The sequence below is a fragment of the Equus przewalskii genome, chromosome 19, assembly GCF_037783145.1.
Source record: "Equus przewalskii isolate Varuska chromosome 19, EquPr2, whole genome shotgun sequence".
Lineage (NCBI taxonomy): Eukaryota > Metazoa > Chordata > Mammalia > Perissodactyla > Equidae > Equus > Equus przewalskii.
This window is the reverse complement of record NC_091849.1, coordinates 255,332-399,510: the sequence shown is the minus strand read 5'-3', so window position 1 is coordinate 399,510 and position 144,179 is coordinate 255,332.

Here is a 144,179-nt window from a genome sequence, read left to right as displayed (position 1 = left end):
GCATCCACCTTGTGGCACACTGCATCCACTGCATGTGCACTGCATCAAAATTCAGGGACAATGCACGTGGCACTGCAAACACTGCAGAGACAATGAATACACCTGAAGGGGCACTTCAGGCACACTGCCATCACGGCAGGCTCACTGCATCCTTCTTCGTGGGCACTGGATCCTCAGTCACAAATTATTGCATCTACCTTCTGTGACATTCCATCCACGGCATGGGCACTGCAACCACATTCTGGGACACTGCAACATCCACTGCAAACACTGCAGGGACACTGCACACATTTCAAATGGTACTGCAGGTGCTGTGAAATCGGCGCTGCATCACTGTATCCGCCTTAATGGGCACTGCATCCTCTGTCACAACATACTGCATCCACCTTGTGGGACACGGCATACACTGAATGGGCACTGCATCCAACTTACTGCACTTTGCAGGAGGCACTGCAACCACTGCAGCGACACTGCATGAAACTTCATGGGCACTACATCATCTGTCATATCATACTGCATCCAAATTGTGGGACTTTGCATCGACTGCTCTGGCACTGCATAAATATTCAGGTACAATGCAGGGGGCACTGCAACCACTGCAGGTTCACTGCATCCAGTGCATGATCATTGCATCCACATTCAGGGAAACTGCAGGGGGCACTGCAACCACTGTAGGATCAGTGCATCCACGTTCATGGGCACTGCATCACCCGTCATAACAGACTGCATCCACCTTGTGGCACACTGCATCCACTGCATGGGCACTGCACCCACGTTACTGGACATTGCAGGAGGCACTGCAACCACTGCAGCAATACTGCATCCAACTTCAAGGGCATGACATCATCCATCATATCATACTGCATCCAACTTGTGGGACTTTGCATCCACTTCATGGGCACTGCATCAAAATTCAGGGACAAAGATGGGGGCACTGCAACCACTGCAGGTTGCCTGCATCCAGTGCCTGAGCACTGCATCCACATTCTGGTAAACTGCAGGGGGCACTGCAATCACTGCAGGATCCGTGCATCCACCTTCATGGACACTGCATCATCTGGCATAACATACTGCATCCACCTTGTGGGACACTGCATCCACTGCATGGGTACTGCAGCATCATTCTGGGACAATGCAGCAGGCAATGCAAACCATGCTGGGACACTGCATACCACTGAAGGTACACGGCAGATGCACTGTAATCACTGCAGGTTCGCTGTATCCACCTTCGAGAGCATTGCATCCTCCATCAGAAGATACAGCATCCAACTTCTCTGACACTGAAGCCAATGCATGGGCACTGCATCCACATTCACGGACAGTGCAGGCGACTCTGTCACCAGTGCAGGGATACTGCATCCACCTTCATGGGCACTGCATCATCCGTCATAACAGACTGCATCCACCTTGTGGCACACTGCATCCACTGTATGTGCACTGCATCAAAATGCAGGCACAATGTAGGGGGCACTGCAAACACTGCAGGGACAATACATGCAGCTGAAGGGGCACTTCTGGCTCACTGTATTCACTGCAGGCTCACTGCATCCTCCATCGTGGGCACTGGATCCTCCATCACAACATATTGCATCCAACTTCAGTGACAGTGCATCCACGGTGTGGGCACTGTATCCACATTCTGGGACACTGCAGCATGCACTTCAACCACTGCAGAGACACTGCATACAGCTGAAGTGGCACTGCAGGCTCAGTGAAATCACCACTGCATCACTGCATCCTCCTTCATGGGCACTGCATCCACGGTCACAACATATTGCATCCACCTTGTGGGACATTGCATCCACTGCATGGGCACTGAATACAAATTCAGGGATACTGCAGTGGGCACCACAACCACTGCAGGATCACTGCTTCCAAATTCATGGTCACTGCATCATCTGTCACAATATACCGCATCCACCTTGTGGGGCACTGCATCCAATGCCTCCGCACTGCAATCCACACTCAGGGAAACTGCATGGAGCAATGCCACAATTGCAGGATCACTGCATGCACCTTCATGGGGACTTCATCCAATGTCACAACATGCTGCATCCACCTTCGTGAGCATTGTATCCTCCGTCACTAAGTATTGCATCCACCTTCTGTGACACTGAAGCCACTGCATGGGCACTGAATCCACATTCAGGGAATGTGAAGGGTGCACTGCAACCACAGCAGGGACACTGCATCCAGAAGAAGTGCCACTGCAGGCACACTGAAATCACCACAGGATCACTGCATCCAACATCCAGGGCAATGCATCCTCCATCACAACATGCTGCATCCACCTGTGGGACACTGAATACACTGCATAAGCACTGACTATAAATTCCCTGAAACTGCAGGGGGCCCTGCAACCACTGCAGGAACACTGCATCCACTTTCATGGGCACTGCATCCTCCGTGACAACATACTGCATCCACCTGGTGGGACACAGCATCCACTGCATGAGAACTGCATCAACATTGCAAGACATTGCAGGACTCACTGCAACCACTGCAGCAACACTGCATCCATCTTCATGTGTACTGCATCCTCCATCACAGCATACGGCATCTACCTTGTGGGCCACTGCATAGACTGCATGGGCACTGCATCCATATTCATGGACATGCAGTGTGCACTGCAACCACTGCAAGCTCACTGCATCTACCTTCATGGGCACGGCCTCTTCTTTTGAAACATACTTCATCCACCTAGTGGGACACTGCAACCACGGCATCGTCACTGCAATCCACACTCAGGGAAACTGCATGGGTCACTGCCACCATTACAGGATCAGTGCATCCACCTTCATGGGCACTGCATCCTCCAACACAACGTACTGCATCGACGTTCAGTGACACTGAAGCCACTGCATGGGCACTGAATCCACATTCAGAGAAGTGGCAGGGTGCACGGGAACCACAGCAGCGACACTACATTCTGCTGAAGTGGCACTGCAGGAACACTGAAAGCAATGCAGCATCACTGCATCCAACATCCTGGGCACTGCATCCTCCCTCACAACATGCTGCATCCACCTTGTGGGACACTGCATACGCTTCATGACCACTGCCTCCAAATTCAGGGAAACTGCTGGGGGCCCTGCAACCACTTCTGGAATAGTGCATCCACCTTCCTGGGCACTGAATCCTTCAGTGACAACATACTGCATCAACCTGGTGGGACACTGCAACCACTGCATGGGCACTGCATCTAAATTGCCAGTTATTGCAGGAGGCACTTCAACCACTGCAACAACACTGCATCCACCTAGATGGGTATTGCATCCTACATCACAACATACTGCATCCACCTTGTGGGACATTTCATCCACTGCATAGGCACTGCATCCAAGTTACCGGACATTGCAGGAGGCACTGGAACCCCTGCAGCGACACTGCATCCAACTTCATGGGCACTACATCATCCGTCATATCATACTGCATCCAACTTGTGGGACATTGCATCCACTGCATGGGCACTGCATCAAAATTCAGGGACAATGCAAGGGGCCCTGGAACCACTGCAGGAACACTGCATCCACCTTCATGGGCACTGCATATTCCTTCAAAACATTTTGCATCCACTTTGTGGGACACTGCATCAACTGCCTCGGCACTGCAATCCACATTCAAGGAAATTGCATGGGGCACTGACACCATTGCAGGATCACTGCATCCACCTTCATGGGCACTGCATCCTCTGTCACAAGGTACTGAATCCACCTTTGGGGACACTGAAGCCACTGCTTGGGCACTGAAGCCACATTCAGGGAATGTGCAGTGTGCGCTGCAACCACAGCAGGGACACAGCGTCCAGCTGAAGTGGCACTGCAGACACACTGAAATCACCACAGGATCACTGCATCCAACTTCCCAGTCACTGCATCCTTCGTCCCAACATACTGCATCCACCTTGTGGGACACTGCATCCACTGCATGGGTACTGAAGCAACATTCTGGGACAATGCAGCGGGAAATGCAAACCATGCAGGGACACTGCATATGGCTGAAGGTTCACTGAAGGTGCACCATAATCACTGCAAGTTCGCTGTATTCACCTTTGTGAGCATTGCATCATCAATCACAACATACAGCATCCAACTTCTCTGACACCGGAGCCACTGCAAGGGGACTACATCCAAATTCAGGGACAGTGCAGTGGGCACTGCCACCACTGCAGGGGCACTACATCCACCTTCATGGGCACTGCATCATCTGTCACAACATGCTGCATCCACCTTCATCAGCACTGCATCCTCTGTCACAATGTACTCTATCCACCCTCAGTGATACTGAAGCCACTGCGTGGGCACTGGATCCACATTGAGGGAAGGTGCAGGGTGCACTGCAACCAGAGCCGGGACACTAAATCCACCTGAAATGGCACTGCAGGCAGACTGAAATCACTGCAGGATCACTGCATCCAACATCCTAAGCACTGCCTCGTCTGTCACAACATGCTGTATCCACATTGTGGGACATGGCATACACTGCGTGAGCCCTTCCTCCAAATTCATGGAAACTGCAGGGGGCTCTGCAACCACTGCAGGAACACTGCATCCACCTTCATGGGCAATGCATCCTCCGTGACACATGTTGCATCCACCTGGTGGGACACTGCATCCACATCATGGACACTGCATCCACCTTACCAGGCATGGCAGCAGGCACTGCAACCACTGCAGCAACAGTGCATCAACCTTCATGGGCACTGCCTCCTCCGTCACAACATATTGCATCCACAATGTGGGATACTTCATGCACTGCATGGGCACTGCATCCACATTACCGGACATTTCAATGGGCAATGCCACCACTGCAGTTTCACTGCATCCAGCTTCATGGGCACTGCATCATCCGTCATAAAATACTACATCCAAATTGTGGGACATTGCATCCACTGCATGGGCACTGCAACAAAATTCAGGGACAATGTACGGGACACTGCAAACACTGCAGGTTCACTGCATCCAGTGTATGAGCACTGCATCCACATTCAGGGAAACTGCAGGAGGCACTGCAACCACTGCAGAGACACTGCATCCAGCTGAACTGGCACTGCAGGAACACTGAGATCACAGCAGGATCACTGCATCCAACATCCTCGGCACTGCATAATCCGTCACAACATGCTGCATCCACCTTGTGGGAAACTTCATACACTGCATGAGCACTGCCTCCAAATTGAGGGAAACTGCAGGGGGCCCTGCAACCACTGCAGGAACACTGCATCCAGTGCAGGAGCACTGCATCCACATTCAGGGAAATGCATGGGGCACTGCAACCACTGCAGGATCACTGCATCCAGTGCAGGATCACTGCATCCACATTCAGGGAAATGCACGGGGCACTGCAACCACTGCAGGATCACTGAATCCACCTTGATGGGCATGACATCATCCGTCATAACATACTGCATCCACCTTGTGGGACTCTTCATCCACTGCCTCAGCACTGCAAGACACATTCTTGGAAACTGCATGGGGCAATGCAACCACTGCAGGATCACAGCATCCACCTTCATGGGCACTGCATCCTGCACCACAACATACTGCCTCCACCCTTTGGGACACTGCATCCGCTGCATGGGCACTGCAGTATCATTCATTGACAATGCAGGGGCACTGCAAACCATGCAGGGACACTGCATACTGCTGAAGGAGCACTGCAGGCGCACTGTAATCACTGCAGGCTCACTGCATCCCTCCTCGTGAGCACTGCATCCTCCATCACAACCTACTGCATCCACCTTCTGTGACACTGCAGCCATTGCACGGGCACTTCATCCACATACAAGGACAGTGCAGGGAGCACCGCAACCACGGCAGAGACACTGCATCCAACTGAAGTGGCACTGAAGGCGCACTGCAATCCCTGCAGGATCACTGCATCCACCTTCATGGGAACTGCAGCCACATTCTGGGACACGGCACTGGGCACTGCAACAACTGCAGGATCACTGCAACCTCCTTCATGGGCACTGCATCCTGCGTCACAACATACTGCACTCATCCTGTGGGAGATTGCATTAACTGCATTGGCACTGCATCCACCTTCAGGGACAATGAAGGGGGCATGGCAGCCACTGCACTGACACTGCATCCAGCTGAAGTGGCACTGCAAGCCCACTGCTATCAGCGCAGGGACACGGCATCCACTGCAATGGCAGGGCAACCATTTTCAGGGAATCTGCAGGGGTCACTGCAACCACTGCAGGATCACTGCCTCCACCTTCATGAGCACTGCATCCTCTGTCACAACATATTGCATTCACCTTGTGGAACACATTGCAGCCACTGCATTGGCACTGCATACACATTCAGGGACAAGTCAGTGGGCACTGCAACCATGGCAGGGACACTGCATCCAGCTGAAATGGCACTGCATCCTCCATCACAACATACTGCATTCACCATTGGGGACATTGCATCCACTTCATTGGCACTGCATCCACATTCAGGGACAATGCAGGCGGTACTAAACCACTGCAGGATCTCTGCATAAACACTGATGGGCAATGCATCCTCCATCAGAAAATACTGCATTCACCTCGTGGGAATGCTGCATCCAATGCATGGGCACTGCATCCACATTCATGGAAACTGCAGAAGGCAATTCAAACACTGCAGGATCAGTGCATCCACCTTCATGTCCACTGCATCCTCTCTCACAACGTGCTGCTTACACCTTGTGGGACAATGCATCCACTGCATACGAACAGCATCCACCTTCAGGGGCACTGCGTCATCCGTAATAGCATACTGCATCCACCTTGAAGGACACTGTATGCACTGCATGGGCACTGCAGCAACATTCTGGGACTATGCATAGGGCAATGCAAACCAAGCTGGGACACTGCATACCCATGAAGGGGCACTGCAGGAGCAGTGTAATCACTGCAGGCTTGCTGCATCAACCTTCGTGAGCACTGCATCTTCCGTCACAACATACTGCATCCACCTTCGGTGACACTGAAGCCACTGCATCGGCATTGAACCCACATTCATGGAAGGTGCAGAGTGCACTGCAACCAGAGCAGGGACACTGCATCCAGCTGAAGTGGCACTGCAGGCACACTGAAATCACCGCAGGATCACTGCCCCCAACAACCTGGGTACTGAATCCTCCATCAAAACATGCTGCATCCACCTTGTGGGACACTGCATACACTGCATGAGCACTGCATGCAAATTCAGGGAAACTGCAGGGGCCCTGCAACCACTGCAGGAACACTGCAGCCACCTTCATGGGCACTGCATCCTGCGCCACAATATACTGCATACACAATTTGGGACACTGCATCAACTGCATGGGCACTGCAGCAACAATCCGGGACAATTCAGGGGTACTGCAAGCCATGCAGGAACACTGCATACTGCTGAAGGAGTACTGCAGGTGCACTGTAATCACTGCAGGCTCACTGCATCCCTCTTTGTGAGCACTGTCTCCTCCGTCACAACTTCCTGCATCCACCTTCTCTGGCACTACAGCCATTACAGGGGCACTTCATCCATATTCAGGGACAGTTCAGGGGGCACTGCAACCACTGCAGAGACACTGCATCCAGCTGAAGTGGCACTGCAGGTGCACTGCAATCCCAAGCACAATCACTGCATTCACCTTCATGGGCACTGCCGCCACATTCCTGGACATGGCACTCGGCACCACAACAACTGCAGGATCACTGGAACCTCCTTCATGGGCAATGCATCCTCAGTCACAACAAACTGCATCCACCTTGTGGGACACTGCATCGACTGCCTCGGCAATGCAAGCCATAATCATGGAAACTGCATGGGGCAATGCAGCCACTTCAGGATCACTGCATCCACCTTGATGGGCACTGCATTCTCTGTCAATTCACAGTGCATCCAGCTGGTGGGACAATGCATCCACTGACTGGGCACTGCATCCACCTCCGTGGGCACTGCATCCTCTGTCACAACATATTGCATTCACCTTCTTTCACACAGCAGCCACTGCATGGTCACTGCATGCACATTCAGGGACAATGCAGGGGGCACTGCAGCCACTGCAGTGACACTGAATCCAGCTGAAGTGGCACTGCTGGCCCAGTGCTATCAGCACAGGGTCACTGCATCCTCTGCATGGGAACTGCAACCACATGTAGGAAAACTGCAGGGGGCACTGCTACCACTGCAGAGACACTGCATCCAGGTGAAGTGACACTGCAGGTGCACGGCAATCCCTGTAGGTTCACTGCATCCACCTTCATGGGCCCTGCATCATCCATCACAACATACTGCATCCACCTTGTGTGAAACTGCATCCACTGACTCGGCACTGCAATCCAACTTCAGGGAAACTGCATGGGGCACTGCATCCACTGCGGGATCACTGCCTCCATCTTCATGGGCACTGCATTCTCAGTCACAGCATAGTGCATCCACCTTTTGGGACACTTCATCCACAGCATAGGCAAAGCATACACCTTCGTGGACAATGCATCATCCAACACAACATATTGCATCCACCTTGTGTGACACAGCAGCCACTGCATGGAACTGCATCCACATTCACTGACATTGCAGGGGTCACTGCAAACACTGCACGGACACTGAATCCAGCTGAATTGACACTGCAGGGGCACTTCATCACTGCAGGATCACTGCATCCACCTTCCTGGGCATTGCACGCTACAAGACAAAACAATTCATCTGCCTTGTGGGACACTGCATCAACTGTATCGGCACTGCATCAACATTCAGGGACAATGCAGGAGGCACTTCAAACACTGCAGGGACACTGCATACCGCTGATGAGACATTGCAGGCTCACTGCAATCACTGCAGGCTCACTGCATCCACCTTCGTGAGCACTGCATCCTCCGTCACAACAAACTGCATCCACCTTCTGTGACACGGCAGCCAATGCATGGGCACTGCATCCACATTAAGGGACAGAGCAAGGGGCATTGCAGCCACTGCAGGGAGAATGCATTCAGCTGAAGTGGCAATGCTGGTGCACTGAAGTCACAGCATGATCACTGCATCCCCCTTCATGGGCACTGCAACATCCGCCATCACATACTTCCACAACCTTGTCGGAAACTGCATCCACTGCATTGGCAGTGCATCAACATTCATGGACTATGCACGGGGCACTGCAAACACTGCAGTGACACTGCCTACCGCTGATGAGGCACTGCAGGCACACTGTAATCACTGCAGGCTCACAGCATCCACATTCGTGAGCACTGTGTCCTCAATACAACAAACTGCATCCACCTTCTGTGACACTGCAGCCAATGCATGGGCACTGCATTCACATTAAGGGACAGTGCAGGGGGCACTGCAACCACTGCACGCACAATGCATACAGCTGATGTGACAGTTCAAGTGCACTGCAATCACAACAGAGTCACTGCATCCACTCCGTGGGCACTGGATGCACATTCACAGAAACTGCAAAGGGCAATGCAGCCACTGCAGGATCACTGCATACAACTTCATGGCCATTGCATTATCCGTCAAAACATACTGCATCCACCTTGTGGGACACGGCATCCAATGCATGGGCACTGCATCCACATTCAGGGAAACTGCAAGGGGCACTGCAACCACTGCTGGATCAGTGGATCCACCTTCATGGGCACTGCATCATCCATCATAACACACAGCATCGACGTTGTGGGACACGGCATCCACTGCATGAGCACTGCAGCAACATTCTGGGACTATGCAGGGGACAATGCAAACCATGCAGGGACACTGCATGCCGCATTGGAGGCACTGCAGGCGCACTGTAATCACTGCAGGCTGACTGCATCCACCTTCCAGAGCACTGCAAGCTCCGTCACAACATACAGCACCCACCTACTGTGACACTGCAGCCAATGCATTGGCACTGCATCCCCATTCAGCGACAGTGCTTAGGACACTGCAACCACTGCAGGTTTAATGTATCCACCTGAAGTGGCATTGCTGGCCCTCTGCAATCACCACAGTAGCACTGCACCCACTGCATTTTCACTGAAATCAGACTCAGGGAAACTGCAGGTGGCACTTCAACCACTGCAACATCACTGCATCCACCATAATGGGGAGTGCATCCTCTGTCACAACATACTGCATCCACCTTGTGGGACACTGTATCCACCTTATGGGCCCCAATCCACAGTCCCGCACATTGCAGGTGACACTGCATCCACTGCTGTATCACTGCACAAACCTTCATGGGCAGTGCGTACTGCAACACTAAACACTTCATCCGCCTTGTGGGAAACTGCATCCACAGCAAGGACACGGCATTCTCATTCAGGGAAAGTGCAGGGTGCACTGAAACCACGGCAGGAACACTGCATCCACCTTCATGGGCCCTGCTTCATCCGTCACAACATAGAGCATCTATCTTCTGTGGCACTGCATCCATGGCATGGTCACTTCAGCCACATTCAGAGACAATGCAGTGGTCACTGCAATCACTTCAGGATCACTGCCTCGACCTTCATGGGCGATGCATACTACAACACAAAACACTTCATCCTTCTTGTGGGGCACCTCATCCACAGAAAGTGCATGGAATTCTGAATCAGAGACACTTCAGGGGCACTGCAACCACTGCAGGGACACTGCATCCAGGAGAAGTGGCACTGCAGGCTCACTGAAATCACCACAGGATCACTGCATCCAACTTCCTGGCACTGCATCCTCTGTCACAACATGCTGCATCCACATAGTGGGACATTGCATAGACTGCATGAGCACTGCATCCAAATTCAGGGAAACTGCAGGGGGCCCTGCAACCACTGCAGTAACTGTGCATCCACCTTCATGGGCAATGCATCCTCTGTGACAACATACTGCATCCACCTGTTGGGACACTGCATCCTCTGCATGTGTACTGCAGAAACATTCACGGACAATGCCTGCTCACTGCAACCACTGCAAAGACAACGCATCCAGCTGAAGTTACCCTGCAAGCACACGACAATCCCTGCTAGATCTGTGCATCCACTTTCATTAGCACTGCATCCTCCAAGACAACATACAACATCCACCTTGTGGGCACTGCATCCACATTCATGGAAACTGTGGGGGGCACTGCTGCCTCAGCAGTTACACTGCAGTCAGCTGCAGGCTCACTGCCCGGCACTGCAATCACTGCAGGCTCTCTCCATCCACTTTCTTGGGCACTGCATCCTACGTCACAACATGCTGCAGCCACCTTCGTGAGCACTGCATCCTCCGTCACAATGTACTGCATCCAACTTCGGTGACACTGAAGCCACTGCATGGTCACTGCATCCACATGCAGGTAAGGTGCATGGTGCACTGCAACCACAGCAGAGACACTGCATCCGTCAGAAATGACACTGCAGGCACACTGAAATCACTGCAGGATCACTGCCTCCACCTTCATGGGCAGTGCATACTGCAAAACAAAACAATTCATTCTCCTTGCGGGACACTGCATCCCCAGAAAAGTCACGGTTTTCTCAATCAGGTACACTGCTGGTTCACTGCAACCGCTGCATGGACACTGCATCCAGCTGACGTGACAGTTCAAGCACACTGCAATCACCACAGGATCACTGCATGCACTCCATGGGCACTGCATGCACATTCACAGAAACTGCAAAGGGCAATGCAGCCACTGCAGGATCACTGCATCCAACTTCATGGCCATTGCATTATCCGTCAAAACATACTGCATCCACCTTGTGGGACACTGCATCCAATGCATGGGCACTGCATCCACATTCAGGGAAACTGCAAGGGGCACTGCAACCACTGCTGGATCAGTGGATCCACCTTCATGGGCACTGCATCATTCATCTTAACATACTGCATTGACATTGTGGGACACGGCATCCACTGCATTGGCACTGCAGCAACATTCTTGGACTGTGCAGGGGGCAATGCAAACCATGCAGGGTCACTGCATGCCGCTTTGGAGGCACTGCAGGTGCGCTGTCATCCCTGTAGGCTGACTGCATCCACCTTCATGAGCACTTCATCCTCCATCACAACATACAGCATCCACCTACTTTGACACTGTAGCCAATGCATTGGCACTGCATCCCCATTCAGGGACAGTGCAGAGGACACTGCAACCACTGTAGCGACAATGTATCCACCTGAAGTGGCCTTGCTGGTCCCCTGCAATCACCACACTAGCACTGCACCCACTGCATTGTCACTGAAACCAGACTCAAGGAAACTGCAGGGGACACTGAAACCACTGCAGGATCACTGCATCGGTACTGCATCCACATTCCGGGACACTGCAGGTGGCACTTCAACCACTGCAGCATCACTGCATCCACCTTCATGGGCAGTGCATACTACAACACTAAAGACTTCATCCGCCTTGTGGGAAACTGCATCCAAAACAAGGACACGGTATTCTCATTCAGGGACATTGCAGGGTGCACTGCAACCACGGCAGGATCACTGCATCCACCTTCATGTGCCCTGCTTCATCCGTCACAACCTAGAGCATCTACCTTCTGTGACACTGCATCCACTGCATGGTCACTGCAGCCACATTCAGGCACACTGCAGTGGTCACTGCAATCACTACAGGATCACTGCATCCACCGCCATGGGCACTGCATCATCCATCACAGCATACTGCATCCACCTTTTGGGACACTGCATCCATTCCCTCGGCAGTGCAATCCGAATTCCGGGAAACTGCATGGGGCACTGCATCCACTGCAGGATCATTGCATCCACCTTCATAGGCACTGCATCCTCTGTCACTACATACTGCATCCACATTTTGGGACGCTGCATCCATTGCATGGGCACTGCATTCACATTCAGGGACAGTGCAGGTGGCACTGCAACCACTGCAGGATCACTGCATCCACCTTCATGGGCGCAGCATAATTCGTCACAATATGCTGCATCCACCTTGTGGGAAACTGCAACCACTGCCTCGGCACTGCAATCCAAATTCTGGGAAGCTTCATGGGGCAGTACATCCACTGCAGGATCACTGCATCGACAGTCAGGTTCAGTGCAGGGGGCACTGCAACCACTGCAGGATCACTGCATCCACTCTCATGGGCACTGCATCCTATGTCACAATATGCTGCATCCACATTGTGGGACACTGCTTACTCTGCATGAGCACCACATCCAAATTCAGGGAAACCACAGGGCGCCCTGCAAACTCTGCAAGATCAGTGCGTCCACCTTCATGGTCACTGCATCCTCCGTGATAGGATACGTTATCCACCCTTTGGGACACTGCATCCTCTGCTTACGCAGTGCAGCAACATTCAAGGAAAATACAGGTTCACTGCAAACCATGCTGGGACACGGCATACTGCTTAAGGAGCACTGAAGGTGCTGTGTAATCACTGCAGGCTCGCTGAAACCCTCTTCGTGAGCACTGCATCCTCCCTCACAAGCTACTGCATCCACCTTGTGGGACAGTGTATCCACTGCATGAGCACTGCATCCACATTTAGGGACTCTGCAGTGGGCACCGCAACCACTGCAGGATCACTGCATCCACCTTCATGGGCTCTGCATCTTTCATCACAACATACTGCATTCACCTTGTGGGGCACTGCTTCCACTGCATTGGTACTGCAGCAACATTCTGGGACAATGAAGCGTGCAATGAATACCATGGGGGACACTGCATACCGCTGAACTGTCACTGCAGGTGCACTGTAATCAGTGCAGGCTCGCTGTATGCACCTTAGTGAGCATTGCGTCCTAGATCACAACATACACAATCCAACTTCTCTGACACTGCAGCCCCTGAATGGGCACTGCATCTTCCGGCACAACATACTGCATCCACCTTTTGGGACACTGCATCCACTGCATGGGCACTGCATCAAAATTCAGGGACAATGCAGGGGGCACTGTAACCACTGCAGGTTCACTGAATCCAGTGCATGACCACTGCATACACATTCAGGGAAACTTCAGCGGGCACTGCCACCATTGCAGGATCACTGAATCCACCTTCATGGGCACTGCATCGTCCGTCACAACATGCTGCATCCACCTTGTAGGACACTGCATACACTGCATGAGCACTGACTCCAAATTTCGGCAAACTGCAGGGGGCCATGCCACCACTGCAGGAACACTGCATCCATCCTCATGGGCACCGCATCCTCCGTCATAACATACTGCATCCACCTTGTGAGATACTGCATCCACTGCATGGTTACTGCAGCAACATTCTGGTACAATCCAGCGGGCAATGAAAACCATGCAGGGTCACTGCATACAGCTGAAGTGGCACTGAAGGAGCAGTGATATCAGTGCTGCATCACTGCATCCTCCTTCATGGGCACTGCATCCTCTGTCACAACATACTGCATCCACCTTGTGGGGCACTTCAATCGACACTGAGGGAAACTGCATAGGGCACTGGCACCATTGCAGGATCATTGCATCCACCTTCATGGGCACGGCATCCAACATCACAACATGCTGCATCCACCTTCGTGAGCACTGCATCCTCCGTCACAACGTACTGCATCCACATTTGCTGACACTGATGCCACTGCAAGGGCACTGAATCCACATTCAAGGAAGTTGCAGGGTGCACTGCAACCACAGCAGCGACACTGCATCCAGCTGAAGTGGCACTGCAGGCACATTGAAATCACCACAGGATCACTACATCCAACATCCTGGGCACTGCATCCTCTGTCACAACATGCTGCATCCACCTTGTGGAACACTGCATACACTGCATGAGCACTGCCTCCAAATTCAGGGAAAAAGCTGGGGGCCCAGAAACCAGTGCAGGAACACTGCATCGACCTTCATGGGCACTGCATCCTCCCTGACAACATACTGCATCCAACGGGTGGGACACTGCATCCACTGCATGGGCACTGCATCAAAATTCAGGGGCAATGCAGGGGGCACTGCAACCACTGCAGGTTCCCTGCATCCAGTGCATGAGCACTGAATCCACATTCAGGGAAACTGCAGGGGGCACTGCAACCACTTCAGGATCAGTTCATCCACCAACACGGGCACTGCATCATCTGTCACAACATATTGCGTACACCTTGTGGGACAATGCATCCACAGGATGTGCACAGCATCCACCTTCATGGGCACTGCATCGTCCGGCATAACATACTGCATCCACCTTGTGGGACACTGCATCCACTGTAGGGGTATTACAGCAAGATTCTGGGACAATGCAGTGGGCAATGCAGATAATGCAGGGACACTGCCTACCAATGTAGCTTCACTGCAGGTGCACTGTAATCACTGCAGGCTCGCTGTCTCCACCTTCGTGAGCATTGCATCCTCCGTCAAAACATACAGCATCCAACTTCACCGACAGTGCAGCCATGGCATGGGCACTGCATCCACATTCAGGGAGAGTGCACGGGGCACTGCCTCCACTGCAGGGACACTGTATCCACCTTCATGGGCATTGCATCATATGTCATTACACACTGCAACCACCTTGTAGCACACTGCACCCACTGCATGGGCACTGCATCCAAATTCAGGGACACTGCCTCCTACATCACACTGTACTGCATCCACCTTCCATGACACTGAATCCACAGCATGGGCACCGAATGCACAGTCAGTGAAATTGCAGGGTGCACTGCAACCACAGCAGGGACACTGAATCCAGCTGAACTGGCACTGCAGGCACACTGAAATAACTGCAGGATCACTGCATCCAACTTCCTAAGCACTGCTTCCTCCATCACAACATGCTGCATGCACCTTGTGGGAGAATGCATACTCTGCATGAGCACTGCCTCCACATTCAAGGAACCTGCAGGGGGTCCTGCAACCACTGCAGGAACACTGCATGCACCTTCATGGGCACTGCATCCTCCGTGACAACAGACTGCATCTACCTGGTGGGACAATGCATCCAGTGAATTGACACAGCATCCACCTTACCAGACAATGCAGGATTCACTGCAACCAATGCAGCTACATGGCAGCAATTTCATGGGGACTACATCATCCATCATAACATACGGCATCCAACTTCTGGGACTTTGCATCCACTACATGGGCACTGCATTGCAATTCAGGAACAATGCAGGGGGCACTTCTACCCCTGCAGGTTCACTGCATCCAGCTCATGAGCACTGCATCCACATTCAGGGAAACTTCAGGGTGCACTGCAACCGCTGCAGGATCTGTGCATCCACCTTCATGGGCACTGCATTATCTGTCACAACATATTGCATACACCTTGTGGGACATTGCATCCACAGCATCCTCACAGCATCCACCGTCATGGGCACTGCATCATCCGTCATAACATATGGCATCCAACTTGTGGGACACCACATCCACTGCCTGAGTACTGCAGCAACATTTTGGGACAATGCAGTGGGCAATGCAGACCATGCAGGGACACTTCATACCGCTGAACTTTCACTGCAGGTGCACTCTAATCACTGTAGGCTCGCTGTATCCACCTTCGTGAGCATTGCATCCTCTGTCAAAACATACAGCATCCAACATCTCTGACACTGCAGCCACTGCAAAGGCACTGCATACACACTCAGGGACAGTGCAGGGGGCTCTGCCACCACTGCAGGGACACTGCATCCACGTTCATGGGCACTACATCATCTGTCATAACAGACTGCATCCACCTTTTGGCACACTGCATCCACTGATGTGCACTGCATCAAAATTCAGGGAAAATGCACTGGGCACTGCAAACACAGCAGGGACAATGCATACAGCTGAAGGGGCACTTCAGGCTCACTGCAATCAATGCAGGCTCACTGCATCCTCCTTCGTGTGCACTGGATCCTCCGTAACTACATATTGCCTCGAACATCTGTGAAACTGCTTCCACGACATGGGCACTGCATCCACATTCTGGGAGACCGCAGCATGCACTGCAACAACTGCAGAGACACTGGATACAGCTGAAGTGGCACTGCTAGTGCAGTGAAGTCACTACTGCATCCTCCTTCATGGGCACTGAATCCTCTGTCACAACATACTGCATCCACCTTGTGGGACAGTGCATCCACTGCATGGACACTGCAGTGAGCACCACAAGCACTGCAGGATCACGGCATCCACCTTCATGGGCACTGCATCCTCTGTTAAAACATACTGCATCCACCTTGTGGGACACTGCATCCACTGCCTCGGCACTGCAAACACACTCAGGGAAACTGCATGGGGCATGGCCACCATTGCAGGATCATTTCATCCACCTTCATGGGCACTGCATCCTATGTCACACCATGCTGCATCCAGATTGTGGGACACTGCATACACTGCATGAGCACTGCGTCCAAATTCAGGGAAACTGCAGGGGGCCCTGCAGCCACTGTAGGAACACTGTATCCACCTTCATGGGCAGTGCATCTGCCATGAAAACATACTGCATCCACCGGGTGGGACACTGCATCCACTGCATGGGCACTGCATTCACCTTACTGGACATAGCAGGAGGCACTGCAACCACTGCAGCGACATTGCATGCACCTTCATGGGCACTGCATCATCTGTCACAACATATTGCATACAGCTTGTGGGACAATGCATCCACAGCATGCGCACAGCATCCACCTTCATGGGCACTGCAACTTCCATCACAATATACTGCATCCTCCTTGTGGGACACTGCATCCACTGCCTCGGCACTGCAATCCACGCTCAGGGAAACTGCATGGAGCTCTGCCACCATTGCAGGATCACTGCATCCACCTTCATGGGCACTGCATCTTCTGTCACAACATACTGCATCCACCTTTTGGGACACTGCATCCACTGCTCGGCACTGCAATCCACAATAAGGGAAACTGCATGGGGCACTGCCACCATTGCCGGATCACTGCATCCACCTTCCTGAGCACTGCATCCTGCATCACAACGTACTGCATCCTCCCTGGAGACACTGAAGCCACTGCATGGGCACTGAATCTACATTCAGGGAAGGTGCAGGGTGCAATGCCAACACAGCAGGGACACTGCATGCAGATGAATTTGCTCTGCAGGCTCACATAATTCACCGCAGTACACTGCATCCACCTTCATGGGCTCTGCATTATCAGTGACAACATACTGCATCCACCTGGTGGGACACTGCATCCACTGCATGGGCACTGCATCCAACATACAGGACACTGAAGGAGGCACTGCCACCACTGCAGCAACACTGCCTCCAACTTCATTGGCACTGCATCCTCCGTCGCCACATACTCCATCCAAATTTTGGGACACTTCATTCACTGCATGGGCATTGCATCCAACTTACTGGACACTTCAGGAGGCACTGCAACCACTGCAGCAGCAGTGCATCCAACTTCATGGGCACTACATCATCCGTCATATCATACAGCATCCAACATGTGAGATTTTCATCCACTGCATGGGCACTGCTTCAAAATTCAGGGACAATGCAGGGGGCACTGCAACCACTGCAGGTTCACTGCATCCAGTGCATGAGCACTACATCCACATTCAGGGAAACTGCAGGGGGCACTGCAACCAAGGCAGCATCACTGCATCCACCTTCATGGTCACTGCATCATCTGTCACTACATAGTGCAAACAACATGTGGGACAATGCATCCACAGCTTGCGCACGACATCCACCTTCATGGGCACTGCATCATCCATCATAACATACTGCATCCACCTTGTGGGACACTGCATCCACTGCATGGGTACTGCAGCAACATTCTGGGACAATGCAGTGGGCAATGCAAACCAAGAAGGGACACTTCATACCGCTGAAGGTTGACTGCAGGTGCACTGTAATCAATGCAGGCTCTCTGTATCCAACTTCGGGAGCATTGCATCCACCATCACAACATACTGCATCCACCTGGTGGGACACGTCATCCACTGCATGAGCACTGCATCCACATTCAGGAACACTGCAGTGTGCACTGCAACCACTGCAGGATCACTGCATCCACCTTCATGTGCACTGCATCTTCCATCACAAGATACTGCATCCACCTTGTGGGACACCACATCCACTGCCTGGGTACTTCAGCAACCTTCTGGGACAAAGCAGTGGGCAATGCAGACCATGCGGGGACACTGCATACCACTGAACTATCACTGCAGGTGCACTCTAATCACTGTAGGAATGCTGTATCCACCTTCGTGAGCATTGCATCCTCCATCAAAACATACAGCATCCAACTTCTCTGACACTGCAGCCACTGCAAAGTCACTGCATCCACACTCAGGGACTGTGCAGGGGGCACTGCCACCTCTGCAGGGACACTGCATCCACCTTCATGGGCACTACATCATCCGTCATAACAGACTGCATCCACCTTTTGGCACACTGAATCCACTGAATTGCACTGCATCAAAATTCACGGACAATGCATGGGGCACTGCAAACACTGCAGGGACAATGCATACAGCTGAAGGGGCACTTCAGGCTCACTGGAATCAATGCAGGCTCACTGCATACTCCTTCGTGGTCACTGGATCCTCTGTGAAACATATTGCATGCTCCTTCTGTGAAACTGCATCCATGGCGTGAGCTCTACATCCACATTCTGGGAGACTGCAGCATGCACTGCAACTAATGATCAGACACTGCATACAGCTGAAGTGGCACTGCAGGTGCAGTGAAATAAACGCTGCAGCACTGCTTCCTCCTTCATGGGCACTGCATCTTCTGTCGCAACATACAGCATCCACCTTGTGGGACAGTGCATCCACTGCATGGGCACTGCATCCACATTCAGGGACACTGCAGTGGGCACCACAACCACTGTAGGATCACTGCATCCAAGTTCATGGGTACTGCATCTTCCATCACAACATACTGCATCCACCTTGTGGGACACTGCAACCACAGCCTCGGCACTGCAATCCACACTCAGGGAAACTGCATGGGGCACTGCCACCATTGCAGGATCACTGCATTCACCTTCATGGGCACTGCATCCTACGTCACAACATTCTGTATCCACCTTCGTGAGCACTGCACCCTCTGTCACAACATACTTCATCCACCTTGGGTGACACTGAAGCCACTGCATGGGCACTGAATCCACATTCATGGAAGGGGCGGGGTTCACTGCAACCAAGCAGCAACACTGCATCCAGCTGAAGTGGCACTGCAGGCACACTGAAATCACTGCAGGATCACTGCATCCAACATCCTGGGCACTTCATCCTCCATCACAACATGCAGCATCCACCTTGTGGGACACTGCATACACTGCCTGAGCACTGCCTCCAAATTCAGGGAAACTGCAGCGGCCCCTCCAACCACTGCAGGAACTTTGCATCCACTGCATGGCCACTGCATCCAACTTACTGGACATTGCAGGTGGAACTGCAATCACTGCACCAACACTGAATCCACATTCATGGGCACTGCTCCCTCCATCACAACATACTGCATCCACCTTTTGGGACACTTTATCCACTGCATGGGCACTGCATCCACGTTGCTGGACAATGCAGGAGGCACTGCAACCACTGCAGTGACACTGCATCCAAATTCACGGGCACTACATCATGCGACATATCATACTGAATCCAACTTGTGGGATTTTGCATCCACTGCATGGCCACGGCATCAAAATTCAGGGACAATGCAGGGCGCACTGCAAACACTGCAGGATCCGTTCATCCAGCTTCATGGGCACTGCGTCATCCATCCCAACGCAATGCATACAGCTTGTGGGACAATGCATCCACAGCACGTGCACAGCATCCACCTTCGGCACTGCATCATCCGTCATAACGTACTGCATCGACCTTGTGGGACACTGCATCCTCTGCATGGGTACTGCAGCAACATTCTGGGACAATGCAGCGGGTAATGCAAACCACGCACCAAAACTGCATACTCCTGAAGGTTCACTGCAGGTGCACGTTAATCACTGCAGGCTCACTGTATCCACCATCATGAGCATTGCATCCGCCGTCCCAACGTACAGCATACGACTTCTCTGACACTGCAGCTACTGTATGGCACTCCATCCATATTCAGGGACAGTGCAGGGGCCACTGCCCCCACTGCATTGGCACTGCATCCACCTTCATGGGCACTGCATCATCCGTCATAACACACTGCATCCAACTTGTGGCACACTGCATCCACTGCATGTGCACTGCATCAAAATGCAGGGACAATGCACGGGGCAATGCAAACACTGAAGGGACAATGCATACAGCTGAAGGGGCACTTCAGGCGCACTGCAATCACTGCAGGCTCACTGCATCCTCCCTCATGGGCACTGGATCCTCCGTCACAACATATTGCATACACCTTCTGTGACACTGCATCCACGGCGTGGGCACTGCATCCACATTCTGGGACACTGCAGCATGCACTTCAACTACTGCAGAAACACTGCATACAGCTGTAGTGGCACTGCAGGCACCATGAAATTGCCACCGCATCACTGCATCCTCCTTCATGAGCACAACATACTGCATCCACCTTGTGGGACACTCCATCCAATGCCTCGGCACTGCAATCCACACTCAGGCAAAGTGCATGGGGCACTGCCACCATTGCAGGATCAGTGCATCCACCTTCATGGAGTCTGCATCCTTCATCACAACATACTGCATTCACACTGTGGGACACAGCATGCAGTGCATGGGTACTGCAGCAACATTCTGGGACAATGCAGCGGGCAATGCATACCACGCAGGGACACTGCATACCGCTGAAGGTTCACTGCAGCTGCACTGTAATCACTGCAGGCTTGCTGTATCCCCCTTCGTGAGCATTGCATCCTCCGTCACAACATATATCATTCGTCTTCTCTGACACAGCAGTGAGTGCATGTGCACTGCATCCACATTCAGGGACACTGCAGGGGGCAATGCAACCACTGCAGGATCACTGCATCCACCTTCATGGGCACTGCATCTTCCATCACAGCATACTGCCTGCACATTGTGGGACAATTCATCCACTTCATGGGCACTGCATCCACATTGCTAGAAATTTCAGGAGTCACTGCAACCACTGCTGCGACACTGCATCCATCTTTATGGGAATAACATCATCCGTCATATTATACTGCATCCAACTTGTGGGACTTTTCATCCACTGCATCGGCGCTGCAGCAAAATGTCGGGACAGTGCAGGGGTCACCGCAACCACTACAGGGACACTGATTCCAGCTGAAGTGACACTGCATGGGCAATCCCATCACTGCAGGATCACTGCATCCACCTTCATGGGAATTGCACGCTACAACACAAAACACTTCACCTGCCTTGTGGGACAATGCATCCACTGCATGCTCACTGCATCCACCTTCATGGGCACGGCATCATCTGTCGTAATATACTGCATCCACCTTGTGGGACACTACATCCACTGCATCTGCAGTTCATCAGCATTCTGGGACATTGAAGGGGGAACGGCAAAGCATGCTGTGACACTGCATACCGCTGAATCGGCACTGCAGGCGGACTGTACTCACTGCTCGCTTACTGACTCGAACTTGGTGAGCACTGCATCCTCCGTCACAACATACAGCATCCATCTACTGTGACATTGCAGCCAATGCATTGGCACGGCATCCCCATTCAGGGACTGTGCGGAGGGCACTGCAACCACTGCTGGGACAATTCATCCACCTGAAGTGGCACTGCAGGCCCTCTGTAACCACTGCAGTATCAAGGCACCCACTGAATTGTCACAGAAACCACATTCAGGGAAACTGAAGGGGGCAAGGAACCACTGCAGGATCACTACATCCAATTTCATGGGCACTGCATCCACATTCCCCGACAATGCAGGTGGCACTTCAACCACTGCAGCATCACTGCAGCCACCTTCATGGGCACTGCATCCTTCGTCACAAAATGCTGCATTCACCTTGTGCGACACTGCATTAACACTGCATCCACATTCAGGGAAACTGCAGGGGCCCTGCAACCACTCAGAATCACTGCATCCACCTTCATGGGCACCGAACCCTCCGTGACAACATACTGCATCCACACTTTGGGACACTGCATCCACTTCATGGGCACTGCATGCTGACCACTACATACTGCATCCACCCTTTGAGACACTGCATCCACTGCATGGGCAGTGCAGCAACATTCAGGGACAATGCAGGGGCACTGGAAACCATGCAGGGACATTGCATACTTCTGAAGGAGCACTGAAGGCGCACTGTAATCACTGCGGCCTCACTGCATCCCTCTTTTTGAGCACTGGATCCTTGGTCACAACCTACTGCATCCACCTTCTGTGACACTGCAGCCATTGCATGGGCACTGCATCCACATTCAGGGACAGTGCAGTTGGCACTGCAACCACTGCAGAGACAGTGCATCCAGCTGAAGTGGCACTGCAGTGCCTGCAGGATCACAGCATCCACCTTCATGGGCACTGCATTCTCTGTCAATTCATACTGCATGCAACTGGTGGGACAATGCATCCACTGCCTGGGCACTGCATCCACCTTTGTGGGCACCGCATCCTCTCACAACATATTGCATCCACCTTCTTTCACACTGCAGCCACTGTATGGTCACTGTATCCATATTCAGGGAAAATGCAGGAGGCGCTGTAACCACTGAAGGGTCACTGCATCCAGCTGAAGAGGCACTGCAGGCGCATGTAATGCCTGCAGGGGCACTCCATCCACCTTCATGGGCACTGCATCATCCATAAGAACATACTACATTCACCTAGCATGTCACTGCATCCAATGCATGGGCACTGCATCCAGCTGAAGTCGCACTGCAAGCACACTGATATCACTGTAGGATCACTGCAAACTCCTTCATGGGCACTGCATCCTTTGTCACAACATACTGCATTTACCTTTGGGACATTGCATCCACTGCATGGGCAGTGCCTCCACATTCAGGGACACTGCAGTGGGCACCAGAACCACTGAAGTATCTCTGCATCCACCTTCATGGGCACTGCATCGTCTGTCACAACATACTGCATCCACCTTGTTGGACACTGCATCCACTGCCTCACCACTGCAATAATCACTCAGGAAACTGCATGGGGCACTTCCACCACTGCAGGATCAGTGCATCCACCTTCATGTCCCCTGCATCCTCTCTCACAACGTGCTGCTTACAGCTTGTGGGACAATGCATCCACTGCATGCGCACAACATCCACCTTCATAGGCACTGAATCATCCGTAATAGCATACGGCATCCACCTTGAGGGACACTGCATGCACTGCTTGGGCACTGCAGCAACATTCTGGGACAATGCAGGGGGCAATGCAAACCAAGTGGGGACACTGCGTACCAATGAAGGGGCACAGCAGGCGCCGTGTAATCACTGCAGGCTCAGTGCATTCACCTACGTGAGCACTGCATCCTCCGTCACAATGTACTGCATCCACCTTGTGTGACACTGCATCCACTGCATGGACAGTGCATCCAAATTCAGGGACACTGCAGTGGGCACCGCGACCACTGCAGGATAACTGCATCCACATTCATGGGCATTGCATCCTACGTCACAACATGCTGAATCCACCTTCTTGAGCACTGAATCCTCTGTCACAACATACTGCATCCACCGTCGGTGACACTGAAACCACTGCATGGACACTGAATCCACGTTCAGGGAAGGTGAAGGCTGCACTGCAGCCACAGCAGGGACACTGCATCCACCTACATGGGCACTGCATCCACCTTCGTGAGAATTGCATCCTCCGTCACAACATAGAACATCCAACTTCTCTGACACTGCAGCCACTGCATTGGCACTGCATCCACAGTCAGGGAAGGTGCAGGGGGCACTGCCAACACTGCAGGGACGAAGCATCCAACTTCATGGGCAGTGCATATTCTGTCGTAACAGACTGCATCCATCTTGAGGCACACTCCATGCACTGCATGTGCACCGCATCAAATTCAGGGAAAATGAACAGGGTACTGTAAACACTGCAGGGACAATGAATACAGCTGAAGGGGCACTTCAGGCGCACTGCAATCACTGCAGACTCACTGCATCGTCCTTCGTGGGCGCTGGATGCTCCGTCACAACATATTGCATCCTCCTTCTGTGACACTGCATCCACGGCATGGCACTGCATCCACATTCTGGGACATCGCAACATGCACTGCCACCCCAGCAGAGACACTGCATACAGCTTAAGTGGCACTGCAGGCATAGTAAATCACCTCTGCATCACAGCATCCTCCTTCATGGGCACTGCGTCCTCTGTCACAACATACTGCATCCACCTTTTGGGACAGCGCACACATTGAATGGGCACTGCATACACATTCAGGGACACTGCAGTGGGCAACACTACCACTGCAGGATCACTGCATCCACCTTCATGGGAACGGCGTCTTCCATCACAACATACTGCATCCACCTGGTGGCACACTGCATCCACTGCATGGGCACTGCATCCACCTTAACCGGACATTGCAGGACGCACTGCAACCACTGCAGAAATACTGCATCCATCTTCGTGGGCACTGCCTCCTAAGTCACAACATACTGCATCCACCTTGTGTGACAGTGCATCCACTGCATGGGCACTGCATCAAAATTCAGGGACAATGCAGGGGGCACTGCAACCACTGTAGGTTCACTGCATCCTGTGTATCAACATTGCATCCACATTCAGGGAAACTGCAGGGGGCACTGCAACTATTGCAGGAACAATGCATCCACCTTCATGTGCACTGCATCATCTGTCACAACATATTGCATACACCTTGTGAGACAATGCATCCAAAGCATGGGCACAGCATCCACCTTCATGGGCACTGCATCATCCATCATAACATACTGCATCCACCTTGTGAGACACTGCATCCACTGCATGGGTACTGCAGCAAAATTCTGGGACAATGAAGCGGGCAATGCAAACCAAGCAGGGACACTGCGTACCGCTGCATGTTCACTGCAGGGGCACTGTAAACACTGCAGGCTCGCTGTATCCACCTTCGTGAGCATTGCATCCTCCGCCACATCATACAGCATCCAACTTCTCTGACACTGCAGCCACTGCCTGGGCACTGCATCCACATTCAGGGACAGTGCAGGGACCACTGGAACCACTGCGGCGACACTGTATCAAGCTGAAGTGGCACTGAAGGTGCACTTCAATCCCTGCAGCATCACTGCATCCACCTGTATGGGAACTGCATCCGCATTCCGGGACACAGCAGTCAGCACCGCAACAATTGCAGGATCACTGCATCAACCTTCATGGGCACTGCATCCTCTCTCACAACATACTGCATCCACATTGCGGCACACTGCATCTACTGCCTCAGCACTGCAAGACACATTCAGGGACACTGCAGTTGGCACCACAACCACTGCAGGATCACTGCATCCACCTTCATGGGCACTGCATCCTACCTCAGAAAATGCTGCAACCACCTTCGTGAGCACTGTATCCTCCGTCACAACGTACTGCATCCACCTTTGGTGACACTCAAGCCACTGCATGGGCACTGACTCCACATTCAGGGAAGGTGCAGCGTGCATTGCAACCACAGCTGTGACACTGCATCCAGCTGAAGTGGCAATGCAGGCATACTGAAATAACTGCAGGCTCACTGCCTCCACCTTAATGCGCAGTGCATACTGCAACACAAAACACTTCATCCTCCTTGTGGGACACTACATCCACAGATTGGGCATGGCATTCAGAATTTGGGACACTGCAGGGGCACTGCAACCCCTGCAGGGACACTGCATCCAGCATTAGTGGCCATGCAGGTGCACTGAAATCACCGGACAATCACTGCATCCTCCTTCATGGGCACTGCATCCTCAGTCAGAACATATGTCATTCACCATGTGGAAAACTGCATTCAATACATGGGCACTGCATCCACATTCTGGGACACTTCAGTGGACACTGCAACCACTGCAGGATCACTGCACCCACCTTCATGGGCACTGCATCTTCCGTCACAACATACTGCATCCAAGTTGTGCATCACTGCATCCACTGCAAGTGCACGGCATACTCTTTCAGGGACACTGCAGGGGAGACTGCAAACACAGCAAGATCAATCCATCCAGCTCAACAGACACTGCAGGCACACTGCTATCACCGCAGGATCACTGCACCCACTGCATGAGCAGTGCATCCACATTCAGGGATGCTGCAGGGTACACTGCAACCACTGCAGGGTCACTATGCCCAACCTCATGGGCACTGCATCCTCCATCAAAACATACATCATTCACCTTTTGCAACACTGCATTCAATGCATGGGTACTGCATCCACATTCACAGACAATGCAACCACTGCAGGGTCACTGCATCCTCCGTGAAAACATACTTCATCCACATTGTAGGACACTGCATCCACTTCATGGGCACTGCATCCACCTTACCGGACATTGCAGGAGGCACTGCAACCACTGCAGCAACACTGCATCCACCTTCATCATCACTGTATCCTCTGTCACAACATACTGCATCCACCTGGAGGCACATTGAATCCAATTCATGGGCACTGCATCCAAATTAAGGGACAGTACAGGGGATACTGCAACCACTGCAGAGACACTGCTTACAACTGAAATGGCACTACAGATGCACTGTAATCACCAAAGGATCACTGCATCTGCTGCATTGGCAGTGCTTCCACATTCAGGGACACTGCCTTGGCAGCCCAACAACTGCAGGATATCCACCTTAATTGGCAGTGCATAGTACAACAAAAAACAATTCATCCTCCTTGTGGGACACTTCCTCCACAGAAAGGCCATGGCATTCTGAATCAGGGAAACTGCAGGGCACTGCAACCACTGCAGGGACACTGCATCCAGCTGAAGTGGCAATGCAGGTGCACTGAAATCACCACATGATCACTGCATCCACGTTCATGGGCACTGCACCATATGTCATAACATACGGCATCCACCTTGTGGGACACTGCATCCACTGCATTGGCAGTGCATCAACATTCAGGGACAATGCAGGGGGCACTGCAAATACTGCAGGGACACTGCAAACCACTGATGAGACCCTGAAGGTCCACTGAAATCACAGCATGCTCACTGCATCCACCTTCGTGAGCACTGCATCCTCCATCACAACAAACTGCATCCAAAATCTGTGACACTGCAGCCAATGCATGGGCAGTGCATCTACATTAAGGGACAGTGGAGGGGGCACTGCAACCAATGCATACACAATGCATGCAGCTGAAGTGACAGTGCAGGTGCACTGCAATCTCCACAGGATCACTGCATCCACTGCATGTGCACTGCATCCACCTTCATGGGTATGGCATCATCTGTCGTACTATACTGCATCCACCTTGTGGGACACTACATCCACTGCATCTGCACTGCATCAACAATCTGGGACAATGCAGGCTGCACTGCAAAGCATGCTGGGACACTGCATACGGCTGAATTGTCACTGCAGGCAGACTGTACTCACTGCTCGCTTACAGACTCGACCTAGGTTAGCACTGCATCCTCCATCACAACATACAGCATCCACCTACTGTGACACTGCAACCGTGCATTGGCACTGCATCACCATTCAGTGACCATGCAGAGGGCACTGCAACCACTGCACCATGCATTGACAATGCATCCACCTGAAGCGGCACTGCAGGTCCTCTGCAATCACTGCAGTATCACGGAACCCACTGCATTGTCACTGAAACCAGACTCAGGGAAACTGCAGGGGGCACTGGAACCACTGCAGGATCACTGCCTCCACCTTCATGGATGCTGCATCCACATTCTGGAACAATACAGGTTGCACTTCAACGACTGCAGCATCACTGAAGCCACCTTCATGGGCAGTGCATCCTCCGTCACAATATACTGCATCTGCCTTGTGGGACACTGCATCCACTGCATGGGCACCGTATCCACATACTCAGACATTGCAGGTGGCACTGCAACTACTGAGGTATCACTGGATTCATCCTCATGTGCAGTGCATACTACAACACAAAGCACTTCAACCGCCTTGTGGGACACTGCATACACTGCAAGGCCACGCCATTCTCATTCAGGGACACTGCATGAGGCACTTCAATCACTGCAGTATCACTGCATCAACCTTCATGGGCACTGCATCCTCCATCACAATATACTGCATCCACCTTGTGGGACACTGCAGCCACTGCGTTGGCACTGCATCCACTTTCAGGGACAGTGCAGGGGACAATGCATAAAGCTGAAGTGGCAGTGCAGGCGCACTGACATCATTGCAGGATCACTGTTCCACCTTCAGGGCAGTGCATACTACAACACAAAACACTTCATCCTTCTTGTGGGACATGGATCCACAGAAAGGGCAAGGCATTTTGAATCAGGGACACTGCAGGGGCACTTCAACAACTGCAGGGACACGGCATCCAGCTGAAGTGGCAAAGCAGGTGCACTGAAATCACTGCACAGTCACTGAATCTCCCTTCATGGGCACTGCATCATCCATCATGACATACTGCAACCACCTTGTGGGACACTACATCCACTGCATTGGCACTGCATCAACATTCAGGGACAATGCAGGTGGCACTGGAAACACTGCAGGGACACTGCATACTGCTGAAGGAGCACTGCAGGTGCACTTTAACCACTGCATGCTCACTGCATCCACCTTCGTGAGCACTGCATCCTCCGTCACAACAAACTGCATCCACCTTCTCTGACACTGCAGCCAATGCAAGGGCACTGCATCCACATTAAGGGACAGTGCACAGGGCACTGCAGCCACTGCCGGGGGAATGCATCCCGCTGACGTGGCAGTGTGGGTGCACTGCAATCACCACAGGATCACTGCATCCACTGCATGGGCAATCATGCACATTGAAAGAAACTACAGAGGGCGCTACAGCCACTGCAAGACCACTGCATCCACCTTCATGGGCACTGCATCCTCCGTGAAAACATACTGCATCAATCTTATGGGACTCTGCATCCAATGCATGGGCACTGCATCCACATTCAGGGACAATCCAGCTGGTGCTGCAACCACTTCAGGTTCACTGCAGCCAGTGCATGAGCACTGCATCCACATTCAGGGAAACTGCAGGGGGCACTGCAATGACGGCAGGATCCGTGCATCCACCTTCATGGGCACTGCATCATCTGTCACAACGTGTTGCATGCAACTTGTGGGACAATGCATCCACAGCATGCGCACAGCATCCACCTTCATGGACACTGCATCATCCGTCATAAATACTGCATCCACATTGTGGGACCATGCATCCACTGCATGGGTACTGCAGCAACATTCTGGGACAATGCAGCGGGCAATGCAAACAATGCAGGGACACTGCCTACCCCTGAAGGTTCACTGCAGATGCAGTGTAATCACTGCAGGCTCGCGGTATCCACCTACATGAGCATTGCATCCTCCGTCACAACATACAGCATCCAACTTCTCTGACACTGCAGCCACAGCATGGGCACTGCATCCACATTCAGGGAGATTGCAGGAGGCACTGCCACCACTCCAGGGACACTGCATCCACCTTCATTGGCACTGCATCTTCCGTCATAACAGGATGCATCCACCTTGTGGCACACTGCATCCACTGCATCTGCACTGCAATACACCCTCAGGGAAAATGCATGGGGCACTGCCAACACTGCAGTATCACTGCATCCACCTTCATTGGAACTGCATCCTACATCACAACATGCTACATCCACCTTCGTGAGCTCTGCATTCTATGTCACAATGTATTGCATCCAGGCTCGGTGACACTGAAGCCACTGCCTGGGCACTGAATCCACATTGAGGGAAAGTGCAGGGTGTAGTGCATCCACAGCAGGGGCACTGCGTCCAGGTGAAGTGGCACTGCAGGCACAGGGAAATCACCAGAGGATCACTGCATCCAACATCCTGGGCACTGCATCCTCCATCTCAACCTGCTGCATCCACCTTGTTGGACACTGCATAGACTGCATGAGCACTGCATCCAAATTCAGGGAAACTTCAGGGGGCCGTGCAACCACTGCAGGAACACTACATGCACCTTCATGGGCACTGCATCCTCCATGAAAACATACTACATCCACCTGTTGGGTCACTGCATCCACTGCTTGGGCAGTGCATGCAACTTACTGCACATTGAATGATACACTGCAACCACTGCAGCAACACTGCATCCACCTTCATGGGAACTGCATCCTCCGTCACAACATACTGCATCCACCTTGTGAGAAATTTCATAATCTGCATGGGCACTGCATCCACCTTACCAGCTATTTCAGGAGGCATTGCAACCACTGCAGTGACACTGCATCCAACTTCATGGGCACGGCATCTTCCATCAAAACATGCTGCATCCACCTTCAGTGACACTGCATCCACTGCGTGCGCACTGCATCCACATTCTTGGGGACCGCAGCATGCAATGCAACCACCTCAGGGACACTGTCTCCAGCTGAAATGGCATGCAGGCACACTGAAATCACCGCAGGATCAATGCATCCAACATCCTGGGCAGTGCATCCTCCATCACAACATACTGCATCGACATTGTGGGACAGTGCATCCACTGAATGGACGCTGCATCCACATTCAGGGACACTGTAATGGGCAACACAACCAGTGCAGGATCACTGCATCCACCTTTATGGGCACTGCATCTTCTGTCACAGCATACTGCATCCACCTTGTGGGACCCTTCATCCACTGCCTCAGCACTGCAATCCACACTCAGGGAAACTTGCATGGGACACTGCCACGATTGTAGGGTCACTGCATCGAACTTCATGAGCACTGCGTCCTACATCACAACATGCTGCATCCACCTTGTGGGAGACTGCATACACTGCATGAGCACTGCATCCACATTCATGGAAACGGCAGGGTGTTCCTGCAAACATTGCAAGATCATGCATCCACCATCATGGGCACTGCATCCTCCGTGACAACATACTGCATCCACATTTTGGGACACTGCATCCACTGCATGGGCACTGCATCCACATTCAGGGACAGTTCATGGGGCACTGCAACCTCTGCAAAGACACTGCATCCAGCTGAAGTGGCACTGCAGCTGCTCTGCAATCCCTGCCCGACAACTGCATCCACCTTAATGGGCACGGCATCTTCCGTCACAACATACTACATCCACCTTGTGGGACACTGCATCCACTGCCTCAGCACTGCAATCCAGACTCAGGGAAACTGCATGGTGTACTGCCACCATTGCAGGATCACTGCATCCACCTTCTTGGGCACTGCATCCTCCATGACAACATACTGCATCCACAGGGTGGAACACTGCATCCACCTGACCGAACATTGCAAGAGGCACTGCAACCACTTCAGTGACACTGCATCCAACTTCATGGTCACTACATCATCCTCATATCATATTTCATCCAAATTGTGGGACATTGCATCTGCTGCATTGGCACTGCATGAAAATTCAGGGACAATGCAGGGATCGTGGCAACCACTGCAGGTTCACTGCATCCAGTGCATGAGCACTGCATCCACATTCAGGGACACTGCAGGGGTCACCACCCCCACTGCAGGGTCAGTGCATCCACCTTCATGGGCACTGCAGCCTACATCACAACATGCTGCATCCACCTGGTGCGACACTGCATCCACTGCATGGGCACTGCATCCACCTTACCGGACTTTGCAGTAGGCAATGAAACCACTGCAGCTTCACTGCATCCTGTGCATGAGCACTGCATCCACTTTGAGGAAAAATACAGGGGGCACTGCAACCACTTCAGGATCCGTGCATCCACATTTATGGGCAGTGCATCCTACATCACAACATGCTGCATCCACCTTCATGAGCACTGCATCCTCCGACACAATGTACTGGATCCACCTTCGGTGACAGTGAAGCCTCTTCATTAGCACTGAATCCACATTCAGGGAAGGTGCTTGGTGCAATGCAACCACAGCAGGGACACTGCATCCACCTTACCGCACATTGCATGAGGCAATGAAATCACAGCAGCAAAACTGCATGCACCTTAATGGGCACTGCCTCCTCCATCACAACATACTGCATCCAGCTTGTGGGACACTTCATCCACTTCATGGGCACTGCATCCACATTACCAGACAATTCAGGAGGCACTGCAACCACTGCTGGACACTGCATACAGCTGAAGTGTCACTGCAGGCGCAGTGAAATCACTGCTGCATCGCTGCATCCTCTTTCATGGGTACTGCATCCTCTGTCACAACATACTGCATCCACCTTGTGGGACAGTGCATCCACTGCATGGGCACTGCATCCTCATTCAGCAAAACTGCAGTGGGCACCAGAACCACTGCAGGACCACTGCATCCTCCTTCATGGGCACTGCATCCTCCTTCAGAAGATACAGCATTCACCTTGTGGAGCACTGCATTCAATACATGGGCATGTCATGCACATTCACGGACAATGCAGGGCGCACTGCAACCACTTCAGGATCACTGCATCCACCTTCATAGGCACTGCGTCAAAATTGAGGGACAATTCAGAGGTCACTGCCAACAATGCAGGGACACAGCATTCACCTGAATTGGCTCTAAAGATGCACTGTAATCACGGCCGGAGCACTGCATCCACATTCATGGGCACTGCATACTCTGTGACAACATACTGCATCCATCTGGTGGGACACTGCATCGACTGCTTGGGCACTGCATCCACATTACCGGACGTTGCAGGAGGCACTGCAACCACTGCAGCAACACTGCATCCCCCTTCATGGGCACTGCATCCTCTGTCACAACATGCTGCCTCCAGCTTGTGGGACAGTGCGTACAGTGCATGGGCACTGAATCCACATTCAGGGACAGTGCAGGGGGCACTGAAACCACTGTTGGATCACTGCATCTACCTTCTTTGGCACTGCATCCTACTTGAAAGCAGACTCCATCCACCTTGTGGGACACTGCATCCACTGCATGGGCACTGCATCCACATTCCTGGAAAATCCAATGGGCAACGCAACCATTGCAACAACACTGCATCCAGCTGTATTGGCACTGTAGGCACACAGCCATCACTGCTGGATCACTGCATCCACCTTCACGAAACTGCATGGGGCACTGCAACCACTGCAGGGTCACTTCATCCACCTTCATGAGCAGTGCATCCAACATCACAACATACTGCATCCTTGCTGTGGGACACCGCTTACACTGCATGGGCATTGCATCAACAATGCCTTACACTACAGTGGGCACTGCAAGCCCTGCAGTGACACTGCAACCGTGTTCATGGTCACTGAATCATCGGTCATAACATACTGCATCCACCTTGTATGATACTTCATCCAATGCATGAGTACTGAATCAAAATTCAGGGACAATTCAGGGGGCACTGCAAACACTGCAGGGACACTGCAGACAGATGGAAGGGGCCCTGCAGGCTCACTCTGAACACTGTAGGTCACTGCATCCACCACTGTGGGGACTGCATCCTCCGTCACAACATGTTGCATCCACATTCTGAGACACTGCAGCCACTGCATGGGCACAGCATCCACATTCAGGGGCAGTGCAGGGGGCACTGCAACCACTGCAGGGACACTGCATCCAGCTGAACTGGCACTGCAGGCGCACTGCAATCAACACAGGTTCACTGCATCCACCTTCTTGGGCACTGCACACTCCATCACAACATACTGCATCCACCATGTGGGACAATGCATCCGCTGATTGGGAACTGCATCCACCTCGTGGACACTGCATCCACTGCATGGGCACTGCCTCCACATTCCCAGACAATGCAGGTGGCACTGCAACCACTGCAGAATCACTGCATCCAGCTTCATAGGCAGTGGATACTACAACACAAAAAACTTCATCCGCCTTGAGGGAAACTGCATCCAATGCAAGATCACAGCATTCTTATTCGGGGACACTGCAGGGGGCACTGCAACCACGGCAGGATCTTTGCATCCAGCTGAACTGGCATGGCAGACACACTGAAATCACTGCAGGATCACTGCATCCAACATCCTGGGCACTGCATCCTCGGTCACAACTGCCACATCCACCTTGTGGGACACTGCATACACTGCATGAGCACTGTCTGCAAATTCATGGAAACTGCAGGCGGCCCTGTAACCACTGGAGGAACACTGAATCCACCTTCATTGGCACTGCATCCTCCGTGGCAACATTCTGCACCCACCGGGTGGGACAGTGCATCCACTGCATGTGCACTGCATCCTCACCGGACATTGCAGGAGGCACTGCAACCATTGCAGCAACACTGCATCCACCTTCATGGGCACTGCAACCTCCGTCACAAAATACTGCATCCACCTTGGGTTACAATTCATCCACTGCATGGGCACTGAATCCACATTACCGGACATTGCAGGAGGCACTGCAACCACTGCAGCGACACTGCATCCATCTTCATGGGGGCTACATCATCCGTCATATCATACTGCATTCAACTTGTGGGACTTTGCATCCACTGCATGGGCACTGCATCAAAATTCAGGGACAATGAAGGGGGCACCGCAACCACTGCAGGATCACTGCATCCACCTTCATGGGCACTGCATCTTCCGTCACAACATTCTGCAGGCACCTTGTTGGCCACTGCTTCCACTGCCTCTGCACTGCAATACACACTTAGGGAAACTGCATGGGGCACTGCCACCATTGCAGGATCACTGCATCCAGCTTCATGGGCACTGCATTCTATGTCACAAAATGCTGCATCCACCTTCGTGAGCACTGCATATTCCGTCACAACATACTGCATTCACCCTCGGTGACACTGAAGCCACTGCATGGGCACGGAATCCAAATTCAGAGAAGGTGCAGGGTGCAGGGCAACCACTGCAGCAACACTGCATCCGACTTCATGGGCACTACATCCTCCATCATATCATACTGCATCCAACTTGTGGAAATTTACATCCACTGAATGGGCAGTGTATCAAAATTCAGGGACAATGCATGGTGCACTGCCACCACTGCAGGATCAGTGCATCCACCTTCATGGGCACTGCAACATCTGTCATGACATATTGAATACACCTTGTGGGACAATGCATCCACAGCATGCGCACAGCATCCACCTTCATGGGCACTGCATCATCCGTCATAACATACTGCATCCACCTTGTGGGACACTGCATGGGTACTGCCACAACATTCTGGGACAATGCAGCAGGCAATGCAAACGATGCAGGGACACTGCATACCGCTGAAGGTTCACTGCAGGTGCACTGCAATCACTGCAGGCTCGTTGTATCCACCTTTGTGAGCATTGCATCCTCGGTCACAACTCAAAGCATCCCACTTCTCTGACACTGCAGCCATTGCATGGGCACTGCATCCACATTTAGGGACATTGCAGGGGGCACTGCAACCACTGCAGAGACACTTCATCCACCTGAAGTTGCACTGCAATCCCTGCAGGATCACTTCATCCACCTTCATGGAAACTGAATTCTCTGTCAATTCACACTGCATCCACCTGGTGGGACAATGCATCCACTGTCTGGTCACTAAATCCACCTTCGTGGGCACTGCATCCTCTGTCACATGTTGCATTCACCTTCTTTCACACTGCAGCCACTTTATGGTCACTGCATCCACATTCAGGGTAAATGCAAGGGGCTTTGCAGCCACTGCAGGGACAATGCATCTAGCTGAAGTGTCACTGCAGGTGCAGTGTAATCCCAGCAGGATCACTGCATCTGCCTTCTTGGGCACTGCATCCTCCATCAGAACATACTGCATTCACCTAGCATGTCACTGCATCAAATGCATTGGCACAAAATCCAGCTGAAGTCACACTGCTAGCGCACTGAAATCACCACAGGATCACTGCAAACTCCTTCATGGGCACTGCATCCTTGGCCACAACATACTGCATCTACCTTTGGAACACTGAATCCACTGCATGGGCAGTGCCTCCACATTTAGGGACAATCTAGTGGGCACCACAACCACTGAAGGATCACTGCATCCACTGACGTAGGCAGTGCATCATCTGTCACAACATACTGCATCCACCTTGTGGGACACTGCATTCACTGGCTCACCACTGCAATAGACACTCAGGAAACTGCATGGGGCACTACCGCCACTGCAGGATCACTGCATCCACCTTCATGAGCACTGCATCCTCTGTCACAACATACTGCATTCACCTTGTGGGACACTGCAGCCACTGAATAGGCACTGCATCCACATTCAGGGACAATGCAGAGGGCACTGTAGCCAATGCAGTGACACTGCATCCAGCTGTAGTGGCACTGCAGGCCCACTGCTGTCAGCGTGGAATCACTGCATCCACTGCATTGGCACTGCAATCACATTCAGGGAAACTGCAGGGGGCACTGCAACCACTGCAGGATCACTGCATCAACATTCATTGGCACTGCATCCTCCATCAGAAAATACTGCATTCCCCTCATCGGAAATAGCATCCAATGCATGAGACCTGCATCCACATTCACGAAAACTGCAGGGGGCAATGCAAACACTGCAGGATCAGTGCATCCACCTTCATGTCCACTGCATCCTCTCTCACAACGTTCTGCTTACACCTTGTGGGACAATGCATCCACTGCATGTGCACAGCATCCACATTCATGGGCACTGCATCACTCGTAATAGCATACTGCATCCACCTTGAGGGACACTACATGCACTGCATGGGCACTACAGCAACATCCAGCGACAATGCAGGGCCACTGCAAACCATGCATGGACACTGCATACTGCTGAAGGAGCACCGCAAGCGCACTGTAATATCTGCAAGGCTCACGGCATCCCTCTTCATGAGCTCTGCATCCTCCAACACAACCTACTGCATCCACTTTCTGTGACACTGCAGCCATTGCATGGGCACTGCATCCACATTCAGGGACAGTGCAGGGGCCACTGCAACCACTGCAGAGACACTGCATCCAGCTGAAGTGGCATTGCAGGCGCACTGTAATCCCTGCAGGATCACTGCATCCACCTTCATGGGCACTGCATCCTTCATCACAACATACTGCATCCACCTTGTGGGACACTGCATCCACTGCCTCGGCACTGCCTGCCACATTCATGGATACTGCATGGAGCAATGCAACCTCTCCAGTATCACTGCATCCACCTTCATGGGCACTGCATTCTCTGTCACAACATATTGCATTCACCTTCTTTCAAACTGCAGCCACTGCATGGTCACGGCATCCACATTCAGGGACCATACAGGGGGCACTGCAATCACTGCAGGGACACGGCATCCAGTTGAAGTGTCCCTGCAGGTGCACTGTAATCCCCCAGGATCACTGCATCCACTTTCATGGGCACTGGATCCTCTGTCAGAACATACTGCATTCACCTCGTGGGAAACTGCATGAAATGCATGGGCACTGCATCCACATTCACAGAAACTGCAGGGCACAATGTAAACACTGCAGGATCAGTGCATCCACCTTCATGTCCACTGCATCCTACCTCACAACGTGCTGCTTACACCTAGTGGGACAATGCATCCACTGCATGCGCACAGCATCCACATTCATGGGCACTGCATCCTGAGCCACAACATACTGCAGCCACACTTTGGGACATTGCATTCACTGCATGGGCACTGCAGTTACATTCTGGGACAATGCAGGAGCACTGCAAACCATGCAGGGGCAATACATACTGCTGAAGGAGCACTGCAGGTGCACTGTAATCACTGCAGGCTCTTGCATCCCTTTGTGAGCACTGCATCCTCCATCAAAACCTACTCCATCCACCTTCTGTGACACTGAAGCCATTGCAGGGTCACTGCATCCACAGTCAGGAACAGTGCAGGGGGCACTGCAACCACTGCAGAGACACTGCATCGAGCTGAAGTGGCACTGCAATGCCTGCAGGATCACTGTATCCACATTCATGGACACTGCATCTGCATACCGGGACACGGCAGTCGACACTGCAACAACTGCAGGATCACTGCATCAACCTTCATGGGCACTGCATCCTACATCACAACATACTGAATCAACTGTGTGGGATACTGCATCCACTGCCTCGGCACTTCAAGCCATATGCATGGAAACTGCATGGGGCAATGCAACCACGTCAGGATCACGGCATCCACCTTCATGAGCACTGCATCCTCTGTCAAAACATACTGCATTCACGTTGTGTGACACTGCAGCCACTGCATTGGCATTGTATACACATTCATGGACAGATCAGGGGGCACTGCAACCACGGCAGGGACACTGCATCCAGCTGAAGTGGCATTGCATCCTCCTTCACAACATACTGCATTCACCATGGGGGACATTGCATCCACTGCATTGGCACTGCATACAAATTCAGAGACAATGCAGGTGACACTGCAGCCACTGCAGTGACAATGCATCCAGCTGAAGTGGCACCGCAGGCCCACTGCAATCAGGACAGTGTCACTACATCCACTGCATGTGCACTGCATCAAAATTCAGGGACAATGCACCGGGCACTGAAAACACTGCAGGGACAATGCATACAGCTGAAGGGGCACTTCAGGCACACTGCTATCACTGCAGGCACACAGCATCCTCCTTCGTGGGCACTGGGTCCTCCATCACAACATATTGCATCCACCTTCTGTGACACTGCTTCCAAGCGTGGGCAATGCATCCACATTCTGGGACACTCCAGCATACACTGCAGACCACTGCAGAGACACTGCATACAGCAGAAGTGGCACTGCAGGCACCGTGACTTCAACGCTGCATCACTGCATCCTCCTTCATGGGCACTGCATCCTCTGTCAAAACATATTGCATCCACATTCTGTGCCACTGCATCCACGGCATTGGCACTGAATCCACATTCAGGCACACAGCAGTGGGCAGTGCAACCACTGCATTAACACTGCATCCACGTTCATGGCCACTGCATCCTTGGTCAAAACATACTTCGTCCACCTTTGGGACACTGCATCCACTGCATGGGCAGTGCATCTACGTTCTGGGACACTGCAGTGGGCACCACAACCACTACAGGATCACTGCATCCACCTTCATGGGGACTGCACCTTCCGTCACAACATACTGCATCCAACTTGTGGGACACTGCATCCACTGCCTCAACACTGCATCCACATTCAGGGACACTGCAGTGGGCACCACAACCACAGCAGGATCACTGCATCCACCTTCATGGACACTGCATCCTAAGTCACAACATGCTGCATCCACGTTCGTGAGAACTGCATCCTCAACACAATGTACTGCATCCACCTTCGGTGATACTGAAGCCAGTGCAAGGGCATTGAATCCACATTCAGGGAAGGTGCAGGGTGCAATGCAACCACAGCAGCAATGCTGCATCCAGCTGAAGTGGCACTGCAGGCACACTGAAATCACTGCAGGATCAATGCATCCAACATCCTGGGCACTGCATCCTCCGTCAAAACATGCTGCATCCACCTTGTGGGACACTGCAAGCAGTGCATGAGGACTGCCTCCAAATTCAGGGAAACTGCAGTGTTCCCCACCACCTCTGCAGGAACACTGCATCCACCTGCATGGTCGCTGCATTATCCGTGACAACATACTGCATCCACCTGGTGGGACACTGCATTCACTGCATGGGCACTGCATCCACCTTACCGGACATTGCAGGAGGCACTACAACCACTGCAGCAACACTGCATCCACCTTCTTGGGCATTGCATCCTCCGTCAAAACATACTGCATCCATATGTGGGACACTTCGTCCACTGCAAGCGCACTGCATCCAAATTACTGGACATTGCCGGAGGCACTGAAACCACTGCAGGGATACTGCATCCAAGTTCATGAGAACTACATCATCCTTCATGTCATACTGCATCCAACTTGTGGAACTTTGCATCCAGTGCATGTGCACTGAATCCCTATTCAGGGAAACTGCAGGGTGCACTGCAACCACTTCAGGATCCGTGCATCCACCTTCATTTGCACTGCATCATCTGTCACAACATATTGCATGCACCTTGTGAGAAAATGCATCCACAGCGTGCGCACAGCATCCACCTTCATGGGCACTGCATCCTCCGTCATAACATACTTCATCCAGCTTTTAGGACACTGCATCCACTGCATGGGTACTGCAGCAACATTCTGGGAAAAAGCATCAGGCAATGCAAACCATGCAGGGACACTGCGTACCGCTGATCGTTCACTGCAGGTGCACTGAAATCACTGCAGGCTCGCTGTATCCACCTTCATGAGCATTGCATCCTCTGTCACAACATACAGCATCCGACTTCTCTGACACCACAGCCACTGCATGGGGACTGCATTCAAATTCAGGGACAGTGCAGGGGGCACTGCCACAACTGCTGGGACACTGCATCCACCTTCATGGGCACTGCATCATCTGTCGTAACAGACTGCATTCACCTGGTGGGACACTGCATCCACTGCATGTGCACTGCATCAAAAATCAGGGACCATGCACGGGGCACTGCAAACACTGCAGGGACAATGCATACAGCTGAAAGGGCACTTCAGGCACACTGCTATCACTGCAGGTCCACTGCATCCTCCTTCGTGTGCACTGGATCCTCCATCACATCATATCGCATCCACCTTCTGTGACACTGCTTCCAAGGCGTGGGCACTGCATCCACATTCTGGGACACTGCAGCATGCACTGCAACCACTGCAGAGACACTGCATACAGCTGAAGTGGCACTGCAAGCACCGTGAATTCAACGCTGCAACACTGCATCCTCCTTCATGGGCACTGCATGCTCTGTCACAACATACTGCATCCACCTTCTGGGACACTTCATCCACTGCCTCGACACTGCAATCCACACTCAGGTAAACTGCATGGGGCTCTGCCACCATTGCAGGATCACTGCATCCACCTTCATGTGCACTGCATCCTACATCACAACATACTGCATCCACCATTTGGGACATTGCATCCACTGCATGGGCACTGCATCGACATTCAGGGACAAAGCAAGGGCACTGCAAACCATGCAGGGACACTGCATACTGCTGAAGGAGCACTGCAGGTGCACTGTAATCACTGCAGGATCACTGCATCCCTCTTCATGAGCACTGCATCCTCCTTCACAACATACTGCATCCACCTTTTTGGAAACATCATCCATTGCATGGACACTGCCTCCACATCCTGGGGCACTGCTGCATGCACTGCAACCAATGATGAGACACTGGATACAGCTGAAGTGGCACTGCAGGCACAGTGAAATCACTGCTGCATAACTGCATCCTCCTTCATGGGCACTGCATGCTCTGTCACAACATACTGAATCCAGCTTGTGGGACACTGAATCCACTGCCTCGGCACTGCAAGACACATTCATGGAAACTGCCTGGGCTAATGCAACCAATGCGGGATCACTGAATCCACCTTCATGGGCACTGCATTCTCTGACAATACATACTACATCCACCTGATGTGACATTGCATCCACTGCAGTGGCACTGCATCCACCTTCATGGGCACTGCAACATCTGTCACAACATATTGCATTCAACTTCTTTCAAACTGCAGCCACTGCATTCTCACTGCATCCACATACAGGGAAAGCACAGGAGGACGCTGCAACCACTGCAGGGACACTGCATCCAGCTGAAGTGGCACTGCATGCGCTCTGTAATCCCCACAGGATTACTGCATCCAACTTCATGGGCGCTGCCTCCTCCGTCAGAACATACTACATTCACTTAGTGTGTCACTGCATCCAATGCACGGGCACTGCATCCAGCTGAACTGGCACTGCAAGTGCACTGACATCACCGCAGGATCACTGCAACCTCCTTCATGAGCACTGCATCCTTGGTCACAACATACTGCATCCACATTTGTGACACAGCATCCACTGAATGGGCAGTGCATCCACATTCAGGGACAGTGCAGGGGGCACTGCCACCACTTCAGGAACTGTGCATCCACCTTCATGGACACAGCATCCTCTGTGAAATCATACTGTATCCACCTGCTGGGATACTGCATCCACGGCGTGGGTACTGCATCCACCTTCGTGGGCACTGCATCCTCTGTCACAACATATTGCATTCACCTTCTGTGACACTGCATCCATGGCGTGGGCACTGCATCCACATTGAGGGACAGTGCAAGGGGCCCTTCAACCACTGCAGAGACACTGCATCCAGCTGAAGTGGAACTGCAGGTGCACAGCGCTCCCTGCAGGATCACTGCTTCCACCTTCATGGGCTCTGCATACACATACCGGGACACGGCAGTCGGCACTGCATCAACTGCAGAATCACTGCATCAACGTTCCTCGGCACTTAATTCTCCATCACAACATAATGCATCCACCTTGTGGGACACTGTATCCATGGCCTCAGCGGTGCAAGAAACATTCATGGAAACTGCATGGGGCAATGCACCCACGGCAGGATCACTGCATCCACCTCATGGGGACTGCATTCTCTTTCAAAACGTTCTGCATCCACTTGGTGGGACACTGCATCCACTGCTGGGGAATGACATCCATCTTCAAGGGCACTGCATCCTCTGTCACAAGATATTGCATGCACGTTCTTTCACACTGCATCCACTGCATGGTCACTCCATCTACATTCAGGGAAAACGCAGAAGGGCACTGCAAACACTGCAGGGACACTGCATCCAGCTGAATTGGCACTGCATGTGCACTGTAATCCCCACAGGATCACTGCATCCACCTTCATGGGCACTGCCTCCTCTGTCAGAACATACTGCATTCATCTAGCGTGTGAATGCATCCAATGCACGGGCAGTAGATCCAGCAGAAGTGGCACTGCAAGTGCACGGAAATCACTTCAGGATAACTGCAACCTCCTTCATGGGCACTGCATCCTTGGTCTCAACATACTGCATCCACCTTAGGGAAACTGCATCCAACGCATGGGCAGTGCATCAATATTAAGGGACACAGCAGTGGGCACCACAACCACTGCAGGATCAGTGCATCCACATTCTTGGGCACTGCATCATGTGTCACAACATGTTTCATACACCTTCTGGTACAATGCATCCACAGCATGCGCACAGCATCCAGCTTCATGGGCACTACATCATCCGTCATAACACACTGCATCCACTTTGTGGCACACTGCATCCACTGCATGTGCACTGCATCCAAATTCAGGGACAATGCACGGGGCACTGAAGCCACTGCAGAGACACAGCATACAGCCAAAGTGCACTGCAGGCACCGTGAATTCAGCACAGGATCACTGCTTCCAAAATCCTGGGCACTGCATGCTCCGTCACAACATGCTGCATCCACCTTGTGGGACACTGCATACACTGCATGAGCACTGCCTCCAAATTAGTGGAACCTGGAGGGGGCCCTGCAACCACTGCAGGAACACTGCATCCACATTCATGGGCACTGCATCCTCCGTGCAAACATACTGCATCCACCTGGTGGGAAACTGCATCCACTGCATGCGCACTGTATCCACCTTACCAGACATTGCAGGAGGCACTGCAACCACGGTAGCATCACTGCATCCACCTTCATGGGCTCTGAATCCTCCGTCACAACATACTGCATCCACCTTGTGGGACACTTCATCCACTGCATGGGCACTGCATCATTATTCATGGACAATGCAGGGGGCACTGCAACCACTGAAAGTTCACTGCATCCAGTGCATGAGCACTGCATCCACATTAATGGATACTGCAGGGGGCACTGCAACCACTGGGGGATCACTGCATTCACCTTCATGGGCACTGCATTCTAAATCACAACATGCTGCATCCACCTTGTGGGACACTGCATATACTGCATGAGCACTGCCTCCAAATTCCAGGAAACTGCAGGGGGCCCTGCAACCACTGCAGGATCACTGCATCCACCTTCAAGGGCACTGCATCCTCCATGACAGCATACTGCATCCAGCTTTTGGGACGTTGCATCCACTGAATGGGCACTGCAGCAACATTCAGGGACAATGCACGGGGCACTGCAAACCATGCTGGGACACTGCATACTGCTGAAGGAGCACTGCAATCACACTGTAATCACTGAAGGCTCACTGTATTCCTCTTCGTGAGCACTGTGTCCTCTCTCACAACATACTGCATACACCTTGTGGGACACTGCATCCACTGCATGGGTACTGCAGCAACATTCTGGGACAATGCAGCGGCCAATGCAAATCATGCAGGGATTCTGCATACAGCTGAAGTGGCACTGCAGGTGCAGGAATGTCACCGCTGCATCACTGCATCCTCCTTCATGGGCACAACATCCTCTTTCACAACATACTGCATCCACCTTGTTGGACAGTGCATATACTGCCTCGGCTCTGCAATCCATACTCAGGGAAACTGCATGGGGCACTACCACCATTGCAGGATCACTGCATCCACATTCATGCATACTGCATTCTATGTCACATGCTGCATCCACCTTCATGAGCACTGCATCCTCCGACACGATGTACTGCATCCACCCTCGGTGACACTGCAGCCACTTCATGGGCACTGAATCCAAATTCAGGGAAGGTGCAGGGTGCACTGCAAACACAGCAGGGACACTGCATCCAGATGAAGTGGCACTGCTGGCGCACTGAAATCACCGCAGGATCACTGTATCCGACATCATGGGCACTGCATTGTCTGTCAAAACATGCTGCATCCACCTTGTCGGACACCGCATACACTGCATGAGCACTGCCACAAAATTCAGGGAAACTGCAGGGGCCATTCAACCACTGCTGGAACACCGCATCCACCTGCATGGGCACTGCCTCCTCCATGACAACATATTGCATCCACTGCATGGGCACTGCATCCACCTTACCGGACATTGCAGGAGGCACTGCATCCACTGAAGCAACACTGCATCCACCTTCATGGGCACTGCATCCTCCATCACAACATACTGAATCCACTTTTGGGAAACTTCAGCCACTGTAAGGGCACTGCATCCACATTACCGGACATTTCAGGAGGCACTGCAACCACTGCCGTGACTGCATCCAACTTCATGGGCACTACATCATCTGTCATATCATACTGCATCCAACTTGTGGGACTTTGCATCCACTGCATGGGCACTGCATCAAAATTCTGGGACAATGCAGATGGCGCTGCCACCACAGCAGTTCACTGCATCCCTTGAATGAGCACTGCATCCACATACAGGGAAACTGCAGTGGGCACTGCAACCACTGCAGGATCAGTGCACCCACCTTCATGGGCACTGCATCCTCCGTGACAACATACTGCATCCACCTGGTGGGACACGGCTTCCATGGCATGTGTACTGCACAAACATTCACGCACAATTCCCGGGCACTGCAACCACTGCAGAGAAAATGCATCCAGCTGAAGTGGCACAGCTGGTGCACTTCAATCCCTGCAGGATCACTGCATCCACCTTCATGGGCACTGCATCCATATTCTGGGACACGGCAGTTGGCACTGCAACAACTGTAGGATCACTGCATCCACCTTCATGGGCACTGCGTCCTCCGTCAGAACATACTGCATTCACCTTGTGGTACACTGCATCCACTGCCTGGGCACTGCAAGCCACATTCATGGAAACTGCATCGGGCAATGCAACCAGTGCAGGACCACTGCAACCACCTTCATGGGCACTCCATCCTCCATCAGAACCTGCTGCATTCATCTAGCGTGTTACGGCATCCAATGCACGGGCACTGCATCCTGCTTAACTGGCACAACAAGCGCACTGTAATCACCTCAGAATCACTGCATCCTCCTTCATGGGCACTGCATTCTCCGTCACAACATATTGCATCCACCTTCTGTGACACTGCATCCATGGCATGGGCACAGCATCCACCATCTGGAACACAGCAGCATGCACTGCAACCACTGCAGAGACACTGCATACAGCTGAAGTGGCACTGCAGGATCACTGTAATCCCCACAGGATCACTGCATCCAACTTCATGGTCACTGCATCATCCGTCAGAACATACTGCATTCAACTAGCCTGTCACTGCATCAAATACACGGGCACTGCATCCAGCTGATGAGGCACTGCAAGGGCACTGAAAACACCGCAGGATCACTGCCACCTCCTTCATCAGCACTGCATCCTTGGTCACAACATACTGCATCCACCTTTGGGACACTGCATGCAATGCATGGGCAGTGCATCAACATTCAGGGACATTGCAGTGGGCACCACAACAACTGCTGCAACACTACGTCCTCCTTCATGGGCATGGCATCATCCATCAGAACATTCTGCATTCACCTAGTGTGTCACTGCATCCATTGCAAGGGCAGTGCAGCCAGCTGAATTGGCACTGCAAGCGCAGTGAAATCACTGCAGGATCACTGCAAACTCCTTCATGGGCACTGCATCTTCATTACAACATACTACATCCACCTTGTGGGACACTGCATCCACTGCAAGGGCAGGGCATACTCTTTCAGGGACACTGCAGTGGACACAGCAACCACAGCAGGATCACTCCATCCAGCTCGACAGGCACTGCAGGCACACTGCAATCACCGCAGGATCACTGCATCCACTGCAAGAGCAGTGCATCCACATTCAGGGAAACTGCTGGGAATCTGCAACCACTGCAGGATCACTGCACCCCACCTCAAGGGCACTGCATCCTCCGTCAGAACATATATCATTCACCTTGTGTTAAACTGCATTCAATGCATTTGCACTGCATCCACATTGAGGGACACTGCAGTGGGCACCGCAACCACAGCAGGATCACTGGATCCACCTTTATGGGCACTGTGACTTCCATCACAACATACTGCATCTACCTTGTGGGACACTGCATCCACTGCATGGGCACTTCAATCCACATTCAGGTTAACTGCATGGGTCACTGCTACCACTGCAGTATCCCCTCATCCACCTTCATGGGCACTGCATCCTTTGTCACAACATGCTGCATCCACCTTGTGGGACACTGCATCTACAGCATCGGCACTGCAATCCACATTCTAGGAAACTGCATGGGGCACTGCAACCACTGCAGGATCACTGCATTCACCTTCATGAGTGCTGCCACTTCCATCACAACATACTGCATTCACCTTGTGCCATACTGCATCCAATGCATGCGCACTTCATCCACCTTCACAGGCACTGCATCATCAGTCATTACATACTGCATCCACCTTTTGGGACTCTGCATCCACTGCATGGCACTGCATCAACATTCAGGGACAATGCATGGGGCAGTGCAAACCATACAGGGACACTGCATATCGCCAGAGGATGACTGCAGGAGCACTGTACTAACTGCAGGCTTACTGCATCCATATTTGTGAGTACTCCATCCTCCGTCAAAACATACTGCATCCACATTCTCTGACACTGCAGCCACTGCATGGGCACTTCATTCACATTCAGGGAAGGTGCAGGGTGCAATGCAACCACAGCAGGGACACTGCATCCAGCTGAAGTGGCACTGCAGGCACACTGAAATCACCGCAGGATCACTGCATCCAACTTCCTGGGCACTGTATCCTCCGTCACAACATGCTGCATCCACCTTGTGGGATATTGCATAGACTGCATGAGCACTGCATCCAACTTCAGGGAAACTGCAGGGGGCCCTGAACCCCTGCAGTACCTGTGCATCCACCTTCATGGGCAGTGCATCCTCCGTGACAACATACTGCATCCACCTGGTGGGACACTGCATCCTCTGCATGTGTACTGCAGAAACATTCACAGACAATGCCTGGGCACTGCACCCAATGCAGAGAAAATGCATCCAGCTGAAGTGGCACAGAAGGCGCACTGCTAACCCTGCAGGATAACTGCATCCACATTGATGGGCACTGCATCCACATTCCGGGACACTGCAGTCAGCACCGCAACAACTGCAGGATCACTGCATCCACCTTCATGAGCACAGCATCCTCCTTGGCAACATACTGCATCCACAAGGTGGGACAGTGCATAAACTTCATGAGCACTGTATCCACATTACCAGTCACTTCAGGTTGTACTGCAATGACTGCAGTGACACTGCACCCAACTTCATGGGCACAACATCATCCGTCATATCATATTGCATCCAACATGTGGAACTTTCATCCACTGCATGGGCATTGCATCAAAAGTCAGGGACAATGCAGGGGGAACTGCAACCACTGCAGGATCAGCACATCCACCTTAATGGGCACTGCATCATCCGTCACAACATGTTGCATACGCCTTGTGGGACAATGCATCCACAGCATGGGCACAGCATCCACCTTCATGGGCACTTCATCCTCCATCAGAACATACATCATTCACAGTTTGGAACACTGCATTCAATGCATGGGCACTGCATCCACATTCACGGACACTGCCTTGGGCAGCCCAACTGCAGGTTCCCTGCATCCGCCTTCATGGGCACTGCATCCTTTATCACAACATACTGCATCCACCTTGTATGACACGGCATCCACACCATGGGCACTTCAATCCACATTCAGGGAAACTGCATGGTGCAATGCAACCACTGGAGGATCCCCTCATCCACCTTCATGGGCACTGCATCCTCTGTCACAACACACTGCATCCAAATTGTGGGGCACTTCATCCACTGCAGGGGCACTGCATCCATATTACCGGATGTTTCATGAGGCACTCCAACCACAGCTGGACACTGCATACCGCTGAGGAGGCATTGCAGGCGCAATGTAATCACTGCAGGATCACTGCATCCACCTTCGTGGGCACTGCATCCTCCATCACAACGTACTGCATCCACCTTCTGTGACACTGCAGCCACTGCATGGGCACTGCATACACAATCAGGGAGAATGCAGCGGACACTGCATAAAACTGAAGTGGCCCTGCAGGTGCAGTGCTATCACTGCAGCATCACTGCATCCACCATCGTGGGCAGTGCATACCACAACACAAAATCGATCATGTGCCATGTTGAACACTGCATCCACAGAAAGGGCATGGCATTCTGAATCAGGGACACTGCAGGGGTCACTGCAACCACTGCAGGGACACTGCCTCCAGCTGAAGTGTCACTGCAGGTGCACTGTAATCACCACACGATCACTGCATCCGCCTTCATGTGCACTGCATCTTTCGTCACAACATACTGCAACCACATTGTGGGAAAGTGCATCCAATGCACCGGCACTGCATCCACATTCAGGGACAGTGCAGGGAACACAGCAACCACTTCAGAGACACTGCATACAACTGAAGAGGCAATGCAGATGCACTGTAATCACCACACCATCACTGCATCCACTGCATGGGCAGTGCATCCACATCAGGCATAGTGCAGTGGGCAGAGGAAGAACTGCAGGATCACTGTATCAACCGTCATGGGCACTACATCCTCCGTCACAACATACTGCATCCACCATGTATGACACTGCATCCACTGCATGGGGATTGCAAACCACATTCAGGGAAACTTCATGGGGCACTGCAACCACTACAGGATCACTGCATCCACCTTCATGGGCACTGCATCCTTTGTCACAACATACGGCATCCACCTGGTGGGACATAGAATCCACTGCCTCGGCACTGCAAGACACATTCTTCAAAACTGTGTCGGGCAATGCAACCACTGCAGGATAACTGCATCCACCTTCAATGGCCCAGCATATCCGTCATATCATACTGCATCCAACTTGTGGGACTTTGCATCCACTGCATGGGCACTGCATCAAAATTCAGGGAAAATGCACGGGGCATTGCAAACAATGCAGGGACAATGCATCGAGCTGAAGGGGCAATTCAGGCGCACTGCAATCACTGCAGGCTCACTGCATCCTCCTTCATGGGCACTGGATCCTCCGTCACAACGTTTAGATCCACCTCCTGTGACACTGCATCCCCGGTGTAGGCACTGCATCCATATCCAATGGCGCTGCAGCATGCACTGCAACCAGTGATGAGACACTGCATACAGTTGAAGTGGCAGTGCAGGCGTAGTGAAACCACCACTGCATCACTGCATTATCCTTCATGGGCACTGCATCCTCCGTCACAACATACTGCATCCACCTTGTTGGAAACTTCATCCACTGCATGGGCACTGCCTCCACATCCTGGGGCACTGCTGCATGCACTGAAACCAATGATGAGACACTGCATACAGCTGAAGTGGCACTGCAGGTGCAGTGAAATCACTGCTGCATCACTGCATCCTCCTTCCTGGTCACTGCATGCTCTGTCACAACATATTTCATCCACCTTGTGGGACACTGAATCCACTGCATCAGCACTGCAAGACACATTCATGGAAACTGCATGGGCTAATGCAACCTAGGGGGATGACTGCATGCACTGTCATGGGCACTGCATTCTCTGACAATGCATACTACATCCACCTGATGTGACAATGCATCCACTGTATGGGCACTGCATCCTCTGTCACAACATATTGCATTCACCTTTTTCAAACTGCAGCCACTGCATGGTCACTGCATCCACCTTCAGGGAATGCACAGGAGGACGCTGCCACCACTGCAGGGACACTGCATACAGCTGAAGTGGCACTGCAGGTGCACTGTAATCCCCACAGGATCACTGCATCCAACTTCATGGGCACTGCATCCTCCGTGAGAACATACTACATTCACTTAGCGTGTCAGTGCATCCAATGCATGGTCACTGCATCCAGCGGAAGTGGCACTGAAAGTGCACTGATATCACCGCAGGATCAGTGTAACCCCCTTCATGGGCACTGCATCCTTGGTCACAACATACTGCTTTCACGTTTGGGACACAGCATCCACAGCATGGGCTGGGCATCCACATTCAGGGACAGTGCAGGGGGCACTGTCACCACTGCAGGAACTTTGCATCAACCTTCATGGACACTGCATCCACCGTGAAAACATACTGCATCCACCTGGTGGGAAACTGCATCCACGGCATGGGCACTGCATCCACATTCTGGGACAGTGCCGCATGCAATGCAACCACTGCACAGACACTGCATACAGCTGAAGTGGCACTGCAGGTGCAGTGAAATCACTGCAGCATCACTGCATCTTCCTTCATGGGCCCTGCATCCTCTGTCACAACATACTACATCCACCTTCTGTGACAGTGCATCCACTGCATGGGCACTGCATCCACATTCAGGGACACTGCAGTGGGCACTGCAACCACTGCAGGATCACGGCATCCACCTTCATGGGCACTGCATCTTCCGTCAAAACATACTGCACCAACCTTGTGGGACACTCCATCCACTGCCTTGGCACTGCAATCCACACTCAGGTAAACTGCATGGGTCACTGGCATAATTGCAGGATCACTGTCTCCACCAACATGGGCACGGCATCCTACATCACAATATGCTGCGTCCACCTTGTGGGACACTGCATGAGCACTGCATCCACATTCAGGGAAACTCCAGGGGGCCCTGCAGCAACTGCAGGATCACTGCATCCACCATCATGGGCACTGCATCCTACATCACAACTTTCTGCATCCACCTTTGGGACACTGCATCCACTGCATGGGCACTGCATCCACATTCAGGGACAGTGCAGGGATCACTGCAACCACTACAGAGACAGGTGCATCCAGCTGAAGTGGCACTGTAATCCCTGCAGGACCACTGCATCCACCTTCACGGGCACTGCATCCACATTCTGGCACACGGCAGTTGGCATCACAACAACTGCAGGATCACTGCATCAACCTTACTGGGCACTGCATCGTCCATCACAACATACTGCATCCACCTTGTTGGACACTGCATCCACTGCCTCGGCACTGACACATATTCATGGAAACTGCATGGGCTAATGCAACCAATGTGGGATCACTGCATCCACTTTCATGGGCACTGCATTCTCTGACAATACATAATGCATCCACCTGGTGTGACAATGCATCCACTGCATGGGCACTGCATCCTCTGTCACAACATATTGCATTCACCTTCTTTCAAACTGAAGCCACTGCATGGTCACTGCATCCACATTCAGGGAAAGCACAGGAGGATGCTGCAACCCCTGCAGGTGCACTGTAATCCCCACAAGATCACTGCATCCAACTTCATGGGCACTGCATCCTCTGTCACAACATGCTGCATCCACCTGGTGGGACTGTGCATCCACTGCCTCGGCAGTGCAAGACACATTCTTCAAAACTGCCTCGGGCAATGCAACCACTGCAGGATAACTGCATCCACCTTCACTGGCACTGCATATCCGTCATATTATACTGCATCCAACTTGTGGGACTTTGCATCCACTGAATGGGCACTGCATCAAAATTCAGGGACAATGCACGGGGCACTGCAAACACTGCATGGACCATGCATTGAGCCGAAGGGGCACTTCAGGCGCACTGCAATCACTGCAGGCTCACTGCATCCTCCTTCATGGGCACTGGATCCTCCGTCACAACATTTAGATCCACCTCCTGTGACACTACATCCACGGCGTGGGCACTGCATCCACATCATGGGGCACTTCAGCATTCACTGCCAAAATGATGAGACACTGCATACAGCTTAAGTGGCACTGCAGGAACAGTGAAATCACCCCTGCATCACTGCATCCTCCTTCATGGGCACTGCATCCTCTGTCACAACATACTGCATCCACCTTGTGGAACAATGCATCCACTGCCTCGGCACTGCAATCCACACTCAGGGAAACTGCATGGGACACAGCCACCTCTGCAGGATCACTGCATCCACCTTCATGGGCACTGCATCCTTCGTCAAAACCACTGCATAAATCTTTTGGGACACTTCATCCAATGCATAGGCAGTGCATCCACATTCAGGGAAAATGCATGGGGTACTGCAACCACTGCAGGATCAGTGCATCAACCATCTGTGGCACTGCATTATCCATCATGACATATTGCATGCACCTAGTGGGAAACTGCATCCACTGCATGGGCACTAAAGCAACATTCTGGGACCATGCAGCGGGCAATGCAAACCATGCAGGGACATTGCATACTGCTGAAGTTTCACTGCAGGTGCACTGTAATCACTGCAGGCTCGCTGTATCCACCTTCATGAGCATTGCATCCTCCTTCACAACATACAGCATCCACCTTCTCTGACACTGCAGACACTGCATGTGCACTGCATCCACATTCAATGACACTGCAGTGGGCACCACAACCACAGCAGGATCCCTGCATCCACCTTCATGGGCACTGCATCTTTCGTCACAACATAATGCATCCAGCTTGTGGGACACTGCATCCACTGCCTTGGCACTGACATCCATACTCAGGGAAACTGCATGGTGCACTGCCACCATTGCAGGATCACTGCATCCACCTTCTTGGGAACTGCATCTTACATCAAAATATGTGTGGAATCACCTTCTTGAGCACTGTGCCCTCCGTCACAACGTACTGCATCCACTTTCGGTGACACTGAAGCCAATGCATGGACACTGAATCCACATTCAGGGAAGGTGCAGGGTGCACTGCATCCACAGCAGCAACACTGCATCAAGCTGAAGTGTCACTGCAGGCACACTGAAATCACCACACGATCACTGCATCCAACATCATGGGCACTGCATCGTCCATCACAACATGCTGCATCCACCTTGTGGGACAGTGAATATACTGCATGAGCACTGCCTCCAAATTAAGGGAAATGGCAGGGTGCCTGCAACCACTGCAGGAACACTGCATCCACTTTCATGGGCTCTGCATCCACCATGACAACATACTGCGTCAACGTGGTGGGTCACTGTATCCACTGCATGGGCACTGCATCAAGCGTACCGGACATTGCAGGAGGCACTGCAACCACTGCAGCAACACTGTATCCACCTTAGTTAGGCACTGCATCCTCTGTCACAACATACGGCATCCACCTTGGGGGACACTTCATCCATTGCATGGGCACTGCATCCACTTTACTGGACATTTCAGGAGGCACTGCAACCACTGCAGCGACACTGCATCCAACTTCATGGGAATTAGATCATCCATCATATCATACTGCATCCAACTTGTGGGACTTTGCATCCATTGCATGGGCACTGCATCCACATTCAGGGAAACTGCAGGGGGCACTGCAACCCCTGCATGATAAGTGCATCCACCTTCATGGACACTGCATCATATGTCACAACATATTACATACACCATGTGGGACAAGGCATGCACAGCATGCCCCAAGCATCCAACTGCATGGGCACTGCATCATCTGTCATAACATACTGCATCCACCTTGTGGGACACTGCATCCAATTCATGGGTACTGCAGCAACAATCTGGGACAATGCAGCTGGCAAAGCAAACCATGCAGTGACACTGCATACCGCTGAATGCTCACTGCAGGTGCACTGCAATCACTGCAGGTTCGCTGGATCCACCTTCGTGAGCATTGCATCCTCCGTCACAACATACGGCATCCGACTTTTCTGACACTGCCACCATTGCATGGGCACTGGATCCACATTCAGGGACAGTGCACAGCACACTGCGACCTCTGCAGGGAGACTACATCCACCTTCATGGGAACTGCATCCTCCGTCATAACACACTGCATCCACCTTGTGGCACACTGCATCCACTGCATGTGCACTGTATCAAAAGTCAGGGACAATGCATGGGGCACTGCCAACACTGCAGTGACAATGCATACAGCTGAAGGTGCACTGCAGGCGCACTGCTATCACTGCAGGCTCACTGCATCCTCCTTTGTGGGCACTGGATCCTCCGTCACAGCATATGGCATCCCCTTCTGTGAAACTGCATCCAGGGCATGGGCATGGCATCCACATTCTGGTAGATGTCAGCATGCACTGCAACCACTGCAGAGACACTGCATACAGCTGAAGTGGCACTACAGGTGCAGTGAAATCACCGCTGCATCACTGCATCCTCCTTCATGGGCACTGCACCCTCTGTCACAACATATGGCATCCACATAGCGGGACAGTGCATCCACTGCATGGGCACTGCATTCACACTCAGCGACAGTGCAGTGGGCAACACAATCACTGCAGGATCACTGCATCAACCTTCATGGGCACTGCATCTTCTGTCACAACATACTGCATCCACCTTGTGGGACACTGCATCCACAGCCTCAGCACTGCAATCGAAACTCAAGGAAACTGCATGGGGCATCCACCTTCTGTGACTCTGCATTGCAGGATCCACCATTGCAGGATCACTAATCCACCTTCAAGAGCACTGCATCCTACATCACAACATGCTGCATCCACCTTCGGTGACACTGAAGCCACTGCATGGGCACTGAATCCACATTCATCGAAGCTGCAGGGTGCACTGCAACCAAAGCAGGGACACTGCATTCAGTTGAAGTGGCACCTCAGGCACACTGAAATCACAGCAGGATCACTGCATCCAACATCCTGGGCACTGCGTCCTCTGTCACAACATGCTGCATCCACCATTTGGAACACTGCATCCACGTCATGGGCACTAAAGCAACATTCAGGGACAATGCTGTAGCACTGCAAACCATGCAGGATCACTGCATACTGCTGCAGGAGCACTGCAGGCGCACTGTAATTACGGGAGGCTCACTGCATCCCTCTTCATGAGCTCTGCGTCCTCCACCACAGTGTACTGCATCCACCTTCTGTGACAATGTTGCCATTGCATGGGCACTGCATCCACATTCAGGGACAGTTCAGGGGGCACTGCAAACACTGCAGAGACACTGCATCCTGCTGAAGTGGCACTGCAGGTGAACTGCAATCCCTGGTGGATCACTGCATCCACCTTCATGGGCACTGCATCCACATACCGGGACATGGTAGTCGGCACCGCAATAACTGCAGGATCACTCCATCAACCTTCAGGGGCACTGCATCCGCCGTCACAACCTACTGCATCGACCTTCTGTGACACTGCAGCCATTGCATGGGCACTGCATCAAAATTCAGGGACAATGCACGGGGCACTGCAAACACTGCAGGGACAATGTATACAGCAGAAGGGGCACTTCAGGCGCACTGCAACCACTTCAGGTTCACTTCATCCACTGCATGGGTACTGCATCCACATTAACGGACATTTCAGGAGGCACTGCAACCACTGCAGTGACACTGCATCCAACTTCATGGGCACTACATCATCTGTCATATCATACTGCATCTAACTTTTGGGACTTAGCATCCACTGCAGTGGCACTGGATCAAAATTCAGGGACAATGCAGGGGGCACTACAACCACTGTGGTTTCACTGCATCCAGTGCATGAGCACTGCATCCACATTCAGGAAAACTGCCCGGGGCACTGCAACCACTGCAGCATCCGCACATCCACCTTCATGTGCACTGCATCATCCGTCATAACATACTGCAGCCACCTTGTGGGACACTGCATCCACTGCATGGGTACCGCAGCCACATTCTGGGACAAGGCAGCGGGCAATGCAACCATGCAGGGACACTGCATACCGCTGAAGGTTCACTGCAGGTGCACTGCAATCACTGCAATCTCGCTGTATCCACCTTCATGACCACTGCATCCTCAGTCACAACATACAGCATCCGACTTCTCTGACACTGCAGCCATTGCATGGGCACTGCATCCACATTCAGGCACAGTTCAGGGGGCACTGCCAGTGCAGGAGGGACTCTGCATTCACCTTCATGGTCACTGCATCATCCGTCATAACAGACTGCATCCAGCTTGTGGCACACTGCATCCACTGCATGTGCACTGCAAAAATATTCAGGAACAATGCATGGGGCACTGCAAACACTTCAGGGACAATGCATACAGTTCAAGGGGCACTTCAGGGGCAATGCAATCTCTGCAGGCTCACTGAAGCCTTTTCGTGGGCACTGGATCCTGCGTCTTACCATTTCTATCCACCTCCTGTGACACTGCATCCACAGCGTGGGCACTACATCCACACCATCGGGCACTGCAGCATGCACTGCTACCAATGCAGAGACACTGCATAAAACTGAAGTGGCAGTGAAGGCACAGTGATCACCCCTGCATCACTGCATCCTCCTTCATGAGCACTGCATCTTCCGTCATAACATACAGCATCCACCTTGTGGGACACTGCATCCACTGCATGGGCACTGCAATCCACACTCAGGGAAACTGCATGTGGGACTGCCACCATTACAGGATCACTGCATACACCTTCATGTGCACTGCATCCTATGGCACAGCATGCTGCATCCACCTTGGGGGCACTGCATCCTCCATCACAACATAGTGCATCCAACTTTGGAGACACTGAAGCCACCGCATGGGCACTGAATCCACATTCAGGGAAGGTACAGGGTGCACTGCAACCACAGCAGCAATACTGCATCCAGGTGAAGTGGCTCTGCGGGCATACAGAAAGCACTGCAGGGTCACTGCATCCAACATCCTGGGCCCTGCCTGCTCAAACACAACATGCTGCATCCACATTGTGGGACACTGCATACACTGCATGAGCACTGCCTCCAAATTCAGGGACACTGCAGGGGGCCCTGCCAAAATTGCAGGAACACTGCATCCACCTTCATGGACACTGCATCCTCCGTCACAACATACTCCATCCACCTGGTGGGACACTGCATCCACTGCATGGGCACTGCAACCAACTTACCAGAGATTGCAGGCGGCACTGCAAACACTGCAGCTACACTGCATCCACCTTCATGTGCACTGCATCTTCCATCAGAGCATACTTCATCCACCTTGTGCGACACTTCATCTACTGCATGGGCACTGCATCCACATTAACACACATTTCAAGTGGCACTGCAACCACTGCAGCCACATGCATCCAACTTCATGGGCACTACATCATCCGTCATATCATACTGCAGCCAACTTGTGGGATTTTGCATCCACTGCATGGGCACTGCATCGAAATTCAGGGACAATGCAGGGGGCACTGCAGCACTGCAGGTTCACTGCATCCAGTTCAAGAGCACTGCATCCACCATCTGACAATCTGCACGGGGCACTGAAACCTCTTCAGGATCCGCGCATCCACCTTCATGGGCACTGCATCATCTGTTACAACATATTGCATACACCTTGTGGGACAATGCATCCACAGCATGGGCACAGCATCCACCTTCATGGGCAAAGCATCATCTGTAATAACATACTGCGTCCACCTTGTGGGACACTGCATCCACTGCATGGATACCGCAGCATCATTCTGGCCCTATGTAGCGGGCAATGCAGACAATGCATGGACACTGCCTACAGCGGAAGGTTCACTTTAGGTGTACTGTAATCACTGCAGGCTCGCTGAATCCACCTCCAGGAGCATTGCATCCTCTGTCCCAACATACTGCAAACACTATGAGGGAAAGCACATCCACTGCATGGGCACTGCATCCAAATTCAGGGACACTGCAGTGGGCACCACAATCACTGCAGGATCACTGCAACCACGTTCATGAGCACTACATATTGCATCACAGCATACTGCATCAACCTTGGGGGACAGTGCATCCACTGCATTGGCACTGCATCCAGATTCAGGGACACTGCAGTGGGCACCGCAACCACTGCAGGATCACTGCATCCAACTTCATGGGCACTGCATCAAAATTCAGGGACAATGCATGGGGCACTGAAAACACTGCAGGAACAGTGAATACAGCTGAAGGGACTCTTCAGGGGCACTGCAATCACTGCAGGGTCACTGCATCCTCCTTCGTGGGCACTGGATCCTCCGTCACAACATATTGCATCCACCTTCCATGACACTGCATCCATGGCATGGGCACTGGATCCACATTCTGGGACACCGCAGCATGCACTGCAACCTCTGCAGAGACTCTGCATACAGCTGAAGTGGCACTGCAGGGGCAGTGAAATCACCACTCCATCACTGCATCCTCCTTCATGGAGACGGCATCCTTGCTCACAACATACTACATCCACCTTGTGGGACACTTCAGCCACAGAATTGGCACTGCATCCACATTACCAGACATTTCAGGAGGCACTGCAACCATTGCAGCGACACTGCATCCAACTTCATGGGCACTACATCATCGGTCATATCATACTGCATTCAACATGTGGAGTATTGCATCCACTGCATGGGCACTGCATCAAAATGCAGGGACAATACAGGGGGCCCTGCAACCTCTGCAGAAGCAGTGCATCCACCTTCATGGGCACTGCATCGTCCGTGACAACATACTGCATCCACCTGGTGGGACAGTTCATCCACTGCATGGACACTGCATCCACCTTACCGGACATTGCAGGAGGCACCGCAACCGCTGCAGCAACACTGCATTCACCTTCATGGACATGCATGCTCCGTGACAACATACTGCATCCACCTTGTGGGACATGTCACCTACTGCATGGGCACTGCATCCACATTACCGGACATTTCAGGAGGCACTGCAACCACTGCATACACTGCATCCACCTTCATGGACACTGCATCATCTGTCACAATATATTTCATACTCCTTGAGGGACAATGCATCCACAGCATGCGCACAGCATCCACCTTCATGGGCACTGCATCACCCGTCATAACACACTGCATCCTCCTTGTCGGACACTGCATCCACTGCATGGGTACTGCAGCAACATTTTGGTACAGTGCAGCGGGCAATGCAAGCCATACAGGTACACTGCATACCGTTGAAGCTTCACTGCAGGTGCACTGTAATCACTGCAGTCTCGCTGTATCCACCTTCGTAAGCCTTGCATCCTCCATCACAACATACGGCATCCAACTTTTCTGACACTGCAGCCACGGCACGGGCACTGCATCCACATTCAGGGACAGTGCAGGGGGCACTGCCAACACTGCAGGGTCACTGCATCCACCTTCATGGGCACTGCATCATCCATCATAACAGACTGCATCCACCTTGTGGCACACTGCATCCACTGCATATGCACTGCATCAAAATTCAGGGACAATACAAGGGGCACTGCAAACATGGCAGGGACAATGCATAGAGCTGAAGGGGCTCATCAGGCGCACTGCAATCACTGCAGACTCACTGCATCCTCCTTGGTGGGCACTGTATCCTCCATCACAACATTTGGATCCACCTCCTGTGACACTGCATCCACGGCGTGTGCATTTCATCCACACCAAGGGGCACTGCAGCATTCACTGCAACCAATGATGAGACACTGCATACAATGGAAGTGGCACTGCAAGTGCAGTGATATCACCCCTGCATCACTGCATTCACCTTCATGGGCACTGCATCATCTGTCACAACATACCGCATCCACCTTGTGGGACAGTGCATCCACTGCATTCGTAGTGCATTCACATTCAGGGACACTGCAGTGGGCACCACAACCACTGCAGGATCACTGCATTCACCTTCATGGGCATTGCATATTCCATCACAACATACTGCATCCACCTTGTGGGACACTGCATCCACTGCCTCGGCACTGAAATCCACACTCAGGGAAACTGCATGGGGTGCTGCCACCATTGCAGGATCACTGCATCCACCTTCATGGGCACTGCATCCTACGTCACAACATGCTGCATCCACCTTTGGTGACACTGAAGCCACTGCATGGGCACTGAATCCACATTCAGGGAAGGTCCAGGGTGAACTGCAAACACAGCAGTGACATTGCACCCATCTGAAGTGGCACCTCATGCACACTGAAATGACCACAGGATCACTGCATCCAACATCCTGGGCACTGCATCCTCAGTCACAACATGCTGCATCCACCTTGTGTGACACTGCATACACTGCATGTGCACTGACTCCAAATTCAGGAAAACTACAGGGGGCCCAGCAACCACTGCAGGAACACTGCATCCACATTCATGGGCACTGCATCCTACAACACAACATGCTGCATCCACCTTGTGGGACAGTTCATACACTTCATGCCCAATGCATCAACATTCAGGGAAATTGCAATGGGCCCTCAAACCACTGCAGGATCACTGCTTCCACCTTCATGGGCACTGCATCCTCCGTGACAACATACTGCATCCACCATTTGGCACACCACATCCACTGCATGGGCACTGCAGCAACATTCAGGGACAATGCAGTGGAACTGCGAACCATGCAAGGACACTGCATACTGCTGAAGGAGCACTTCAGGCGCACTATAATCACTGCAGGCTCACTGCATGCCTCTTCCTGAGTACTACATCCTCCATCACATCATACTTCATCCACCTTGTTGGAAACTTCATCCACTGCATGGGCACTGCTTCCACATTGCTGGACATTTCAGGAGGCACTGCAACTACTGAAGCGACACTGCCTCCAACTTCATGGGCACTACATCATCCGTCACAACATACTGCATCCAACTTGTGGGACTTTGCACCCACTGCATGGGCACAGCATCAAAATTCAGGGACAATGCAGAGGGCACTGCAACCACTGCAGTTTCACTACATCCAGGGCATGAGCACTGCATCCACATTCAGGGAAACTTCAGGGGGCACTGTAACCACTGCAGGATCAGTGCATCCACCTTCATTGACACTCCATCATCTGTCACAACACATTCCATACTCCTTGTGGGACAATGCATCCACAGCATGTGCACAGCATCCACCTTCATGGGTACTGCATCCTACTTCACAATATGCAGCATCCACCTTCGAGAGCACTGCATATTCCGTCACAACGTACTGCATCCACCTTTGGTGACACTGAAGCCACTGCATGGGCTCTGAAGCCACATTCAGGGAAGGTGCAGGGTGCACTGCAACCACAGCAGGGACACTGCATCCAGCTGAAGTGCCACTGCAGACACAGTGAAATCACCACAGGATCACTGCATCCAACATCCTGGGCACTGCATCCTCTGTCACAACATGTTGCATCCACCTTGTGGGACACGGTATACACTGCCTCGCCTCTGCAATCCACACTCAGAGAAACTGCATGAGGCACTGCCACCATTGAAGGATCACTGAAACCACCTTCATGGCCACTGCATCCTACGTCACAACATGCTTCCTCCCTCTTATGGGACACAGCATATACTGCATGCTCACTGCATCCACATTCAGGGAAACTGCAGGGGGCCCTCAACCACTGCAGGATCACTGCATCCACCTTCATGGGCACTGCAACCTCCATGACATTTGGCATCCACCTTTTGGGAAACTGCATCCAATGCATGAGCACTGCTGCAACATTCAGGGACAATTCAGGGGCGCGGCAAACCTTGCAGCGACACTGTATACTGCTGAAGGAGCATGGGAGCCGCACTCTAATCACTGCAGGCTCACTGCATCCCTCTTCATGAGCACTTCATTCTCCGTCACAACCTACTGCATCCGCATTCTGTGACACTGCATCCATTGCATGGGCAATGCATCCACATTCAGGGAAACCGCAGGGGTCACTGCAACCACTGCAGGATCAGTGCATCAACCCTCATGGGCACTGCATCCAACTTCAGGGGCACTGCATCTTCCATCACAAGATACTGCATCCAACTTAGGGACACTGCATCCACTGCCTTGACTCTGCAAGCCACACTTAGGGAAACTGCATGGGGCGATGCCACCATTGCAGGATCACTCCATCCACCTTCATGGGCACTGCATCCTCCGTCTCAACATACTGCATCCACCTTCAGTGACTCTGAAGCCACTGCATGGGCTCTGAATCCACATTCAGGGAAGGTGCAGGGTGCACTGAAACCACAGCAGGGACACTGCATACAGCTGAAGTGGCAGTACAGACACATTTAAATCACTGCAGGATCACTGCATCCAACATCCTGGGCACTTCATCCTCCGTCACAACATGCTGCATCACCTTCTGGGACACTTCAGTCACTGTATTGGCACTGCATCCACATTACTGGACATTTCAGGAGGCACTGCACACACTGCATACACGGGCATCCAACTTCATGGGCACTACATCATCCATCATATCATACTGCATCCAAATTGTGGGACTTTGCATGCACTACAGTGACACTGCATCAAAATTCAGGGACACTGCAGAGGGCTCTGCAAACACTGCAGGGACAATGCATAGAGCTGGAGGGGCACTTCAGGCGCACTGACATCACTGAAGGTTCACTGCATCTTCCTTCGTGGGCACTGGATCCTCCATAACAACGTACTGCATCCACCTTCAGTGACTTTGAAGCCAATGCATGGACACTGAATCCACATTCAGGGAAGATGCAGGGTGCACTGAAACAACAGCAGGGACCCTGCATCCCGCTGAAGTGACACTGCTGGCACACTGAAATCACCGCAGGATCACTGCATCCAACATCCTGGGCACTGAATCCTCTGTCACAACATGCTGCATCTACCTTCAGGGACACTGCATACACTGCATGAGCACAGCCTCCAAATTCAGGGAAACTGCAGGGGGCCCTGCAACCACTGCAGGAACACTGCATACACCTTCATGGACACTGCATCCTCCCTGACAACATAGTGCATCCACCTTGTGGGACACTTCAGCCACTGCATGGTTACTGCATCCTCATTACCGGACATTGCAGGAGGAACTGCAACCACTGCAGTGACACTGCATCCAACTTCATGGGGACTACCTCATCCATCATATCATACTGCATCCAACTTGTGGGACACTGCATCCAGTGCATGGGTACTGCAGCAACATTCTCGGACAATGCAGTGGGCAATGCAAACCATGCAGGGACACGGCATACTGCTGAAATTTCACTGCAAGTGCACTGTAAACTGTGCAGGCTCGCTGTATCCACCTTCATGAGCTTTGCATCCCCGGTCACAACATACAGCATGCAACTATTTTGACACTGCAGCCACTGCACGGGCACTGCATCCACATTCAGGGACAGTGCAGGGGGCACTGCCACCACTGCAGGGACACTGCATCCACCTTCATGTGCAGTGCATCCTCCATAATAACAGACTGCATACACCTTGTGGCACACTGCATCCACTGCATGTGCACTGCATCAAAATTCAGGGACAATGCAGAGGGCACTGCAAGGACTGCAGGTTCACTGCCTCCAGTGCATGAGCACTGCATCCACATTCAGGGAAACTGCAGGGGGCACCGCAACCACTGCAGGATCTGTGCATCCACCTTCATTGACATTCCATCATCTGTCACAACACATTCCATACACCTTGTGGGACAATGCATCCACAGCATGCGCAGAGCACCCACCTTCATTGGTACTGCAACCTACGTCACAACATGCTGCATCCACCTTCGAGAGCACTGCATTCCTCCATCACAACGCACTGCATCCACCTTTGGTGAATTTGAAGCCACTGCATGTGTACTGCATCCACATTCAGGGAAGGTGCAGGTTGAACTGCAATCACAGCAGGGACACTGCATCCAGCTGAAGTGGCACTGCAGGCACACCGAAATCACTGCAGGATCACTGCATCCAACATCCTGGGCACTGCATCCTTCATCACCACATGCTGCATCTACCTTGAGGGACACTTCCTACACTGCATGAGCACACCTTCCAAATTCAGGGAAACTGCAGGGGGCCCTGCAACCAATGCAGGAACACTGTATCCACCTTCATGGGCACTGCATTCTCCGTGAAAACATACTGCATCCACCATTTGGGACACTTCAGCCACTGCATGGTCACTGCATCCACATTACCGGACATTGCAGAAGGCACTGCAACCACTGCAGCGACACTGCATCCAACTTCATGGGCACTACCTCATCCGTCATATCATACTGCATCCAAATTGTGGGACTTTGCATGCACTGCATGGGCACTGCATCCAAATTCAGGGACAATACAGAGGGCACTGCAACCACTGCAGGTTCACTGCATCCACATTCAGGGAAACTGCAGGGGGCACTGCAACGCCTGCAGCATCAGTGCATGCACCCTCATGGGCCCTACATCATCTGTCACAACATATTGCATACACCTCTTGGGACAATGCATCCACAGCATACGAACAGCATCTACCTTCATGGGCACTGTATCATCCATCATAACATACTGCATCCACCTTGTGGGACACTGCATCCACTGCATGGGTGCTGCAGCGACATTCTGGGACAATGCAGCGGGCACTGCAAACCATGCAGGGACACTGCATCCACCTTCATGGGCACTGCATCTTACATCATAACATACTGCATCCACCTTGTGGGAAACTGCATCCACTACTTTGGCACTGCAATCCACACTCAGGGAAAAGACATGGGGCACTGCCACCATTTTAGGATCACTGCATCCACCTTCATGGGCACTGCATCCTCTTCACAAGATAATGCATCCACCTATTGGGACACTTCATGCACTGCATGGGCACTGCAGCAACATCCAGGGACATGTCAAGGGCACTGCAAACCATGCAGGGACTCTGCATCCTGCTGAAGGAGCACTGCAGGCGCACTGTAATCACTGCAGGCTCACTGCATCCCTCTTCATGAGAACTGCATCATCTGTCATAACATACAGCATCCACCTTGTCGCACATTGCATCCACTGCATGTTCATTGCATCCAAATTCAGGGACAATGCACGAACTCTGCAAACACTGCAGGGACAAGGCATACAGCTGAGGGGGAGCATGAGCCACACTGCAATAACTGCAGGCTCACTTCATCCTCATTCGTGGGCACTGGATCCCCTGTCACAACATATTGCATCCACCTTCTCTGATACTGCATCCACGGCGTGGGCAGTGCATCCACATTCTGGTACACTGCAGCATGCACTGCAACCAATGATGAGACACTGCATACATCTGAAGTGGCACTGCAGGTGCCATGAAATCTCTTCTGCATCACTGCATCCTCCTTCATGGGCACTGCATCCTCTGTCACAACATGCTGCATCCAACTTGCGGGAGAGTGCCTCCACTGCATGGACACTGCATCCACATTAAGGGACACTGCAGTGGGCACCGCAACCACTGCAGGATCACTGCATCTACCTTCATGGGCACTGCATTCTATCTCAAAACATACTGCATCCACCTGGTGGGAAAATGCATCCACTGTCTCGGCACTGCAATCCACACTCAGTGAAACTGCATGGGTCACTGCCACCATTGCAGGGTCACTGCATCCACATTCATGGGCACTGGATCCTATGACACAACATGCTGCATCCACCTTCGTGAGCACTGTATCCTCCGTCACAACATACTGCCTCCACCTTCGGTGACAGTGAAGCCACTGCATGGTCACTGACTCCAAAATCAGGGAAGGTGCAGTGTGAAATGCAACCACAGCAGGGACACTGCATCCAGCTTAAGTTTCACTGCAGGCACACGGAAATCACCGCAGGATCACTGCATCCTACCTCCTGGGCACTGCATCCTCCGTCTCAGCATGCTGCATCCACCTTGTGGGACAGTGCATACACTGCATGAGCACGCCCTCCAAATTCAGGTAAAATGCAGGGGACCCTGCAACCACTGCAGAAACACTACTTCCACCTTCATGAGAGCTGCATCCTTCATCACAACATACTGCATTCACCATGTCGGCCATTGCATCCACTGCATTAGCACTGCATCCACATTCAGGGACAATGCAGGAGGCACTGCAACCACTGCAGCGACTTTGCATCCAACTTCATGGGCACTACATCATCCGTCATATCATTCTGCATCCAACTTGAGGGACTTTGCATCCACTGCATGGGCACTGCAGCAAAATTCAGGGACAATGCAAGGGGCACTGCAACCACTGCAGGAACACTGCATCCACCTTCGTGGGCACTGCATCCTACGTCACAACTTGCTGCATCCACCTTCGTGAGCACTGCATCCTCCGTCACAATGTACTGCCTCCACCTTAGGTAACACTGAAGCCAGTGAATCCACATTCAGGAAAGGTGCAGGGTGCACTTCTACCACAGCAGGGACACTGCATCCAGGTGAAGTGGCACTGCAGGCACACAAATCACCGCAGGATCAATGCATCCAACATCCTGGGCACTGCATCCTCCGTCACAACATACTGCATCCACCTTGTGGAACAGTGCATCCACTGAATGGACACTGCATACACATTCAGGGATACTGCATTGGGCATCGCAACCACTGCAGGATGACTGCATCCACCTTCATTGGCACTGCATCCTCCGTCACAACACACTGCACCCACATTGTTGCACACTTCATCCACTAAATGGACACTGCATCCACATTACCAGACATTGCAGGAGGCGCTACAACCACAGCAGTGACACTGCACCCACCTTCATGGGCACTGCATCACCTGTCACAACATATTGCATGCACCTTCTGGGACAAGGCATCCACAGCATGCGCACAGCAGCCACCTTCATGGGCTCTGCATCATCTGTCACAACATATTGCATACACCTTGTGGGGCACTGCATCCACTGCATTGGTACTGCAGCAAAATGCTGGAACAATGCAGCGGGCTATGTAAACCATGCAGGGACTATGCATACCTCTGAAGTTTCAACTTATGTTCACTGTAATCACTGCAGGCTCGCTGTATCCACCTTCGTGAACATTGCATCCTCTGTCACAACATACAGCATCCAACTTCTCTGACACTGCAGCCACTGCATGGGCACTTCATCCACATACAGGGACAGTGCAGGGGGCACTGTCACTACTGCAGGAACACTTCATGCACCTTCATGGGCACTGCATCATCTGTCACAGCATAATGCATCCACCTTGTGGGACAATTCATCCACTGTATGGGCACTGCATCCACATTACTGGACATTTCAGGAGGCACTGCAACCACTGCAGCGACACTGCATCCAACTTCATGGACACTACATCATCCGTCATATCATACTGCCTCCACATTGTGGGACTTTGCATCCACTGCATTGGCACTGAATCCACATTCAGGGACAGTGCAGGGGGCAATGCAATCACTGCAGAGACACTGCATCCACCTTCATGGGCACTGCAGCTGCACTGCAATCCCTGCCGGATCACTGCATCAACCCTCCTGGGCTCTGCATCATCCGTCACAGGATACTGCATCCACCTTGTGGGACACTGCATCCACTGCCTCGGCACTGCAAGACACATTCATGGAAACTGCATGGGCTAATTAAACCACTGCAGGATCACTGCATCCACCTTCATGGGCACTGCATTCTCTGTCAAAACATACTGAATTCAACTGTTGGGACAATGCATACACTGCATTATCAGTGCCTCCAAATTCAGGGAAACTGCAGGGGGCCTGCAACCACTGCAGGAACACTGCATCCACCTTCATGGGCACTGCATCCTCTCTCACAACATACTGCATCTACCTGGTGGGACAATGCATACACCTTCGTGGGCGCTGCATCCTCTGTCACAACATATTGCATTCACCTTCTTTCACACCACAGCTACTGCATGGTCACCACATCCACATTCAGGGAAAATGCAGGGGGTGCAGCAACCACAGCAGGGACACTGCATCCAGCTGAAGTGGCACTGCAGGTGCCATGTATCTCCGCAGGATCACAGCATCCACCTTCATGGGCACTGCATCCTCCATCAGAACATACAGCATTCACCTCGCATTTCACTGCCTCCAATGCACAGGTACTGCATCCAGCGGGAGTGGTACTGCAAGCGCACTGAAATCACCACAGCATCACTGCATCCTCCTTCATGGGTACTGCATCTGAAGTCACAACATGCTGCATCCACCTTGTGGGACAATGCATCCACTGTCTGGGCACTGCATCCACCTTGCAGGACATTGCATGAGGCACTGCATCCATTGCAGAAACACTGCATCCAGGGGAAGTGGCACTGCAAGCGCACTGAAATCACCACAGGATCACTGAATCCTCCTTCATGGGCACTGCCCCTCCGTCACAACATACTGCATCCACCTGGTGGGACAAGGCATCCACTGCCTGGGCACTGCCTCCAAATTCAGGGACAAAGCACGGGGCACAGCAAACACTGCAGGGACAATGCATACAGGTCAAAGGGCACCTCAGCTGCACTGCTATCACTGCAGGCTCACTGCATCCTCCTTCATGGCCACTGCTTCCTCTGTTACAACATCCTGCATCCAACTTGTGGCACACTGCATCCACTGCCTCGGCACTGCAATCCACACTCAGGGAAACTGCATGGGGCACTGACACCATTGCAGGATCACTGCATCCACCTTTGAGAGCACTGCATCCTCCATCACAACGTATTGCATCCACCTTCGTTGACACTGAAGCCACTGCATGGGCACTGAATCCACATTCAGGGAAGGTGCAGGGTGCACTGCAACGACAGTAGTGACACTGAATCCAGCTGAAGTGGCACTTCAGGCACACTGAAATCACCGTAGGATCACTGCATCCTCCATCAAAACATGCTGCATCCACCTGGTGGGACACTGCATCCACAGCATGCACACTGCATCCACCTTCATGGGCACAGCATCCTCCGTGACAACATACTGCATTCACCTGGTGGGACACTGCATCCACTGCATGGGCACTGCATGCTCCTTACCGGGTATTACAGGAGGCACTGCAACCACTGCAGCAACACTGCATCGAACTTCATGGACACTACATCATCCGTCATATCATACTGCATCCAACTTGTGAGAATTTGCATCCACTGCATGGGCACTGCATCAAAATTCAGGCACAAAACAGGGGGCTCTGCAACCACTGCTGGTTCACTGCATCCAGTGCATGAGCACTGCATCCACATTCAGGAAAATGGCAGGGGGCACTGCAACCACTGCATGATACATGCAACCACCTTCAAGGATATTGCATCAGCTGTCACAACATATTGTATACACCTTCTGGGACAATGCATCCGCAGCATGCGCACAGCATCCACCTACATGGGCACTGCATCATCTGTCATAACATACTGCATCCACCTTGTGGCTCACTGCATTCACTGCATGTGCACTGCATCAAAATTCAGGGACAATGCACGGGGCACTGCAAACACTGCAGGGACAATGCATACTGCTGAAGGGGCACTTCAGTCACACTGCAATCACTGCAGGCTCACTGCATCCTCCTTCGTGGGCACTGGACCCTCCATCACATCACATCATATTTCATCCACCTTCTGTGACACTGCATCCATGGCGTGGGCACTGCATCCACATTCTTGGACACTGCAGCATGCACTGCAACCACTGCAGAGACACTGCATACAGCTGAAGTGCCACTGCAGGCGCACTGTAATCCCCACAGGATCACTGCATTCAGCTTCATGGTCACTGCATCATCTGTCAGAACATAATGCATTCACCTAGCGTGTCACTGCATCCAATTCACGGGCACTACATCAAGCTGATGAGGCACTGCAAGGGCACTGAAATCACCACAGGATCACTGCCACCTCCTTCATCGGCACTGCATCCTTGGTCACAACATACTGCATCCACCTTTGGGACTCTGCATCCACTGCATGGGCAGTGCATCCACATTCAGGGACAATGTATTTGGCACCACGACCACTGCAGGAACTTTGCATCCACCTTCATGGGCACTGCATCCTCCGTGAAAACATACTGCAACCACCTGGGGTTACACTGCAGCCACTGCATGGTCACTGCATCCACTTTCAGGGAAAATTCATGGGTTGCTGCAACTACTGCAGCGACACTGCATCCAGCTGAAGCGGCACTGCAAGCAGACTGTAATCCCCGCAGAATCACTGCATCCACCTTCATGGGCACTGCATCATCCGTCAGAACATACTGAATTCACCTAGCGTGTCACTGCATCCAATGCACGGGCACTGCTTCTGGCTGAACTGGCACTGCAAGTTCACTGAAATCACCATAGGCTCACTGCAACCTCCCTCATGGGCACTGCATCGTTGGTCACAACATACTACAACCACCTTTGAGATACTGAATCCACTGCATGCGCACTGCATGCACATTACCGGACATTGCAGGAGGCACTGCAACCACTGCAGCAACTCTGCATCCACCTTCATGGGCACTGCATCTTTCATCACAACGCACTGCATCCACCTTGTGGGACACTGCATCCACTGCAAGGGCACAGCATACTCTTTCACGGACACTGGAGAGGACACTTCAACCACAGCAGGATAACTCCATCCAGCTCAACTGACACTGAAGTCACATTGCAATCACTGCAGGATCACTGCATCCACTGCATGAGCAGTGCATCCACATTCAGGGAAACAGCAGGGGACACTGCAACCACTGCAGGATCGCTGCACACAACTTCATGGGCACTGCATCCTCCCTCAGAACATACATCATTCACCTTGTGGAACACTGCATTCAACTATATGGGCACTGCATCCTCTGTCACAACATACTGAATCCACCTTGAGGGACAGTGCATCCAATGCATGGGTACTGCATCCACATTAAGGGACAGTACAGGGTTACTGCAACCACTGTAGAGACACTGCTTACAACTGAAGTGGCATTGCAGATGCATTTTAATCACCACAGGATCACGCATCCACTGCATTGGCAGTGCTTCCACATTCAGGGACACTGCCTTGGGCAGCCCAACAACTGCAGGATCATTGCATCCACCTTCATGGCCACTCCATCCTCCATCACAACATACTGCATCCACCTTGTATGACACTGCATCCACTGCATGGGCACTTCAATCCACATTCTGGGAAACTGCATGGGGCACTGCAACCACTGCAAGATCACTGCATCCACCTTCATGAGCACTGCCTCCTCCATCACAACATACTGCATTCACCTTGTGCCACACTGCATCCAATGCATGCACACTGCATCCACCTTCACAGGCACTGCATCATCAGTCATTACATACTGCTTCCACCTTGTGGGACACTGCATCCACTGCATGGCACTGCATCAACATTCAGTGACAATGCATGGGGCAGTGCAAACCATGCAGAGACACTGCATACCGCTGAAGGATCACTGCATGAGCACTGTACTAAGTGCAGGCTCACTGCATCCCTCTTTGTGAGTACTGCATCCTCCGTCAAAACATACTGCATCTACATTCTCTGACACTGCAGCCACTGCATGGGTACTGCATCCACATTCAGGAACAGTGCAGGGGGTACTGCAACAACTGCAGGGACGTGGCATCCACTGAAGTGACACTGCAGCAGCACTGCCATCACTGTATGGTCTATGCATCCACATTCATGTGCAGTGCATATTACAACACAAAACACTTCATCTGCATTGTGGGACAATGCATCCACTGTGAGGACACAGCATTCTCATTCAGGGACACTGCAGGGGGCACTGAAACCACTGCAGGATCACTGAATCCATCTTCATGGGCACTGCTTCATCCCTGACAACATACTGCATGTATCTTCTGTGACACTGCAGCCATTGCATGGGCACTGCATCCACATTCAGGGACAGTGCAGTGGCCACTGCAGCCACTGCACGGAAACTGCATCTGGCTGAAGTGGCGCTGCTAGAGCACAGCAATCCCTGCTGGATCACTGCATCCACCTTCATGGGCACTGCATCAACCATCATAACATACTGCATCCACCTTGTGGGACACTGCATACACTGCTTGAGCACTGCCTGCAAATTCAGGGAAACTGCAGGGGGACCTGAACCACTGCAGAAACACTGCATCCTCCTTGGCACTGCATCCTCCATGACAACACAGTGCATCCGCCTGGTGGGACACTGCATCCACGGCATGGGCACTGCAAACACGTTACTGGACATTTCAGGAGGCACTACAACCACTGCAGCGACACTGCATCCTACTTCATGGGCACTACATCATCAGTCATACCATACTGCATCCAACTTGTGCGACTTGGCATCCACTGCATGGGCGCTGCATCAAAATTCAGGGACAATGAAGGGGGCACTGCAACCACTGCCGGATCAGTTCATCCACCTTCAAGGGTACTGCATCATCTGGCATAACATACTGCATCCACCTTGTGGGACAACTCATGCACTGCATGGGCACTGAATCCAAATTACCAGACATTGCAGGAGGCACTGCAACCTCTGCAGCAACAATGCATCCAAGTTCATGGGCACTACATCATCCGTCATATCATACAGCATCCAACTTGTGGGACTTTGCATCCTCTGCATGGGCACAGCATCAAAATTCAGGGACAATGCAGGGTGCACTGCAACCACTGCAGGTTCACTGCATCCAGTGCATGAGCACTGCATCCACATTCAGGGAACTGCTGTGGGCACTGCAACCACTGCAGGATCACTGCATCCACCTTCATGGGCACTGCATCATCTGTCACAACATATTGAATACACCTTGTGGAACAATGCATCCACAGCATGGGCACAGCATCTACCTTCATGGGCACTACATCATCCGTCATAACATACTGCATCCACCTTGTGGGACACTTCATCCACTGCATGGGTACTGCAGCAACATTCTGGGACAATGCAGCGGGCAATGCAAACCATGCAGGGACACTGCATACCGCTGAAGTTTCACTGCAGGTGCACTGTAATCACTGCTGGCTCGCTGTATCCACATTCGTGAGCATTGCATCCTCCGTCACAACATACAGCATCTGACTTCTCTGACACTGCAGCCACTGCATGGGCACTGCATCCACATTCAGGGACAGTGCAGGGGGCACTGCCACCACTGCAGGGACACTGCATCCAACTTCATTGGAACTGCATCATCCGTCATAATAGACCTCATCCACCTTGTGGCACACTGCAAACACTGCATGTGCACTGTATCAAAATTCAGGAACAATGCATGAGGCACTTCAAACACGGCAGGGACAATGCTTATTGCTGGATGGACACTTCAGGCACACTGCAATCACTGCAGGCTCACTGCATCCTCCTTCTTGGGCACTGGATCCTCCATCACAACATATTGCATCGACATTCTGTGACACTGCATCCATGGCATGGGCACTGCATCCACATTCAGGGAGACTGCCATGGGCAACGCAACCACTGCAGGATCACTGCATCCACCTTCATGGGAACTGCCTCATCCATTATAACAGACTTCATCCACCTTGTGGCACACTGCATGCAATGCATGTGCACTGAATCAAAATTCGGGGACAATGCACAGGGCACTGAGAACACTGCAGCGAGAATGTATACAGCTGAAGTGGCCCTGCATGCGTAGTGAACTCACTGCTGCATCACTGCATCCTCCTTCATGGGCACTGCATCCTGTATCACAACCTACTGCATCCACCTTGTTGGTCAGTGCATCCACTGCATGGGTACTGCATCCACATTCAGGGACACTGCAGTGGGCACCACAACCAATGCAGGATCTCTGCATCCACCTTCATGGGCACTGCATCCTACTCACAACATGCTGCATCCACCTTCGTGAGCACTGCATCCTCCGTCACAATGCAACTCATCCACCTTTATAGAAACTGTACCCACTGCATGGGCACTGATTCCAAATTCAGGGAAGGTGCAGGGTGCACTGCAACCACAGCAGGTACACTGCATCCAGCTGAAGTGGCACTGCAGGCACACTGAAATCACCGCAGAATCACTGCATCCAACAACCTGGGCACTGCCTCCTCTGTCACAACCTGCTGCCTCCACATGGTGGGACACTTCATCCACTACATGGGCACAGCATAAAGATTACTGGACATTTCAGGAAACACTGCATCCACTGCAGTGACACTGCATTGAACTTCATGGGCACAACATCATCCGTCATAACATATTGCATCCAACTTTTGAGACTTTGCATCCACTGCATGGGCAATGCATCAAAATTCAGGGACAATGCACAGGGCACAGCAAACACTCCAGGGACAATGCATACAGCTGAAGGGGCACTTTGGGCACACTGCAATCATTGCAGGCTCATTGCATCCTCCTTCGTGGGCACTGGATCCTGCATCACAACATATTGCATCCACCTCATGTGACACTGCATCAACGGCATGGGCACTGCATCCACATTCGTGGACACTGCAGTGGGCACCGCAACCACTGCAGGATCACTGCATCCACCTTCATGGGCACTGCAACTTCCATCACAACATACTGCATCCACCTTGTGGGACACTGTATCCACTGCCTTGGCACTGCAATCCACATTCAGGGAAACTGCATGGGCAACTGCAAACACTGCAGAATCACTGCATGAACATTCATGGGCTCTGCATCCTCTGTCATAACATACTGCATCCACCTGATGGGACAATGCATCCACTGCATTGGCACAGCATCCAACTTCGTGGGCACTGCATCATCTGTCACAACATGTTGCATCTACCTTCTTTGACACTGCATTCACTGCATGGGCACTGCATCCACATTCATGGAAATTGCAGGGGGCTCTGCAACCACTGCAAAGAAACTACAGTCAGCTGAATGCACACTGCAGGCGAACTGCAATTTCTGCTGGCTCACTGCATGCACATTCGTGGGCACTGCATCCTCCATCACAACATATTGCATCCACCTTCATGGGCAGTGCATACTACAACACAAAACAGTTCATCAGCCTTGTTGGACACTGCATCCCTATAAAGGGCACGCATTCTGAATCAGGGACACTGCAGGGGGCACCTCCTCCAGCTGAAGTGTCACTGCAGATGCACTGTAATCACCACACCATCACTGCATCCTCCTTCATGAGCACTGCATCCTCCTTCACAACATACTGCAACCACATTGTGGGACAGTGCATCCAATGCATCGGCACTGCATCCACATTCAGGTAGAGTGCAGGGAACACTGCAACCACGGCAGAGACACTGCATACAACTGAAGTGGCACTGCAGTAGCACTGTAATCACCACAGGATCACTGCATCCACTGCATGGGCAGTGCATCCACATCAGGCATACTGCAGTGGGCAGCGGAACAACTGCAGGATCACTGCATCCACCTTCACGGGCACTGCATCATCTGCCACAAGTATTGCATACACCTTGTGGGACAATGCATCCACAGCATGCACACAGCTTCCACCTTCATGGGCACTGGATCCTCCATCACAACATATTGCATCCAACTTCTGTGATTCTGCATCCACAGCGTTGGCACTGCCTCCGCATTCTGGGACACTGCAGCATGCAGTGCAACCATTGCAGAGACTCTGCATACAGCTGAAGTGGCACTGCAGGCACAGTGAAATCAATGCTGCATGACTGCATCCTCCCTCATGGGCACTGCATCTTGGGTCGCAACATACTGCATCCACCTTTTGGGACACTGCATCCACTGCATGGGCACTGCAGCAAAATTCAGGGACAATGCAGGGGCACTGCAAACCATGAAGGGACGCCACATACTGCTGAAGGAGCACTGCAGGTGCACTGTAATTACTGCAGGCTCACTTCATCCCTCTTCGTGACCACTGCACCCTCCTTCACAACATGCTGCATCCACCTTCGGTGACACTGAAGCCGCTGCATGGGCACTAAATCCACATTCAGGGAAGGTGCAGGGTGCACTGCATCCACAGCAGCGACACTGCATCCAGCTGAATTGGCACCTCTGGCACACTGAAATCACCGCAGGATCACTGCATCCAACATCCTGGGCAGTGCATCCTCCATAAAAGCATGCTGCCTCCACCTTGTGGGACACTGCATACACTGCATGAGCACCTCATGCAAATTCACAGAAACTGCCAGGGCCGTGCCAGCACTGCAGGAATACTGCATCCACCTTCATGGGCACCGCATTCTCCGTGACAACATACTGCATCCACATTGTGGGAGACTTCAGCCACTGTATCGGCACTGCATCCACCTTACTGGACATTTCAGTAGGCACTGCAACCACTGCAGGGCCACTGCATCCAGCTGAAGAGGCACTGCAGGCACACTGCAATCCCTGCAGGATCACTGCATCCACCTTCATGGGTACTGCATCCTATGTCAAAACATACTGCATCTACCTTGTAGGACACTGCATCCACTGCCTCCGCACTGCAAGACCCATTCTTGGAAACTGCATGGGGCAATGCAACCACTGCAGGATCACTGCATCCAACATCCTGGGCACTGCATCCTCGTTCACAACATGCTGCATCCACCTGGAGGGACCCTGCATACACTGCATGAGCACTGCCTCCAAATTCAGGGAAACTGCAGGGGGCCCTGCAACCACTGCAGGAATACTGCATCCACCTTCATGGGCACAGCATCCTCCATGACAACATACTGCATCCACCTTTTGGGACACTGCATCCACTGCATGGGCACTGCAGCAACATTCAGGGACAATGCAGGGGCACTGCAAACCATGAAGGGACACTGCATACTGCTGAGGGAGCGCTGCAGGCACACTGTAATCACTGCAGTCTCAGTGCATCCCTCTTCATGAGCACGGCATTCTCCGTCACATCATACAGCATCGACCTTCTGGGAAACTTCATCCACTGCATGGGCACTGCATCCACATTAACGGACATTGGAGGAGGCACTGTAACTACTGCAGTGACACTGCATCCATCTTCATGGGCCCTATGTCATCCGTCACATCATACTGCAGCCAACTTGTGGGACTTTGCATCCACTGCATGGGCATTGCATCAAAGTTCAGGGACAATGCAGAGGACACTGCAACCACTGCAGTTTCACTGCATCCAGGGCATGATCACTGCATCCACAGTCAGGGAAACTGCCGGGGGCACTGCAACCACTGCAGGATCAGTGCACCCACCTTCATTGACACTCCATCATCTGTCACAACATATTGCATACACTTTGGGACAATGCATCCACAGCATGCACACAGCATCCACCTTCATGGGAACTGCATCCTACGTCACAACAGGCTGCATCCACCTTCGAGAGCATGGCATCCTCCTTCACAACGTACTGCATCCACCTTCGGTGACACTGAAGCCACTGCCTGGGCACTGAATCCACATTCAGGGAAGGTGCAGAGTGCAGTGCAACCACAGCAGGGACACTGCCTACAGCTGAAGTGGCAGTGCAGGCACACTGAAATCACTGCAGGATCTCTGCATCCAAGATCCTGGGCACAGCATCCTCCATAACAACATGCTGCATGCACCTTGTGGGCCATGGTATACACTGCCTTGGCACTGCAATCCACACTCAGGGCAACTGCATGGGGAACTGCCACCATTGCAGGATCACTGCATCCACCTTAAAGGGCACTGCATCCTAGGTGACAACATTCTGCATCCACCTAATGGGTCACTGCATACACTGTATACGCACTGCATTCACAATTAGGGAAACTGCTGGTGGCCCTGCAACCACTGCAGGATCACTGGATCCACCTTCACTGGCACTACATCCTACATGACAGCATATTGCAACCACATTTTGGGACATTGTATCCACTGTTGGGCACTGCAACAACATTCAGGGGCAATGCATGGGCACTGCACAGCATGCAGGGACACTGCATACTGCTGAAGGAGCACAGCAGGCACACTCTAAGCACTGCAGGCTCACTGCATCCCACTTTGTGAGTACTGCATTCTCTGTCATACCCTACTGCGTCCAAATTCTGTGACACTGCATCCATTGCATGGGCAATTCATCCACATTCAGGAACAGTGCAGGGGGCACTGAAACCACAGCAGAGACATTGCATCCAGCTGAAGTGGCACTGCATGCGCTCTGTAATCCCCACAGGATCACTGCATCCACCTTCATGGGCACTGAATCCTCCATCAGAACATACTGCATTCACCTAGCATGTCAATGCATCTGATGCACGGGCAATGCATCCAGCTGTAGTGGCACTGCAAGCGCACTGAAATCACCCCAGGATCACTGCAACCTCCTACATGGGCACTGCATCCTTGGTCACAACATACTGCATCCACCTTTTGGAAACTGCATCCACTGCATGGGCAGTCCATCCACATTCAGGGACAGTGCAGTGGGCACTGCAACCACTGCAGGAACACTGCATCCACCTGGTGGGACGCTTCATCCATTGCATGGGCACTGCATCCACATTACCGGACATTTCAGGAGGAACCACAACCACTGCAGTGCCACTGCAACCAGCCGAAGAGGCAGTGCAGGCACACTGCAATCCCTGCAGGATCACTGCATCCACCTTCATGGGCACTGCATCCGCATTCGGTGACATGGCATTCTGCACTGCAACAACTGTGGGATCACTGCGTCCACCTTCATGGGCACTGCAGCCTCCGTCACAACATACTGCATCCAGCTTGTGGGACACTGCATCCATTGCCTCGGCACTGCAAGACCCATTCGTGGAAACTGCTTGGGGCAATGCAACCACTGCAGGATCACTGTATGCACCTTCATGGACACTGTCTATCCGTCATATCATACTGCATCCAATTTGTGGGACATTGCATCCACTGCATGGGCACTGCATCAAAATTCAGGGACAATGCATGGGGCACAGCAAACAATGCAGGGACTATGCATACAGCTGAAGGGGCACTTCAGGTGCATTGCAATCACTGAAGGCTCACTGCATCCTTTTCGTGGGTACAGGATCCTCCATCACCACATTTGGATCCACCTCCTGTGACACAGTATCCACAGCGTGGGCACTGCATCCACACCATGGGGCACTGCAGCATGCACTGCTACCAATGATGAGGCACTGCATACAGCTGAAGTGGCACTGCAGGCACAGTGAAATGACCCCTGCATCACTGCATCTTACTTAAGCGGCAATGCATCTTCTGTCACAGCATACTTCATCCACCTTGAGGGACAGTGCATCCACTGCATGGGCACTGCATTCACATTCAGGGACACTGCAGTGGGCACTGCAACCACTGCAGGATCACTGCATCCACATTCATGGGCTCTGCATCTTCCATCACAACATACTGCATTCACCTTGTGGGGCACTGAATCCACTGCCTTGGCAGTGCAATCCACACTCAGGGAAACTGCATGGGGCACTGCCACCATTACAGGATCACTGCATCCACCTTCTTGGGCACTGCATCTCCCATCACAACATACTCCATCCACCTTGAGGGACACTGCCTACACTGCCTCGGCACTGCAATCCACCCTCAGGGAAATTGCATGGGGAAAAGGCACCATTGCAGGATCACTGCATCCACCTTCATGGGCACTGCATCCTACGTTACAACATGCTGCATCCACCTTCGGTGACATTGAAGCCACTGTATGGCCACTTCAACCACATTCAGGAAAAATGCAGGGGGTACTTCAACCACTGCAGTGACACTGCATCCAGCTGAAGTGGCCCTGCAGGCACACTCTAATCCCCACTGGATCACTGCATCCTCCTTCATGGACACTGCATCCTCCGTCAGAACATACTGCATGCATCTAGCATGTCACTGCATCCAATGCACGGACACTGAATCCAATTGAAGTGGCACTGCAGTCGCACTGAAATCACCACAGGGTCACTGCAACCTCCTTCATGGCCATTGCCACCTTCGTCACAACATACTGCATCCACCTTTGGGACAATGCCTCCACTGCATGGGCACTGCATCCACATTCAGTGAAACTGCTGGGGGCACTGCAACCACTGCAGGATCAGTGCATCGAACTTCATGATCACTGCGTCCTCTGTCACAACATACTGCATCCACATTGTGAGACAGTGAATCCATTGCATAGTCACTGCATCCACATTCAGGGACACTTCAGTGGGCACCACAACCACTGCAGGATCACTGTATCCAACTACATGGACGCTGAAAACTCTGTCACAACATCCTGCATCCACCTTGTTGGACACTGCATTCACTGACTTGGCACTGCAATCCACACTCAGGGAAATGGCATGGTGCACAGCCACCATTGCAGGATCACTGCATCCACCTTCATGAGCACTGCATACTATGTCACACATGCTGCATCCACCATTTGGGAAACTGCATACACAATATGAGCAATGCATCCAAATTCAGGGAAAGTGCATGGGGCCCTGTAACCACTGCAGGATCACTGCATCCACCTTCATGGGCACTGCATCCTTCTTCACAACATACTGCATCCACCTTTTGGGACACTGCATCCACTGCATGGGCACTGCAGCAACATTCAGGGAAAATGCAGGGGCACTGCAAACAATGCAGGGACAATGCATACTGCTGAAGGAGCACTGCAGGCGCTCTGTAAGAACTGCAGGCTCACTGCATCCCTCTTCATGAGCACTGTATCCTCACTCAAAACATGCTGCATCCACCTTGTGGGACACTGCATACACTGCATTATCACTGACTACAAATTCAGGGAAACTGCAGGGGGCCCTGCAACCACTGCAGGGACACTGCATCCAGCTGAAGTGGCAATGCCTGTGCACTGAAATCACCACACGGTCACTGCATCCTGCTTCATGGGCCCTGCATCGTCCGTCATAACATACTGCATCCACCTTGTGGGACACTGCATCCACTGCACTGGCACTGCATCAACATTCAGGGACAAGGCAGGCGGCACTGCAAATATGGAAGGGACACTGCCTACCGCTGATCAGGCACTGCAGGCCCACTTAAATCACAGCATGGTCACTGAATCCACCTTCGGGAGCACTGCATCCTCAGTCACAACAAACTGCATCCACCTTCTGTGACTCTGTAGCCAATGCATGGGCACTGCATGCACATTAAGGGACAGTGCAGGGGGCACTGCAACCACTGCATGCACAATGCATCCAGCTGAAGTGACTGTGCAAGCACACTACAATCACCACTGGATCACTGCATCCACTACATGGGCACTGCATGCACATTCACAGAAACTGCATAGGGAACTGCCGCCACTGCAGGATCACTGCATCCACCTTCATGGCCACTGCATCCTCCGTCAAAACATACTGCATCAATCTTGTGGGACACTGCATCCAATGCATGGGCACTGCATCCACATTTAGGGAAACTGCAAGGGTCACTGCAACCACTGCAGGATCACTGCATCCACGTTCATGGGCACCACATCATCCATCATAACATACTGCATCCACCTAGTGGGACACTGCATCCACTGCATGGGCACTGCAGCAACATTCTGGGACCATGCAGGGGGCAATGCAAACCATGCAGGGACACGGTATACGGCTGAAGGGCATTGCAGGTGCACTGTAATCACTGGAGGCTGACTCCACCCACCTTCGTGAGCACTGCATCCTCCATCACAACATACAGCATCCACCTACTGGGACACTGCAGCCGATGCATTGGCACTGCATCCCCATTCAGGGACAGTGCCGAGGGCACTGCAACCACTTCAGGGACAATGCATCCACCTGAAGTGGCACTGCAGGCCCTCTGCAATCACCACAGCATCACTGCACCCACAGCCTTGTTACTGAAACCACATTCAGGGAAACTGCAGGGGGCACAGCAACCACTGCAGGATCACTGCATCCACTGCATGAGCACTGCATCCACATTCTCGGACATGGCAGGTGGAACCGCAACCACCGCTGGACACTGCATACTGCTGAGGAGGCACTTCAGGTGCACTGTAATCACTGCAGGATCACTGCATCCACCTTTATGGGCACTGCATCCTTCATCACAACATAATGCATCCACCTTGTTGTACACTGCATCCAGAGCATCGACACTGATATCCACATTCAGGGAAACTGCATGGGCACTGCAAACACTGCAGAATCACTGCATCCACAATCATGGGCACTGCATCCTCTGTCACAACATACTGCATCCACCTGATGGGACAATACATCCACTGCATTGACACAGCACCCAAGTTCGTGGGCACTGCATTGCCCATCGCAACATATTGCATTCACCTTCTTTGACACTGCATCCACTGCATGGGCACTGCATCCACATTCATGGAAACTGCAGGGGCCCTGAAACCACCGTAGAGAAACTGTACTCAGATGAATGCTCACTGCAGTCGAACTGCAATCCCTGCAGGCTCACCGCATCCACCTTCGTGGGCACTGCATCCTCCATCACAGCATACTTCATCCACCTTCTGTGACACTGCAGCCACTGCATGGGCACTGCATCCACATTCAGGGACAGTGCAGCAGTCACTGCATAAAGCTGAAGTGGCACTGCAGGCGCACTGCCATCACTGCCTCCACCATCATGGGCAGTGCATACTACAACACAAAACAGTTCATCTGCCTTGTTGGACACTGCATCCACAGAAATGGCAAGGCATTCTGAATCAGGGACACTGCAGTGGGCACTGCAACCACTGCAGGGACACTGCCTCCAGCTGAAGTGTCACAGCATGTGCACTGTAATCACCACATGATAACTGCATCCGCCTTCATGGGCACTGCATCCTCCGTCACAACAAACTGCCACCACATTGTGGGACAGTGCATCCAATGCATTGGCACTGCATCCACATTCAGGGACAGTGCAGGGAACATGGCAACCTCTGTACAGACACTGCATACTACTGAAGTGGCACTGCATATGCACTGTAATCACTACAGGGTCACGGCATCCACTTCATGGGCAATGCCTCCACATCAGGCATACTGCAGTGGGCAGTGGAACAACTGCAGGATCACTGCATCCAGCTTCATGGTCACTACACCCTCTGTCACAACATACCACATACACTTTCGAGAGAACTGCATCCTGCGTCACAATGTACCGCATCCACCTTCGGTGACACTGAAGCCACTGCATGGGCACTGAATCCACATTCAGGGAAGGTGCAGGGTGCAGTACAACAACAGCAGGGACACTGCATCCAGCTGAAGTGGCACTCTAGGCACACTGAAATCACCGCTGCATCACTGCATCCTCCTTCATGGGCACTGCATCATCCGTCATGACATACTGCATCCACCTTGTGGGACACTGCATCCACTGCATGGGTACTGCAGCAACATTCTGGGACAATGCAGCAGGCAAGGCAAACCATGCAGGTATGCTGCGTGCAGCTGAAGCCTCACTGCTGGTGCACTGCAATCACGGCAGGCTCGCTGTATCCACCTTCGTGAGTATTGCATACTCAGTCACAACATACAGCATCTGACGTCTCTGACACTGCAGCCACTGCATGGGCACTGCATCTAAATTTAGGGACAGTGCAGGGGGCATTGTCACCACTGCAGGGACACTGCCTCCACCTTCATGGGCACTGCATCATCCGTCATACATACTGCATCCACCTTGTGGGAAACTGCATCCACTACCTCGGCACTGCAATCCTCACTCAGGGAAACTGCTTGGGGCACTGCCACCATTGTAGGATCACTGCATCAACCTTCATGGGCACTGCATCCTACGTCAAAACATGCTGCATCCACCTTTTGGGACACTGCATACACTGCATGAGCACTGCATCAACCTTCAGGGAAACTGCAGGGGGCCCTGCAACCACTGCAGGATCACTGAATCCAGCATCATGGGCCCTGCATCCTCCATCATAACATACTGCATCCAGCTTGTGGGACACTTCCGCCACTGCATGGGCACTGCATCCACATTCAGGGAAACTGCAGTTGGCACTTCAACCACTGCAGGATCCGTGCATCCACCTTCATGGGTGCTTCATGATCTTTCACAACATATTGCATACAACTTGTGTGAATATGCATCCACAGCATGTGCACAGCATCCACCTTCATGGGCACTGCATCATCCGTCATAACATACTGCATCCTCCTTGTGGGACACTGCATCCACTGCATGGGTACTGAAGCAACATTCTGGGACAATACAGCTGGCAATGCAAACCATGCAGGAACACTGCATACCGCCGATGGTTCACTGCATGTGCAGTGTAATCACTGCAGACTCGCTGTATCCACCTTCGTGAGCATTGCATCCTCCTGCACAACATACAGCATACAACTTCTCTGTCACTGCAGCCAGCGCATGGGCACTGCATCCACATTCATGGACAGTGCAGGGTGCACTGCCACCACTGCCGGGACACTGCCTCCACCTTCATGGGCACTGCATCACCCCTCATAAAATACTGCATCCACCTTGTGGCACACTGCATCCACTGCATGGGCACTACATCAAGATTAAGGGACAAAGCATGGGGCACTGCAAACACTGCAGGGATAATGCATACAGCTTAAGGGGCACTTCTGGTGCACTGCAATCACTCCAGGTTCACTGCATCCTCCTTCGTGAGCACTGGATCCTCCGTCAAAACATATTGCATCCACGTTCTATGACGAGGCATCCACAGCGTGGGCACTGCATCCACATTCTGGGACACCGCAGCATGCACTGCTACCACTGCAGAGACACTGCATACAGCTGAAGTGGCACTACAGGTGCAATGAAATCGCCACTGCATCACTGCATCCTCCTTCATGGGCACTGCAGTCTGTGTCACAACGTACTCCATCCACCTTGTGTAACAGTGCATGCACTGCATGGGCACTGCGTCCACATTCAGGAACACTGCAGTGGGCACTGCAACCACTGCAGGATCACTACATTCACCTTCATGGTCACTGCATCTTCCGTCGCAACATACTGGATCCACCTTGTGGGAAACTGCATCCACTGCCTCGGCACTGGAATCCACACTCAGGCAAACTGCATGGGGCACTGCCACCGTTGCAGGATCACTGAATTCACCTTCATGGGCACTGCATGTTTCATCATGACATACAGCATACACCATGTGGGACACTGCATCCAATGCGGCATCACTGCAATCCACTTTCAGGGAAACTGCATGGGGCACTGCCACCATTGCAGGATCACTGCATCCACAATCATGGGCACTGCATCTTCCATCACAACATACTGCATTCACCTTGTGGGACACAGCATCCAATGCCTCAGCACTGCAATCCATACTCAGGGAAACTGCATGGGGCACTGCCACCATTGCAGGATCACTGCATCCACCGTCCTGGGCACTGCATCCTCTGTCACAACATACTGCATCCACCTTGTGGGACACTTCATCCACTGCACAAGCACTGCATCCACATTACTGGACAATTCAGGAGGCACTGCAACCACTGCAGTGACAATGAATCCATTTTCATGGGCACTACATCATTCGTCATATCATACTGCATGCACCTTGTGGGACAGTGCTTCCACTGCATGGGCACTGCATCCACATACCGGACATTTCAGTAGGCACTGCAACCACTTAAGTCACACTGCATCCAACTTCATGGGCACTACATTATTCATCATATCATACTGCATCCAACATGTGGGACTTTGCATCCACTGCATGGGCACTGCATCAAAATTCAGGGACAATGCAGCGGCACTGCAACCACTGCAGGTTCACAGCATCCAGAGGAGGATCACTGCATCCAAATTCATGTGCACTGCATCCTACTTCACAACATACTGCATCCACCTTCATCAGCACTGCATCCTCTGTCACAACGTACTCTATCCACCCTCGGTGAAACTGAAGCCACTGTATGGGCATTGAATCCAGATTCAGGCAAGGTGCAGGGTGCACTGCAACCACTGCAGGGACACTGCATCCAGCTGAAGTGGCACTGCAGGCACACTGAAATCACCGCAGGATCACTGCATCCAACATCCTGGGCACTGCCTCGTCCGTCACAACAAGCAGCTTCGACCTTGTGGGACACTGCATACACTGCATGAGCCCTGCCTCCAATTTCAGGGAAACTGCAGGTGGCCCCACAACCACTGAAGGAACACTGAATCCACCTTCATGGGTACTGCATGCTCCATGACACATCCTGCATCACCAGGTGGGACACTGCATCCACTGCATGGGCACTGCATCCAGCTTACTGGACATTGCAGGAGGCACTGCAACCACTCCAGCAACACAGCAATCACCTTCATTGGCACTACTTCCTTCGTCACAACATACTGCATCCACCTTCTGGGATGCTTCATGCTCTTCATGGGCCCTGCATCCACATTACCAGACATTTCAGGATGCACTGCAACCACTGCAGCGACACTGCATCCAAATTAATGGGCACTGCATCATCCGTCATATCATACTGCATCAAACTTGTGAGAATCTGCATCCACTGCATGGGCACTGCATCAAAATTCAGGGACAATGCAGGGGGCACTGCAAATACTGCAGTTTCATGGCATCCAGTACAGGAGCACTGCATCCACTTTCATGAAACTGCACGGGGCACTGCAACCACTGCAGGATCACTGCATCCACCTTGGCAGGCATGGCATCATCCATCATAACATACTGCATCCACCTTGTAGGACACTGCATCCACTGCCTCAGGTCTGCAAGACGCATTCTTGGAAACTGCATGGGGCAATGCAACCACTGCAGGATCACTGCATCCACCTACAGGGCACTGCATTCTCTGTCAAAACATACTGCATCCACCTGGTGGGACAATGCATCCATTGCGAGGCACTGCATCCACCTTCATAGGGCCTGCATCCTCTGTCACAAAATATTTCATTCACCTTCTTTCACACTGCAGCCACTGCATGGTCACTGCATCCACATTCAGGGAAAATGAACGGGGACACTGCAACCACTGCAGGGACACTGCGTTCAGCTGAAGTGGCAATGCAGGTGCAATGTAATCCTCATATGATCACTGCAACCACCTTCATAGGCACTGTATCCTCTATCAGAACATACTGCATTCACCTAGAGTGACTGCACTGAATGCACGGGCACTAGATCCAGCTGAAGTGGCACTGCAAGCACACGGAAATCACTGCAAGATCACTGCAACCTCCTTCATGAGCATTGCATCTTCCGTCACAACTTACTGCATTTATCTTGTGGGACACTGCATCCACTGCCTCGGCACTGCAATCCACACACAGGGAAACTTCATGGGGCACTTCGACCATTGCAGGATCACTGCATCCACCTTCATGGGCACTGCATCCTACATCACAACATGCTGCATCCACCTTCGTGAGCACTGAATCCTCCGCCACAACATACTTCATCCACCTTCGGTGACACTGAAGCCACTGCATGGGCACTGAATCCACATTCAGGGAAGGTGCAGGGTGCACTGCAACCACAGCAGGGACACTGAATCCAGCGGAAGTGGCACTGCAGGCACACTGAAATCACCACAGGATCACTGCATCCAACATACTGGGCACTGCATCCTCCGTCACAACATGCTGCATCCACCTTGTGGGACACTGCAACAAACGAATGAGCACTTCCTCCAAATTCAGGGAAACTGCAGGGGGCCCTGCAGCCACTGAAGGAACATTGCATCCCCCTTCATGGGAACTGCTTCCTCCGTGACAACACACTGCAGCCACCTGGTGGGACACTGCATCCACTGCATGGGCACTGCATCCAACTTACTGGACATTGCAGGAGGCACTGCAACCACTGCAGCAACACTGCATCCACCTTCATGGGCACTTTATCCTCCATCACAACATATTGCATCCACATTTTGGGACACTTCATCCACTGCATGGGCACTGCATCCACATTACGGGACATTTCAGGAGGCACTGCAACCACTGCAGCCACACTTAATCCAACTTCATGGGCACTGCATCTTACGTGATAACATGCTGCATCCACCTTGGTGAGCAGTGCATCCTTCGCCACAACGTACTGCATCCACCTTTGGTGTCACTCAAGCCACTGCATGGGCACTGAATCCACATTCAGGGAAGGTGCAGGGTGCACTGCAACCACAGCAGGGACACTGCATCCAACTGAAGTGGCACTGCAGGCACACTGAAATCACCGCAGTATCACTGCATCCAACATCCTCGGCACTGCATCCTCTCTCACAACATGCTGCATCCACCTTGTGGGACACTGCATACATTGCATGAGAAATTCCTCCAAATTCAGGGAAACTGCAGGGGCCCTGCCACCACTGCAGGAACACTGCATCCACCTTCATGGGCACTGCATCCTGCACCACAATATACTGCATCCACCCTTTGGGACATTGCATCCACTGCATGGGCACTGCAGCAACAAACAGGGACAATGCAGGGGTACTGCAAACTATGCAGGGACACTGCATACTGCTGAAGGAGTACTGCAGGTGCACTGTAATCACTGCAGGCTCACGGCATCCCTCTTCGTGAGCACTGCATCCTCTGTCACAACATACTGCATTTTCCTTGTGGGACACTGCAGCGACTGCATTGGCACTGCATACACATTCAGGGACAGTTCAGTGAACACTGCAACCACTGCAGGGGCACTGCATCCAGCTGAAGTGGCACTGCATCCTCCATCACAACATACTGCATTCACAATGGGGGACATTGCAACCACTGCATTGGCACTGCATCCACATTCAGGGACAATGCAGGGGGCACTGAAACCACTGCAGGATCACTGCATCAACATTCATGGGCACTGCAACCTCCATCAGAAAATACTGCATTCACCTTGAGGGACACTGCATCCACTGTCTTGGCACTGCAAGCCACATTCATGGAAACTGCATGGGGCAATGCAACCACTGCAGGATCACTGCATCCACCTTCATGGGCACTGCATTCTCTGTCACAACATATTGCATTCATCTTCTTTCACACTGCAGCGACTGCATGGTCACTGCATCCACATTCAGGGACAATGCAGGGGGCTCTGCAATGACTGCCGGGACACTGCATCCAGTTCAAGTGGCCCTGCAGGTGCTCTGCAATCTCCCAGGATCACTGCATCCACATTCATGGGCACTGCATCCTCCATTGAGAACATAATGCATTCACCTAGCGTGACACTGCATCAACATTCATGGGAACTGCATCCTCCAGCAAAACATACAGCATTCACCTCGTGGGAAACTGCATCCAATCCATGGGCCCTGCATCCATATTCACGCAAACTGCACAGGCAATGCAAACACTGCAGGATCAGTGCATCCACTTTCATGTCCACTGCATCCTCTCTCACGACGTGCTGCTTACGCATTCTGGGACAATTCATCCACTGCATGTGCATAGCATCCACCTTCATTGGCACTGCATCATCCATAATAGCATACTGCATCCACCTTGAGGAACTCTACGTGCACTGCATCGTCACTACAGCAACATCCAGGGACAATGCACTTGCACTGCAAACCATGCAGGGGCACTGCATACTGCTGAAGGAGCACTGCCAGTGCACTGTAATCACTGCAGGCTCACTGCATCACTCTTCATGTGCACTGCTTCCTCCATCACAATGCACTGCATCCACCTTCTGTGACACTGCAGCCATTGCATGGGCACTTCATCCACATTCAGGCACAGTGCAGGGGGCAGTGCAACCACTGCAGAGACACTGCATCCACCTGAAGTTGCACTGCAAGCGCATGGCAATCTGTACAAGATCCGTGCATCAACCTTCATTAGCACTGCATCCTCCAACACAACATACAGCATCCACCTTGTGGGTACTGCATCCACATTCATGGAAACTGCTGGGGGCACTGCCGCCATAGCAGGGACACTGCAGTCAGCTGCAGGAGCACTGCCCGTACACTGCAATCACTGCAGGCTCACTGCATACAACTTCGTGGGCACTGCAACCTCCATCACAACATACTGCATCCACCTTCTGTGACAAAGCAGCCACTGCATGGGCACTGCATCCACATTCAGGGACAGTGCAGGGGACACTGCCCAAAGCTGAAGTGTCACAGCAGGCCCTCTGCCATCACTGCAGGATCACTGCATACACCTTCATGGGCAGTGCATACTACCACACAAAACACTTGATCCCCCTTGTGGGACAGTGCATCCACAGAAAGGGCACTGCATTCTGAATCAGGGAGATGGCAGGGGCACGGCAACCACTACAGGGACACTGCCGTCAGCTGGAGCCACACTGCAGGTGCACTGCAATTACTGCAGTCTCACTGAACCACCTTCATGGGCACTGCATCCTCTGTCACAAAATACTGAAACCACCTTGTGGGACACTGCATCCACTGCATCAGCACTGCATCAACATTCAGGGACAATGCAGGTGGCACTGCAAACACTGCAGAGACACTGTATACTGCTGATGAGGCACTGCAGGCACACTGCAATCACTGCAGGCTCACTGCATCCACCTTTGTGAGAACTGCATCCTCCGTCACAACAAACTGCATCCACCTTCTCTGGCACGGCAGCCAATGCATGGGCACTGCATCCACATTAAGGGACAGTGCAGGGGGCACTGCAACCACTGCAGGGTTCACTGCATGCAGTGCATAAGCACTTCATCCAAATTCAGGGAAACTGTATTGAGCACTGCAAACACTGCAGGATCAGGGCATCCACCTTCATGGGCACTGCATCATCTGTCACAACATATTGCATACACCTTGAGGGACAATGCATCCACAGCATGCACACAGCATCCACCTTCATGGGCACTGCATCCTACATCACTACATGCTGCATCCACCTTGTGGGACACTGCAACCACTGCAGAATCACTGCATCCACCTTCATTGGCACTGCATCCTACGTCACAACATTCTGCATCCACCTTCATGAACACTGCATCCTCCATCACATCGTACTGCATCCACCTTCTGTGACGCTGAAGCCACTGCGTGGGAACTGAATCTACATTCATGGAAGGTGCAGGGTACACTGCAACCACAGCAGCGACCCTCCATCCAGCTGAAGTGGCACTGCAAGCATACTGAAATCACCACAGGATCACTGCCTCGACATTCATGGGCAGTGCATACTACAACACAAAACACTTCATCCTCATTGTGGGACACTCCATGCACAGAAAGTGCACGGCATTCTGAATCAGGGACACTTCAGGGGCGCAGCAAGCACTGCAGGGACACTGCATCCAGCTGAATTGGCAATGCAGGTGCACTGAAATCACTGCACGATCACTGCATCCTCCTTCATGGGCACAGCATCATGCGTTATAACATACTACAGCCACATTGTGAGACACTGCATCCAGTGCATCGGCACTACATCAACATTCAAGGACAATGCATGGGGCACTGCAAACACTGCAGGGACACTGCATACCGCTGATGAGGCACGGGTGGTGCACGGCAATCAATGAAAGATCACTGCATCCACCTTTGTGAGCACTGCCTCCTCCATCACAACAAACTGCATCCACCTTCTTTGACACTGCAGCCAATGCATGGTCACTGGATCCACATTAATGGACAGTGCAGGGGGCACTGCAACTACTACAGGCACAATGCATCCAGCAGAAGTGGCAGTGCGGGCACACTGCAATCACCACAGGATCACTGCATCCAACTTCCTGGCACTGCATCCTCTGTCACAACATGATGCATCCACCTAGTGGGACATTGCATAGACGGCATGAGAACTGCATCCAAATTCAGGGAAACTGCAGGGGGCCCTGCAACCATTGCTGTAACTGTGCATCCACCTTCATGGGCAGTGCATCCTCCAGGACAACATACTGCATCCACCTGGTGGGACACTGCATCCTCTGCATGTGTACTGCAGAAACATTCACGGACAATGCCTGGGCACTGCAACCACTGCAGACACAATGCATCCAGCTGAAGTTGCACTGCAAGCACACGGCAATCCCTGATAGATCCGTGCATCCACCTTCATTAGCACTGCATCCTCCAACACAACATACAGTATCCACCTTGTGGGCTCTGCATCCACATTCATGGAAACTGCAGGGGGCACTGCCACCACAGCAGTTACACTGCAGTCAGCTGCAGGGGCACTGCCAGTGAACTGCAATCACTGCAGGCTCACTGCATCCACCTTCTTAGGCACTGCATCCTACGTCACAACATGCTGCATCCACCTTCGTGAGCACTGCATCCTCCGTCACAATGTACTGCTTTCACCTTCGTGAGCACTGCATCCTCTGTCACACTGTACTGCATCCAAATTCGGTGATACTGAAGCCACTGCATGGGCACTGAATCCACATTCAGGGAAGGTGCATGGTGCACTGCAACCACAGCGGAGACACTGCATCCAGCTGAAGTGGCACTGCAGGCACACTGAGATCACCACAGGATCACTTCCTCCACCTTCATGGGCAGTGCATACTGCAAAACAAAACAATTCATCCTCCTTGTGGGACACTGCATCCCCAGAAACGGCATGGTATACTGAATCAGGGACAGTGCAGGTTCACAGCAGCCACTGCATGGACACTGCATCCAGCTGACGTGACAGTTCAAGCGCACTGCAATCACCACAGGATCACTGCATGCACTCCATGGGCACTGCATGCACATTCACAGAAACTACAAAGGGCAATGCAGCCACTGCAGGATCACTGCATCCAACTTCATGGCCATTGCATTATCCGTCAAAACATACTGCATCCACCCTGTGGGACACTGCATCCAATGCATGGGCACTGCATCCACATTCAGGGAAACTGCAAGGGGCACTGCAACCCCTGCTGGATCAGTGGATCCACCTTCATGGGCACTGCATCATCCATCATAACATACTGCATTGACATTGTGGGACACGGCATCCATGGCATCGTCACTGCAGCAACATTCTGGGACCATGCTGGGGGCAATGCAAATCATGCAGGGACACTTTATGCCGCTGCTGGGGTGCAGCAGGTGCACTATAATCCCTGCAGGCTGACTGCATCCACCTTCGTGAGCACTTCATCCTCGGTCACAACATACAGCATCCACCTACTGTGACACTGTAGCCAATGCATTGGCAATGCATCCCCATTCAGGGACAGTGCAGAGGACACTGCAAGCACTGCAGGGACAATGTATCCCCTTGAAGTGGTGTTGCTGGCCCGCTGCAATCACCACACAATTACTGCACCCACTGCATTGTCACTGAAACCAGACTCCAGGAAACTGCAGGGGGCACTGCAACCACGCAGGATCACTGCATCCACTGCATGGGTACTGCATCCACATACGTGGACAATGCAGGTGGCACTTCAACCACTGCAGCATCAGTGCACCCACCTTCATGGGCAGTGCATACTACAACACTAAACACTTCATCCGCCTTGTGGGAAACTGCATCCACAGCAAGGACAAGGCATTCTCATTCAGGGACACTGCAGGGTGCACTGCAACCACAGCAGGATCACTGCATTCACCCTCAAGGGCCCTGCTTCATCCGTCAAAACATAGAGTATCTACCTTCTGTGACACTGCATCCACTGCATGCTCACTGCAGCCACATTCAGAGACACTGCAGTGGTCTTTGCAATCACTACAGGATCACTGCATCCTCCGTCGTGGGCACTGGATCCTCCATAACAACATATTGCATCCACCTTCTCTGACACTGTTTCCACGGCGTGGGAACTGCATCCACATCCTCGGACACTGCAGCATGCACTGCAACCACTGCAGAGACACTGCATAAAGCTGAAGTGGTGCTGGAGGTGCAGTGAAATTACCGCTGCATGACTGCATCCTCCTTCATGGGCACTGCATCATCTCTCACAACATACTGCATCCACCTTGTGGGACAGTGCTTAAACTGCATGGGCACTGCATCCACATTACCAGACATTTCAGGAGGCACTGCAACCACTGCAGTGACACTGCATCTAACTTCATGGGCACTACATCGTCCGTCATATCATACTGCATCCAACATGTGGGACTTTGCATCCACTGCATGAGCACTGCATCCACTTTCAGGGAAACTGCACGGGGCACTGCAACCACTGCAGGATCCGTGCATCCATATACATGGGTACTGCATCATCTGTCACAGCATAATGCATACACCTTGTGGGACAATGCATCCACAGCATGCGCACAGTTTCCACCTTCATGGGCACTGCATCATCCGTCATAACAGACTGCATCCACCTTGTGGCACACGGAAGCCACTGCATGTGATCTGCAGAAAAATTCAGGGACAAAGCACGGGGCACTGCAAACACTGCAGGGAGAATGCATACAGCTGAAGGGGCACTTCAGGTGCACTGCAATCACTGCAGGCTCACTGCATCCTCCTTCGTGGGCACTGGAGCCTCCGTCACAACATATTGCATCCACCTTGTGGGACACTGCATCCACAGCGTGGGCACTGAATCCAGATTGGGGGACATGTAGCATGCAATGCAACAACTGCAGAGACACTGCATACAGCTGAAGTGGCACTGCAGGCACACTGAAATCACCACAGGATAACTGCATCCAACATCCTGGGCACTGCTTCCTCTGTGGCAGCATACTGCATCCACGTTGTGGGACACTGCATCCACTGCATGAGTACTGCAGCAACATTCTGGGAGAATTCAGTGAGCAATGTAAACCACGCAGGACACTGCATACTGGTGAAGGTTCCCTGCAGTTGCACTGTAATCACCGCAGGCTCGCTGTATCCACATTCGTGAGCATTGCATCCTCCGTCAAAACATACAGAATCCAACTTCTCTGACACTGCAGCCACTGCATGGGCACTGCATCCACATTCAGGGATAGTGCAGGAGGCACTGCCACCACTGCAGGGACACTGCATCCACCTTCATGGGCACTGCATCCTCTGTCACAACATACTGCATCCACCTTGTGGGACAGTGCATCCACTGCATTTGCACTGCATCCACATTCATGGACACTGCAGTCGGTACCGCACCCACTGCAGCAACACTGCATCCACCTTCATGGGCACTGCATCCTACGTCACAACATGTTGCATCCCCCTTCGTGAGCACTGCATCCTCCGTCACAACGTACTGCGTCCAACTTCGGAGACAGTAAGCCACTGCATGGGCAGTGAATCCACATTCAGGGAAGGTGCAGGGTGCACTGCAAACACAGCAGGGACACAGCATCCAGCTGAAGTGGCACTGCAGGCACACTCCATCCCTCTTCATGAGCCCTGCATTCTCCGTCACAACCTACTGCATCCACATTCTGTGACACTGCATTCATTGCATGGGAAATGCACCCACATTCAGGAACAGTGCTGGGGGCACTCTAAACCACAGCAGAGACATTGCATCCAGCTGAAGTGGCACTGCAGGCACACAGCAATCCCTGCAGGATCACTGCATCCAACCTGATGGGCTCTGTACCCACATTCCGGGACACGGCATTTGGAACCACATCAACTGCAGGATTACTGCATCAACCTTCATGGGCACTGAATCCTCCGTCACAACATAATGCATCCACCTTGTGGGACACTGTATCCACTGCCTCAGCACTGCAAGAAACATTCATGGAAACTGCATGGGGCAATGCCACCATTGCAGGACCACTGCATCCACCTTGATGGGGACTGCATTCTCAACCAAAACATTGTGCATCCACCTGGTGGGACACTGCATCCACTGCCGCGGCACTACATCCACTTTTGTAGGCACTGCATCCTCTGTCACAACATATTGCATTCACCTTCTTTCACACTGCAGCCAGTGCATGGTCACTGCATCCACATTCAGGGAAGACGCAGGAGGGCTCTGCAACCACTGCAGGGACACTGCATCCAGCTGAAGTGTCAGTGCAGGTGCACTGTAATCCCCACAGTATCATTGCATCCACCTTCATGGGCACTGCATCCTCCATCAGAACATAATGCATTCACCTAGCGTGTGAATGCATCCAATGCCTGGGCACTAGATCCAGCGGAAGTAGCACTTCAAGGGCACTGAAATCACTGCAGGATCACTGTGACCTCCTTCATGGGCACTGCATCCTTGGTCTCAACATACTGCATCCAGCTTTGGGACACTGCATCCACTGCATGGGCAGAGCATCCACATTAAGGGACACAGCAGTGGGCACCGCAACCACTACAGGATCAGTGCATCCACCTTCATGGGCACTGCATCATCTGTCACAACATGTTGCATACACCTTCTGGGACAATGCATACACAGAATGCTCAGAGCATCAACCTTCATAGGCTCTATATCTTCCGTCATAACATACTGCATCCACTTTGTGGCACACTGCATCCACTGCATGTTCACTGCATCCAAATTCAGGGACAAAGCACAGGGAACTGCAAACACTGCAGGGACAATGCATACAACTGAAGGGGAAATGCAGGTGCCGTGAATTCACCGCAGGATCACTGCATCCTCCTTCATGGACACTGAATCCTCTGTCACAACATGCTTCATCCACCTTGTGGGACACTGCATACACTGCCTCAGCACTGCAATCCTCACTCAGGGAAACTGCATGGGACACTGCCACCATTGCAGGATCACTGCATCCACCTTCTTGGGCACTGCATCCTATGTCACAATGTACTGCATCCACCATCAGTGACACTGAAACCACTGCATGTGCACTGAATCCACATTCAGGGAGGGGAAGTGTGCACTGCAACCACAGCAGCGACACTGCATCCAGCTGAAGTGGTAGTGCAGGCACACTGAAATCAAGACAGGATCACTTCATCCAACATCCTGGGCACTGCATCCTCTGTCACAACATGCTGCATCCACCTTGTGGGACACTGCATACACTGCATGAGCACAGCTTCCAAATTCAGGGAAATTGCAGGGGGCACTGCAACCACTGCAGGAACACTGCATCCACTTTCTTGTGCACTGCATCTTCAGTGACAACATACTGCATCCACCTGGTGTGACACTGCATCCACTGCATGGCACTGCTTCCACCTTCCAGGACATTTCAGGAGGCAGTGCAACAACTGCATCCACACTGCATCCAACGTCATGGGCACTACATCATCTGACATATCATACTGCATCCAACTTGGGGGACTTTCCATCCAATGCATGAGCACTGCATCAAAATTCAGGGACAATGCAGTGGGCACTGCAACCACTGCAGGTTCAATGCATCCAGAGCATGATCACTGCATCCACATTCAGGGAATTGCAAAGGGGCACTGCAAGCACTGCAGGATGCGTGCATCCACCTTCATGGGCACTGCATCATCTGTCTCAACATATTGCATAAACCTGAGGGACAATGCATCTACAGCAGGTGCACAGCATCCACCTTCATGGGCACCGCATCATCCGTCATAACATACTGCATCCACCATGTGGGACACTGCATCCACTGCATGGGTACTGTAACAAAATTCTGGGACAATGCAGCGGGCAATGCAAACCATGCAGGGACACTGCATACCGCTGAAGGTTCACTGCAGGTGCACTGTAATCACTGCAGGCTCGGTGTATCCACCTTTTTTCGCATTGCATCCTCCCTCACCACATACAGCATCCAACTTCTCTGACACTGCAGCCACTGCATGGGCACTGCATCCACATTAAGGGAAACTGCAGGGGGCACTGCCACCACTGCAGGGACACTGCATCCACCGTCCTGGGCACTGCATCATCCTTCATAACAGACTGCATCCACCTTGTGGCACACTGCATCCACTGCATGTGCACTACATCAAAATTCAGGGACAATGCACGGGGCACTGCAAACACTGCAGGGACCATCCATACAGCTGAAGGGGCACTTCAGGCGCACTCTAATCACTGCAGGCTCACAGCATCCTCCTTCGTGGCTACTGGATGCTCCATCACAACATATTGCACTCATCTTCATTGACACTGCTTCCACGGCATGGACACTGCATCCACATTCTGCTACACCACAGCATGCACTGCAAACACTGTAGAGACACTGCCTACGGCTGTAGTAGCACTGCAGGCACAGTGAAATCCCTGCTGCATCTTTGCATCCTCCTTCATGGGCACTGAATCCTCTGTCACAACATACTCCATCCACCTTCTGGGGCAGTGCATCCACTGCATGGACACTGCATCCACATTCAGGGACACTGCAGTGGGCACCACAAACACTACAGGGTCACTACATCCATCTTCATGGGCACTGTAGCATCCATCATAACATACTGCATCCACATTTTGGGACACTGCATCCACTGCATGGGTACTGCAGCAACATTCTGGGACAATGCAGGGGGCAATGCAAACCATTCAGGGACACTGCATACCGCTGAAGGTTCACTGCAGGTGCACTGTAATCACTGCAGTCTCGCTGTATCCACGTTCGTCAGCATTGCCTCCTCCGTCAGAACATACAGTAACCAACTTCTCTTGACACTGCAGCCACTGCATGGGCACTGCATCCACATTCAGGGACACTGCAGTGGGCACTGCAACCACTGTAGGAACTGTGCATCCACCTTCATTGGCACTGCATCTTCCTTGACAACATACTGCATCCACCTGGTGGGAAAGTGCGTCCACTGCATGGGTACTCCATCCACCTTACGGGAAATGGCAGGAGGCACTGCACCCACTGCAGCAACACTGCATCCACCTTCATGGGCACTGCGTCCTCCATCACAAAATACTGAATGCACCTTGTGGGAAACTTCATCCACTGCATCGGCACTGCATCCACATTACCGGACATTTCAGGAGGCACAGAAACCACTGCAGCGACCTTGCATCCAACTTCATCTGCACTACATCATCCGTGATATCATGCTGCATCCAACTTTTGGGACCTTGCATCTACTGCATGGGCACTGCATCAAAATTTATGGTCAATGAAGGGGGCGCTGCAACCACTGCAGGTTCACTGAATCCTGTGCATGAGCACTGCATCCACATTCAGGGAAACTGTAGGGGTCACTACAACCACTGCAGGATCACTGCATCCACCTTCATGGGCACTGCATCCTCCATGAAAACACTGCATCCACCTGATGCGACACTGCATCCACTCCCTTGGCATTGCAATCCACACTCAGGGAAACTGCATGGGGCACTGCCACCATTGCAGGATCACTGCATCCACCTTCATGGGCACTGCATCCTACGTCAAAACATGCTGCATCCACCTTCCTGAGCACTGCATCCTCCTTCACAACATACTGCTTCCACCGTCGGTGACAGTGAAGCCACTGCATGGCCACTGCATCCACATTCAGGGACAGTGCTGGGGTACTGCAACAACTGCATGGACATGGCATCAGCTGAAGTGGCACTGCTGCCACACTGCCATCACTGCAGCGTCCCTGCATCCACATTCATATGCAGTGCATATTACAGCACAAAACACTTCATCTGCCTTGTGGGACAATGCATCCACTGCACAGAAACAGCATTCTCATACAGGGACACTTCAGGGTGCACTGAAACCAGTGCAGGATCACTGCATCCACCTTCATGGGCACTGCATCATCCATCATAACATACTGCATCCAACTTTTGGACACTGCATCCACTGCATGGTACTGCATCACCATTCAGGGACAATGCAGCGGGCATTGCCAACCATGCAGGGACACAGCATACTGCTGAAGAGGCAGTGCAGGTGCACTGTACTCAGTGCAGGCTCACTGCATCCACCTTCGTGAGCACTGCATACTCCATCACATCATACTGCATCCACCTTCTTTGACACATTAGACACTGAATGGGAACTGCATCAATATTCAGGGAAAGGGCAGGGGGCACTGCAACCACTGCAGGTTCACTGAATCCACCTACATGGGCACTGCCTCCTCCCTCATACTACAACTACAACATACTGCATCTATCTTCTGTGAAACTGCAGCCATTGCATGGACACTGCATCCACATTCAGGGACAGTGCAGGGGCCACCGCAGCCACTGCACGGACACTGCATTCGGCTGAAGTAGCACTGCAGGCCCACCGCTATCAGTGCAAGGTCACTGCATCCACTGAATGGGCACTGCAACCACATTCAGGCAAACTGCAGGGGGCACTGCAACCTCTGCAGGATCACTGCATTCACATTCATGGGCACTGCAGCCACATTCCGGGACATGGCACTCGGCACCGCAACAGCTGCATGATCAGTGCATCCACCTTCATGTCCACTGCATCTTCTCTCACAGCGTGCTGCTTACACCTTGTGGGACAATGCACCCACTGCCTGCGCACAGCATCCACCTTCATGGGCACAGCATTATCCGTAATATCATACTGCATCCACCTTGAGGGACACTGCATGCACTGCATGGACACTTCAGCAACATTCTGGGACAATGCATGGGGCAAAGCAAACCAAGCAGGGACACTGCATACAGCTGAAGGGGCACTGCAAGTGCAGTGTAAGCACTGCAGGTTCGCTGCATGCACCTTAGTGAGCACTGCATCCTCCGTCACAATGTACTGCATCCACCTTCGGTGACACTGAAGCCAATGCATGGGCACTGCATCCACATTCATGGAAGGTGCAGGGTGCACTGCAACCACAGCAGGGACACTGCATCCAACAACCTGGGCACTGCATCCTCCGTCAAAACATGCTGCATCCACCTTGTCTGAGACTGCATCAACTGCCTCAGCACTGCAAGCCACATTGATGTAAACAGCATGGGGCAATGCAACCACTGCAGGATCACTGCATGCACCTTCATGGGCACTGCATACTCTGTGACAGCATACTGCATTCACCATGGGGGAATTTGCATCCACTGCATTGGAACTTCATCCACATTCAGGGACAATGCATCGAGCACTGCAGCCACTGCAGTGACACTGCATCCAGCTGAAGTGGCACTGCTGGCCCACTGCTATCAGCTCAGGGTAACTGTATCCACTGCATGGGCACTGCAACCACATTCAGGAAAACTGCATGGGGCAATGCAACCACTCTAGGATCACTACATCCACCTTCATGGGCACTGCGTTCTCTGTCAATTCACACTGCATCCACCTGGTGGGACAATGCACCCACTGCCTGGGCACTGCATCCACCTTCGTGGCCACTTCATCCTCTGTCACAACATATTGCATTCATCTTCTTTCACACTGCAGCCACTGCGTGGTCACTGCATCCACATTCGGGAAAATGCAGGGGGCGCTGCAGTCACTGCAGGGACACTGCATCCAGCTGAAGAGGCACTGCAGGCGCACTGTAATCCCCGCAGGATCACTGGATCCTCCTTCATGGGCACTGCATCCTCTTTAGAACATACTGCATCCACCTTGAGGGACACTGCATGCACTGCATGGGCACTACAGCAACATTCAGGGACAATGCAGGGGCACTACAAACCATGCAGGGACACTGCATACTGCTGAGGGAGCACTGCAGTCGCACTGTAATCACTACAGGCTCACTGCATCCCTCTTCGTGAGCACTGCATCCTCCATCACAACCTACTGCATCCACCTTCTGTGATACGGCAGCCATTGCATGGGCACTGTATCCACATTCAGGGACAGTCCAGGGGACACTGCAACCACTGCAGGATCAGCACAGCCACCTTCATGAGCACTTCATCATCTGTCACAATATATTGCATACATCTTGTGCGACAATGCATCCACAGCATGCGCACAGCATCCACCTTCTTGGCACTGCATCACCCGTCATAACATACTGCATCCACCTTCTTTGACACTTTAGCCACTGCATGGGCACTTTATCCATATTCAGGGAAACTGCAGGCCCACTCCAACCACTGCAGGATCACTGAATCCACTTTCATGGGCACGGCTTCATCCCTCACAACATACTGCCTCTATCCTCTGTGACACTGCAGCCATTGCATGGGCACTGCATCCACATCAGGGACAGTGCAGGGTCCACTGCAGCCACTGCACGGACACTGCATCTGGCTGAAGTGGTGCTGGTAGAGCACGGCAATCCCTGCTGGATCACTGCATCCACCTTCATGGGCAGAGCATACTACAACACAAAACACTTCATCCTCCTTGTGGGACACTGCATCCACAGAAAGGGCAAGGAATTCTGAATCAGGGACACTGCAGGCGCACTGCAACCACTGCGTGGACACTGCATCCAGCTGAAGTGGCATTGCAGGTGCACTGAAATCACAGCACGATCACTGCATCCCCCTTCATGGGCACTGCATCATCCGCCATCACATACTGCCACCACCTTGTCGGACACTGCATCCACTGCATCGGCACTGCATCAACATTCAGGGACTCTGCACAGGGCACTGAAAACACTGCAGGTACACTGCCTACCACTGATGAGGCACTGCAGGTGCACTGTAATCTCTGCAGGTTCACAGCATTCACCTTCGTGAGCACTGCGTCCTCCAATACAACAAACTGCATCCACCTTCTGTGACACTGCAGCCAATGCATGGGCACTGCATCCACATTAAGGGACAGTGCAGGGGGCACTGCAACCACTGCATGCACAATGCATCCAGCTGACGTGACAGTTCAAACGCACTGTAATCACCACAGGATCACTGGATCCACTGCATTGGCACTGCATGCACATTCACAGAAACTGCAGAGGGCAATGCACCCACTGCAGGATCACTGCATCCAATTTCATGGCCATAGCATTATTCGTCAAAACATACTGCATCCACCTTGTGGGACACTGCATCCAATGCATGGGCACTGCATCCACATTCAGGGAAACTGCAAGGGGCACTGCAACCACTGCTGGATCATTGGATCCACATTCATGGGCACTGCCTCATCCATCATAGCATACTGCATCGACATTGCAGGGCACGGCATCCACTGCATGGGCACTGCAACAACATTCTGTTACCCTGCATGGGCCAAAGCAAACCATGTAGGGACACTTCATGCCACTTTGGGGGCACTGCAGGCACACTGTAATCACTGCAGGCTGACTGCATCCACCGTCCTGAGCACTGCATCCTCCATCACAACATACAGCATCCACCGACTGTGACACTGCAGTCAATGCATTGGCACTGCATCCCCATTCAGGCACAGTGCAGAGGGCACTACAACCACTGCAGGGACAATGTATCCACCTGAAGTGGCATTGCTGGCCCTCTGCAATCACAGCAGTATCACTGCACCCACTGCATTGTCACTGAAACCAGACTAAGAGAAACTGCAGGGGCACTGCAACCACTGCAGCATCACTGCATCCAACTTCATGGACAGTGCATTCTTTGTCACAACATACTGCATCTACCTTGTGGGACACTGTAGCCACCGTATGGGCACCCCATCCACAGTTCCACACATTGCAGGTGGCACTGCAACCACTGCAATATCACTGGACAAACCATCATGGGCAGTGCATACTACATCACTAAACACTTCATCCGCCTTGTGGGCAACTGCATCCACAGCAAGGACACGGCATTCTCATTTAGGGACACTGCAGGGTGCACTGCAACCACGGCAGGATCACTGCATCCACCTTCATGGGCACTGCATACTCCATCACAGCATACTGCATCCACCTTATGGGACACTGCATCCACTGCCTCGGCACTGCAATCCAACTTCAGGGAAACTGCATGGGGCACTGAATCCACTGTGAGATCATTGCATCCACGTTCATGAGCACTGCATCCTCTGTCACTACATACTGCATCCACCTTGTGGGACCCTGCATCCATTGCATGGGCACTGCATCCACCTTCACGGGCACGGCATCATTCATCACAACATACTGCATCCACCTTGTTGGAACCTGTGACCACTGCCTCAGCACTGCAATCCAAATTCTGGGAAACAGCATGGGTCCTACGTCCACTGCAGGATCACTGCTTCCACAGTCATGGACAGTGCAGGGAACACTGCAACCACTGCAGGGACACCTCATCAGCTGAAGTGACACTGCAGGCGCACTGCATCCATCTTCATGGGCTGTGCTTTCTAGAACACAAAACTCTTCATCCGCCTTGTGGGATGCTGCATCCAATGCACAGGAATGACATTCTCATTCACGGACACGGCAGGAGAACTACAACCAGTGCAGGATCACTGCATTGACCTTCATGGGCACTGTATACTCAGTCACAACCTACTGCATCTACCGGCTGTGACACTGCAGCCATTGCATGGGCAGTGCATGCACATTCAGGGACAGTGCAGGGGGCAGTGCAACCACTGCCGGGACACTGCATCCACCTTCATGGGCACTGCATCCTCCATCAGAACATACGGCATTCACCTTGTGGGACACTGCATCCAATGCATGGGCACTGCATCCACATTCACGAAATGTCAGGAGGCACTGCAACCACCACAGGATCACCGCATCCGCCTTCATGGGAATTGCATCCACCGTCACAGCACACTGCATCTACCTTCTGTGACACTGCAACCATTGCATGGGCACTGCATCTACATTCTGGGACAGTGCAGGGGCCACTGCGACCACTGAAGGAAAACTGCATCCAACTTCATTGGCACTGCATCATCCGTCACAACACACTGCATCCAACTTCTGAGACACTGCAGCCACTGCATGGGAACTGCATCCATATACAGAGTCAATGGAGGGGACAGAGCACCTGGCTGAAGTAGCACTGCAGGTGCACAGCCATCACTGCAGAATCACTGCATCCACCTTCATGGGCAGTGCATGCTACCATACAAAACGCTTCATCCGCCTTGTGGAACACTGCATCCACTGCAAGTGCACTGCATTCTCAATCAAGGACACAGCCGGGGTCACTGCAACAACTGCAGCAACGCTTCATCCACCTACATGGGCACTGCATCATTCGTGATAAAATGCTGCATCCAACTTGTGGGACACTGTATCCACTCCATGGGCACTGCATCAAAATTCAGGGAGAATGCAGGGGCACTGGAAACACTGCAGTGACAATGAATACAGTTGAAGGGGCACTTCAGGTGCACTGCAATCAGTGCAGGCTCTCTGCATCCTCCTTCATGTACACGGCATCCTCCATCAAAGCATACTGCATCCACCTCTTTGACACTGAAGCCATTGGTTGGACACTACATCATCATTCAGTGACAGTGCAGGGAGCACTGCAACCACTGCAGGGACACTGCATCCAGCTGAAGTGACACTGCAGGCGCATTGCTATCCCTGCAAGATCACTGCATCCACCTTCATGGGCACTGCATAATCCATTACAACATAGAGCATCCACCTTGTGGAACACTGCATCCACTGCATTGGCACTGCAATCCACATTCAGGGAAACTGCATGTGGCACTGCAACCACTGCAGGATCACTGCATCTACCTTCATGGGCACTGCATCCTTTGTCACAACATACTGCATCCACCTTGTGGGACACTGCATCCACTGCATCGGCACTGCATCAAAATCAAGGGAAACTGCAGGGGTGACTGCGATGACTGCAGGATCACAGAATCCACCTTCATGGGCATGGCTTCCTGTGACACAAAATACTGCATCTACATTCTGTGACACTGTGGCCATTGCAAGGGCACTGCATCCAGCTGAAGTTGCACTGCAAGTGCACGGCAATCCCTGCTATATCCGTGCATCCACCTTCATTAGCACTGCATCCTCCAACACAACATACAGCATCAACCTTGTGGGCACTGCATCCACATTCATGGAAACTACGGGGGGCACTGCCGCCACAGCAGGGACACTGCAGTCAGCTGCAGGCGCACTGCCCATGCACTGCCACCATTGCAGGCTCACTGCATCCACCTTCGTGGGCACTGCATCCTCCGTCACAACGTAAAGCATCCACCTTCGGTGACACTGAAGCCACTGCATGGACACTGAATCCACATTCAGTGAAGGTGCAGGGTGCACTGCAACAACAGCAGCGACACTGCATCCTGCTCAAGTGACACTGCAGGCACACTGAAATCACCACAGGATCACTGCATCCAACATTCTGGGCACTGCCTCCTCTGTTACAACATGCTGCATCCACCTTGTGGGACACTGTGTACACTGTCTGAGCAAACACTGCAGGAACACTGCATCCACCTTCATGGGCACTGCATCCCCCGTCACAACATACTGCATCCACCTGGTGGGACAGTGCATCCACTGCATGGGCACTGCACCCACCTTACCGGACATTGCAGGAAGCACTGCAACCACTGGAGCGACACTGCATCCACCTTAAAGGGCACTGCATAATCCGTCAGAGCATACTGCATCCACCTTGTGGGAGACTTCATGAACTGCATGGGCACTGCATCCACATTACCAGACAGTTCAGGAGGCACTGCAACCACTGCAGCAACACTGCATCAAACTTAATGGGCAGTACATCATCTGTCATATCTAACTGCATCCAACTTGTGGGACTTTGCATCCACTGCATGGGCACTGCATCAAAATTCAGGGACAGTGCAGGGGGCACTGCCACCACTGCAGGATCAGTGCATCCAACTTCATGGGCACTGCATCATCTGTCACAACATATTGCATGCAACTTTTGGGACAATACATCCACAGCATGTGCACAGCATCCACATTCATGGGCACTACATCATACGTCATAACATACTGCATCCACCTTGTGGGGCACTGCATCCACTGCATGGGTACTGCAGCAACATTCTGGGACAGTGCAGCGGGCAATGAAAACCATGCAGGGACACTGCATACCGCTGAATGTTCACTGCAGGTGCACTGTAATCACTGCAGTCTCGATGTATCCACCTTCCTGACCATTGGATCCTCGGTCACAACATATAGCATCCGACTTCTCTGACACTGCAGCCACTGCATGGGCACTGCATCCACATTCAGGGACAGTACAGGGGGCACTGCCACTATAGAAGGCACACTGGATCCACCTTCATGGGCACTGCATCATCCGTCAAAACAGACTGCATCCACCTTGTGGCACACTGCATCCACTGCATGTGCAATGCAAAAATATTCAGGGACAATGCATGGGGCACTGCAAACACTGCATGGACAATGCATACAGCTGAAGGGGCACTTCAGGCACACTGCAATCACTGCAGGCTCCCTGCATCCTCCTTCATGGGCACTGGACCCTCCATCTTAACATTTGGAGCCACGTCTTGTGACACTGCATCCATGGCGTGGGCACTGCATCCACACCATGGGGCACTGCAGAATGCACTGCAACCAATTGTGAGACACTGCATACAGCTGAAGTGGCACTGCAGGTGCAGTGAAATCACCACTGCATCACTGCATCCTCCTTCATGGGCCCTGCATCCTACGTCACAACATGCTTCATCTATCTTCAGTGACACTGAAACCTCTGCATGGGCACTGAATCCACATTCCAGGAAGGTGCAGGGTGCACTGCAACAACAGCAGGGACACTGCCTCCAGGTGAGTTGGCACCTCAGGCACACTGAAATCACCGCAGGATCACTGCATCCAACATCCTGGGCACTGCATCCTCTGACACAACATGCTGCATTCACCTGGTTGGACAATGCATCCACTCCATGAGCACTGCATCCACCTTCATGGACACTGCATGCTCTGTCAGAACATACTGCATTCATCTAGCATGTCACTGCATCCAATGAACGGACACTACATCCAAGTGAACTGTCAATGGAGGCGCACTGAACTCACCACAGGATCACTGCAACCTCCTTCATGGGCACTGCCGCCTGGGTCACAACATACTGCATCCACCTTTAGGACACAGCATGGGCAGTGCATCCACATTCAGGGACACTGCAGGGGGCACTGCTACCACTGCAGGGACACTGCATCCACCTTCATGGGCAGTGCATCATTCGTCATAACAGACGGCATCCAACTTATGGAACTTTGCATCCACTGCATGGGCACTGCATCAAAATTCAGAGACAATGCAGGGGGCACTGCAACCACTGCATGTTCACTGCATCATGTGCATGAGCACTGCATCCATATTCAGGGAAACTGCAGGGGGCACTGCAACCACAGCAGGATCAGTGCATGGAACTTCATGGTCACTCCATCATCTGTCACAACATATTGCATACACCTTGTGGGACAATTCATCCAGAGCATGTGCACAGCATCCACCTTCATGGGCACTGCATCATCAGTCATAACAGACTGCATCCACCTTGTTGGACACTGCATCCACTGCATGGGCACTGCATCAAAATTCAGGGACAATGCACTGTGCACTACAAACACTGCAGGGAATATGCATACAGGTTAAGGGGCACTTCAGGCACAGTGCAATCACTGCACACTCACTGCATTCTCCTTCTTGGCCACTGGATCCTCTGTCACAACATATTGCATCCACCTTCTGTGACACTGCTTCCATGGGGTGGGCAATGCATCCACATTCTGGGATACTGCAGCATGCACTGCAACCACTGCAGAGACACTGCATAAAGCTGAATTGGCGCTGCTGGTGCAGTGAAATCACTGCTACATCACTGCATCATCCTTTCCGGGCACTGCATCATCTCTCACAACACACTGCATCCACCATGTAGGACAGTGCATCCACTTCATGGGCACTGCATCCACATTCATAGACACTGCAGTGGGCACGACAACCACTGCAGGATCACTGCATCCACCTTCATCGGCACTGCATCTTCCAACACATCATACTGCATCCACTTTGTGATACACTGCATCCACTTCCTCGGCGCTGCAATCCACACTCAGGGAAACTAAATGGGGCACTGCCACCATTGAAGGATCACTGCATCCAACTTCATGGGCACTGCATCCTACGTCACAGCATGCTGCATCCACATTCGTGAGCACTGCTTCCTCCGTCACAACGTACTGAATCCACTCACAGTGACACAGAAGCCACTGCATGGGCACTGAATTCACATTCAGGGAAGGTGCAGAGAGCAGCACAACCACAGCAGCGACACTGCATACAGCTGAAGTGGCAGTGCAGGCACAGTGAAATCACTGCTGGATCACTGCATCCAACATCCTGGGCACTGCATCATTCGTCACAACATGCTGCATCCACCCTGTGGGGCACTGCATACACTGCATGAGCACTGCCTCCAAATTCAGGGAAACTGCAGGGGGCCCTGCAACCACTGCACGAACACTGCATCCACCTTCATGGGCACTGCATCCTCCGTCACAACATGCTGCATCCACCTTCGTGGGCAAAGGATCCTCCGTCACAACATATTGCATTGACCTTCTGTGACACTGCATCCACGGCGTGGTCACTGCATCCACATTCTGGGACACTGCCGTGGGCACCGCCAACACTGCAGGATTACTGCAACGACTTTCATGGGCACAGCATCATCCGTCACAACATACTGCATCCACCTTTTGGGAGACTGCATCCACTGCATCGGCATTTCAATCCAGACTAAGGGAAACTGCATAGTGCACTGCCACCATGGCAGGATCACTGCATTCACCTCCATGTGTTCTGTATCCTCTGTGACAACATACTGCATCCACCTGGTGCAATACTGCATCCACTGCATGGGCACTGCATCCATCTTACCAGACATTGCAGGAGGCACTGCCACCACTGCAGCAACACTGCATCCACCTTCATGGGCTCTGCCTCCTCCATCACAACATACTGCATCCACCTTGTGTGTCACTTCATCCACTGCATGGGCAAGGCATCCACATTACCGGACATTGAAGGACGCACTGCCACCACTGCAGCGACACTGCATCCAACTTCATGGGCACTACATCATCCGTCATATCATATTGCATCCAACTTGTGCGTATGTGCATCCACTGGATGGGCACTGCATCCACATTCAGGGACCCTGCTGTGGGCAAGGCAACCACTGTAGGATGACTGCATCCACCTCCATGGGCACTGCATCCTACGTCACAACATGCTGCATCCACCATGGGTGACACTGAATCCATTGCATGGGCACTGAATCCACATTCAGGGAAGGTGCAGTGTGCAGTGCAACGAGAGCAGGGAAACTGCATCCAGCTGAAGTGTAACCTCAGGCACACTGAAATCACTGCAGGGTCACGGCATGCAACATCCTGGGCTCGGCATCCTCCATCACAACATCCTGCATCCACCTTGTGGGACACTGCATACTCTGCATGAGAACTGGCTCCAAATTCAGGGAAAGTGCAGGGGGCCCTGCAACCACTGCAGGAACACTGCATTCACCTTCATAGGCACTGCATCCTCCGTGAAAACAGACTGCATCCACCTTGTGGGACACTTCAGCCACTGTATCTGCACTGCATCCACCTTACGGGACATTTCAGGAGGCACTGCGAACGCTGCAGTGTCACTGCATCAAGACGAAGAGGCACTACAGGCGCACTGCAATCCCTGCAGTATCACTACATCCACCTTCATGGGCACTGCAACATATGTCACAACATGCTGCATCCACCTTCGTGAGCACTGCATCATCCTTCACAACGTACTGCATCCAACATTGGTGACACTGAAGCCACTGCATGTGAACTGAGCCCACATTCAGGGAAAGTGCAGGATGTACTGCAACCACAGCAGGGACACTTCATTCAGCTTAAGTGGCACTGCAGGCACACTGAAATCACCGCAGGATCACTGCATCCAAAATTCTGGGCACTGCATCCCCCGTGAGCACATGCTGCATCCACCTTGTGGGACACGGCATACACTGCATGAGAACTGCCTCCAAATTCAGGGAAACTGCAGGGGGCCCTGCAACCACTGCAGGACCACTGCATCCACAGTCATGGGCACTGCATCCTCCGTGACAACATACTGAATCCACCTGGTGTGACACGGCATAAACTGCATGGGCACTGCATCCACCTTCCCGAACATTGCAGGAGGCACTGCAACCACTGCAGCAACAAAGCATCCAACTGCATGGGCATTGCCTCCTCCTTCACAACATAGGGCATCCACCGTGTTTGACTCTCCATCCACTGCATGGGCACTGCATCCGAATTACTGGACGTTTCAGGAGGCACTGCAACCTTTGCAGTGACACTGCATCCAACTTCATGTGCACTACATCATCCGTCTTATCATACTGCATCCAACTTGTGGGACACTGCCTACACGGCATGAGAACAGCCTCCAAATGTAGGGAAAATGCAGGGGCCCCTGCAACCACTGCAACAACAATGCATCGAACTTCATGGGCACTGCCTGCTCCATCACGACATACTGGATCCACCTTGTGTGACACTTCATCCACTGCATGGGCACTGCATCCGCATTACCAGGCTTTTCAGGAGGCACTGCAACCACTGCGGCGACACTGCATCCAACTTCATGGGCACTACCTCATCCGTCTTATCATAATGCATCCAACTTGTGGGACTTTGCATCAACTGCACGGGCACTGCATCAAAGTTCAGGGACAATGCAGGGGGCACTGCAACCACTACAGGTTCACCGCATCCAGTGCATGAGCACTGCATCCACATACAGGGAAACGGCAGGGGGCATTGCAACCACTGCAGGATAAGTGCATCCACCTTCATGGGCACTGCATCATCTGTCACAACATATTGCTTACACCTTGTGGGACAATGCATTGACAGCATGCACACAGCATCCACCTTCATGGGCACTGCATCATCCGTCATAACATACTGCATCCGCCCTTTGGAACACTGCATCCACTGCATGGGTATTGCAGCAATATTCTGGGACAATGCAGCTGGCAATGCAAACCATGCAGGGACTCTGCATACCGCTGAAGGTTCACTGCAGGTGCACTGTAATCACTACAGGCTCGCTGTATCCACTTTCGTGAGCATTGCATCCTCCCTCACAACATACAGCCTCTGAACTCTCTGACACTGCATCTACTGCATGGGCACTGCATCCACATTCAGGGACAGTGCAGGGGGCACTGCCACCACAGCTGGGACACTGCATCCACCTTCATGGGCACTATATCATCCGTCATAACAGACTGCATCAACCTTGTGGGACACTGCATCCAGTGCGTGAGCACTGCATCAATATTCAGGGACAATGTGCGGGGCACTGCCAACACTGCAGCGACAATGCATACAGCTGAAGGGGGACTTCAGGCGCACTGTGATCACTGCATTCTCAGTGCATCCACCTTCATGGGCACTGGATCCACCTGCAGAACATATTGCATCCACCTTCTGTGACACTGCATCCACGGCGTGGGCACTGCATCCAAATTATGTGTCACACAGCATGCACTTCAAACACTGCAGAGACACGGCATACAGCTGAAGTCACACTGCAGGCACAGTGAAATCCTTGACGCATCAAGGCATTCTCCTTCATGGGCACTGCATCCTCTGTCATAACATGATGCATCCTCCTTTTTGGACACTTCATCCACGTCATGTGCACTGCAGCAACATTCAGGGACAATGCACGGGCACTGCAAACCATTCAGGGACACTGCATACTGCTGAAGGAGCACTGCAGGCGCACTGTAATCACTGCAGGCTCACTGCATCCCTCTTCTTGAGCACTGCCTCCTCCGTCACAACCTAATGCATCCACATTCTGTGAGAGTGAAGCCAATACATGGACATGGCATCCAAATTCAGGGACAGTGCAGGGAGCACTGCAACCACTGCAGAGACACTGCATCCAGCTGAAGTGGCACTGCAGGCACACTGCAATCCCTGCAGCATAACTGCATCCACTTTCATGGGAACTGCATCCACATTCCAGGACACAACAGTCGGCACAGCAACAACTGCTGGATCACTGCATCCACTTTCATGGGCAGTGCATCCTCCGTCACAACATACTGCATCCACCTGGTGAGACACTGCATCCACTGTATGTGCATGCATCAAACTTCAGCGACAATGCATGGGGCTCTGCAAACACTGCAGGGACAATGCATACAGCTGAAGGGGCACTTCAGGCACACTGTAATCACAGCAGACTCACTACATCCTCCTACCTGGGCACTGGATCCTCTGTCACAACATATTGCATCCACCTTCTGTGACACTGCATACACGGCGTGGGCTCTGAATTCACATTCTGGGACACTGCAACATGCACTTCAACCACTGCAAAGACACTGCATGCAGCAGAAGTGGCACTGCAGGTGCAGTGAAATCACCGCTGCATCACTGCATCCTCCTTCATGTCCACTGCATCATCTGTCACAACATACTGCATCCAAATTGTGGGACACTGCATCCATTGCATGGGCACTGAATCACATTCAGGGACACTGCAGTTGGCACCGCAACCACTGCAGGATGACTGCATGCACCTTGGTGGTCACTGCATCCTCCATCACAACATACTGCATCCACCAGGCGGGACACTGCATCCCCTGCATATGTTCTGCAGCAACATTCTGGGACAATGCAGCGGGCAATGCAAACCAAGCGGGACACTTCATAACACTGACGGTTCACTGCAGGTGCACTGTAATCACTGCAGGCTCGCTGTATCCACCTTTGTGTGCATTGCATCCTCCGTGACATCATACAGAATCCAACTTCTCTGACACATCAGCCACTGCATGGGCACTGCATCCAGATTCACGGACACTGCAGCAGGCACTGCAACCATGGCAGGATCACTGCATCTACCTTCAGGGGCACTGAATTTTCCGTCACAGCATACTGCATCCACCTTGTGGGACACTGCATCCACTGCCTTGGCACTGTAATCCACACTCAGGGAAACTGCATGGGGCACAGCCACCATTGCAGGATCACTGCATCCACCTTCATGGGCACTGCATCTGACGTCACAACATGCTGTATCCACCTTCGACAGCACTGCATCCTCTGTCACAACGTACTGCATCCACCTTCAGTGACACTGAAGACACTGCCAGGGCACGGAATCCACATTCATGGAAGGTGAAGGGTGCACTGCCACCACAGCAGCGAGCCTGCATACAGCTGAAGTGTCACTGCAGGCACACTGAAATCAAGGCAGGATCGCAGCATTCAACATCCTGGGCACTGCATCCTATGTCACAACATGCTGCATCCACCTTGTGGGACACTGCCTACTGCATCCACTGCATGTGAACTGCCTCCTAATTCAGGGATACTGCAGGGGGCCCTGCAGACACTGTTGGAACACTGCATCCACCTTCATGGGCACTGCATCATCCGTCACAACATACTGGATAGACCTGGTGGGACACTCCATCCACTGCATGGGCACTGCATCCACATTACCTGACAGTTCAGGAGGCACTGCAACCACTGCAGCGGCACTGCATCAACTTCATGGGCACTACATCATTCGTCATAGCATACGGCATCCAACTTCTGGGACTTTGCATGCACTGCATGGGAACTGCATCAAAATTCAGGGACAATGCAGGGGGCACTTCAACCACTGCGGGTTCACTGCATCCAGCTCATGAGCACTGCATCCACATTCAGGGAAACTGCAGGGGTCACTGCAACCACTGCAGGATCTGTGCATCCACTTTCATGGGCACTGCATCATCTGTCACAAAATATTGCATACACCTTGAGGGACATTGCATCCACAACATCCTCACAGCATCCACCTTCATGGGCACTGCATCCTTGGTCTCAACATACTGCATCCACCTTTGGGACACTGCATCCAATGCTTGGGCAGTGCATCCATATTCAGGGAAACAGCAGTTGGCACCGCAACAACTGCAGGATCACTGCATCAACCTTCATAGTCACTGCATCCTCCGTCACAACATACTGCATCCACCTTGTGGGATACTGGATCCACTGCCTCGGCACTGCAAGCCATATTCATGGAAACTGCATGGGGCAATGCAACCACTGCAGGATCACTGCATCCAACTTCATGGGCTGTGCTTTCTACAACACAAAACACTTCATCCGCCTTGTGGGACACTGCATCCAATGCATGGGCACTGTATCCACATTCACGGAAATGTCAGGAGGCACTGCAACCACCGCAGGATCACCACATCCACCTTCATGGGCATTGAATCCACTGTCACAACACACCGCATCTACCTACTGTGACACTGCAACCGTTGCATGGGCACTGCATCTACATTCTGGGACAGTGCAGGGGCCACTGCAACCACTGAAGGATCACTGCATCCAACTTCATTGGCACTGCATCAACCGTCACAGCATACTGCATGCAAATTCTGAGACACTGCAGCCACTGCATGGGAACTGCATCCATATTCATGGTCACTGGAGGGGACAGAGCACCCCACTGAAGTAGCACTGCAGGCACACTGCCATCTTTGCAGGATCACTGCATCCACCTTCATGGGCAGTGCATGCTGCAATACAAAACTCTTCATCCGCCTTGTGGAACACTGCATTCACTGCAAGGGCACCGCATTCTCAATCAGGGAAACAGCTGGGGTCACTGCAACAAGTGCAGCGACGCTTCATCCACCTACATGGGCACTGCATCATCCGTGATAATATGCTGCATCCACCTTGTGGGACACTGTATCCACTCCATGGGCACTGCATCAAAATTCAGGAACAATGCAGGGGCACTGGAAACACTGCAGTGACAATGAATACAGTTGAAGGGGCACTTCGGGCACACTGCAATCAGTGCAGGCACTCTGTATCCTCCTTCATGTGCATGGCATCCTCCGTCAAAGCATACTGCATCCACCTCTGTGACACTGCAGCCATTGGTTGGACACTACATCCTCATTCAGTGACAGTGCAGGGGGCACTGACACCACTGCAGGGGCACTGCATCCAGCTGAAGTGGCACTGCAGGCGCACTGCTATCCCTGCAGGATCACTGCATCCACTTTCATGGGCTCTGCATCCTCCATTACACCATAGAGCATCCACCTTGTGGGACACTGCATCCACTGCATCGGCACTGCAATCCACATTCAGGGAAACTGCATGGGGCACTGCAACCACTGCAGGATCACTGCAGCCACTTTCACGGGCACTGCCTCATCAGTCATGACATACTCCATCCACCTTGTGGGACACTGCATCCACTGCATGGCACTGCATCAACATTCAGGGACAATGCAGAGTTCACTGCAAACACTGCTGGGACACTGCATACCGCTGATGAGGCACAGCAGGCCCACTGAAATCACAGCAGGCTCAATGCATCCACCTTCGTGAGCACTGCAGCCTCCGTCAAAACAAACTGCATCCACCTTCTGTGACTCTGCAGCCAATGTATGGGCACTGCATCCACATTCTGGGACAGCACAGCATGCACTGCAACCACTGCAGAGACGCTGCATACAGCTGAAGTTGCACTGGAGGCGCAGTGAAATCACTCATGCATCACTGCATCCGACTTCATGGCCACTTCATCCTTTGTCAAGACATATTGCATTCAACTTTTGGGACAGTGCATCGACTGCATGGGCACACCATCCACATTCAAGTACACTGCAGTGGGCACCGCATCCACTGCAGGATCACTGCATCCACCTTCATGGGCACTGCATCCTACATCACAACATGCTGCTTCCACCTTCGTGAGCACTGCATCCTCCGTCAAAATGTACTGCATCCACCTTCAGTGACACTGAAGCCACTGCATGGCCACTGAATCCACATTCTGGGAAGGTTCAGGGGGCACTGCGTCCAGCTGAAGTTGCACTGCAGGCACACTGAAATCACTGTAGGATCACTGCATGCAACATCCTGGTAACTGCATCCTCCATCAAAACATGCTGCATCCACCTTGTGGGACACCACATACACTGCAGGAGCACTGCATCCAAATTCAGGGACACTGCAGGGGGCCCTGTAACCACTGTGGGAACACTGTATCCACTTTCATGTGCACTGCATCCTCCGTGACAACATACAGCATCCACCTGGTGGGACACTGCATCCACCGCATGGGCACTGCATCCACCTTGCCAGACATTTCAGGAGGCACTGCAACCACGGCAGGGACACTGCATCCAACTGAAGTGGCACTGCATCCTTCATCACAACATACTGCATTCACCATGGGGGTCATTGCATCCACTGCATTGACACTGCATCCACTTTCAGGTACAATGCAGGGGCACTGCAGCCACTGCAGAGACACTGCATCCAGCTGAAGTGGCACTGCAATCCCTGCAGGCTCACTGCATCCACCTTCATGGGCACTACATCCACATATCAGGACACAGCAGTCAGCACCGCAACAAATGCATGATCATTGCATCCACCTTCATGGGCAATGCATCATCTGTCTCAACCTATTTCAAACACCTTGTGGGACAACGCATCCACAGCATGCGCACAGCATCCACCTTCCTGTGCACTGCATCCTGTCTCACAAAATGCTGCTTACACCTTGTGAGACAATTCGTCCAATGCATGCGCACAGCATCGACCTTCATGGGCACTGCATCATTCATAATAGCATACTGCATGCAACTTGAGGGACACTGCATGCACTGCATGGACACTTCAGCAACATTCTGGGAAAATGCAGGGGGCAATGCAAACCTTGCAGGGACACTGCATACCCCTAAAGGAGCACTGCAGGTGCAGGGTAATCTCTGCAGGCTCGCTGCATTAAACTTTGTGAGAACTTCATACTCCGTCACAACATAAAGCATCCAAATTCTCTGAAACTGAAGCCAAAGCATGGGCACTGCATCCACAATCTGGGAAACTGCAGCGTGCACTGCAAACAGTGCAGAGACTCTGCCTACAGCTGATGTGACACTGTAGGCACAGTGAAATCACCGCTGCATCTCTGCATCCTCCTACATGAGCACTGCATCCTCTCTCCCAACATACTGCATCCACCTATTGGGACACTGCATCCACTGCATGGGCACTGCAGTAACATTCAGGGACAATGCAGGGGCACTGTAAACCATGCTGGGACACTGCATACAGCTGAAGGAGCATTGCCAGTGGACTGTAATCACTGCAGGCTCACTGCATCCTCTTCGTGAGCACTGCATCCTCCGACACAACCTACTGAATCCACATTCCGTGACACTGCAGCCATGGCATGGGCACTGCATCCACATTCAGGGACGGTGCAGGGGGCACAGCAACCACTGCAGAGACACTGCATCCAGCTGAGTGGCACTGCAGGCGCATTGCAATCCCTGCAGGATCACTACATCCACCTTCATGGGCACTGCATGTTCCGTCAGAACATGCTGAATCCATCTTGTGTGACACAGCATCAAATGCATGGGCACTGCATCCACATTCAGGGAAACTGCAAGGGCAACTGCCACCACTGCAGTATCAGTGCATCCACCTTCATGGGCACTGCATCATCCATCATAACATACTGCATCCATATAGTGGGACACTGCATCCACTGCATGGGCACTGCAGGAATATTCTGGGACCTTTGAAGGGTGCAATGCAAACCATGCAGGGACACAGCATGCGGCTGAGGGGGCACTGCAGGCGGACTGTAATCACTGCAGGCTCACTGCATCCAACTTTGTGAGCAGTACATCCACCTTCGTGAGCACTGCATCCTCCATCACAACATGCAACCTTCACCTACTGTGACACAGCAGCCAATGCATTGGAACTGCATCCCCATTCAGTGACAGTGCAGAGGGCACTGCAACCACTTCAGGGAAAATGAATCCACCGGAAGTGGCACTGCAGGCCCTCTGCAATCACTGCAGTATCACTGCACCCACTGCATTTTCACTGAAACCCTATTCAGGGAAACTGCAGGGGCACTGCAACAACTGCAGGATCACTGCATCCACCTTTATGGGCACTGCATCCTCCGTGACAACATACTGCATCCTCCTTGTGGGACACTTCATCCACTCCATGGGCACTGCATCCAAATTACCGGATATTTCAGGAGGCAGTGCAACCACTGCAGCAACACTGCATCCAACTTCAACAGTGGAACCACATTAAGGGACACTGCAATGGGCACCGCCAACACTGCAGGAACTGTGCATTGACCTACATGGGCACTGCATCCTCCGTGAAAACATACTGCACCCACTTGGTGGGACACTGGATACACAGTGTGGGCACTGCTATCCACAGTCAGGGAAACTGCATGGGGCACGGCCACCATTGCAGGATCACTGCATCCAACTTCATGGGCACTTCATCCTACGTCACTACATGCTGCATCCAACTTGGGGGACACTGCAACTGCTGCAGGATCACTGCATCCACCTTCATAGGCACTGCGTCCTCCGAGACAACATACTGCATCCACATTTTGGGACACTGAATCAACTGCATGGGCACTGCAGGAACATTCAGGGACATAGCAGGGGCAGGGCAGGCCATGCAGAGACACTGTATATTGCTGAAGGTGCACCGCAGGCGCACTGTAATCATTCAGTCAAACTGCATCCCTCTTCGTGAGCAGTGCATCCTCCGTAACAACATACTGCATCCGCCTTGTGGGAAACTTCATCCACTGCATGGGTACTCCATCGATATTATCAGACATTTCAGGGGTCACTGCAACAACTGCAGTGACACTGCATCCAACTTCATGGGCACTACATCATCCATCATATCATACTGCATCCAACTTGCTCGACTTTGCATCCACTGCATGGGTACTGCATCAAAATTCAGGGACAATGCAGGGGGCACTGCAACCACTTCAGGTTCAGTGCATCCAGTGCATGAACACTGCATCCACATTCAGGGAAACTGCAGGGGGCACTACAACTATTGCAGGAACAACGCATCCACCTTCATGGGCACTGCATCATCCATCATAACATACTGCATCCACCTTGTGGGACACTGCATCCACTGCATGTGTACTGCAGCAAAATTCTGAGACAATGAAGCAGACAATGCAAACCATGCACAGACTCTGCATACCGCTGAATGTTCACTGCAGGGGCACTGTAAACACTGCAGGCTCCCTGTATCCACCTTCGTGAGCATTGCATCCTCTGTCACATCATACAGCATCCAACTTCTCTGACACTGCAGCCACTGCATGGGCACTGCATCCACATTCAGGGACCGTGATTTGGGCACTGCAACCACTGCATGGACACTGCATCCACTTTCATGTGCACTGCATCTTCTGTCACAACATACTGCATCCACATTGTGGGACACTTCATCCACTGCCTCGGCACTGCAACCCACATTCAGGGAAACTACATGGGGGACAGCCACCAATGCAGGATCACTGCTTCCACCTCCATGGTCACTGCATCCTCCATGACAACATACTGCATCCACCTGGTGGGACAATGCATCCACTGCATGGCTACTGTATCCACATTCATGTACAGTACAGAGGGCACGGAAACCACTGCAGAGACACTGTATCAAGCTGAATTGGCACTGAAGGTGCACTGCAATCCCTGCTGCATCTCTACATCCACCTTTATGGGCACTGCATCCACATTCTGGGGCACGGCAGTTGGCACCACAACAATTGCAGTGTCACTAAATCAACCTTCATGGGCACTGCATCTTCCATCACAACATACTGCATCCACTTTGCGGAACAATGCATCTACTGCCTCATCACTGCAAGCCACATTCAAGGACACTGCAGTGGGCACCACAACCACTGCAGGATCACTGCATCCACCTTCATGGGCACTGCATTCTCTGTCAAAACATACTGCATCCACCTGGAGGGACCATGCATCCACTGCCTCGGCACTGCAATACATACTCAGGCAAACTGCATGGGGCACTGCCACCGTTGCAGGATCACTGCATCCACCTTCATGGGCACTGCATCCTACGTCAGAAAATGCTGCATTCACCTTCGTGAGCTCTGCATCCCCCGTCACAACGTACTGCATCCACCTTCGATGACACTGAAGCCACTGCATGGGCACTGAATCCACATTGAGGGAAGGTGCAGGGTGCACTGCAACCACAGCTGTGACACTGCATCCAGCTGAAGTGGCAATGCAGGCATACTGATATCACCTCAGGCTCACTGCCTCCACCTTCATAGGCAGTGCATACTGCAACACAAAACACTTCATCCTCCTTCTGGGACACTACATCCACAGAAAGGGCATGGCATTCAGAATTCAGGACACTGCAGGGACACCGCATCCAGCTTTACTGGCCATGCAGGTGCACTGAAATCACCACACGATCACTGAATCCCCCTTCTTGGGCACTGCATCCTCCGTCAGATCATATATCATTCACCTTGTGGAAAACTGCATTCAATGCATGGGCACTGCATCCACATTCAGGGACACTGCAGTGGACACCACAACCACTGCAGGATCATTGCATCTACCTTCATGGGCACTGCGTCTTCTGTCACAACATACTGCATCCAAGTTGTGAAACAGTGCATCCACTGCAAGGGAACGGCATACTCTTTCAGGGGACACTGCATAAAGCTGAAGTGGCACAGCAGGCCATCTGACATCACTGTAGGATCACTGCATCCAACTTCATGGGCAGTGCATACTACCACACAAAACACTTGATCCCCCTTGTGGGACAGTGCATCCAAACAAAGGGCACTGCATTCTGAATCCAGGACACTGCAGGGGCACGTCAACCACTGCAGGGAAACTGCAGTCAGCTGAAGCAGCACTCCAGGCACACTGCAATCACTGCAGGCTCAGTGCACCACCTTCGTGGGCACTGCATCATCTATCACAACATACTGCATCCACCTTCTGTGACACAGCAGCCACAGCATGGGCACTGCATCCACATTCAGGGACAGTGCATAAAGCTGAAGTGGCACTGCAGGCGCACTGCCATCACTGCAGCATCACCACATCCGCTTTCATGGGTGGTGCATACTACAAGACAAAACAGCTGATCCCCATTGATGGGCAATGCATCCTCAGAAAGGGCACAACATTCTGAATCAGGGACACTGCTGGGGCACTGCAACCACTGTAGGGGCACTGCATCCAGCTGAATTGGCAATGCAGGCGCACTGAAATCACCGCACAACCACTCCATCCGCCTTCATGGTCACTGCATCATCCGTCATATCATACTGCATCCACGTTGTGGGGCACTGCATCCACTGCACTGGCACTGCATCCACATTCACCGACAATGCAGCTGGCACTAAAACCACTGCAACATCACTGCATCCACCTTCATGGGCAGTGCATTCTCCATAACAATATACTGCATCCACCTTGGGGGATACTGCATCCACTGCATAGGAACCGCATCCACATTCCCGGACATTGCGGGTGGCACTGCAACCACTGCAGTACCACTGCATCCACCTTCATGGGCAGTGCATATTACAACACAAAACACTTCATCCGACTAGTGGGACACTGCATCCAATGCAAGGGCACGGCATTCTCATCTAGGGACACTGCAGGGGGCACTGCAACCACTGCAGGATCACTGCATCCACCTTCATGGGCCCTGCATCATCCGTCACAACATACTGCATCCACCTTGTCGGAAACTGCATCCACTGCCTCGGCACTGCAATCCAACTTCAGGGAAACTGCATGGGGCACATCATCCACTGAAGGATCACTGCCTCCACCTTCATGGGCACTGCATTCTCTGTCACAGCATACTGCATCCACCTTGTGGGACACTTCATCCATGGCATGGGCACAGCATCCACCTTCTTGGGCACTGCATCATCCATCACATGACATAGCATCCAACTTCTGTGACACTGCAGCCACTGCATGGGAACTGCATCCACATTCAGGGACAGTGCAAGGGGCACTGCAACCACTGCAGGGACAATTAATCCAGCCAAAGTGGCAGTGCAGGCGCATTGCAAACACCATCGGATCACTGTATCCACTGCATGGGCACTGCATGTACATTCACAGAAACTGCAGAGGGCAACGCAGCCACTGCAGGGTCACTGCATCCAACTCAACTGGCACTTCAGGCACACTGCAATCACCACACCATCACTGCACCCACTGCATGGGAACTGCATCCCCATTCAGGGAAACTGCAGGGGACACTGCAACCACTGCAGAATCACTGCAACCACCTTCCTGGGCACTGCATCCTCCGCCACAACATACAGCATTCACCTTGTGGGAAACGGCATTCAATGCATGGGCACTGCATCCACATTCATGGACAATGCAGGCGGGCACTGCAATCACAGCAGGATCACTGTATCCAGCTTCATGGGCACTGCATCCTCCGTGACAACATAGTGCATCCACCTTGTGGGACACTGCATCCACTGCATGGGCACTGCATCCACCATACCGGATATTGCAGGAGGCATTGCAACCACTGCAGCAACACTGCATCCAACGTCATGGGCACTGCATCCTCTGTCACATCACACTGCATCCATCTTGTGGGATACTTCATCCATTGCATGGGCACTGCATACACATTACCAGACATTTCAGGAGGCACTGCAACCACTGCTGGACACTGCATACAACAGAAGTGTCACTGCAGGTGCAGTGAAATCACCTCTGCATCACTGCATCCTCCTTCATGGGCACTGCATCCTCTGTCACAACATACTGCATCCACCTTGTAGGACAGTGCATCCACTGCATGGGCACTGCATCCACATTCAGGGACACTGCAGTGGGCACCGCAACCACTGCAGGATCACTGCATCCTCCTTCATGGGCACTGCATCTTCCATCACAACATACTGCATCCACATTGTGGGACACTGCATCCACTGCCTCGGCATTGCAATCCACACTCAGGGAAACTGCATGGGGCACTGCCACCATTGTGGGATCACTGCATCCACCTTCATGGGCACTGCATCCTACGTCACCACATGCTGCATCCACCTGTGTGAGCACAGCATCCTCCATCACAATGTACTGCATCCACCCTTTGTGACAATGAAGCCACTGCATGGACACTGAATCCACATTCAGGGAAGGTGCAGGATGCACTGCCACGACAGCAGCAACACTGCATCCAGCTGAAGTGGCATGCAGGAAGAGGTAAATCACTGCAGGATCACTGCATCCACGTTCATGGGCACTGCATACTCTGTGACAACATATTGCATCCACATGGTGGGAGACTGCATCCACTGCATGTGTACTGCAGCAACAGTCTGGGACAATGCAGCGGGCAATGCAAACCATGTAGGGACACTGCATACCGCTGAAGGTTCACCTCAGGTGCTCTGTAATCACTGAAGGCTCGCTGTATCCACCTTCGTGAGCATTGCATCCTCTGTCACCACATACAGCATCTGACTTCTCTGACTCTGCAGCCACTGCATGGGCACAGCATCCACATTCAGGGAGAGTGCAAGGAGCACTGCAACCACTGCAGGTTCTCTGCATCCAGTGCATGAGCACTGCATCCACATTCAGGGAAACGGAAGGGGGCAATGCAACCACTGCAGGATCACTGCATCCACCTTCATGGGCACTGCATACTCAGTCAGAACCTACTGCATCTACAGTCTGTGACAGTGCAGCCATTGCATGGGCACTGCATGCACATTCAGGGACAGTGCAGGGGGCACTACAACCACTGCAGGGACACTGCATGCACCTTGGTGGACACTGCATCCAGTGCATTGGCACTGGAATCCACATTCAGGGAAACTGCATGGAGCACTGCAAACACTGCAGAATCACTGCATCCACATTCATGGGCACTGCATCCTCTGTCACAACATACAGCATCCACCTGATGGGACAATGCATCCATTGCATTGGCACAGCATCCAATTTCGTGGACACTGCATCATCCTTCAAAACATAGTGCATTCACCTTCTTTGACACTGCATCCACTGCATGGGCACTGCATCCACATTCATGGAAACTGCAGGAGGCACCGCAACCACTGCAGAGAAACTGCAGTCAACTGAATGCGCACTGCAGGCGAACTGCAATCCCTTCAGGCGAACTGCATCCACCTTCGTGGTTACTGCATCCTCCATCACAACATACTTCATCCACCTTCTGTGTACTGCAGCCACTGCATGGGCACTACATCCACATTCAGGGACAGTGCAGCGGACACTGCATAAAGCTGAAGAGGCACTGCAGGTGCACTGCCATCACTGCAGCATTACTGCATCCACCTTCATGGGTAGTGCATACTACAACACAAAAAAGTTCATCTGCCTTGTTGGACACTGCTTCCACAGAAAGGGCAAGGCATTCTAAATTAGGGACACTGCAGGGGGCACTGCAACCACTGCAAGGACACTTCCTCCAGCTGAAGTGTCACAGCAGGTGCACTGTAATCACCACACGATCACTGCATCCGCCTTCATGGGCACTGCATCCTCCGTCACAACATACTGCAACCACATTGTGGGACAGTGCATCCAATGCACGGGCACTGCATCCACATTCAGGGACAGTGAAGGGAACATTTCAACCTCTGCAGAGACACTGCATACAACTGAAGTGGCACTGCAGATACACTGTAATCACCACAGGATCACTGCATCCACAGCATGGGCAGTACATCCACATAAGTCATACTGCAGTGGGCAGCGGAACAATGGCAGGAACCCTGCATCCATCTTCATGGGCACTACATTCTTCGTCACAACATACTGCATCCACCTGGAATGACACTGCATCCACTGCATGGGGACTGCAATCCACATTCAGGGAAACTGCATGGGGCACTGCAACCACTGCAGGATCATGGCATCCACCTTCATGGGCACTGCATCCTTTGTCACAACATACTGCATCCACGTTGTGGGACACTGAATCACTGCATGGGCACTGCATCCACATTCATGCAAACTGCGGGGGGCACTGCCACCTCTGCAGGGACACTGCAGTCAGCTGGAGGCGCACTGCCCGTGCACTGCAATCACTGCAAGCTCACTGCATCCACCTTCGTGGGAACTGCAACCTCCAGCACAACATACTGCATCCACCTTCTGTGACACTGCAGCCACTGCATGGGCACTGCATCCACATTTAGGGACAGCGTGGAGACACTGCATAAAGCTGAATGGCACAGCAGGCCCTCTGCCATGACTGCAGGATCAGCATGAACCTTCATGGGCATTGCATACTACCACACAAATCATTTAATCCCCCTTGTGGGACAGTGCATCCACAGAACGGGAACTGCATTCTGAATCAGGGACACTGCAGGTGCACGGCAACCACTGCATGGACATGGCAGTCAGCTGAAACTGCACACCAGGCACACTGCAATCACTGCAGGCTCACTGCATCCACCTTCGTGGGCACTGCATCCACATTCAGGGACAGTGCAGCAGACACTGCATAAAGCTGAAGTGGCACTGCAGGTGCACTGCCATCACTGCAGCATCATCACATCCGCTTTCATGGGCGGTGCATACTACAAGACAAAACACCTGATCTCCCTTGATGGACACTGCATCCTCAGAAATGGCATGACATTCTGAATCAGGGACACTGCAGGGGCACTGTAAGCACTGTAGGGACACTGCATCCAGCTTAAGTGGCAATGCAGGTGCACGGAAATCACCACACGATCACTGCATCCCCCTACATGGGCACTGCATCATCCGCCATAACATACTGCATCCACGTTCTGGGACACTGCATCCACTGCACAGGCACTGCATCCACATTCACCAACAATGCAGCTGGCACTTCAACCACTGCATCATCACTGCGTCCACCTTCATGGGCAGTGCATTCTCCATAACAATATACTGCATCTGCCTTGTGGGATACTGCATCCAATGCATAGGAACCGAATCCACATTCCCGGACATTGCGGGTGGCACTGCAACCACTGCAGTACCACTGCATCCACCTTCATGGGCAGTGCATATTACAACACAAAACACTTCATCCGCCTTGTGGGACAATGCATCCACTGCAAGGGCACGGCATTCTCATCTAGGGACACGGCAGGGGGCACTGCAACCACTGCAGGATCACTGCATCCAACTTCATGGGCACTGCATCATCCGTCATAACATACTGAATCCACCTTGTGGGACACTTCATCCACTGCATGGGCACTGCATCCAAATTACTGGACATTGCAGGAGGCACAGCAACCACTGCAGCGACACTGCATCCAACTTCATGGGCACTACATCATCCGTCATATCATACTGCATCCAATCGGTGGGACTTTGTATCCACTGCATGGATACTGCATCAAAGTTCAGGGACAATGCAGGGGGCACCGCAAACACTGCAGGTTCACTGCATCCAGTGCATGAGCACTGCATCCACATTCAGGGAAATGGCAAGGGGCACTGCAACAACTGCAGGATCCGTGCACTCAGCTTCATGGGCCCTGCATCATCTGTACACAACATATTGCATCCACCTTGTGGCACACTGCATCCACTGCATGTGCACTGCATCAAAATTCAGGGACAATGGACTGGGCACTGCAAACATGGCAGGGACAATGCATACAGCTGAAGGCGCACTTTAGGCACACTGCAATCACTGCACGGTCACTGCCTCCTCCTTCGTGGGAACTGGATCCTCCCTCACAACATACTGCATTCACCTTCTGTGACACTGCATCCACGGCCTGGGCACTGCATCCACATTGTGTGACACTGCAGCATGCACTGCAAACACTGCAGAGACACTGCATACAGCTGAAGTGGCACTGCAAGTGCAGTGAACGCGCCACTACATCACTGCATCCTCCTTCATGGGCACTGCATCTTCCGTCACAACATACAGCATCCACCTAGTGGGACACTTCATCCATTGCATGGGCACTGCAGCAACATTCAGGGACAAAGCTTCGGCACTGCAAACCATGCAGGGAAACTGCAAAAAGCTGAAGGAGCACTGCAGGCTCACTGTAATCACTGAGGGTTGCTGAATCCACTTTCTTCAGCATTGCATCCTCCGTCACAACACACAGCATCCGACTTCTCTGATACTGCAGCCTCTGCATGGTCACTGTATTCACATTCAAGGACAGTGCAGGGGGCACTGGAACCACTGCAGAGACACTGTATCAAGCTGAAGTGGCACTGCAGGCGTACTGCAATCCCTTCACCATCACTGCATCCAGCTTCATGGGAACTGCATCCACATTCTGGGACACAACAGTCGGCACCACAACAATTGCAGGATCACTGCATCGACCTTCACAGGCACTGCATCCTCTGTCACAACATACTGCATCCATCTTTCAGCACACTGCATCTACTGCATCTTTGCTGCAAGCCACATTCAGGGACACTGCAGAGGGCACCGCAACCACTGCAGGATCACTGCATCCACCTTCATGGGCATTGCATTCTCTGTCAAAACATACTGCATCCACCTGGATGGACAATGCATTCACTGCAGGGGCACTGCATCCACATTCAGGGACAGTGCAGGGGGCACTGCCGCCACTGCAGTGACACTGCATCCAACTTCACGGGCACTGCATCATCCATCATAACAGACTGCATCCACCTTGTCACACACTGAATCCACTGCATGTGCACTGCATCAAAATTCACGGACAATGGAGGTAGCACTGCAAACACTGCAGGGACAATGGATACAACTGAAGTGACACTGCAGGTGCACTGCTATCACTGCAGGCTCACTGCATCCTCCTTCATGGGCAATGGATCCTCTGTCACAACATATTTCATCCACCTTCTGTGACACTACATCCACTGCATGGGCATTGCATCCACATTCTGGAACACTGCAACATGCATTGCCACCAAAGCAGAGACACTACATATAGTTGAAGTGGCACGGCAGGCGCCTGAAATGACCTCTGCATCACTGCATCCTCCTTCATGGGCACTGCATCCTCTGTCAAAACATACTGCATCCACCTTGTGGGACAGTGCATCCACTGAATGGGCACTGCATCCACATTCAGGGACACTGCAGTGGGCACTGCAACCACTGCAAGATCAATGCATCAACCTTCATGGGCACTGCATCTTCCTTCAAATCATACTGCATCTACCTTGTGAGACACTGCATCCACTGCCTCGGCACTGCAATCTACACTCAGGGAAACTGTATGGGGCACTGCCGCCATTACAGGATCACTGCATCCACCTTTGCTGACACTGAAGCCACTGCATGGACACTGAATCCACATTCAGGGAAGATGCAGGGTGCTCTGCAACCACAGCAGGGACACTGCATCCAGCTGAAGTTGCACTGCAGGCACACTGAAATCACCGCAGGATCACTGCATCCAACATCCTGGGCACTGCATCCTCTGTCACAACATGCTGCATACACCTTTTGGAACACTGCATACAATGCATGAGCACTATCTCTAAATTCAGGGAAACTGCAGGGTGCCCTGCAACCACTGCTGGAGCAATGCATCCACCTTCATGGGTACTGCATCCTCCGTGACAACATACTGCATCCACCTGGTGGGACACTTCATCCACTGCATTGCACTGCATCCTCCTTACCGGACATCGCAGGAGGCACTACAACCACTGCGGCGACACTGCATCCAACTTCATGGGCATTACATCATCCGACATATCATACTGCATCCAACTCTTTGGACTTTGCATCCACTGCGTGAGCACTTCATCAAAATTCAGGGACAGTGCAGGGGGCACTGCAACCACTGCAGATTGACTGCATCCAGTGCATGAGCACTGCATCCACATTCAGGGAAAGTGAAGGGGGACTGCAACCACTGCAGGATCAGTGCATCCACCTTCATGGGCACTGCATCATCCGTGAGAACATACTGCATGCACAGGGTTCAACACTGCATCGACTGCCTGGGCACTGCATCCACCTTACCAACATTGCAGGAGGCACTGCATCCACTGCAGCGACACTTCATCCCACTTCATGGGCACTGCATCCTCCTTCACAACATACTGCATCCACCTTGTGGGACACTTCATCGACTGCATGGGCACTGCATCCAAATTACTTGAAATTGCAGGAGGCACCACAACCACTGCAGCGACACTGCATCCAACTTCATGGGCACTACATCATCCGTCATATCATACTGCATCCAACTTGTGGGACTTTGCATCCACTGTGTGGTCTCTGCATCAAAATTCAGGGACAATGCAGGGGGCACTGAAACCACTGCAGGTTCACTGCATCCAGCTCATGAGCACAGCATCAACATTCAGGGAAACTGCAGGAGGCACTGCAACCACTGCAGGATCAGTGCACCCACTTCATGGGCACTTCATCATCTGTCACAACATATTGCATACACTTTGTGGGACAATGAATCCACAGCATGCACACAGCTCCCACTTTATGGGCACTGCATCATACGTCATAACATACTGCATCCACATTGTGGGACACTGCCTCCACTGAATGGGTGTTGCAGCAACATTCTGGGACAATGCAGTGGGCAATCCAAACCATGCAGGGACACTGCATATCGCTGAAGGGTCACTGCAGGTGCACTGTAATCACTGCAGGCTCGGTCTATCCACGTTCGTGAGCATTGCATCCTCTGTCACATCATACTGCATCCAACTTTTCTGACACTGCAGCCACTGCATGGGCACTGCATCCAAATACAGGGACACTGCCAGGGGCACTGCCACCCCTGCAGGGACACTGTATCCACCCTCATGGGCACTGCATAATCCATCATAACAGAATGCATCCACCTTGTGGCACAGTGCATCCAATATATGCAAACTGCATCCAAATTCCGGAACAATGCACGGGGCACTGCAAACACTGCAGGGACAGTGGATACAGCTGAAGCAGCACTTCAGGTGCACTGCCATAACTGCAGGCTCACTGCATCCTCCTTCGTGGGCACTGGATCCTCCATCACAACATATTGCATTCACCTATTGTGACATTGCATCCACGGCGTGGGCACTGCATCCACATTCTGTGACACTGCAGCATGCACTGCAACCACTGCAGAGACACTGCATACAGCTGAAGTGGCACTGCAGGCACAGTGAAATCACTGCTGCACCACTACATCTTCCTTCATGGGCACTGCATCTTCTGTCACAACATACTGCATACACCTTGTGGGACACTGCATACACTGCCTCTGCACTGCAATCCACACTCAGGGAAACTGCATGGGGCACTGCCACCATTGCAGGAACACTGCATCCTCCGTCATGAGCACTGCATCATCCGTCATAACATACTGCATCCACCTTATGGGACACTTCAGACACTGCATGGACACTGCATCCACATTACAGTAAATTTCAGGAGGCACTGCAAACACTGCAGTGACACTGTATCCAACTTCATGGGCTCTAGATCATCTGTCATATCATACTGCATCCAACTTGTGGGACTTTGCATCCAGTGCATGGGCACTGCATCAAGATTCAGGGACAATGCAGGGGGCAATGCAACCATTACAGGTTCACTGCATCCAGTGCAAGAGCACTGCATCCAGATTCAGGAGAACTGCCGGGGGCACTGCAACCACTACAGGATCCATGCATCCACCTTCCTGGGCACTTCATCATCTGTCACAACATATTGCATACACCTTGTGGGACAATGCATCCACAGCATGCGCACAGCATCCACCTTTATGGGCACTGCATCATCCGTGATAACATACTGCATCCACCTTGTGGGACACTGCATCCACTGCATTGGTACTGTGGCAACATTCTGAGACGATGCTGTGGGCAATGCCAAGCATGCAGGGGCTGAAGCTTCACTGCAGCTGCACTGCAATCACAGCAGGCTCGCTGTATCCACTTCGTGAGCACTGCATCCTCCATCACAACATACAGCACTAAACTACTCTGACACTGAAGCCACTGCATGGGCACTGCATCCACATTCAGGGACAGTGCAGGGGCTACTGCCACCACTGCAGGGACACTGCAGCCACCTTCATGGGCACTGCATCATCGGTGATAACAGACTGCCTCCACCTTGTGGCACACTGGATCCACTGCATGTGCACTGCATCCAAATTCAGGGACAATGCACGGGGCACTGCAAACACTCCAGGGACAATGCATACAGCTTAAGGGGCACTTCAGGTGCACTGCAATCACTGCAGGCTCCCTGCCTCATCCTTCGTGGGCACAGGATCCTCTGTCACAACATATTGCATCAACCTTCTTTAACGCTTCATCCACTGCGTGGGCACTGCATCCACATTCTCGGACACTGCAGCACGCACTGCAACCACAGCAGAGACATTGCATACAGCTGAAGTGGCACTGCAAGTGCAGTGAAATCACCACTGCATCACTGCATCGTCCTTCATGGGAAGTTAATCCTGTCACAACATACTGCATCCACCTTGTGGGACAGTGCATCCACTGCATGGGCACTGCATCCACATTCAGGGACACTGCAGTGGGCACCACAACCACTGCAGGATCACTGCCTCCACCTTCATGAGCACTGCATCTTCCGTCACAACATACTGCATCCACCTTTTGGGACACTGCATCCACTGCCTCGGCACTGCAATACACACTCAGTGAAAGTGCATGGGCCTTGGCTCCATTTCAGGATCACTGCACCCACCTTCCTGGGCACTGCAGTCTACGTCAGAACATCCTGCATCCACCTTCGTGAGCACTGCATCCTCCTTCACAACATGCTGCATCAACATTGTGGGACACTTCAGACACTGTATGGACACTGCATCCACATTCTGGGACACTGCATCATACAGTGCAACCACTGCAGAGACACTGCATCCAGCTGAAGTGGCACAGCAGGTACACTGCAATCCGTGCAGGATCACTGCATCCACCTTTGTGGGCACTACATCCACATACCGGGCCACGGCAGTCAGCACTGCAACCACTGCAAGATCAGTGCATCCACCTTCATGGGCACTGCATCATCTGTCACAACCTATGTCAAACACCTTGTGGGAGAATGCATCCAAAGCATGCGCTCAGCGTCCACCTTCCTGTGCACTGCATCCTCTCTCACTACGTGCTGCTTACAACTTGTGAGACAATTCCTCCAATGCATGTGCACAGAATCGACATCCATGGGCACTGCATCATCCATAATAGCATACTGCCTGCACCTTGAGGGACACTGCATGCACTGCACGGGCACTGCAGCAACATTCAGGCACAATGCATGGGGCACTGCAAACCATGTGGGGAAACTGCATAAAGCTGAAGGAGCATTGCAGGAGAACTGTAATCCCTGCAGGCTCACTGCATCCCTCTTCGTGAGGACTGCATCCTCCATCACAACATACTCCATCCACCTTCTGTGACACTGCCTCCATGGCGTGGGCACTGCATCCACATTCAGGGACAGTGCAAGGGGCACTGCACCCACTGCAGAGACACTGCATCCAGCTGAAGTGGCACTGCAGGCGCACAGCAATCCCTGCAGGATCACTATCTCCACCTTTATGGGCACTGCATCCACATTACGGGACATGGCAGCCGGCACTGCTTCAACTGCAGGATCACTGCATCAACCTTCATGGGCACAGAATCCTTCGTCACAACATAATGCATCCACCTTGTGGGACACTGTATCCAATGCCTCAGCACTGCAAGAAACATTCATGGAAACTGCATGGGGCAATGCAACCACTGCAGGATCACTGCATCCACCTTCATGGGCACTGCATGCTCTGTCACAACATATTGCATTCACCTTCTTTCACACTGCAGCCGCTGCATGGTCACGGCATACACATTCAGGGAAAACGCAGGAGGGCGCTGAAACCACTGAGGGACACTGCATCCACCTGAATTGGCACTGCAGGCGCGCTGTAATCCCCACAGGATCACTGCCTCCAACATCCTGGGCACTGCATCCTCCGTCAGAACATACTGCATTCACCTAGTGTGTCAATGCATACAATGCATGGGCACTAGATCCAGATGAAGTGGCACTGCAAGAGCACTGAAATCACCACAGGATCACTGCAACATTCTTCATGGGCACTGCATCCTTTGTCACATCATACTGCATCCACATTTTGGACACTGCATCCACTGCATAGGTACTGCAGCAACATTCAGGGGCAATGCAAACCATGCAGGGACACTGCACACCGCTGAAGGTTCACTGCAGGTGCACTGCAATCACTGCAGTCTCGCTGTATCCACCTTCGGGAGCATTGCATCCTCTGTCACAGCATCTGACTTCTCTGACACCGTGGCCACTGCATGGGCACTGCATCCACATTCAGGGACAGTGCAGGGGGCACTACAACCACTGCAGAGACACTGCATCCAGCTGAAGTGGCACTGCCATCCCTGCAGTATCACTGCATCCACCTTCATGGGAACTGCATCATCCGTCAGAAGATGCAGCATTCACCTTGTGGAACACTGCATTCAATGCATGGGCATGGCATGCACATTCACGGACAATGCAGGGGGGCACTGCAACCACTGCAGTATCACTGCATCCTCCTTCATAGGCATTGCATGAAAATTGAGGGACAATTCAGAAGGCACTTCCAACAATGCAGGGACACTGCATTCAGCTGAGTTGGCTCTAAAGATGCACTGTAATCACCATACGATCACTGCATCCACCTTCATTGGCACTGCATCCTCTGTGACAACATACTGCATCCACCTGGTGGGACACTGCTTCAACTGCTTGGGCACTGCATCCACCTTACCGGATATTGCAGGAGGCACTGAAACCACTGCAGCAACACTGCATCTCCCTTCATGGGCACTGCATCCTTCGTCACAACATGCTGCCTCCAGCTTGTGTGACAGTGCATACAGTGCATGGGCAATGCATCCACATTCAGGGACAGTGCAGGGTGCACTGCAACCACTGCAGGATCACTGCATCCACCTTGTGCAACACTGCATCCACTGCATGTGCACTGCATCCACATTCCTGGAAAATCCAATGGGCAACGCAACCATTGCAACAACACTGCATCCAGCTGTAGTGGCACTGTAGGCGCAGTGCCATCACTGCTGGATCACTGCATCCACCTTCGCAAAACTGCATGGGACACTGCAACCTCTGCAGGATCACTGCATCCACCTTCATGAGCACTGCATCCAACATCACAACATACTGCATCCTTGTTGTGGGACACTGCATACACTGCATGGGCATTGCATCAACAATGCCTTACACTACAGTGGGAACTGCAAGCCCTACAGTGACACTGCAATTGCCTTCATGGGCACTGCATCATCTGTCATAACATACTGCATCCACCTTGTACAACACTTCACCCAATGCAAGAGTAGTGCATCAAAATTCAAGGACAATTCAGGGGGCACTGCAAACACTGCAGGGACACTGCATACAGCTGGAACGGGCACTGCAGGCACACTTTGAATACTGCTGGTCATTGTATCCACCACCGTGGTTACTGCATCCTCCATCACAACATATTGCATCAACATTCTGTGACACTGCAGCCACTGCATGGGCACAGCATCCACATTCAGGGACAGTGCAGGGGGCACTGCAACCACTGCAAGGACACTGCATCCAGCTGAAGTGGCACTGCAGGTGCACTGCAATCAACACTGGATCACTGCATCCACCTTCATGGGCACTGCACCCTCCATCACAACCTACTGCATCCACCATGTGGGACAATGCATCCACTGATTGGGAATGGCATCCACCTTCATGGGCACTGCATCATTCGTCATCACATACTGCATCCACCTCGTGGACACTGCATCCACTGCATGGGCCGTGCCTCCACATTCCCGGACAATGCAGATGGCACTGGAACCACTGCAGGATCACTGCATCCAACTTCATAGGCAGTGGATACTACAACACAAAACACAACATCCTCCCTGTGGGAAACTGCATCCACTGCAAGATCATAGCATTCATATTCGGGGACACTGCAGGGGGCACTGCAACCACTGCAGGATCTTTGCATCCAGCTGAACTGGCATGGCAGGCACACTGCAATCACCACAGGATCACTGCATCCACTGCATGGGCACTGCAACCTCTTTCAGAACATACTGCATTCACCTTGTAGGATACCACATGCCATGCATGGGCACTGCATCCACATTCAGGGAAACTGCAGGGGGCACTGCAACCACTGCAGGATCACTGCATTCACCTTCATTGGGACTGCATCTTCCATCCAAACATACTGAATTCTTGTGGGACACTGGATGCACTGCATGGGTACTTTGTCCACATGAGGGACAGTGCATGGGACACTGCAACCACTGCAGGGACACTGCATCCAGCTGATCTGGCACTGCAGGAATTCTGCAATCACCACACGATCATGGCATCCACTGCATATGCAGTGCATCCATATTCAGAGAAACTGTAAGGGGCACAGCAATCACTGCAGGATCACTACATCCACCCTCATGGGCACGCCATCCTCTGTCACAACATACTGAATTCACCTTGTGGGACCCTGCATCCACCTTCATGGGCACTGCATCCACATTCAGGGAAACAGCAGGGGACAATGCAACCACTGCAGGATCACTGCATCGACCTTCATGGGCACTGCATACTACAACACAAAACGCTTCATCTGCCTTTGGGACACTGCATCCACTGCAAGGGGAGCACATTCTCATTCCGGGACACTGCAGGGGGCACTGCAACCACTGCAGGTTCACTGCATCCAACTAAAAGGGCACTGCATCATCCAGCAGACATACCGCATCTACCTTCTGTGACACTGCAGCCACTGCATGGGCACTGCATCCACATTCAGAGACACTGCAGTGGGCACCACAGCGACTGCAGGATCACTGGATCAACCTGCATGGCCACTGCATCCTCTGCCAAAACATGCTGCATCCATCTTGTGCGACACGGCATCCAATGCACAGGCACTGCATCCACATTCAGGGATACTGCAAGGGGAACTACCACCACTGCAGGATCAGTGCATCCACCTTCATGGGCACTGCATCATCCATCATATCATACTGCATCCACCTAGTGGGACAATGCATCCTGTGCATGGGCACTTCAGCAACATTCTGGGACCTTGCAGGGTGCAATGCAAACCATTCAGGGACACGGCATATGGCTGAGGGGGCACTGCAGGTGCACTGTAATCACTGCAGGCTGACTGTATCGACCTTCGTGAGCACTGCATCCTCCATCACAACATACAACATCCACCTACTGTGACACTGCAGCCAATGCATTGGCACCGCATCCAAATTCGGGGACACATCAGCATGCACTGAAACCAATGCAGAGACACTGCAGACAGCTGAAGTGGCACTGCAGGGACAATGAATCCACCTGACGTGGCACTGCAGGCCCTCTGCAATCACCGCAGTATCACTGCACCCTCTGCATTGTCATTGAAACCATATTCCAGGAAACTGCAGGGGGCACTGCAACCACTGCAAGATCACTGCATCCACCTTCATGTGCACTGCATTCTCTGTCAAAACATAATGCATCCACTTGGTGGGGCAAAGCATCCACCGCCTCGGCACTGCAATCCACACTCAGTGAAAGAGCATGGGGCACTGCGACCATTGCAGTATAACTGCATCCACCTACGTCGGGAGTGCATCCTACATCACAACATGCTGCATCCACCTTCGTGAGCACTGCATCCTCCGTCACAACGTATTGCATCCACCTCCGGTGGCACTGAAGCCACTGCATGGGCACTGAATCCACATTCAGGGAAGGGTCATGGGGCACTGCAACCACAGCAGGGACACTGCATCCAGCTGAAGTGACACTGCAGGCACACTGAAATCACTGCAGGATCACTGCATCCAACATCCTGTTCACTGCCTCGTCCGTCACAACATGCTGCATCTATATTGTGGGACACTGCATACACTGCAAGAGCCCTGCCTCCAAATTCAGGGAGAATGCAGGGGGCCCTGCAACCACTGCAGGAACACTGCATGCACCTTCATAGGCACTGCATCCTCCGTGACACATACTGCATCCAGCTTGTGGGACACTTCATGCACTGCATCGTCACTGCATCCACATTACCGGACATTTCAGCAGGCACTGCATCCTCTGCAGCGACAATGCATCCAACTTCATTGGCAGTACATCATCCACCATATCATACTGCATCCAACTTGTGGGACTTGGAATCCACTGCATGGGCACGGCATCAATATTCAGGCACAAAAAAGGGGGCCCTGCAAGCGCTAGAGGAACACTGCATACACCTTCATGGGGACTGCATCTTCCGTCACAACATACTGCATCCACATTGTGGGACACTGTATCCATTGCCTCAGCACTGCAATCACACTCAGGGAAACTGCATGGGGCACTGCCACCATTTTAGGATCACTGCATCCACCTTCATGGGCACTGCATCCTCCGTCACAATGTACTGGATCAACCTTCAGGGACACGGAAGCCACCTCATTGGCACTGAATCCACGTCCAGGGAAGGTGCAGGGTGCACTGCAACCACAGCAGGGACACTGCATCCAGCTGAAGTGGTGCTGCAGGCACACTGAAATCAATGAAGCTCCCTGCATCCAACTTCCTGCGCACTGCAACCTCCGTCACAACATGCTGCATCCACCTTGTGGGATGCTGCATAGACTGCATGAGCACTGCCTCCAAATTCAGGGAAACTGCAGGGGGCCCTGCAACCACTGCAGCAACACTGCATTGATCTTCTTGGGCACTGCAACATCCGTCACAGCATACTGCAGCCACCTTGTGGTACACTTCATGCACTGCATGGGCACTGCATCCACATTGCCGGACATTTCAGGAGGCACTGCAACCACTGCAACGACACTGCCTCCAACTTCATGGGCACTACATCATCCGTCATATCATACTGCATCCAACTTGTGGGACTTTCCATCCACTGCATGGGCACTGCATCAAAATTCAGGCACAATGCATGGGGCACCACCATCACTGCAGGTTCACTGCATCCAGTGCATGAGCACTGCATCCACATACAGGGAAACTGCAGGGGGCACTGCAACCACTGCAGGATACGTGCATCCAACTTCATGAGCACTGCATCATCTGTCATAACATACTGCATCCACCTTGTGGGACACTTCTTGCAGTGCATGGGCACTGCATCAAAAGTCATGGAGAATGCAGGGCACACTGCAAACACTGCAGATTCACTGCATCCAGTGCAGGAGCACTGCATCCACATTCAGGGAAATGGCACGGGGTACTGCAAGCACCACAGGTTCAGTGCATCCACCTTCATGGGCACTGCATTTTCTGTCACAACATATTTCATACACTTTGTGGGACACTGCATCCACTGAATGGGTACTGCAGCAACATTCTTTGACAATGCAGCGGGCAATGCAAACCATGAAGGGACACTGCATACCACTGAAGGTTCACTGCAGATGCACTGTAATCACTGCAGGCTCACTGTATCCACATTTGTGAGCATTGCATCCTCTGTCACAACATACAGCATCCGATTTCTCTCACACTGCAGCCACTGCATGGGCACTGCATCCACATTCAGGCACAGCTCAGGGGGCACTGCCACTACTGCAGGAACACTGCCTCCACCTTCATGAGCACTGCAACATCAGTCTTAACAGACTGCATCCACCTTGTAGAACACTGTATCCACTGCATGTGCACTGATGAAAATCCAGGGACAATGAAGCGGGCAATGCAAACCTTGCAGGACACTGCATACCGCAGAAGGTTAACTGCAAGTGCACTGTAATCACTGCAGGCTCACGGCATCCACCTTCGTTAGCATTGAATCCTCCATCACAACATACAGCATCCAACTTCTCTGAAACTGCAGCCACTGCATGGGCACTGCATCCAAATTCAGGGACAGTCCAGGGGGCACCACAACCACTGCAGGCTCCCTGCATCAACATTAATGGGAACTGCATCTTCCGTCACAATCTACCGCATTATACTTGTGCGACTTTGCTTCCACTGCATGGGCATTGCTTCTAAATTCAGGCACAATGCGGGGGGCACTGCAACCACTGCAGGTTCACTGCATGCAGTGCATCAGCACTGCATCCATATTCAGGGAAACTGCATGGGGCACTGCAACCCATCCAGGTTCACTGCATTCAGTGCAGGAGCACTGCATCCACATTCAGGGACAGTGCAGGGGGCACTGCAACCACTTCAGGGACACTGCATCCACCTACATGGGCACTACAACCTCCGTCACAACGTACTGCACCCACATTGTGGGACACTTCAACCACTGCATGGGTACTGCATCTATGTTACCAGAGATTGCTGGAGGCACTGCAACCACTGCAGCGACACTGCATCCAACTTCATGGGCACCACATCATCCATCATATCATACTGCATCCAACTTGTGGGACTTTGCATCCAGTGAATGGGCACTGCATTAAAGTTCAGGCACAATGCAGGGGGCATTGCAACCACTGCAGGTTCACTGCATCCAGTGCATGAGCACTGCATCCACATTCTGGTAAACTGCAGGGGGCACTGCAACCACTACAGGATCCGTGCACTCAGCTTCATGGGCACTGCATCATCTGTCTCAAAACATTGCATACACCATAGGGACAATGAATCCACAGTATGCTCACAGCATCCACCTTCATGGGCACTGCATCATCCATCATAAGATACTTCATCCACTTTGTGGCACACTGCATCCACTGCATGTGAACTGCATCAAAATGCAGGGATAATGAATGGGGCACTGTAAAAACTGCAGGGACAATGCCTACAGCTGAAGGGGCACTTCAGGTGCACTGCAATCACTGCAGGCTCACTGCATCCTCCATCGTGAGCACTGGAACCTCCGTTACAACATATTGTGTCCACCTTCTGTGACGCTACATCCACGGCATGTGCACTGCATCCACATTCTGGGACAATGCAGCATGCACTTCAACCACTGCAGAGACACTGCAGACAGCTGTAGTGGCACTGCAGGCACAGTGAAATCACTGCTGTATCACTGCATCCTCTTTCATGGGCACTGCATCCTCTGTCATAACATACAGCATCCACCTGGTGGGACAGTGCACCCTCTGCATGGGCACTGAATCCACATTCAGGTACACTGCAGTGGGCACAGCATCCACTGCAGGATCACTGCATCCACCTTCATAGGAACTGCATCCTCCATCACAACATACTGCATCCACCTTCGGTGACACTGAAGCCACTGCATGGACACTGAAGCCACATTCAGGGAAGGTGCAGGGTGCACTGCAACCACAGCAGGGACACTGCATCCAGCTTAAGCGGCACTGCAGGCACACTGAAATCACCACGGGATCACTACATCCAACATCCTGGGCACTGCATCCTCCGTCACAACATGCTGCACCCACCTTGTGGGACACAGCATACACCTCATGAGCACTGCCTCCAAATTCTGGTAAACTGCAGGGGGCCCTGCAACCACTGCAGGAACACTGCATCCACCTTAATGGGCACTGCATCCTCCATCACAACATACTCCATCCACCTTTGGGACACTGCATCCACTGCATTGGCAGTGCATCCACAGTCAGGGACACTGCAATGGGCACCACAACCACTGCAGGAACTGGGCATTGACCTACATGGGCACTGCATCCTACGTGACAGCACACTGCACACACTAGGTGGGACACTGCATCCACGGTGTGGGCACTGCAATCCACACTCAGAGAAACTGCATGGGGCACTGCCACAATTGCAGGATAACTGCATTCACCTTCATGTGAACTTCATCCTATGTTACTACATGCTGCATCCAACTTGTGGGACACTGCAACCACTGCAGGATCACTGCATCCACCTTCGTAGGCACTGCATCCTCCGTGAAAACATACTGAATCCACCTTTTGGGACACTGCATCCACTGCATGGGCACTGCAGCAACATTCAATGACATAGCAGGGTCACTACAAACCATGCAGGGAAACTGCATAGTGCTGAAGGTGCACTGCAGGCGCACTGTAATCACTGCAGGCTCTCTGGATCCCTCTTCCTGAGCACTGCATCCTCCCTCACAACGTACTCCATCCACATTCGGTGATACTGAAGCCACTGCATGGGCACTGAATCCAAATTCAGGGAAGGTGAAGGGTGCACTGCAACCACTGCAGGATCAGTGCATCCACATTGATGTGCACTGCATCCTCCCTCAGAACATACTCCATTCACCTAGCCTGTCACTGCATCCAATGCACGGGCATTGCATCCAGCTGAAGTGACACTGCAAGCTCAATGAAATCACCTCAGCATCACTGCAATGTCGTTCATGGGCACTGCATCCTTGGTCGCAACATACTGAATCCATCTTTCAGAAACTGCATCCACCTCAGGGGGGTGCATCCACATTAAGTGACACTGCAGTGGGCACAGCAAAAACTGCAGATAATGGGCATCCAACTTCATGGGCACTGCCCCTTCCGTGACAACATACTGCATCCACCTTGTGAGACAGTGCATCCACTGTATAGACACTGCATCCACGGAGTGGACAGTGCATCCACATCCTGGGGCACTGCAACATGTACTGCAACCAATGATGAGACAGTGCATACAGCTGAATTGGCACCTCAGGTGCAGTGAAATCACCACTGCATCACTGCATCCTCCTTCATGGGCACTTCATACTCTGGCACAACATACTGCATCCACCTTCTGGGACAGTGCATCCACTGCAGGGGCACTGCAGCCACATTCAGGAACACTGCAGTGGGCACTGCAATCACTGCAGGATCACTGCATCCACCTTCATGGGCAGTGCATCTTCCATCACAACATCCTGCATTCACCTTGTAGGACACTGCAGCCACTGCCTCGGCACTGCAATCCACACTCAGGGTAACTACAAGGGGCCCTGCCAACACTGCAGGGTCACTGCATCCACCTGCATGGGCCCTGCATCTTCCGTGACAACATACTGCATCCACCGTTTGGGACACTGCATCCACTGCATGGGCACTGACTGGACAAAGACTGGACACGGCAAAGCATGCAGGGGCACTGCATACTGCTGAAGTAACACTGCAGGTGCACTTTAATCACTGCAGGGTCACTGCATCAATTTTCATGAGAACTGCATCCTCCTTCACAACATATGAATCCACGTTGTGGGAAACTTCATCCAATGCATGGGAACTGCATCCACATCCTGGGGCACTGCTGCATGCACTGCAACCAATGATGAGACACTGCATACAGCTGAAGTGGCACTGCAGGCACCAAGAAATCACCGCTGCATGACTGCCTCCTCCTTCATGGGCACTGCGTCCTCTGTCACAACATACTGCATCCACCTTGTGGGACATTGCATCCACAGCATGGGCACTGCAGCAACATTCAGGCACCCTGCAGGGGCACTGCAAACAAGGCAGGGACACTGCATACTACTGAAGGAGCACTGTAGGCACACTATAATCACTGCAGTCTCACTGCATCCCTCTTCGTGAGCACTGCATCCTCCGTCACAACGTACTGCATCCACCTTCGCTGACACTGAAGCCACTGC